The 142,606-nt window shown below is 45.3% G+C and overlaps 2 protein-coding genes across 12 annotated transcripts; both read left to right on the forward strand.

Moving 5' to 3' along the window:
• The first annotated feature begins 3,824 nt into the window (after positions 1-3,824).
• On the forward strand, positions 3,825-83,724 carry ABCC9 (ATP binding cassette subfamily C member 9). 8 transcript variants are annotated; one of them, XM_035127133.3, is made up of 40 exons: positions 3,825-3,965; positions 6,585-6,747; positions 7,333-7,474; positions 10,468-10,589; positions 11,409-11,575; positions 13,868-14,110; positions 17,366-17,614; positions 18,184-18,342; positions 20,237-20,392; positions 23,859-23,993; positions 25,151-25,313; positions 27,739-27,779; positions 29,403-29,545; positions 33,507-33,615; positions 35,170-35,280; positions 36,312-36,384; positions 37,061-37,166; positions 40,529-40,567; positions 43,211-43,309; positions 44,150-44,234; positions 46,297-46,377; positions 47,079-47,216; positions 50,659-50,784; positions 51,954-52,050; positions 53,405-53,652; positions 55,203-55,351; positions 55,922-55,991; positions 56,919-57,076; positions 57,630-57,722; positions 63,554-63,656; positions 67,113-67,220; positions 69,896-70,016; positions 71,053-71,183; positions 72,535-72,613; positions 74,592-74,700; positions 75,927-76,030; positions 76,703-76,836; positions 78,601-78,663; positions 80,236-80,407; positions 83,380-83,724. In XM_035127133.3, exons 2-39 carry the CDS (start codon positions 6,603-6,605, stop codon positions 80,371-80,373), a joined length of 4,737 nt encoding a protein of 1,578 aa, XP_034983024.1. In that variant the 5' UTR covers positions 3,825-3,965; positions 6,585-6,602; the 3' UTR covers positions 80,374-80,407; positions 83,380-83,724. The 8 variants fall into 8 exon arrangements, with proteins under 8 accessions (XP_034983024.1, XP_034983027.1, XP_034983025.1 ...); XM_035127136.3 differs by having other exon boundaries at positions 53,408-53,652; XM_035127134.3 differs by lacking the exon at positions 80,236-80,407.
• A 4,823-nt stretch (positions 83,725-88,547) lies between these two features.
• Positions 88,548-94,926, forward strand: KCNJ8 (potassium inwardly rectifying channel subfamily J member 8). 4 transcript variants are annotated; one of them, XM_088676998.1, is made up of 4 exons: positions 88,583-89,023; positions 90,892-90,948; positions 91,136-91,605; positions 92,749-94,926. In XM_088676998.1, exons 3-4 carry the CDS (start codon positions 91,241-91,243, stop codon positions 93,647-93,649), a joined length of 1,266 nt encoding a protein of 421 aa, XP_088533124.1. In that variant the 5' UTR covers positions 88,583-89,023; positions 90,892-90,948; positions 91,136-91,240; the 3' UTR covers positions 93,650-94,926. The 4 variants fall into 4 exon arrangements, with proteins under 4 accessions (XP_034983030.3, XP_088533124.1, XP_060135174.2 ...); XM_060279191.2 differs by lacking the exon at positions 90,892-90,948 and adding an exon at positions 89,856-89,992 and having other exon boundaries at positions 88,590-89,023; XM_088677000.1 differs by lacking the exon at positions 88,583-89,023 and adding an exon at positions 89,907-89,992.
• Positions 94,927-142,606: the final 47,680 nt, after the last annotated feature.

Consider the following 142,606-nt stretch of genomic DNA (forward strand, 5'->3'; position numbering starts at 1 on the left):
ACAAATTGGGAGAGACTGCTCACATGGCAGAGCATGAGACTCTTAATGTCAGGGTGTGGGCAAATTTTCTGCATTGCAGGGGTTTTGACTAGATGACCCTTGTGACCCATCCAGCTGTATGATCCTAGTGATTATGATTCTTCGGGGTTGTAGTGCCCCCATTTGTAGATGGGGCACCTTTTAGGCGTAGAATCTCACCACCAGCCCTCCCAAGCTTTTTAGACTGCCAATCATACTGGTTTGTGCCGATTCCTCTAGCCTCTCATTTTATTTTGTGTTTTGTTGAGTTCATTTGAATTATATCATTCCATTTGTATAAAGAGGTATAGGTAAAAAAGTAAAGGACCCCTGGACGGTTAAGTCAAGTCAAAGGCGACTATGGGGTTCTGGCACTCTTCTCGCTTTCAGGCCGAGGGAGCCGGCGTTTGTCCATAGACAGCTTTCTGGGTCATGTGGCCAGCATGACTAAACCACTTCTGGCGCAACGGAACACTGCGACTGAAACCAGAGCGCATGGAAACGCCATTCACCTTCCCACCAGAGCGGTACCTATTTATCTACTTGCGCTGGCGTGCTTTTGAACCTAGGTTGGCAGGAGCTGGGACAGAGCAACAGGAGCTCACCCCATCACGGGGATTCAAAGTCTCCTCCAGCACCATAATTCAAAAGCATCAATTCTTTGGCGATCAGCCTTCTTTATGGTCCAGCTCTCACTTGCATACATCACTACTGGGAAAACCATAGCTTTAACTATACGGACCTTTGTCGGCAAGGTGATATCTCTGCTTTTTAAGATGCTGTCTAGGTTTGTCATTGCTTTTCTCCCAAGAAGCAGGCGTCTTTTAATTTCGTGACTGCTGTCACCATCTGCAGTGATCAAGGAGCCCAAGAAAGTAAAATCACTCACTGCCTCCATTTCTTCCCCTTCTATTTGCCAGGAGGTGATGGGACCAGTGGCCATGATCTTGGTTTTTTTTGATGTTGGGCTTCAGACCATATTTTGCGTGGTCTTATTTGCCTGTAATTTTCCTATTGCGAAGCATCTTGCAACATATCTGTATGCCGGGCAGTATACAAATAAAAGCGAATGCTATTTGCATTGAAAACTCTTAAAGAAGAAACACATATGCACACAATCCATTTAGATGTGCGTGCAAACCAGGAAACCGATAGCGTGTCTAGTGTACCTATAGAAATCCAGCTATGCAGATGTGTCCTAATCTGCTCCAGCTGCACAGAGAGCATTTTATTTTGCTTTATTTTTAAGCCAGAGAAGGAGAGTGCCCTCATCTCACCCCTAGAGTAGGTCAGATGGCTGAAGCATAAAGCTTGCACATTAATGGGAACAGCATTGTCTTCGCAAGCGCTTACATGATGGCTTCGGTTGTTCTCTGCTCTCCCCGTCTGCATGCTCTGAGCCGGCGGCAGAAGGCAGTGTGTCTTGCTCCATAAACCTCATGCTGCAGAGAGCTATATCTGTGTCCACTTGGGTTCCTCAGATTGCTGCAATAGATCCTGGTAAGCCCTTTTCAATAGGCGAATGGGGATGGCAGGGAGGAAAGTGCAAGGGGGGGGGGTAAAGAGGGATGGGATTGTAATTCCCAACTTGGAAGGTTTGCTGTAGCATGAACGTCACACAAAACGTTTCAGGCAATGCAGCGCATTTGCGGAGAGCTCATGACAATTACACAGGCACCAGGCACTCTGACGCCGATCGCATTTCCCATGTGCTAGAGGCGCTCTGAGAAAAGGGGTCTCCTAGGTTATTTGAGCTCCATTACGCGAGCCATGCAAAGAATAAAGTTAGGGAGCACACAGAAAACAGCACAGTAGCTAGGCAATTACAGCACCATTTTCACAAGGTGCTAAAAATTATGGGGTTTCTCCAGTGTAGCACCGACTTACAGCTACTTAGCGGCATACATAAGTAGATATGAGGTGCAGGGGAAAAAACACCATTCATTTTGGCCAAAATTGACTAATTTTGTAATATATAACTTTAATTATATTCCTGAAAAAATGACACCAGTTTAGTGCAAAAATATGCAGTTGCAATAATGGTTATTGTTTAAAATAGAAGAGGATGTCAGAAATGATTAAAATATGAGGTGTTATGTGTATATTTAATAACATAAAAAGGGGAATGGATCAAACATGCTTACTATACAGTTTCAACTATGAAGTAACCACAGCAGACGACTTTATATGCAAAAAAGGCATTGGGTTCAATCTGTGGCAATGCCATCTTTTTAAAAAACCAAAACCCGAAAACCTTCCCATTGGGGTTTCCCAGCTGATGCCTCCCACCTGTGGATCCAGCCAGTTCACATGACACTGGCCCTGCCTTGCACCCTCCTTGAGTGTTTCTCCTAGCTGGAATGTGTCCTTGAATTCCGATAATGCCTCTCGCTTGCCTGGACGGTGGACAAAGAGGGGGCATGTGAATGGGCACAGAAACCAGCCTACTGTACAAAGGTCAAATGTACATGAGTTGCCCCACCCACTTTTGCTTCTGGCCCCACCCACCACTGACTAGTTGCCCTTGAAAGGTGGCCCAGAAGGGAATGCGGCCCATGAGCTTAAAGAAAGTGCTCATCACCCCTGCTATAAGGCAGGCATAGGCAAACTTGGCCCTCTAGATGTTTTGGGACTACAACTCCCATGATCCCTAGCTAACAGGACCGGTGGTCAGGGATGATGGGAATTGTAGTCCCAAAACATCTGGAGGGCCAAGTTTGCCTATGCCTGCTATAAGGGGTGGGGCTTGTCTATTCTCCTACAGAGTTACATGCCACAGTTGTGCCATCGCTTTAAGCTGCTATTACCAGGTTCTGACTTGGGTTTAATTGGTTGTTGGGTTTGTTTGTTTTTTGCTGGTTTGCTTCCCTGTTTCCCTGCTTTTTAAATATTATCATTTATTATTTAAATGTTGTTTAATAACAGCAACAGCAGCATTTTGGGGCTTTGCAGTCAGGAAGATTTGAAAGGGACAAAGTGCTTTACCAAAAGGGGGAACTAGTGCATCTTCCTTGGAAATAAAGTTCTGAAAGACTCCTAATTATTATGATTTAGCTGCTTTTGGTACAGCTGGGGGAGAAACATAGCTGCCAAGTTTTCCCTTTTCTCGCGAGGAAGCCTATTCAGCATAAGGGAATTTCCCTTAAAAAAAGGGAGAACCTGGCAGGTATGGGGAGAAACCCGATTCAGTTTGCATCTGTAGGCAACCTACATAATCCGCTCATTCTGAAACAGCATGTGAGCTGAAAAGCAGCGATCCATAAAAGCCTACACTATCCTGAATTTTGTAATGCATTTCTCTGGCCAAGTAATGCGTACAAGAATGCACACATTAGGGTAAAGTGTGCATAAAGATGCACGCACTGGGGGAAATAGGATATATAAGTGCATGGTAGAAGGGGAAATTGCTTTGCAAAAATGTGTATATTGGGCAGAATTGCATGCAAAGATGTCTCTATAAGGAGAGAGGTCCAAGAAAATTCTAGTGAATTTTCATGAGGACTTTTTAATATATATAATATCACAAAACGATGGAAGAAATGTGGGGAACTGAATTTAAATGAGAAACCGAGAAAAACCAAAATTAGCAGGTTCTCCCATCCCTCTCCCTTGGGTACCCTTCAGTGCAGAGAAAAGGGGGATTTGCAGGATAAAAACCCATTATAAAGTGTGATTCTTTTAAGCTCGCTCGTCTCTTCCCTAGTTTCCTTCCCGCCACAGTGCCCGTGTGAGAAAGACGCAAGAAGAATCTCTTCACTTTGGAAACCCGATAGGAGGCAGCAGCTGACCTCCCCATCACCAGCCTAAAAATAAGCCACTCCGAGTCTTGCTTGTGTCTGCTTCCTCCAGTGGAGCAGATCTCCTCCGCCTGCGTGATCCCTGGTCCCACCTGGAGAAGTGTGGCTCGGCATTCTGTGCGAAGTGTGTGCGTATGTTTCTTTGGGAAGGTAAGTAATTTTACAACTGGGTTTGATCTGCGATTGGAAATGCTGTCCACTCCTAAACTTTTCCCTGCTCTTCCTTGGAACAGAGTCCTCTCTCCCCTCCCCAGCCCCAAACCCCTTCTCTACTTCTCTGGAGTTTGACACTGGGAGCTGTTTTAACATTTTGTTTACCGGTTCCTACCTAGAGATCACTTTTGCTCTCTTGTATCGCTTAGATTGGGTAGCAGATTTCTTTTTCTGAAACTGGTTACAATGCACAAAACCTGACGGCAGGCAATAGAAGCATAGAATCATAGAATAATGAAACCAGAGTGCTTGCTTTAAGCTTTTTGTAAAAACGAAGGAGGGAAAGATTATTTATATAATTGGTAATATATAGTTGCACATCTTACTTTATGGTGTTGTTTTAATGCCTTTATACACAACTAGGACAATAAGTCTGTACTTTTTCTTAGCACACTTACCTCACAATCCAGCTAAAGATTTTTACAGCATATTCCGAAGTATTTTCACCTCGAAATAAGATCCACTTTACGTCCTATTGAGTTCAATGGGGCTTACTCTGGTGTGGGTGGGTACAGGATCGCTTTCTCTTCAGGGTGTGTTTGTAGGATTGCAGCCTTGGATTTTTTGTTGATGTCAATCAGAATGAATTCAGCACACGTTTAACTTCTCTCACCAAAATCAGCTAGAGAGAAGAGGGCTTAAATTTGGCAGGATCACGTCCAGTGTGATTTAGGTCCGTGGCACATAATCCGAACTCTGGAGAAAGAGGTAAAAAACAATTTCAACTAAATCTGACTCACAGTATTGCCACTGAAATTAATGAACCGCAGTTATTCATATCCAGTAACTTCAATGGGTCTACTCTGAGTAAGACTACCGTTGCATACTACTACCCAGTGTTATAGGTTCCATACAATTTTGGACATGCGCATTAAGTATAAATGGTTAATACCGTTCAGGGTAGGGAGGGAAGCTGTTAAAAATAGTTTGTGTTATTAGTATCCGAGATATCAGAATCTAAACAATCCTTGTAAGATTCTTTTTTTAAGTAGCCACCAGCAGTTAACACATACATAATTCTTTATCTGGGAAATGCAAATTGTTAACTGTGAGATGTTATTTAATCAGAACTCATGGGTTGTATGGGATATGTTGAATATATTTTCTTAATACTGCCTGGCTTTCTTCAACACAGCCCAAGCAACTCATGATGATTTCTTGGGAGTTCTGATTAAATAACATCTCACTGTTAACAATTTGCGTTTCCCAGATAAAGAATTCTGGCCATAGAGTCTGTGGTGGATGTGAGTTGGAGCTAGAGATCTGGTTGAAATTTGATTCAGTTTGCGTTTAAAGGTGAACCTATCTAAATCTGCATTTTCTGAAACAATATTTGAACTGGAACACAGCCATATTTCAAAATCCGCAATTCCCCAAATTTTGCAATGCATTTCTCTGGTCAAGAAGCATGAATACAAGGATGAGGTGTGCATAAAAATGCAGGCATTTGTGGGGAAAGCATTCAAAAATGTATTCTTAGATGAATTTTAATACCAAAAAATGTGTTTATTAGGAGCAATTCTCACTAAAATGCTGGTGAATTTTCACGACAACTCTTTAAAACAAACAAGACAAGCAAGCAAGCAAGCAAACAAACAATAGCAAATGGATGTGGAGAACTGAATTTAAGATTGGAAAAGTGAGAAACTGAGAGAAACCGAAATTGCCATAGGCTCCCATCCCTGTTCCTATTATAGACAACACTGCATATATATTATTATTCCAGGTTTCCTAAAGTCGCCAGCACATAAGCAGATACATTCAAGAATGCATATAATGGTTAAAAAAATGTATGCATTAATATAACATTTCCTAAAGTTGCCAGCACATAAGCAGATACATTCAAGAATGTATATAATGATTAAAAAATGTATGTATTAATATAACATTCTGTAGAAATACTGTAGTACAGCATAGGGCTCAACTCTTTTATATATGCCTTATGTGCATAATATATGCCTTTATTTTGTGCACATTTTGTGCACATGTTTGCTACCTGCAATCCGTCTTTGCTGGCTGCAGGGAGCGTGTTGGGTTTGGTATCAGAGGATGATGTACCAGCTCGCTAAATTATTCTGTGAACCGTCTTGAGACCTCCGAGTATAGGGGTGGTATATAAATTCTAACAACAACAACAACAACAACAACAACAACAACAACAACCTCTTTTTCTCAGTCTATCCTACCTTACAGCCTTGTTATGAAGATACCTGGACTGTGTTTGCCAGTCTGAGCCCCTTGTGAGGGGAATAAGGGTGTCCGAACTCCTCTCAGCATCCTTAGCAAACTACAGCTCCCAGGATTCTTTGTGGGAAGCCATGGCTGTTAAAGTGGCATAATGGTGCTTTAAATGTTCAGTGCGGATATGGCTCAAGTTTTGGTCCTTTGCCCTGTAGGCCTCGTGCTGTTCTTCGTAGAGGCTCCTCTAGTCCTGCAATTCTTAAAAGATCTGTTGGGTTTGCTAAGGACGGATTTGTGTTTGTGCTAACAAACAAACACCCCCAAAAGTTTCCTCTGATGTTATCACAAACATTTGGTTTGTTTCCCTCTCGTCAGCGCAACTGAGTGGAAGCAATGAAAGTCGCATTTTGTGGCAACGACAACCCTTCTGCCTATAACATCAGCGCCGGCTTCTTAAAGAACGTCTGCTTTCTGGATGCCCTCAATTTGGTACCTCATGTTTTCCTCTTATTTATCACCTTTCCTATATTGTTCATTGGTAAGTAATACGGCTGAGAGCTTATGACCTGCTAGTTATGTGCATTGTTGTTTGGAACATTCCTGTCTGAAATGTTTTTGTGTTGCTATATACCAGGCTTCCTCCAGATGTTTTTGGCCTGCCTCCAGATGTTTTGGCCTTCCTCCAGATGTTTTTGGCCTACAACTCCCATGATCCCCAGCTAGCAGAACCAGTGGTCAGGGATGATGGGAATTGTAGTCTCAAAACATCTGGAGGGCCAAGGTTGAGGAAGCCTGCTATATACCTATATATGTACATGGGGTGGGCACTGAAAAACAGTCTTGATGACTCTTGGGGCACCTTTGAACTCTACCATTTTATGGTTGTATGAGTCTGCGAAATTTAAGAAAAGACAGAGAAGCTTCTGTAAAGTGTTGTAGTGGAATTACCATTAAAAACCCCTACCTTCCAAGACCACTATGCCTGTGCGAAGTAATCAATATAACTAAGGCAATCTGTCTGAAGTTCCTTCATGATGCTTTTATTGTCATTTGTTTCCAAAAGGTTCTACGGTTTTAGGAGTCCCAAGGAATATATTTTGATGCGTATGCTTGTATGTTTCAGGATGGGGAAGTCAAAGCTCAAAAGTTCAGATCCATCACAACACGTGGCTTCACTTCCCTGGACACAACCTGAGATGGATCCTGACGTTCACCCTCCTGTTTGTGCACGTGTGTGAAATAGGAGAGGGCATTGTTTCAGATGCGTAAGTGCTTGGCAGCACATAGTTCAACTTTGGAACTCGCTCCCACAGGAGGCAATGATGGCCACCAACCTAGATGGAGGAGAGAGCTATTGATGGCTACTAGGCTTCATGGCTATGTTCTACCTCCACAGTTGTGTTGGATGCCACAGGAGAGGGAAGTGCTATTGTGCTCGATTCCTGCTTGTGGGCAGCGGCAGAGCAAGCCGATTGGGCGCCTGGGGCGGTGCACGTGCCCTGCACCCAGGGCATAGCTGTCAAGACCCGGTTAGAAAAATACGGGATCAGCAGCGCCGGCACCGGAAGTCGCTTCTATGCATGTCCGGACATGTGTAGAAGCAACCTCCGGTGCCGGCCCTGCCTTATTTCCGGTGCCCAGACATGGGCAGAGCGGCACCAGAAGAAATCCGGGGGAATTACGGGATATTTTGCCATTCGGGATAACAGCGGGAAACGGCTTTAAAAACGGGGGTTTCCCAGGGAAAACGGGAGACTTGGCAGCTATGACCCAGGGGCAGGGCCAGCTGCCCACGGGGCAGGGCGAGCTGGGGCATGACGCTCCGTGGGGCCTCTGAGGAGTCTGTGTGCCTCCTCCCACTCAGCTGCCCTACAGCTGAGGGGGAGGGGACGGGCGGACCGTTTGGGGCAGCGTGGAGCCTGCGGGCGCCCAAGCCACCATCGCACTTCCAGGAGAGATGCGTGGCTTGGGCGCGGTGCAGGCCTGCGGTGAGTGCCGCCCAGCATTTTGTAACCCCCCTTAGTGGTGACAGCCAGGGCGACCCGCCCCTGCCGCACCCCTTCCTCCGCCCCTGCTTGCGGGTTTCCCACTGGCAACTAGTTGGCCACTGTCAGAACAGGATGATGGGGTAAGGTGGCCATTGGCCAGATAGATTGATAGATGATAGATAGATAGATAGATAGATAGATAGATAGATAGATAGATAGATAGATAGATAGATACTTTATTGTCATTGTACATAGTACAATGATCTAGCAGGCTCTTACATTCTTACGGAGTGGGAGAAAAAAATCCCTCGCTACTTGTGTAACACCAAGCTCATAGCGAGAGCCAAGCGTTTCCCAAGGTATAGCAAACCTCTTTCTTTGCTTCCTAGAGGGAAAAGGCATTGCTATTCTATTTAACTTTCCTCAGCTGCAACAGACACTGAGACAAAAATGCCAACAGCAGGTGGAACATTTCACTTTCCTTGCTGTTGTTCGTTTCCCTCTTGAAACAGTGGGAATTTCTAGGCCAGCATCCATCCCGTTTTTGTGTGCAGGGAGATGAGACAACGTCAACTATTTGTTCACACTGGTCTGTTTCCTGGGCAACGCTGTGTCAAAGCAAGTGCTGTCTCGTGTTTTCCGATGCATTCCCCATCACTTTCCTTATTGCAAAGTCTGATCTTCTGGGAAAGGTGGTTTGTTGCGCAACAGTTCCATATCAGCATTCATTGCTCAACTTGAAGTTGCTGATATGTGACTGAATCCCACTCCGAAACAGGGACAGTCTGGAGGTTCCCCCCCCAATTGTCCTTGGACCGCCTAGTAGACTACAGAAAGGAAATGGAACACTTAGAGCTGCTAGCTCTGCCTACACAGGGCCGGCTCTAGGGGTAGTCTGGGTGGCGCGGGGCACCAGGGCGCCAGCCCGGCAGGGGGGCGCTGCGCGGCAGAGCCGTGTGGAAACCGCGCTGCGCACTGCACCCGCCCACCAGTCGCAGCAAGGAATGGAACGGGGGCACCGGAGCGATCTCCGCACCATGGCGTCAGGGTGCCCGGCGTGCTTGAGACGGCCCTGTGCCTACACGGTCAAAGGCATTGAGGGTTTCTGAATTCCAGTTGTTGGAGACCACAGGGGTAGGGGGAATGCTGTTGAGCTCACATCCTGCTTGCAGGTTTCTACAGACACCTGGCTTGCCACAGGATGCTGCTCTAGGTGGGCCATTGGCCTAAGGCTCATATTTTCCTAATATCCTCGCTTTCTACCATCTTCCTGTGTCCTTTTTAGCAATACAGTCATACCTCGGGTTACGGTTGCTTCAGGCTGCGCATTTTCAGGTTGCGCACCGTGCCAAACCCGGAAGTCCTGGAATGTGTTACTTCCAGGTTTCGGCGCTCGCGCATGTGCAGAAGTGCTACCAGTAAATCGTGCTTTGCGCATAAGCCCCGAATTGCAACCCGCGCGTGCGCAGATGCGGCACTGCGGGTTGCGAATGCTCCGGGTTGTGAACATGCCTCCTGCACGGATCACGTTCGCAACCCGAGCGTCCACTGTATCCTACTCCAAGCTTCCCCGACCTGGTGGCTTCCAGAAGTTGTTGAACCGCAACTCCTATGTCCCCTGACCATTGACCATGCTGGCTGAGCCTGTTGGGATTTGATTTATTTATGTCATTCAATTTTATATCCACGTGATCGTAAAAACAACAACAACCCACCTCAAAGCTCTTTACAAAACAACATCTAGAGCCAGCCCTGTGGTGTAGACTTAATGCCCAAGGCTGGCTAGTGAATCTTTTGCGGGCGTGAGATCTAAACAGGGGCTTCTGAGCTTTATAGTTTATCTGCTTGAACTTGATACTTTCCAATCCAGTCACATTTTGACATCACCCTTGTTCCCTTGCGAGGGACCCAGGTGGCGCTGTGGTTAAACCACTGAGCCTAGGGCTTGCTGATCATAAGGTCGGCGGTTCGAATCCCTGTAACGGGGTGAGCTCCTGTTGCTTGGTCCCAGCTCCTGCCAACCTAGCAGTTCGAAAGCATGTCAAAGTGCAAGTAGATAAATAGGAACCGCTACAGCGGGAAGGTAAACGGCGTTTCCATGTGCTGCTCTGGTTCTCCAGAAGCAGCTTTGTCATGCTGGCCACATGACCTGGAAGCTATACGCCGGCTCCCTCGGCCAATAATGCGAGATGAGCGCGCAACCCCAGAGTCGGTCACGACTGGACCTAATGGTCAGGGGTCCCTTTACCTTTACCTTTGTTCCCTTGCAGACAGTTGAAGACTCGCCACCTGCATCTCTTCCTCCCTGCTATAATGGGATTTGTAGCAGCGACGACAGCTATCGTTTATTACCACAATATTGAGACCTCGAATTTTCCAAAACTTCTTCTGGGTAAGCAGTTGATTTTATTTACATTATTTTTAAAGCATGCATTCTCTGTTCAGTGAGCTTTTTGAGCAAACTGGTGCAACCTAAGCCGTGCTGGGTGTGCTGCTAAAGCCTATATAAATATTTGTGCTGGGAGGAATAAAATGAGACTCACATGTGCTTTCCCTCCATGGAAATGCATGGCAGAGCCACAACAGCTAGTGTACATTCAACAGAACAGAAGACATCAGTGCACTTAGAAAAGGGCTTGCAGATTTAGGATAGCGATCTTTAGATGCCTATTATATGTCAGCTTTGTTCAGTTGTCTCTAGTGGATTGTATCCAACTCGGAGTAGACCAATCAAAATTAATGCACTTAAGTTAACCATGTCCATTAAGATTGGTGGGCCTACGTTGAGTATGACTAACATTGGAAAAAACACACTGTTTCCATAACCTCTTTTTTTAAAATGGGTTATATCCTCAGTAGACTCTGGGGAGATTGCTTGATAGATTAGAGATTAAAAGTAAAGGTAAAGTGACCTGACCATCAGGTCCAGTCGTGTCCGACTCTGGGGTTGCGGCGCTCATCTCGCTCTATAGGCCGAGGGAGCCGGTGTTTGTCCGCAGACAGCTTCCGGGTCATGTGGCCAGCATGACAAAGCTGCTTCTGGCGAACCAGAGCTGCGCACGGAAACGCCGTTTACCTTCCCGCCGGAGCGGTCCCTATTTATCTACTTGCACTTTGATGTGCTTTCGAACTGCTAGGTGGGCAGGTGGGCAGATTAGAGATTAACGATACCTATATATAACTAAGTGTTATTTCTTCCTTTATGTTGCAGCTCTGTTTCTGTACTGGGTCATGGCCTTTGTCACCAAAACTATCAAGCTGGTCAGATATTGCCAAGATGGGTTCAGCTTTCAGCAGCTGCGTTTCTGCATCACCGGACTGATGGTTGTGCTCTATGGCTTATTGATGGCAGTGGAGATCAACGTCATACGTGTCAGGGTGTGTTCCGCTTGGCAGAGATTCTAGACTTTATATAACTTTGCCGTGTTATCCACCAGCCATTGGCCAGTGGAGTGGAGGACTTTAGGTTCAGTTCTCTGCTTGGCCAAGAAGCTTAAAGGTAAAGGTAAAGGTACCCCTGACCATTAGGTCCAGGTGCGGACGACTCTGGGGTTGTGGCGCTCATCTCGCTGTATAGGCCGAGGGAGCTAGTGTTTGTCTGCAAACAACTTCCGGGTCATGTGGCCAGCATCACTAAGCCGCTTCTGGCGAACCAGAGCAGCGCACAGGAATGCCGTTTACCTTCCCGCTATAGCGGTACCTATTTATCTACTTGCACTTTGACGTGCTTTCGAACTGCTAGGTGGGCAGGAGCTGGAACCGAACAACAGGAGCTCACCCCGTCGTGGGGATTCGAACCGCTGACCTTCTGATCGGCAAGCCCTAGGCTCAGTGGTTTAGACCACAGCGCCACCCGCGTCCCTGGCCAAGAAGCTTACTATTTCATTATTGTTAATTTTACTTATTAAATTAAAGATTTCAGGTAGGTTCACAACATATCATAAAAAGAAGACCCAAGCCAAAACAAATCCATAGCCCTGCCTCCCACAAACATATTTAAAAGGACATAGAATGGTAACCAGCTATTTATATATAAAAAGTATTTATTAAATTTAGGTGAATTTGGGTTAGTCGCCATCCCTGAGCTCAATGTACCTCACCTGGTTTGCTCTGGGGATTAAATGAACTGGGGGTGGGGGGTGGGGAGAGAAGCAGGTCTGCCACTTTGAACTTCTTGAAAGAAGGGAAAGATATTATTGCGCAGTCAAATGGCTGGTTACCATTCTATGTCCTTTTAAATATGTTTGTGGGAGGCAGGGCTATGGATTTGCAGTCAGGTGGAGTCCCCCAAAAACCCCAGGCAGCCCTCGAGTGGAATAATGACGCAAGACCACGTTTTATGGGATTGAAATTAGCCACAACTTTATTAAAATTCAGATGTAGGAAGACCTTGGCGTGTATCCCTCCCAGCCCCCAGCCGGGGGTGGGTAATTTTCAGGGTTGTCCAGCATGTGTGGGGTTTGGGCTAACTCTGGAGACCATATGTTCAAGCAGATAGCCCGCCCCCCTCAATCGCAGCCGCTGGAGGGGGAGGGCAATGACAGCCTATGCGTATGGTCAATGCCCCCCCTTTGCCCCATTTACAGGAACCCTGTTATCGCCGCCACAATGGGGGCGGGGGGTCACCGCCCCCCACACCCTGCCCATTTATGTAAATGACTAAAGGATTCCGCCCAAGGCCTTCATCCGCCAAGTTGTGACGAATTGCTATGGGAAAGGCGAAACCTGCCAATGCAGGGAAATTCCTTTCCGGCCCTTCAATAGCAGCTTTGTCGTAGCAGCGCCTGCGTGCATGTACGCCTGTGGAAGGAAATTACCTGTAATTCAAGTGTTAATTTAGGGAGTGGAGGGTGGGAAAGCTCTGAATCCCTCGGCTGCTTCCCAAGAATGGCTCTGCTTCCAGCGTGTGCAAGGTAAGGCTACCTGTTCCTACCTGGCCAATCCCCCCGGCACGCCTCCCAGAGCTGGATTGGACGGCTAACTGAGTGGGCGGGGAACACCAGTATCCAGCCCCAGGTAGGCAGTGCCGGCTTCCAAATTTCCAGGGCTGCCTCAGGGCGCACGACTGCGCAAAACACGCCTCCCCTTTATGTGGGGAACGGTCATTATTTATTAAATTTATATACTGCCCTTCATCCAAATGTCTGAGAGTGGTTCACAATATAAAAATACAGGACAAATAAAATTACAGGTTTATTTATAACAAACTCAGGTTTATTTATAACTTAATATATATATATAAAAGAAATAAAAAAAGAAATCATAGAATCATAGAGTTGGAAGAGACCACAAGGGCCAACCCAGTCCAGCCAAGCAGGAAACACCATCAAAGCATTCTTGACATAGGCCTGTCAAGCCTCTGCTTAAAGACCTCCAAAGAAGGAGACTCCACCACACTCCTTGGTAGCAAATTCCACTGCTGAACAGCTCTTACTGTCAGGAAGTTCTTCCTAATGTTTAGGTGGAATCTTCTTTCTTGAAGTTTGAATCTATTGCTCCCTGTCCGCTTCTCTGGAGCAGCAGATAACAATCTTTCTCCCTCCTCCATATGACATCCTTTCATATATTTGAACAAGGCTATCATGTCACCATAATAATAAACCATTAAAAAAAAAACCATTAAAAAAATCACCTGCCACTCAATGTGTTCTTTGTTGTTTTTATCCCCAGAAATATGTGTTTTTCACAAACCCTCAGAAAGTGAAGCCTCCTGAAGATCTTCAAGATCTGGGTGTGAGGTTCCTCCAGCCCTTCGTCAACTTGCTCTCCAAAGCAACCTACTGGTGGATGAACACGCTTATCATAACAGCTCACAGGAAGCCTATTGACCTGAAGGCGATTGGGAAACTGCCGATCGCCATGCGAGCCCTTACAAACTACGTCTGCTTGAAAGATGCATATGAGGAGCAAAAGGTAACTTCCTGAGCGGGAACAGAACCTGATTGTGACAGCCACTCGCTCTGCTTTTGATTCCTATAATGCCTCCAGTAGTTGAGGTCGAAGACAGCCATGGTGGCTGTTAGCCATTGATGCAATCTTGTTGTTGTTTAGTCGTTTAGTCGTGTCCGACTCTTCGTGACCCCATGGACCATAGCACGCCAGGCACTCCTGTCTTGCACTGCCTCCCGCAGTTTGGTCAAACTCATGTTCGTAGCTTCGAGAACACTGTCCAACCATCTTGTCCTCTGTCGTCCCCTTCTCCTTGTGCCCTCCATCTTTCCCAGCATCAAGGTCTTTTCCAAGGATTCTTCTCTTCTCATGAGGTGGCCAAAGTATTGGAGCCTCAGCTTCACGATCTGTCCTTCCAGGGAGCACTCAGGGCTGATTTCCTTAAGAATGGATAGGTTTGATCTTCTAGCAGTCCATGGGACTCTCAAGAGTCTCCTCCAGCACCATAATTCAAAAGCATCAATTCTTCGGCGATCAGCCTTCTTTATGGTCCAGCTCTCACTTCCATATATCACTACTGGGAAAACCATAGCTTTAACTATACGGACCTTTGTCGGCAAGGTGATGTCTCTGCTTTTTAAGATGCTGTCTAGGTTTGTCATTGCTTTTCTCCCAAGAAGCAGGCGTCTTTTAATTTCGTGACTGCTGTCACCATCTGCAGTGATCAAGGAGCCCAAGAAAGTAAAATCTCTCACTGCCTCCATTTCTTCCCCTTCTATTTGCCAGGAGGTGATGGGACCAGTGGCCATGATCTTGGTTTTTTTGATGTTGAGCTTCAGACCATATTTTGCGCTCTCCTCTTTCACCCTCATTAAAAGGTTCTTTAATTCCTCCTCACTTTCTGCCATCAAGGTTGTGTCATCTGCATATCTGAGGTTGTTGATATTTCTTCCGGCAATCTTAATTCCGGCTTGGGATTCATCTAGTCCAGCCTTTCGCATGATGAATTCTGCATATAAGTTAAATAAGCAGGGAGACAATATATGATGCAATCTTACCTTCCAGTAATTTGTCTAACCCACTTTTCAAGCCATCCAAGTTCATTCATCTTCATCAGATCCTTCACAGGAGATTTTTGAACAGAGGCAGGATGGCCATTGCATATCCCTCAACTGTCCTGATAAAATCAGGACACCCTGTTTTGGGGCCCCACGGTGCCCACAAAATGCCTAAGCTTGGGGGTAGATTGCATGCTATTCATATCCAATCCTTGCCACTTCTGCTTTGAAAAAGGAACTATTGTACAGGCAAATTTTTAGGAAAGTTCCGAAAGTTATTCTACATCTGGAGGCCTGAGGCAGCTGCTAACTTTTGCCATTGTCTACACTGGTACCACAACTTAAATTGAAGCGATCTTGCTAGCTGTTACTCATGCATAGCCGGTTTATAAGATTTCTGAGGAGAGAAGGATTTAAGCCAAACTGTTCCTGTATTAAATGGGACAGAGCTGGCCTTGAGTGCATTCCATCCCTTTGGAGAATGTAGGAGTCTGTTCTCCCCCAAAGCCTTTTATCGTGCTTCAGTGAAAGACGATGAACATGAGGCTGTTAAATTATCTCAGACACAATTTTGTGGTGAGAATAGCTCTGTCAGCCTCAGGTTCATGGTCCTATATCAAAGCAATCTACCCAAGATCTGTTCCTATAATAGCAGCGGTAATAATTCTATTTTTATTTAGTTGGCTAGTTTCTAAAGCTGTATGTCACATTTAACCCAAGAAGAGTTTCAAGGCAGATTACAGGGTGTGAGGGTGGGGTGGAGGAGGGGATCAAATGAACAATAAACCAAACTAAAAGTACCCAAAGTCAAACCAAGAATAATGAATACCGTAGTGAGTGCCTTCAGCACAATCTCCATGCGGGATGCTTTTGGATAGTTTATTGAATGGACTGTCACCTCCAATGATCTCTGTGAGTCCTGTTTCCAAAGGATAGTTGCCACTCCATTTTTCCTAAAGCAAAAGTATAAATATAGAGGATCCCCTCAGGGGAAAAAAACCCAGCAACATCTACAGACAGTTTGGAAGGATCAAATTAATTTTTTTATCATCATCATCATCATCATCATTATTATTATGTAGTAGTAACATTTATAGCCATTGCTTCATCCACCCGTACCTGCTGCCTGTCAATTTCACCTCCAGCAAAATCAGAGGTAAATTTATTCCACATTCGCCCTTTCCAGGCCTTCATTCCTTTTGAATGTGTCAAGCCCTTTACCAGCCCTACCTTTAGGGAAATTGAGGAAGCTGCCTTAGGCGGCAGAAATGAGGGGTGGGCAGTGGCAGCAACATGCTGGAGATCAAAGCTGTCCTCAAATGTGAAAAGGTTGCCAGTGTAGAAGTAAGAGTCAACTTCCAGACCAAGAATGGTGGGGGCATCTGGTCATTCACCGAAGGCAGCAAGATACCTCGGGTCAACCTTGTGAATAAATATTCATTCATAACCAAATATTCCTAAGGATGTCTGCGCAGGGTGTATGTTTTGAGCTGCTTTCATCATGGTTAATTATGAATCTCCTCCATGGCCCCCCAGGCCTCTCCATCTGGCCCTCAGAACTCTCCCTAGCCTCACCTGCTTTACCCACTGTCCCTCTTCACGCCTTGTGTATTTTTGCCTGTCCTTGAACTCTGATAATGCTTCTTGCTTGCTTTATGGAAGACAGGGGGGTGCGCTCAGAAGCTCCTTTACTGTACAAACTCAAAGCTATCATTGCTCCTCCCACTGTTGCCTCAAACTCCGCCCACCGCTGGCAGGCGGCCCCCAGAATGTCATGAGGAGAATGCGGCCCTCGCAGAAAAAAAGGTTTTCCCCGCCCCTGCTTTAAATGAAGGCAGCTCCAATCAATGTGTTGATTCATGAGCTGAAATTAGCAAGAAAAGCAACAAGTTTAAATAGATGATTTAAATCTGGTTTTCCGTTGATAATTCTTCGCATTTCCTAAGCAATGGTGCAAATTGGACAGAATGTGAATATCCATATTTGGGGAAACAATCATGCTGGTTCTTCGTTTATGTAGAAAAAGCCCCTTTATCTCAACGTACCCTGTATCGATTCAGTTCTAGAGATTGATTGTAGGACAAACATGCTTCTGTTCGGATCGTTTCGTGTAAGTTGATTTATTTTTAGAAGAGAAACATAGCAGCATCCTTACAAGAAAAAAGAGAGTTTAATTTATTTCAAAAAAAAATTGCATCCTCCAACCTATTTTCTTTCCCAGAAAAAAGTGGCCGACAAGCCAAACCGCAAACCTTCTATCTGGCTTGCCATGTATCGCGCCTTCGGGCGGCCAATCCTTCTGAGCAGTACGTTCCGTTACTTAGCCGACCTGTTGGGGTTTGCTGGACCGCTCTGTATTTCCGGCATCGTTATGAGTTTTTCTAACGAGACTGAAGACAACACTCTCATGGCCAATGCAACGTCTGCAAACTACAGTGCCTTAACCTCTGGAGCTATTTACCCAGCTAGAGTAAGTAAATTAGAGCATTTTTTAAAGGTAGATGGCTTGTTGGTCCTCAGTTGGTTACTGTTTATTATGGGACCTAAAATTAAGGTGATTGGGGAAGGGCGTGTGTGTTTGTGTGTTGAAACATCATTTGAATAGGCTTTTTCTTTTTAAACATTTGGTTTGTAAGAAGCACTTATACCGAAAGCTTCCCAATTCATATGTCACAGGAAACTATGGTTTAACAAATCATAAATGAAACAGGGGGAGGGTGTGTGTGTGTTTCTTTAACAAACTATTGTTTTATCAGAGACTCCAGGATTATTTTAGTCTTCTTATTTTTAACTGTACTTTCTTTTTTTGATACTTTAGAGAAAAATTGTGGTTTGTTTAAACAAAGAAACAATGCTTTTTTCTTAGCAATTATTGTTTATTCACATTCACGTTTATGCAAGTTTTCCAGGTTAATTGCCTTAGGCCTTCTCTAATTGGGTGATAGCCCTAATTATTATTATTTTTCATTTCCTTGCTGTTCGGTTAGACCTCCAATATTATCTCTTAGTTGAAACAATCTCTTTCGTTTTGCTCCGTAGAATTCTACGGATCCGTTCCTCACTTCGACCAATTTCCTCAAAACCGCCTATGTCCTGGCAGTTCTCCTCTTCATGGCCCTCATCCTGCAGAGGACCTTTCTCCAGGCCTCCTACTACGTTACCATAGAAACAGGCATCAATCTACGAGGAGCTTTGCTGGTAAATAAAGCCATTACTCCACCGGCTCTGAAATGGCTTTGCCAAGGCTTTAAATTATTCATACTTTGGCCCAATTGGACCAGGAGGATTGGGAAAAGATTTGATAAAAAGTGTTTGGTTGTTTGGATGACATTAACAAGTCTCTCCAGTATCCTTTGTACCTGATAGCAGTGGCAGAATACCTGTTTACATCTTGCTTCATCTTGCACTTCTGCCAGCATGGTGCCATTGCTGGCTGCTGCCCAGTTGGCATTGACCCAATGACAGGGCCTTCTTGGTGGCGGCTCCTTGTTTATAGGATGCCCTCCCCTGTAAGATGCATCTGCTCCCTCATTAATAACATTCTGGAGAAATTGTAAAACATTACTGTTCACTCAGGCACTTGAGGGCTAAAAGACACTGTCTGCCAATCTTGGTATCATTAACTGTTTTAAAATATGTTTTCAGAAGTTGGTAGGGTTTTGCTGTATTTTGCTTTTCTGTTGGAAGCCGCCCAGAGTGGCTGGGGAAACCCAGCCAGATGGGCCAGGTAGAAATAATAAATTATTATTATTATTATTATTATTATTATTATTATTATTATTATTATATTATTTTAAAAAACATTTACTGTTTGGGTATTTTATACCTTGGGCTCCTTTGGGAGGAATGACAGGATAGAGATTTTAAAGAAATGATAATTGAATCAGGCATCCCCAAATTCGGCCCTCCAGATGTTTTGGGACTACAATTCCCATCATCCTTGACCACTGGTCCTGTGAGCTAGGGATGATGGGAGTTGTAGCCCAAAACCAGCTGGGGATTCCTGATTTGAATCATGAGGCTGGAGCCAGCTATATAGGTCTGTCCCACCAAGTGGCACCAGGCTTTTAAAATTGGCCTGGGCAGAAGTCTCCCCATCCCTTAGCTGCCACCCCACCTTCAAACAACATTTTGTCGGCTTTCAGGGGCAATGGGAGAATGTAACTTGTACTACTTTCAGATTCACTGACATTTTCATGAGGTGGCTGCGAGTAGTTGTCAAAAAGATTTCTTTTTCTTTTGGGGTGGGTGGGGGTGGGGAAGCCTTGGCACACTTCCTCTTCAGAGGAGCCATGCCACATTCCTGGGCCGTAGGAATGCCGCTGCATCATCAAAATGCAACATCGTTCCCATGCCTAGTCTGGCTCAGAAATGCTGCAAGGCTGTTCTGAGGAGAGGAACCTCGGCCTGAAGCAGTGGCAAGCCTTTTTTATTTTATTTTTCTGGATTGAAAAGAAAGAAAGAGGGGTAAAAAAAAAACCACCCACAATTCATCAAACTTTAATGAACCCCCTCCCAGACTGCCTTGTGACATTTGCCCCCCTACAGATTGATGCTGAGGGAAGGTTTCTCCCCACCCGCAAATGGTGCCGAAATTAGGCGCCCCCTGTCTCTTGTGCTCCATCCTAAAGCAGAGTTACGGCGCTCCCTTCAGCACCCCCAAGGCTCCACGCCTAGTCTGACCGAACCAGCAGCAGTCCCCAAAACTGCCTCTGATTCCTCCTCTGGTCCCTGATATGGATACACCATCTGACTGCCTCCAGGCACTGTGGTCATCTGCAAGAGATACCCACTGTTCCAAATCTGTGCTGTCCTCCTGCTCCTGGGAAGATTCAGGATCAGGACCAGGGGGAGGGGGTGGCTTCCACCATTCTTCCTCAGTGCAGCCCTCCTCAGTACGGTTCCTGACATCTCAGTATCATTTATATACTCTTTTTTCACTTTATGGCCTTAAATGTTTTTCTCCTCCTTCTTTTTTCCTTTCATTAAATATGCAAACAAATAATAATAATAATAATAATAATAATAATAATAATTTAAAGAAAAGGAATGTATACCACCCACCAACATTTTGCACTGCTTCTTCCCACAGGCAATGATCTATAATAAGATCCTGAGACTTTCCACATCCAACTTGTCCATGGGAGAGATGACTCTGGGGCAGATCAATAACTTGGTCGCCATTGAAACTAATCAACTGATGTGGTTCCTTTTCCTGTGTCCCAACCTATGGGCTATGCCCGTTCAGGTACAGCATCGAAGTAAGGGACTGATTTTTGGAAGATGCAACAGATTTCATTTCATTCATTGCGTGCCGAGGCACCAAGAGGACCCTCCAATAACTCACACAGACACCATAATTTTTTTAAAGGTTTTTGGCATTAAAATTTGGCCACAACTTTTTTATTAAAATACAATCAATCAAAATGTGAGTGGTTGCTTAGTCATTGGTTCCCAGCCATCTGTCTCCCGCCTGGGACAGATCTGACTCCCTCTAGCCTAGTAGGGGAGTCAGTAAGTAAGCACCCCCTGAGAGAGGACGGGGCAGGGGGCACAAGCCCTTCTTTGTCCTCTCCCCAGATGCTCCCCGAGGCTCATGCGCAGTCCTGACCCCTAGTGGGGATAAACAGACAAACATGTGGAGCCCGGGATTCCTTTAACGGAATACTTCTATATGGCAGCAGCAATCACATGAGGGTCAGGCCCAGCCAAAATCCGTACCCCTCGACCAATTATTTGAACCAATGACTAACCGCAACCTTACAAGTTGTGACTAATTGCAGTATGGTAGGCAAAACCCACCTGACACCAGCCAATCAGTCAAGTGGCAAAATTCCTACCAGGCCCCTGAATACAGGCGACCCCTAGACAGGCACTGCAAGGTCAAAGCAAAGGGGCCTAAATAAAGCGGAGGGTGGGCGGGAGATTCGAAGCAAGCAGCAAAGAGGTAGCACAAACTGCTCCTTCAGTTTAAACCAAGCAAGGGCTGTCAATCAACAAATTGCAACAAGGCAAAATCCCCAGCAACAATTAAACCACCAATCAAAGCCAAATCAGACCCACCCCCAAAGCCCTGGGTCGTTTTGTTAGCCCTGCCGCAACCCATGCTCTCTCCTATGGAGAGAACCTGCTTTGCAAACAAACAAACAAACCATACAACTTTACTGAATCTTAAAGAACGATGGAGCCTTAAGGGAGGGACCAAAGCTCAGGGTTGGAGCACATGGATGGATGGAGATGCTTCTGGGTTCAATTCTTGGCATCTCCAGTTAAAGCAGAGGATGGGAAACCTATGGCCCTCTGGATGTTGCTTGCCTACAACTCTCGTCATCCATGACTCTTTGTTTTGCTGGATTTGGCAAAATTAATATACTGCTTGATTATAACCAAACACCTGTGCTGTTTACAAGAAATACTGGGAGGAATTAAATGCAGCACTGTGTTAAAGTTCTTTAGCAGTGTACTAGCTGTGCTAGTGGAATGACTCACGAGATCGTGCCAGAAGCCAGCATGGTCCCCGTGAGTGGCTGCGCAACAGGTTGCACATCCTGCTTCTGCACTTGATTTCATATTGCACAACTGTTACTATTGCCCCTTAGGCTAGCACAACAGCCCTTGCACTGGCGGTCAGGGAATGTTGAATCTGTGCCATTAAAACGATCAATAAGAATAGTTAGGGAAAGGGACCCCTGACCATGGGATTGCGGGGCTCATCTCGCAACCCTGACCCAGTGCCTGCACAGCCTTGCCTGATTCATATGGTAAAGGTAAAGGTAAAGGTAAAGGGACCCCTGACCATTAGGTCCAGTCGTGACTGACTCTGGGGTTGCGGCGCTCATCTCGCGTTATTGGCCGAGGGAGCCAGCGTACAGCTTCCAGGTCATGTGGCCAGCATGACAAAGCCGCTTCTGGCGAACCAGAGCAGCACACGGAAACACCGTTTATCTTCCCGCTGTAGCGGTACCTATTTATCTACTTGCACTTTGACGTGCTTTCGAACTGCTAGGTTGGCAGGAGCTGGGACTGAGCAACAGGAGCTCACCCCGTCCCTGGGATTCGAACCGCCGACCTTCTGATCGGCAAGCCCTAGGCTCCGTGGTTTAACCCACAGCGCCACCCGCGTCCCTTAATAAGAACAGATAAAACCAAGTAATTGAAAACATTTTTTTTTTAAAGGATTAAAACCAACAGAAAACTGAAAAGAGATTAAAAAGACATCAGCATCTACAGGTCCGGATAGGCTGCCTAGGCAAAAATATATTAAGCAGGTGCTGGAAAGGGTGCAACAAAGGCATCTGCCTGGTGTCAAATGGCAGGGAGTTCCAAAGTGTAGCTGCCGCCACACTAAACGAATGATTTACTGCAAATGGTGTAAGGCAATCTTGCAAGTAAACTAGTCCCAAGCTGTTAAGGATTTCCTGCAGTTTTACTATGCAGCTGTTAAACATGCTAGTAGTGACTGCAAGAAAACTTTGCAGTTATCCCAGTGACAAATTGGTAACCAGTGGATCTCTGAGCCGAAATGTTACATGCTGAGAGGGCGTGGCTCCTGTCAGCAACTGTGCTGCACCATTCTGCATTAGCTGCTCTTTCCAGTTCCCAGCTGCAAGGGGAGCCCCACACAGAGTGCATTGCAGCTCTCCTTTGGCCATGCTGGCTGGAGTGGATGGAGTAGCAACCCAACAGCAGCTGGAGGGCCACAGGTCCCCCCCCCCTGCCCTGAATTAAGTAATTTCAGGTAGCAGGGTCGGAAAAAACCTCCTCTGCCAGTGATCTCAGATAGCCACCGTAAGGCAGAGTAAACAATGCCAGAGTCACATTTACCCCATACATTCAAAACACTGTGATACCACTTTAAACTGTCATGGCTTTCCCCAAAGAATTCTGGGAGCTGTCTTATGTGAAAGGTGCTGAGAGTTGTTATGAGGCCCCAATTCCCCTCGTAGAACTGCAATTGCCGGAGTGGGTTAACAATAAATCCCTATTTATGGGGAATTGGGGGGGTCATAGCTCTGGGCAGAGGTGACAAGGACCTAACAGCTCTCAGCACCCTTAAACAAACTTCAGCTCCCAGAATCCTTTGGGGGAAGCCATGACTGTTTAAAGTGGTATCACAGTGCTTTAAATGTATGGAGCGAACATACATTAGTAAGGTAAGGCAAAGGTAAAGGACTTCTGGACGGTTAAGTCCAGTCAAAGGCGACTATGGGATTGCGGCGCTCATCTCGCTTTCAGACCAAGAGTGCAGGCGTTTGTCCACAGACAGCTTTCCAGGTCATGTGGCCAGCATGACTAAACCGCATCTGGCACAACAGAACACCGTGAAGGAAACCAGAGCTCACGGAAACACCGTTTACCTTCCTGCCACAGCAATTCCTATTTATTTACTTGCACTGGCGTGCTTTCGAACTGCTAGGTTGGCAGGAGCTGCGACAGGGCAACAGGAACTCACCCCGTCGCGGGGGTTCAAACTGCTGACCTTCTGATCGGCAAGACCTAGGCTCAGAGGTTTAGACCACAGCGCCACCCACGTCTGACTTAGTATGACTTAGTAGCCTTTGTTACATACCCTTTACAGTTAAGCATTATGCCACATATTTTGAACTTGGCAGCTTCGCCTTTAGATCATCTCATACAGGTTTGTGCACTGAAACTACAGAACTGGCAATGTTTCCTAAGTCTTCTCTCCCTCCACCTTTTTGTTGTTGTTGTAGATTATCATGGGGGTGATCCTGCTCTACAACTTACTTGGCGAGAGTGCCTTGGTCGGCGCTGCTGTCATTGTATTGCTGGCTCCAATACAATATTTCATCGCGACAAAGTTGGCTGAGGCTCAGAAGAGCACGCTTGTAAGTTGTTTTTCCACACATGAGACTTGGCAGCTATTTAAAGCACGCAACTGAAGGGGTAATGCACTGGAGTTCTGTGCTTGGCTACTGTACACTGTTGGACGTAGCTCAGTTGGCTGGCAGAGCATGAGACTCTTAACCTCCAGGTTGTGAGTTCGAGCCCCAGGTTGGGCAAAAGCTTCCTATATTGCAGGAGGTTGGGCTAGAGGACCCTGGGGACCCCTTCCAACTCTACTTTGAATTCTATTATTATTATTATTATTATTATTATTATTATTATTATTATTATTATTTAGATGGGCACTTAGTGGTTTCAGATCAACCAAAGCAGGTGTAGGCAACCTCAGGCCCGTGGGCCGGATGCGGCCCAATCGCCTTTTCAATCCGGCCCATGGATGGTCCGGGAATCAGCATGTTTTTACATGAGCAGAATGTGTCCTTTTATTTAAAATGCATCTCTGGGTTATTTGCGGGGCATAGGAATTCGTTCATCCCCCCCCCCCCAATATAGTCCGGCCCACCACATGGTCTGAGGGACGGTGGACTGGCCCACAGCTGAAAAAGGTTGCTGACCCCTGAACCAAAGGAACAGCGATATAACTGGCTACAGTCAAACCTTGGCTCCTGAATGCCTCCGTTTTGCAACATTTCTGCTCCTGACTGCTGAAAACTCAGAAGTAAATGCTATGGTTTTCGGAAGCTGAACATCTGACGCGGCTTCCGCTTGAGTGCAAGAAGCTCCTGCAACCAATCAGAAGCCGTGCCTCAGTTAGCGAGCATTTTCAGAAGCTGAACAGGCCTCCAGAATGGATTACATTCGGCAACCAAGGTTTGACTGTGGCATAATTCTTGCATCAAAAACTATTGAACTGATTTGAAAATGTGGCAACTACGTTTTTTTTAAAAAACATTGACAGCGTAAGACAGCTCCTGATGTTTCAGCTGATCTTCAAACCATGTTTTCAAGGGTCAGAAGCACATTATGGTCTCTTGGTCTCTCCCCTCTCCACCCTGTGGCCTCACTTTGCATTTTGGCACGATCTATAGTTTGCCACAAATTGCTAAAATATTTTATTATTATTTATTCACATTTTTTTAAAATGGGTGGTTTAATGCTCTTTCCCCCTTTTCTCCCTCCATTTTCCATCGATGGAAAGGATTACTCCACAGAGAGGCTAAAGAAAACCAATGAAATACTGAAAGGGATCAAGCTTTTAAAGCTGTACGCCTGGGAGCACATATTCTGCAGAAGCGTAGAAGAAACAAGGCTGAAGGAGCTTACGAGCCTCAAAACCTTTGCTCTTTACACATCTCTCTCCAGTAAGTATATATCATTGAGTGTGGCAGGCTGGCTGGAAGGCCACAATCTTGTTGTTTGATCCTCCTCCCTTTTTATCCAAAGTCAAATGCAAAAACAGCCACTCTGAGCTGCTTCTGGCATATACAAAAACACAATAAAACATTAAACTTTAAAAACTTCCCTATACAGGGCTGTTTTCAGATGTCTTCAAAAGGTTGTATAATTTGACAACTGGTGGGAGGGAGTTCCATAGGGCAGGTGCCACTATCAAGAAGGTCCTCTGCTTTGTTCCCTGTAACCTCACTTCTTGCCATGAGGGAACTGCCAGAAGGCCCGCGGAGCTGGACCTCAGTGTCTGGGCTGAAAGATAGAGGTGGGGACGCTCCTTCAGGTATATTGGGCCAAGGCCATTTAGGGCTTTAAAGGTCAGCACCAACACTTTGAATTGTGCTCGCAAACATACTGGGAGCCAATGTAGGTCTTTCAAGACTGGTGTTATATAGTCTCGGCGGTCACTCCCGGTCACCAGTCTAGCTGCCGCATTCTGGAGTAGGTGTGGTTTCCGGGTCACCTTCAAAGGTAGTTCCACGTAGAGCGCATTGCAGTAGTCCAAGTGGGAGATAACCAGAGGATGTACTACTCTGGCGAGACAGTGGGCAGGCAGGCAGGGTCTCAGCCAGCGCACCAGATGGAGCTGGCTTTTTAAGAGTGGTTACTAGCCATGGTAACCATGGGACGCAGGTGGCGCTGTGGGTTAAACCGCAGAGCCTAGAGCTTGCCAATCAGAAGGTTGGCGGTTCGAATCCCTGCGACGGGGTGAGCTCCCGTTGCTCGGTCCCTGCTCCTGCCAACCTAGCAGTTCGAAAGCACGTCAAAGTGCAAGTAGATAAATAGGTACCGCTACAGTGGGAAGGTAAACGGCGTTTCCATGTGCTGCACTGGTTTGCCAGAAGTGGCTTTGTCATGCTGGCCACATGACCTGGAAGCTGTACGCCGGCTCCCTCGGCCAATAATGCGAGATGAGCGCTGCAACCCCAGAGTCGGTCACGACTGGACCTAATGGTCAGGGGTCCCTTTACTAGCCATGGGGGCTATATTTTACCTCCAGTGGAGGCCGTGTGCCTCTGAATACCAGTTGCTGGAAATCACAGGTGGGGAGAGTGGCTGGGGAAACCCAGCCAGATGGGCGGGATATAAATAATAAATTATTATTGTAAGCACCCAGGACCTTCTTGCAAGCCACCTGGTTGGACACTGTGAGAACAGGATGCTGGGATAGATAGATCTTTGGCTTCAGAAAGCGGGCTCTTCTCATGGTCTCATAGAGAGCAATTAGAGGCAGCACTTGCCACAAAAACTGCCCACGTCCATGGGCACCTTCAACACCTGCACCAAACTGCTCTGGAGGTTGCAAGCCTCCAGAGTCTCTGTTGTCACCTGTGAAACGTTGCAAGGTAACAAGAGCCCAGCTGCATGAGACCAAAAAGACCCTTCTCGTCCAGTATCCTGCTTTCCACAGCATCCACCCAGATGTTTGTGGGAAGCCAACAGGCAGAGCATGATTTCGGTAGTGCCCTTTGACTGACATCCATCAGAATTGGTGGTCATTCCTAGTTTTAGGTCCACCAGTTAAACGTTATTGTTATTTTACTTGATTAGCGAGCTCCAAGGCAGATGATTGAATTGTCATACTTCCTGCATGTGGCTTCTGACCCTGATTTTACAAGACTGGGAAGGCTATTCCCAGGGGCAATTGTCTTTAGCCCTCTGCCCATTCCCAGGGTTCACTCACCTCTCCATTCCCAACCTTAGCAGAGAGATGGAAGAGAGATCACATGCAGCACAGCAGGTCCCATTTCCCACAAGATGAGCTTCCACCATCTCTACATTTTCTTTGTCTTCCAAGATGGGGGAAAAAAGCCTTGTGAAGCTTGCAAGTTTATGAAACTTGGCTGGGGGGGAAATGATTTCCTGACCTCTCGTTGCCTTTCTCATACCCTGGGACAAGCACGACAAGATCTCTCCAAATAATCCTCTAACCTTCCTTATTAAGCTTGTTGACATCCGTTAGTTTACATTAACAATCACACGCAGCATCTATGGGCAGCTGATAAAGTAGAGTTTGTTTATTTTTTTAAAATGGCCTTTGATTTAGGTTAACATAACCTCAGCAATTTAAATAATTCCCTTTCCTCCACCAAGCCAACGTTTTAAACTGTGGCATACAACCCTACAATTCTTTCGGGAATATGTTCCCCAGCTCAGTAAAATATACAGACTATAATATTTCCAAGTATGTTTTCATTTGACAGGAAAAGCTTCCCCCCCACCCCCAATTAAGGAGTTGTCCAGGCAGGAAATAATCTTAAGGCAAACATCTGTAGTATAGTTCAGACATTGACGGATGTTGCTGAATATAATTTATGGTTGTGCTTGTTTCCACAGTTTTTATGAATGCAGCTATACCAATTGCAGCTGTTCTTGCGGTAAGAATTATTTTTTTGGGGGGGGGGGTTGCGTGTTGGGTGGTTTATTAAGCAAACTTTTTAATTAGCTATGGACATACAGAAGAATGAAGTGCTAGATTTTTGAGGTGGTGGAGTAGATTGTATTATTTCAGACAGCATGGCAGATGTCCTCTTGAATGTTCCCAGATGTAAAACATCATCGTCAACAACAACTTATGGAGAAAGATTCTAACTAGAGATGACAAATCACTTACCACACAATGCTGTCCTGAAATTAGCTCAGGATTTTTCTGAAATTGCTTGGAAAAAAATGGAAAACCTCCAAAAAATATTCCCAAGCCATGTGAGGGCTGGGATAAGTGTTGCCAAGCATACCTCCTACATATATTTCTATAGTGGTACCTTGGTTCTCAAACTTAATCCGTTCCGGAAGTCTGTTCCAAAACCAAAGCGTTCCAAAACCAAGGCGTGCTTTCCAATAGAAAGTAATGCAAAATGGATTAATCCGTTCCAGACTTTTAAAAACAACCCCCAAAACAGCAATTTAACATGAATTTTACTAACAAGACCATTGATCCATAAAATGAAAGCAATAATCAATGTACTGTTACTATAAAATAAAATAAATGACAGTATTGTAGATGATAAAAATTAAAATTCAATACTTTTCATACCCGCACTGATGATAGTCATTGTTTGGATGGAGGGCTTTTATCCATTTCTGCAGCCACACAATCAATCAATCAGTAGCTGAACTGGGATCCACACAGTCACAAAAACAAACTAACTGAAAAAGCCTCAAAAACAAAAACGCAAAATAAATTGCAAAAACAAAAGCGCCAAACTTAATCCGTTCCGGAAGTCTGTTTGACTTCTGAAATGTTCGAAAACCAAGACATGGCTTCTGATTGGTGCAGGTGCCCCGAAAAACAATAGCTGACAGCCTCATCGAACGTTCGGCTTCTGAAAAACGTTCGAAACACTTACTTCTGGGTTTTTGGCATTTGGGAACCAAGGCGCTTGAGAACCAAGGTACCACTGTATTTGTATCAGTGGTCCAGGAGCAGCAGCAGTGGCAAAAGGACATCTATTTAGCTGTTTAGGAAACTTACACAGTGGTTCCCAACCTTTTTTTTTTGGCCATGCCCCACCTAAGCATCTCTAAAATCCTGATCCCCCACTCCACCCATGACATGCAATTCTTATTATTCAAAAAGTGAACTCCTATTCATGTGGAGGAAGCCTAAAAGGCCATTAACTGCACATTTCATGAAATAAATAAATAAACTAATCAAAGAGTCTCGCGATAAGAATAATATCTGGGATGGATCGGAAGGGGCCCAGATCAGTCAAGACTAGATCGGGTCCAATCCAGATTTACAAACTGGATTCAGAGGACCCTCATTTTTATACACTTTTTGTTGCCTAAATGGGACGCAAAATTCAGAGAAGTGCGAATTCCTGAGGAATAAAATTTGCTTTCGCTTCGCGTATTGGTTCCAAAACCGCAAATTAGATAGTTTGTCATTAAAATGCAAAGAGCATTGCTTTCCAACCCCCCCTCCCTTCTTGCATATTCTTTGCCTGGCTTGTTCTGCACGAAGCAACATAACCAACATCCTCTTTTCCCTGACATGACAGACCTTTGTGACTTATACGTATGTTAAAGAGAAACCACCAAATACAGCCCAGGCCTTTGCATCCTTGTCGCTCTTCCACATCCTGGTCACACCGCTGTTCCTGCTTTCCACTGTTGTTCGATTTGCTGTCAAGGCCGTCATCAGGTATGTGCATTAATGCATAGGAACATGCTGAGAGCCCGTGTGGAGAAGCAGCGAGAGTGTTGATCTAGGACCTGGGAGTCCACAATTCAAATCCCCACTCAGCCACAAAGCTTGGGGCAGTCATTGCCTCTCAGCCTAACATTTCTCACAGGGTTGTTGTTATTATTATTTATTGAATTTGTTACTCGCTTTATCTTGCCCAGGGCAACCCAAAGTGACTTACAACCAAACAGGCAAAATATAGATAAAAATAATTTGTCCAGTAGCACCTTAGAGACCAACTAAGTTTGTTCTAGGTATAAGCTTTTGTGTGCATGCACACTTCTTCAGATACCAAAGTGTGTATGCACACAAAAGCTTATACCAAGAACAAACTTAGTTGGTTTCTAAGGTGCTACTGGACAATATACAGTGGTGCCTCGACTTACGAAGGCGACCCGTTCTGCGGCGCTCTTCATAAGTCGAAGTCTTCGGTTGTCGAAGCACCCGTTCTGCGCATGCGCGAAGCAAGATTCTAGCGCTTTCTGCGCATGCGCGGACCGCACACGCCGCTTCTGCGCAGGCGCAGAACGCGTGTGCGTGTCGAAAAGACTTCCGGGGTTGTCGACTTCGTAAGTCGAAACCTTCAGAAGTCGAGGCATTCAGACCAACACAGCTACCTACCTGAACCAAACAGGCAGGCAGACAACCTCCCTACATGGATACATGAAAGCAAAGAAGAAAACAAGAAATACTTTAAAAACATCACCATCGCCCCACTCCCAACAGGCTTGGTTATAGATAAGTATAGTCTAAAGATAAGTAATGATGGCGCCAGGCGGGCCTTCTTGGGAAGAGCATTCCACAAAGGCCTGTTCTCCTATTTTTACACTCTGGATCTCTCATGGACGGTGCACGTGAAGAAGGACCTCAGATGATGACCTCAGGGTCCGGCTCACTTCATTGTGAGGAGAAAATGGAGAGAGAGAAAAAACATGTATGCCACCTGGAGCTCCATAAAGGAAAAGGTGCTATGCGAATGTAATAAGCAAATAATATTTTGTTGAGTCTAGTCTGACATTGTGTCTTGCTTAGGGCTGCCATACGTCCAGGAATTGGGCTCTGAAATTGGCACCCAGACAAATTTTTAAAAATCCAAAATACTTAATTTTGGTGGAGAGATGTTCCCCCAACCCCCCAACCCCAAGAACTTTGTCTAGATTTTCACTTTTGGGGAATATGGCAACCCTAGTCTTGCTAATCTACAGCTAGCCCTCCATTGCCTCTTTCCCAATCTGGTCACTAATTGAAGATTGAATCTGAGGCAGTAGTGGGTTGTATCCAACTAACTTTTACTCAGAGCAGAGCCATTAAAATTAGTGAACCTAGGTTAATGTTGTATCCAATGTTAGACCCACTGAAATTAATGGGTGTGGCTAATTGAGCAAAGCACCCACTCTGCTCCTGACCTACCACCCTCTCCTTCCTTTGCTAACAATTTTAACCATTTTTGTCCTGCGTAATTCTTTGCCCAAACTAATGAGGCGCTGGTTCATGCAAGCAAAATAAAGGAAAAATACATGTGCAAAATTTATGTAAGTTACAGATCTGACCTTTTCTCTGTGCAGATTCTGAATTTTCTTTTCATGCAATTTGTTTTTCCTAAACTGGAAATCCACTGCATAGGAAGCTGGTGGTTTTTTTTGAGGGGGGGGAGCAGAGGGGTCAGTCCAACGAGAGGTCTGGAAGAAAGTTGCTTTCTAACCCTAAACATGGTATCTTCCATCTTTCCTTCCAGCCTCCAAACCTGCCTTCTATTTGTTTTAATGTTCCTTCTCTCTGTGTGCTATATTTAGCTCAGCTGTAACACCAGTAGAGAATGTTTGTCTTGCTTTGCAATTTGAGCTCTCCAAAGATCCAGTTTTTTGCCAAGACAAACCTCAACCTTTAAGAAGCTTTCTCCTCCTCCTCATCTTATTTTTTTCTCTTACAGCCAAGGCAATACCCCAAGGAATATAGACTGGGCCACTCTATCCTCATTATCACCCATTCAATTAGCATATAGAATTATGTGTCCCGTTCCCAGGATAACAAAGTGGTTACTTGGTTCTGCCAAACCCCTTCATTTAGGGAATAGGCATGTTGCACTGGTAGATAACCTTTTATGGGTTTCTGTGAATGAATCCCATTTGAATTTTGAATGCACCATTGCAGTCTACTAAAGAAGGAATCTTAGCTTATGTTAATGTAAACTCCCTTAGGAGTGTGGTCATTTGAAAGACCAGGGTCATTTCCATCAACCTGCTTATTGAGCATTCATCCTGATTTCTTTGCACCAAGTTTGTAAGGGGGAGGTTACACAGTGTTGGCTGCTTATTGAACATTCATTCTGATTTATTTTGAAGCCCCCTAGATAAGCAGGATAGCACAAAATAAATCCAAGGATGTCACCATGCTTTGCAATTCCCGGCTCAAAAATACACATCTTGTCAAATATAAGGTGTGCTTTATCACCCCCCAAAGTTCTCTAGTTCAGAATAGAAAATGAGGGAGTTCCAGGCTTTCTCACCAGAGCCTTAAAATATCATTTTATAGGTGTTTGGAAAGCTGTGATTGAGATAGATTAGTGCCTGGAACTTGGATAAAATAGAAAGCTAATTTTAAACCAATGTCTTCTTCCCCTTCTTCTTCTTCTTCTTCTTCTTCTTCTTCTTCTTCTTCTTCTTCTTCTTCTTCTTCTTCTTCTGCAATCACTTGTAGCCAAGTAAGATTGTCTTCCATAAACATGGTTTTAACAGTGGGGCCGTAAGTGACTATGGAGGCCAATTCTGGATCCACACGTCCTTCCACAGTGGGGACATAAGTTTCCGTGTGGGAGTTGAACATGGTGAGGGTTTGCCAAGCATGCCTTCCTCTTAGCACATTTCTCCCTTGCATCCTGAGTTTGAGTGTCTTCAAAGTCCATGACACCTTTGGTAAAGGCTTTTCTCCAATTGGAACACTTGCACGCCAGTATTTTCCAGTTGTCGGTGTTTATACTACATTTTTTAAGAATTGCCTCGAGACAGTCTTTAAACCTCTTTTGTTCACCACCAGCATTACGCTTTCCATTTTTAAGTTCAGAATAGAGTAGTTTCTTTGGAAGACGATAATCAGACATCCACACAGCATGACCAGTCCAGTGAAGTTGATGTTGAAGAATCGTTGCAGTAAGTCCTTCCTCTACCGCCCGAGTTCTTCAAACTTATTTGTAATGGGTGACCCATTTGTAAATTGAGCTGAAGAAAGTTTCTCCACTGCTAGGTAAAATTCTTCCTTGGTTGTACTACAGTGGTGCCTTGACTTACAAATGTAATCTGTTCCGAAGGCACCTTCGTAGGTCGAAAAATTTGTAAGTCGAAAAGTGCCATTGGAAACGCAATTTCCCATAGGAATGCACTGGAAACCGAAAAATTCGCAAGTCGAAGCAACCCCATCTAAAAATTCATAAGTCAAAAAAACCCTATATAAAACCACCACAGTTTCCGTTTGGATGTCGAGAAATTAGTAAGCGTGCAGCCATTTGCCCCATTCGTAAGTCGAAAAATTCGGTTGTTGAGTCGTTCGTAAATCAAGGTACCACTGCATTTGAACGCATCCCCATATGGACCAAAATTCCCAACTTAGAAGGTTAGGATGATGACTGGGCTAGAACATCCCTCCTTTTAAAGTGTTGACATGTTCTTTTCCCATTGGGGAGAAAATAATTGTGGGATCTTTGCAGCACCGCCACTCTCAGTCGGAAATGGCACAGTCTACGAGCGCTTCTTGCCCTGTGACGAACTGTTTCTCCAGAGAGCATTTGTCACAGTGCCAAGAAACATGCGGTTGGAACAAGTGGATCACACCCTATGCCATGAAGATGTTGTAATCGTTATTCAGTAGTTTCTCAGTGTGTTGCTATGACTTCTAACAGTTTCTCTTTTTCCATGTCTTGTCCCAGTGTGCAAAAACTGAATGAATTTCTCATAAGTGATGAGATTGGAGATGACAGCTGGAGAAACGGAGACCCTGCCTTAACATACGAGTCTTGCAAAAAGCACTCGGGACTTGTAAGTGCCTCTCTCTTTATAAAATTGAACTAAGCACACTAGTGACCGGGGATAAGGGAATCTGTTAATTACAGCTTCTCATTTTCCACATCAGTCTGCAAAAGTAAAAAAAAAAAATTCCTCATGGAAATTCATTAGCATCCAGTGCAATTCTTTTCCCTGAATGTACACATCTTTGTATGCAATTTTGCCCACAATACACATTTTTTTTGCAAATAAATTCCCCACAGTATAATGCATTTTTGTACGTCATTTTCACCAGTATATGCATTTTTATGCACGGTTTTTATGCATTTTTGTACACATTACTGGAAAACTGCATTGCAAAATTCAGAGATGTGCAAGTTTGGGCAGATGGCTGTGTTTTGGTCACATATTGTTTCAGAAAGTGTGAATTAGGCAGATTCACCTTAAAATGTGAACTGAATTGAATCCCCCATCTCCCATTCCTACAGGTCACTCCTGGGACTCTTGCACATGACAGGATATTTTGTACTTGATGCTGCTTATGCATGCATTCGCCTTTTTTGCAGCATCCACACAACTTCATCCTCATCAAAAGGCCATCCCATATTTTCACATAGCCAGTGTGGTGTAGTGGTTAAGAGCGGTAGACTGGGGAACCGGGTTCATGTCTCCGCTCCTCCACATGCAGCTGCTGGGTGACCTTGGGCTAGTCACACTTCTTTGAAGACTCTCAGCCCCACTCACCTCACAGAGTGTTTGTTGTGGGGGAGGAAGGGAAAGGAGAATGTTAGCCACTTTGAGACTCCTTTGGGTAGTGATAAAGCGGGATATCAAATCCAAATGCCTCCTCCTCCTCCTCCTCCTCTTCCTCCTCCTCCTCTTCTTCTAATTGGGACCACTTGTGTGGTTATTCTTCACTTATCAGAGTTTCCAAAGAAACTGCAAATTCAAATTAAACGGGGGAGGGGTGAGAAGGGGATGGCATTTTGAAGAGGATGCCGTGGTGTGGACATTGCAAAAAAGAGATTTGCACACACCAACGGCACAGAACTGCCTTGCGGAAGGTGCCCCACTTCATTGCCTTTGTTAAAAACAACACAATGAAATGCTATAAGTACATTTTGATCACGGTGAAATGGTATACATTTAAAGCAGTGGCGAGGAACCCCAAGCCACACATCTCACTGGCCCTGCCTCACACTCTGAATGTTTTCACATCAATGGAATGCGTCTTTGAACACTTGAGATAACACTTTGAATAACCTCTTGGTTATTGCATATAGTTATTGACATTCTTGATTTCACAGAAAGGCATTTTAACACATGAATAAGCAGAGGGGTTAGCTGGTTTAAATCTCCATGTACAGTATACAGCGATACAAAATAGCTTGAAAGTACTCTTTAGAAGCCCATTTCCTTATTTGTTGCAGCCGGCATTGTCTTAGAAGGGTCGTTCCTTTTGTACGCAGGAGGAAATGCCTCTTTTACTGCCATGCATAGCTTCTATACCTTTCATGCATTATCTTACTGTGTTAACCTTCTGCTAAACGTCTCTCCTTCCTTCTTCCCTGCTGTCGACCTGCCTAGCCCTCCAAAGCCATAAATCGAAAGCAGCCGCTGAGGCACCAGCTGGACAGCTATGAGCCTCCTCTAAGGATTCCAACCCGTCATTTAGACATTGATGACTGCGCTATCAAGGTGACTTGTGTTTTCAGTAGGGCAGGCAACAAGTGGTTTTTTAAGTGCATCTGCTGCCAGGTGTTCAATTAATCAACCAATTAATGAATTGCTTGTAAGCTCAAGACAGATAAGACAGATGCTATGTTGTTGTGTGGGTCACCTAACCAGGAAAGTGATGGCGAATATCTTGTTCTGGGTGGGGTTGCATTTTCTCTTAAATAACAACTTTTCATCTCAGGGTTATTATTGTGTCCTTTGACATGCAGGGCATAAAACGTATTTTATCAGTTGTGACTGGGTTTGTTGTTTTTGTTTTTGTACCCTTGTTATTATGTGCTTTATGAAATGTTAGGCTGAGAAAGTTAGAAACAAGTGTTTAATGTGAAATACACAGATTTCCCCCTCCCCAACACCTTCTTTCTTTGTAATTCTCACTCCTGTGGAATTTTCCTGGGTTTTTAAAATCTTTGGCTAGCCTGGTTTTCATATAATGCCAAGCCATGGTTTGGTTAACAAACCACAAGTTCTGCCACAGATGATCAAGCAAACCATGGCTTGTTTCACCAAAGTTCAGTCAAACAACTGCTCCCAACTTGCCTCATGCATTTTTAGCAAGGCGAGTGTCTGGGGTCACTCCATGGTTAAGACAGGGTGCTGAGTTCACACATAACACCAAGACATAATTGACAGAAACTAAGGTTGGTGCATCAATAAAGAAACTGTGGCATGCTGGTAATAAATAAACCACAGTTAAGCTGCTGGGCCGTCTTCACACACCATGCTAATCATGGTTTAACAAACCAAGGGGTAGTATTATGGGGAAACAAAGCCACGAGTGTCAATTTAGTCAACAACAACAACAACAACAACAACTTATTATTTATACCCCACCCATCTGGCTGGGCTTCCCCAGCCACTCTGGGTGGCTTCCAACAAAATATTAAAATACAGTTTGTAAGAGTTGATTATTTTATATAGATTCCTACATACACATATTCAGTATAATTGTTGCATGTCCTTGTGGTTCCAATATGTGGTATTTATTGCAGGTAACCAACGGATACTTCTCTTGGGGAAGTGGCTTAGCCACATTATCCAATATTGATATCAGAATTCCCACAGGTATGATTAATTAATAACCTCACATTTTCAACATCGTTTCATTTATCATGCCTTCTCTCATAGTCCTGGGATGGTTTAGAGGGGGGGTGCGGAAGCATCCTCCAGATGTTGTTGGACCCCAACATCCTCCAGATGTTGTTGGACCCCAACTCCCATCAGCCCCAGGCAAAGGACAGAGATGATGGGAATTGTAGTTCAACAACGGGATCCTCACTCCTAGTTTATTGAGTGCGTATGCAAGCACTCACATAGAGATTATAGATGAACACAAATGTCTGTTAATAAAAAGTCAAGCATGTTTAAACCACCAGTGCTAATCAGAGATATGACAACAGCTACAATCCTATGCACACTTACTTGGGATTAAATCACACTCCATGCGACTTACTTCAAAACAGACATATATTTTTATTGCACTATAAAGCTGCAATCATACTAAATTGAGAGTCTCCTCCTCCTCCTCTCTCTTCCTTTCTTCTATAACTGACAAATAAGAAAAGAGTCAGCAGAAACTAAAAAAGGTAATAGCTATTAAACAGCAGGCAATCAATAGTATTAACATCTAATTCATATATGTAAGCGTTCACCATTCATGTGTGTTATGATCAAAGCAACCAAGACCATTCAGTTATTGGTGGATCAAAGGGTCTAATTTTAGTCCATTGTTGCTTTGCAGGCCAAATGACAATGATTGTGGGTCAGGTTGGCTGTGGCAAATCTTCTCTCCTTCTTGCTATTCTTGGTGAGATGCAAGCTCTGGAAGGCAAAGTTCACTGGAACCGGTATGTTTGTGGGCTTCCATGTCATTTCCTTCACTTTGGTGCTTGGTGCTTTTATAGGGTTAATGAATGAACTGATCTATGAGTTTCCCTGGGGGGGGGGGAGTTGACAGATGGATTTAGAGGTCACAGCTGTTAAAAAACGTAACTGCTTTGTTCCTTTTTTTGTTTTTTTTACCTATAGCTTTCATTCCAGTTATTTAATATCTTTCCATATTACACATTTAATTTTGGGATTGTGAAGTCTAGATGCTTTTCTATGAAGAGGGCATGCAGTTATATTGTGGAGCCTGATGTTTTCCCAATCCTGGCACAAGCAAATGTGGTTATGTTTTGCTGGTAATTTCAGACAGCCTGACAGAGAGGAGTTTTCAGGAAAATCCTACAGGTATTACCAAATCCAACCCTAATGGTTTCAGTTCCATGACATAACAATAAATCCCTACTATAATTCCCTTACTACATAATTCTGCATGCTTGAGTTTTCCCACTGATCTTATAAGGGTTAGCTAAGGGCTAGAAAAGAGCACCAAATACCTCTGGAGTAGTAAATGAAGATTTTGTAGTACTGAGGCTAGCCTGCACACTATCCATTCAATGTCCTTTAGATACAGGTTGTATTTTACCCCCTGTTACTCTCTGGAAAGGTAACTTATATGCTTACCCACAAATAGCTCTAAGCTAGAGCTAAATTAATAGTCAAGCATTTTCAGAGGACAGAATATGCGTATGCCCAGTGCCTCCAAGCATCCTTCTGTATATTGCCAGCAGGTTTTCTAGGGGCCTGTTGCTTGAGGAATTTGGAGGTGGAAAGTGAATAAGCTTGTCAGTGACTGTTGTGCAGTGTACACCCTGCTTGAAGAAGGTTTGATCCTGACCATCCTTGATTGAGATCACAGATGGGGGCGTAGGACTCTGCCTAAGACCCTTGAGGCCCTCTGCCATTCTGAATAGACAAACACATACTAGGCGGGTCAGGAGTTGCGAACATGTGGGCCTTGAGACTACAATTCCCCCCCCACCATCCCTGAGCATCGGCCATGTTGCCCGAGGCTGATGGAAACTGCAAGTGATCAGTGCAAGTCTCTGGCAAGAGCAGTCTGCCCCCGCTCGCCCAGCAGGGAGGAAGAGAAAGGGGATTTTGAGAGTGACGGAAAGAGGACAAAGTGGTGGTAGAGAGAGAAAATAAGGCGGCGCAGCGCCACTTTGGGTTCTGGTTCCACTCAACACAACCATGCCTGCTCCTAATAGATTAATGTGAGAAAATGTGGCCCTCAAAATAAAAAGATATACCCCTGCCCTAGTTTCTAAAGGGAGCAGCCCTGTTATGAATAGAAGTTGCACGGGGCTTCCGTGGCTTCCAATTGGCTGCAGGAGCTTCCTGCAACCAATCAGAAGCCGTGCTTTGGTTTTCGAATGTTTTGGGAGTTGAACGGACTTCCAGAACGGATTCCGTTCGACTTCCAAGGTACGACTGTATATGTCTTTTGCTTCAACTGATACTTCTTCCTTTGTTCTAAACCTTTGCCTCATGCTCTTGGGATTTGTGTTGTTGTTTTTTTAAAGTCCATATCTATGCAGTAGTGAATTAATTAACAATGACGCTTTCTCCCTCTTGTATGTGTTTCCATCTACCAGGTGTGATTTTAGCCTGCCCAACCCATTGCTTGTTGCAGTGAAGCCTTGACCTTCATTAATATTAAGCTATGAAGCCATACTTAGCACCATTGTCATTTGCATGTATATGCTGTTTACATGTCATTTATGGAATTTGGGGTCTTGGGGTGTGTGGGAAGGATAAGAGATTGGGGAAGGAGAGTACGTCTTACATGAAAAGGTTTTTTTCCTCCCAACAGGTGTTCAAAACTATGATGTGGGACTTTGAAATAAGCATGCCAGAAAACTAAATTCACAGTTGGACTTAACAAAAGTTTGTTGTGCTCATAAAGAAGCCAAAGAGCATTTGGAGTTATAGGACCACAGAAATAAAGAATTGCAGTGCTGCAGAGAAATTTAGGCTGCTTTCATATGACCTGTTTATTGAGCACTCAACCCGATTTGCTTGTAGGGAGATTAGATAATGCTGGCGATTTAATGAGCATTCATTCTGCTTTGTTTGTGGGGAGGATATATGGTGTTGCACAAAGCAAATGCCACCCCACACTTTCCATTGCATTTCCCCATCACTTTCCTTACTGCAAAAAGTCTGAGCTTTTAGGGAAGCGGGTTTGTTGTGCAAGACCTTCTTAAGCAACTGTAATTGCATGACCTGAATTTGCCAGCATGTGATTGAATCCCACCCCCCAAAAAAGTAGTCTGGAAGTGTCCTGTTTTTGTTTCCTGCAACCCTTGCAAGGAGCCCCCTCTCCTCTTTGTCAGCAATCTCCAAAGAGTGTGAGAGGTTTGCCTATCGTGAGGGATATTGACCCAGACTTGGAGATCCCACAAAAAGTTAGAGTCCTTAGGACAGGCTTCCTCAACCTCGACCCTCCAGGTGTTTTTGGCCTACAACTCCCATGATCCCTAGCTAGAATGACCAGTGGTTAGGGATGATGGGAATTGCAGTCTCAAAACATCTGGAGGGCTGAGGTTGAGGAAGCCTACCTTAGGATCTCATAAGAATGAAATCTCTTTTTGAGATCTCAATAAAGATGAATTGAGTGCATGGGATCTTGAAGGACTTTTTATGACATCCCATGGAGGGTCAAAAATCTCAAATCCCATGAGATGCAATAATAATACAGTGTTACCTCTACTTACAAATAACTCTACTTACGAATGGAGCTCCATCCACCATCTTGGATGTGGTTTAGATAGGATTTTTTCTACTTACGAATTTTTAGATAGGGTTGCTTCGACTTATGAATTTTTTCTCCCAATGCATTTCTATGGGATTCGACTTACAAATGTGCATTCGGAATGCATTAAATTTGTAAGTAGAGGTACCACTGTAATAATAATAATAATAATAATAATAATAATAATAATAATAATAATAATAATTACAGCCACTCTGGGCAGCTTACATGCACACACACGCAGGCACACCCACACACACCCACACACACCTACACACACACATGTAAATGCTTGCCCAGTGTGTACCATGTTGGTTGCTGGTAGGGGCTCCAGAATGGAAACTGTGGGAAATTGGTCAGAATTTCTATTGGTATCTTGTTGCAGTTTTAGCTCAGTGGTGTTCTGGTATCTGTAGCAGATGCAAATGTATTTCCCCCTATTCTTCAGCATCAGGAGTTTGATTTGTTGCTTTCAAATATTTCTCCCAAGTATGTGAAATTTGCTCACCTCGTTGCTGTTATCTTTTCACCAACTACCACTAAAATACTGTTTACCATAACTTGCAGTGTATATGAAAGTGAGTCTTCTTTTGAAGCAAGCCGGAGGTATTATTCTTGAATCTTCTTCTTCTTCTTTTTGAATCCCTCCCTTTTCTACAACCAACGCCTTGTTTCCTTCCCCCAATTACAACACTTTGCTAGAGAATATTAACTAGTAAACTTCTCCAATGCAGTGGTTCCCAATCTGGGGTGGGGTGGGGGATGGGTTTAATGTCCTGGTCAAGTAAATATCCGAATATGAGCCACAAGAAATTTTAAGACCCAGTTTGGACAGCTAAGACTCTCCAAGAACCAGTGACTTCATGTAATAGAAACCAGCCCTCTCTTCCTTATCCTTCTTCACATAAACAACCTTTCATGATTCTTCTAGTTTCATTCCCAAGTTTCAGTGAATCAGGCAGCAACCCTATATCAAATGACCAGAAAGTAAGTTCCATTGAACTCAACTAGACTTGCTTCTGAGCAGACCTCATGGGATTCCACAGACATTCACTATGAACTAAGAAGAATTTTCATTTCAGCTTCTACCAGTAGCTCTTGTGGCAGCAATTGGGAACCACTGTGTTATCAGATACCTGATAACTTAAGGGAAATTAACACCGTCCAACACATTTTTGTGCCTTCTAAACTCCTGTAATGTGGAAACTTGCTAAGTTTACATTAAATGCTTCTAACTAACACTCAGTATTTCACAGCACCCATATCTCTTTTATCAAACTGCAGGTGAAGCTTGTGGAAAACGTATTGTGATGGAACGTAGCAGCGTTTTTTTAAAAACAACAACAACACACACACACACAAACGCCTGCAATTTTTTAATGCGTTTCCCATAGTTGTTATACATATTTTGAATGAGAAATTTTGAATTCAAGATTTGAATTTGTACTTGTGTTTTGAATGTGGCATTTTAACTGCAACATTCAAATGCTGTAGACACAGTGGCTTAATTTGATAGTATTGATTTGGACCGGAGAGGAAATCACCTAAGTTGTCAAATGTCAAATACTAATCTCTTTTGGATGCAACTAATTAGAACGCTGGCAGATACTAATACCAAAGCATGTCACCCATCAAATCCTGACAGATATTTTTAAACGCATGCAAGCTGTTAAATACTGTCAAATATTAAATACTATTATATGCTCATCGTTAAATGCTATGATACATCAGGAGTTTTCCAAACTGCCATTTGCACCATCTTGGGTTCCTTTGAAGCTTATCAAGGGTTCCTCTATGACAGAGGTAGTCCACGTGATGCCCTCCAGATGTTGCTGGACTACAAATCCCATCATCTCTGACTTTTGGCCATGCTGCCTAAGGCTATTGGTCAGCGACTACAGTCGTAGTCCAACAACATATGGAGGGCACAACGTTGACTGTCCCTGCTCCATGAGGTCAATAATTGGAGATAAGCTAATCCAAAAGGCAGCTTGCAAACCATGCAGATTTTCTTCTTCAGTATGTACCTGGAAGGAAAGGTTGGGGACATGGGTGGCACTGTGGTCTAAACCACTGAGCTTCTTGGGCTTGCTGGTCCCTCCAACGGAGTGAGCTCCCATTGCTCTGTCCCAGCTCCTGCCAACCTAGCAGTTCAGAAGCACACTAGTGCAAGTAGAGAAATAGATACTGCTGCGACGGGAAGGTAAACAGTGTTTTCGTGCACTCTGGCTTCCATCACGGTGTTCTGTTGCACCAGAAGCGGTTTAGACATGCTGGCCACATGATACGGAAAGCTGTCTGGATAAACGCCGGCTCCCTCGGCCTGAAAAGTGAGATGAGCGCTGCACCCCATAGTCACCTTTGACTGGACTTAACCACCCGGGGGTCATTTACCTTTACCTTTATTTACCACCTGGGAATCCTGTGTACAGAGCCTTGAGATCTATCATCAAAGAAGGATGGAACATTAATGTTACAGGTGGGACCTGCAACAAAACGTTACAGTATATTCTCCCTCCTAACAGGAGTGTTCCTGTACACGGTTCCAACCAGCCATTCGAGCAAGGCATCCTGCCCGCTCTGTTTTGCATTTCTCTTCTGCAGCCCAGCATGCTCAGCTTTCTTTCGGCAGTTATCACGCTTAGGTATCTGCTAAGGCCAACGCGGAAGTGGCCACCAATGGCTGGGGTTTGCAAAGGAACCATCGAGAGCTTCTGTCTTTGAGTAGCCTCCTGTGCATGCTCCAACATATGTGCAATTCTATGGAACCTGATGTATATGCATAGATGGTGGAATCTATGCAGCCGGAGTTCAACTTGATAGATTCATAGAACTGCAGAGTTGGAAGGGATCCCAAGGGCCATCTCCTCCAATCTCCTTGCAATGCAGGAATCTCAACACGTTGTCTCCCAATTTGAAATCATTCTGGACCCTGCTTGTAAAGAACACATTGATTGGGTGCATGTTCATTGGAGAGCCCAGCGTCAGAGTGGCCAGTTAAATAGGGCACACGTGGTACACATTTTTTACTTGGAGTTCATCATGGGAACAAAAAGCAGTGGCAGGGAATGGGTGCTCCTTTAACGTAACCTTCTCCTTAAAACAAAACAACTCCCCCTCCTTTCACTCTTGTTATAACAGCTGCTTTCCTCTTGCGTGCATCTTTGCCTCTTACCAATTTGCTGTAAACCATGTGCGGGAGAAGCTCTGACTGCCCACTGCTCCTAACGCGCTCACCTCTCCCACCAGGAACCGATACTCTGTGGCTTATGCAGCCCAGAAGCCCTGGCTCCTCAATGCTACGGTGGAGGAAAACATCACCTTTGGCAGTCCATTTAATAAACAGAGGTAAGAGAATAATGCTTCTAACAGCCACACTTCTTCCTGCTCTTTGCAAGAGATGGAGGAGCAAAGCCATAAAGATTCCCAACGGGGATTTTTAGTTGGAGAATAGCAACTGCTAATTTGGAGGATGGGTGCAATGCACCAGGAAATCTTCCCATCCCAGTGCCACTGAAATGACGATATACTATTGTTGTACAGTATATTTTGGGTCTATGGAACACAATAAAGCTGTGCGTGAAATGACTAACAGCAGCAAAAAAAGGTATCCCTCCCACCTCCAGCTCAGTCTTCCCTGTTGTCTCACGAATTGTGATGTTGAGATCATGCATCTTATAGAGAGAACCCATAATTCGAACCTTTGCACTTATATTGCAAGGAGTGGGGAACTGTATACAGGCAATGGACCAGCTCCTGGTTTGCACACAAACCCCAGAGTCGCTCACCTATGTCAATCACCTGACGACAGTCTGGGAGCTTCTTTGCCTTGGAGTAAAATCCAGACCTAAGTCCAGACCTAAGTCAAGCACAAGCCACGAAAACAAGATGAATAAAATTGCTATTAGCTCTTCTCCTGCTAGTGTCTGTCATGAACTTTCCCCATTGCCTCATGGCTCAGTGGAAGAGGAAATGCTCTGCATACAGAAGGCTCCAGGTTCAGTCCCCAGCATTTCCAGGTACAGCTAGGAGAGATCTTGCCTGAAATCCTGCTGCCGTTCAGCACAGACAGTATGAAGCTCGATGGACACAATGATATAATTTAGTTTAAATCAGCTTCCTGTCTTTGCACTGGCCCTGCCCAGAGATCCCTCTGTGTGCATCAAGTTTCTTCTATTCCTTCAACAGGTACAAAGCTGTCACAGATGCGTGTTCTCTGCAGCCTGACATCGATCTATTGCCATTTGGAGATCAGACCGAAATTGGAGAAAGGGTAAACCAAGCATGAGGAACTTGTGCTTATGCTCTCGGTCACGGGCGAACGAAGCGCCGCCACATAGTACGCATGCACAGCATCACTACGTAGCAACGCTGTGCATGCACGCTACGGGGTGGGGTGCCGGTGCTGCCCCCCCAAACAGAGCTAGAGGCTGGCGGGGAGGGGACACTTCTCCCTGCCAGCCTCCAGCCTCCCTTAAAAAGCCTCGCTTGGCGCGGTGGGTGGCAGCCGCCGCCTGTCTTGCTCACCTGCTCGGTGTGGCGGGGTTGGCTTGCTCCTCACTTCCTGAAGGGCAGAGCTGCGGAGGCGAAGGGCAGGCCAGGGAGCCCTCACCTCCATGGCTCTGCCCAGCAGGAAATGAGTGTGTGCAAGCCAGCCGGAGCCACGGCGAGGCCAAGTGAGGCTTTTTACCGGGCGGCGGCCACGGGGCTCGGCTTGGGGGGGCGCGCACGGGGGGATCCATGTTCAAGTGGATCCATGATTGCAGCTGTTGTTAGTAATGACATCAGCACAAGTTGGTTTTCAGCACAAGCCGCCTCAGTGCCCACAACACTCAGGAATCCAGAAGAACCCCCCTTGTCAGTTATTAGGGCATGATGTCTTTGTCTTACCAGGGCAAAGGCGGGCCCAAGAAATGTTGCTGCCTGAGGCAGGGCAGCAAATGGCGCCCCTCTCCCCTGGGCTCAAGCCCAAGTGCATTTTTATCCAAGGCCAGCCAAGTTATTTTGGCACCCGAGACAGGAGGAAGTCCCACACATGCCTTTCCTAATCCTCGGCAGTAAAATTGATTACAATAATATATTAAGTAACCAGCAATGTGTTGCCTTTTCAGGACACCCCTATTTTGCTGCCTCACTTTGCCAAATGCTACGGCCGGCCCTGTCTGAGGTCTTTACCCGGGGAAACGTTCACTGGCAGGTGCCCTCAACAACATTCAAAACCTCAAAAGCCTTATCAGCAAATTACAATTTCTAAGTTTTTCCATAAACCCCTTGGCCTACCCTGGGCAATCGTCAGGTGAAATCCACTATTGCTTGCTGGATTAAGGACATTGATATTTGGTATTCTGTGGATCCTTTGCCTGAATGATTCCCTACCTCCAAATCTATCTGGGGTTTTTCTTTGCCCCCATGTCAGGAAGCCATGCTAGATACTTGGAGAATTTAACCATTCTCAAAAATTGTTTTGGGTTTTCACTAAAGCTAGGTTTAATTGCTTGCCCTCTGCTGGATTGGACAATTTGAGGGTACCCCTTAAAAGTTTACATATACAATCTTTGGCTCATGTGCCTTTTGCCTGTAATTTCTACTCAGAGAACTGAATCAGATTAGTGACATATTTTGTCTCAAAATTTCCAGGTAGGACTTGTGAATGGTATCTGGCCTACCTATGGACAGATTCAAACAAATTATTAACAGTGACTATGGCTAGATATATCTTTCTGGCTGCAAAAATGCAGAAAGGAAATCTCCCCAGGTTGAACCTATCCTTGTCTGGTTGCTATTCTCATACATTACCATTATTAATCTATAATTTTAATAATAATAATAGCATAATCTGACATTGTTGTTGTCAATTATTTTAACTCACTTTTAACTTTCATATTTTAAGGTATCAAGTTTTATATCTTATTTTAGACTTGTTTTAAACATGACTGATATTTTATAACTTTTATGTATTACAATCCACTTTAATTTATTTTTCTGTTTTGAGATTTTACCTGTATGGATGTTGGCTTTATTTTGTTCAGGTCCACATAAGAAAAACATTCTGTCATCTGCCTTCATAAAAGAGGGCATTTGCAGCTTACAAGTAATTTTGGGATACTTTCTTCCCTATTTGATTTCTGAGATGCACTTTCTATCTTAGCTGTTGTCTAGGTTTGGCAACCAACAGCCCTAATATTTAATGTAACACATCATTACATAAATTTGAAGGTGTTTTTGTGGGTGAGGGGTTAATTTTAGAAACTGGTTATTTCAAGGCTTTGGCAAATCAGATGCCATTGGTACTTACTCAAGAGAAATAATTTTGCATGGCCTGTCGTACCCATTAGGGAATTAACTTGAGCGGAGGTCAGCGCCAACGAATCTGTGTCGCTCGGGCTCTCTACCAAAACACCAACATTGTGTTCCTGGTAAGGCTTTTTTCCATATTTCTTCAGTTTAAATTCTGTTTGGTTTTTATTTTTTAGATTATTATTTTTTAAAAAAATTGGTTGTGCTGTCCAAATGCCTTTTGTACGAAAATTCACAAGGAGTGTATAAGCATGCTATACACAGCACGGATTTAGATATCCAAACAGCTGGACCTGCATGCAGTACTGTTTTGTTTGTTTGTTTGTTCTAAATCAACCTTTGACAAGCCTTACTTTTTGTGTTTTGCTGGTCCACGGCAGCCATTTTGCCAGAAACCGGGGGAGGGGGGAGGGATTAGACAAATAAGAGAGCTCCCCCCTTCCTTGTTTGCCTTTTGAAAGGTTTCAGATTGTTTTTCCATGTTTTACCATCATTTGGGCATCAAAATTCTGCGGTCAGGAACGTAGTAGAAATTTCCCCATAGGAATCAATGGAGATCGTTGACTCAGTATGTGAACATTCGCCTAAGAAATGATTTCCCCGAGAGCACATTGTGTTGAGGTAGATATAGGTAGGTAGCCATGTTGGTCTGCCGTAGTCGAAACAAACAAACAAAATCCTTCCAGTAGCACCTTAGAGACCAACTAAGTTTGTTATTGGTATGAGCTTTCGTGTGCATGCACACTTCTTCAGATATGTTGGGATAGCGAGACCTGCAGGTATTATTCAAAATGCCCTCTTTTCATATATTTAATTCTAGGATGACCCATTTTCTGCCTTGGACATTCACCTGAGTGATCACCTGATGCAAGAAGGCATCCTGAAGTTTCTGAAGGATGACAAAAGGACCCTTGTATTGGTGACTCATAAATTGCAGTACCTGCCACACGCGGATTGGGTATGCATTGTGGAATTTCTAAAAAAAAACCCCATTGCTGAATTTTCTTACGTATCAAACTAAGAATATAAGAATAGCTCTGCTGAATCAGGCCAATGGCCCATCTAGTCCAGCATCCTGTTTTCACAGTGGCCAACCTGGGGGAAACCAGGGAGCAGAACATGAACACAAGAGTCCCCTTTCCTCCCCTGGTTTCCAGCAAGTGGTACAGTCATACCTCAGTTTAAGTATGACTCGGTTTGACTACTTTCAGTTTAAATACTCCGCGGACCCGTCTGGAATGGATTAATCCACTTTCCATTACAGTAATACCTCGGGTTACAAACGCGATCCGTTCCGGATTGCAGTTCGTAACCCGAATAGTTCGTAAACCGAACGCGATGGGCGCCGCCATTTTGCGCATGCGCAAAGCGCGATTTTTGAGCTTTGCGCATGCGCAGATCACGCGATCGCGCGCGCCGAAAACACTTCCGGGTTTGCGCAGTTCGTAACCCGAACTGTTCGCAAACCGAGGTGGTCGTAACCCGAGGTACGACTGTACTTTCAATGGGAAAGTTCGCTTCAGGTTAAGTACACTTCAGTTTAAGTACTCCGCGGACCGTCTGGAACGGATTCATCTACTTTCCATTACTTTCAGTGGGAAAGTTCGCTTCAGGTTAAGTACGCTTCAGGTTAAGTACAGACTTCCGGAACCAATTGTGTACTTAAACCAAGGTACTACTGTATTCAGAAGCATTGCTGCCTCCAACTGTGGAGGTAGAAGATAGCCATCATGGCTAATAGCCACTGATAGCCGTCTCCTCTGTGAATTTGTCTAATCCTCTTTTAAAGCCACCCACGTGGGTGGTCATCACTGCCCCCCGGGGGAGTGAGTTCCATAGTTTGAGTATGCGCTGGAGGTCCTATCAAGACTCTGACATCACCCATTTACCTGGAAAATGTTGATCACTTCTCCTACCTGGGCAGTTATCTCAAGGTCCGACATTGATGCCGAGATCCAGCATTGCCTGAGCTCTGCGAGTGCAGCTTTCTCCCGATTGAAGTGCAGAGTGTTTGAGGACCAGGACATTCGCAGGGAAACCAAAATACTTGTTTACAAAGCTATTGTACTACCAACCTTACTGTACGCTTGTGGAACATGGACCACTTATAAACGCCATCTCCAACTCCTTGAAAGATTCCATCAATGGTATCTCCAGGGGAAAAATTATACATCACTTGGGAAGACAGGCGAACTAATGCCAGTATACTGGAAGAAGCAAAGATCACCAGTGTCGAAGCAACGATTCTTCAACATCAACTTTGTTGGACTGGTCATGTTGTGCAGATGCCTGGTTATCGTCTTCCAAAGCAACTACAGTGGTACCTCTGGTTACGAACTTAGTTAGTTCCAGAGGTCCGTTCTTAACCTGAAACCGTTCTTAACCTGAGGTACCACTTTAGCTAATGGGGCCTCCTGTTGCCACCGCTGCACGATTTCTGTTCTCACCCTGAGGTAAAGTTCTTAACCTGAGGTACTACTTCTGGGTTACTGGAGTTTGTAACCTGAAGTGTCTGTAACCCGAGGTACCACTGTACTCTATTCCGAACTTAAAAATGGAAAGCGTAATGCTGGTGGTCAACAAAAGAGGTTTAAAGACTATCTCAAGGCAAATCTAAAAAAAATGTAGTAGAAGCACTGATCACTGGGAAACACTGGCTTGTGAGCGCTCCAGTTGGAGAACAGCCTTTACCAAAGGTGTCATGGGCTTTGAAGACGCTCGAACTCAGGACGTAAGAGAGAAACGTGCTAAGAGGAAGGCACACTTGGCAAATCCACACCGTGATCAACTCCCACATGGAAACCAATGTCCCCACTGTTGAAGGACGTGTGGATCCAGAATTGGCCTCCATGGTCACTTATGGACTCACTGATAAGACTGTGTTCATGGAAGACAATCTTACTCAGCTACGAGTGATCGCCAAAGAAGAAAGAAGAAGAAGAAGAAGAAGAAGAAGAAGAAGAAGAAGAAGAAGAAGAAGAAGAAGAAGAAGACCCCTGTGAAGCTACCAAGCACCACATGATCCCTGTGTCCACTGCGAAAGCAGGCTGCTGGACTAGATGGGCCACTTGCCTGATCCAGCAAGTTCTTCTCATGCTCTTATGAATGCATGTCTGACGCTTGGAATTCATCCTTATTTATTTATTGCACTTATACCCCACTTTTTCCTTCAAGGAGCTCAAGGTGGCATGCGTGGTTCTCCCCCATCTCATATAATCCCCACAGTACCCCTGTGAGGTAGGTTTGTCTGAGAGGCAATGGCTAGTCCAAGGTCTCCCAGTAAGCTTCATGGCCGAGTGTCGGTTCGAACTCTGGTCACTTAGGTCCTAGTCCGACGCTCGTAACCAATGAACCCACTGGCTTCACTTAAAGTTTTCAGGGTTGGGGAGATCCTCCCGCACAGATAACTGGTTAAGAAGACCATCTGTTGAAGAGAAATGATGCTGGTTTCAGGCCATGTCATCTCAGGGCTCTGGTGTGCTGATTTAGCACATCCAGTCCTCGCACGTAACCCATGAGCAGACCATGCTAATCTCCTGGTAGTCTGGAATCATAGAGCAATTGCCGGGTCATCAAGGTCAGCAACGATAGCGCAGTCCAGATGGGGCAGGAAGCACGCAATGCAACACACAATTTGTTTTCCAGACGCTGTTTTCTGTATATCTGATTTTGTGCTAAGGCTCTGCATGGGTCTGATTGGAAACTTGCTGAAGGACCAAATTATATATATGTTGTTGAGAGGTGGGGAAGAAGTGCAGTTAAAATATTGCCTAATTCACCTTTCCTGAACCAATGTGCAAACTGAAAGGCAGGCATCCCTCGATATTCATGCACCTCCAAATTTTGCAGTGCCGTTCTCCACCCCCACCCCCACCCAAAATAGGGACTGATAGGAAAGAATGGATAAAAAGGCATGTACAAAACAAAACATTACACTAGGGGACATGAGTTGCAAAATACTGTGTGCATATTAGAGAAATTTGCATATAACGTGTGTATATTAGGAGAAATGCACACCAACGTGCAGACAGTTTTTCATAAGAATTTTTAAAAAACAAAACTCAAATTAATGCAGAAATGTGGTTATCTTAAGATTAGGGAAATGGGAAATTGAGGGAAATTAAAATTTGCACACTCACCCATCCCTTGTGTTGTTGAATTTCCAAAGCAAGCACATCATCAGGAACCTAGAAAGCTGCCTTATAATGAGTCAGACCATTGGTCCTTCTAGCTCAGTTGTGTCTACACTGGCCGGCAGTGGCTCTCCAGGGTTTCAGGCAAGAGTCTCTCCCAGACCTACCTGGAGAAGCCAGAGTTTGAACCCGCAACAATTTGCATGTAAACGATTTGCTTTGCCAATTGAACTATGGCCCTTGCTCCTTACTTCTCTTTCTCCTCAGATCATTGCCATGAAGGATGGCACCGTGCTTAGAGAAGGGACCCTGAAGGACATCCAAACTAAAGATGTCGAACTCTACGAACACTGGAAAACGCTGATGAATCGCCAAGACCAGGAACTGGAAAAGGTAACGCAGACAGCAGAGCTCCATTCAAGGCAAGCTGTGGATCCATATTTAGCCCACCATATTGACATATCAGGTGGTATCTCCATAAGGGGAGCAGGACTCCTTTCCTCTTTTGCCATCCAAACGTGGAATCCGTGCTTGCTTCACACGTGAAAACATTTCTACCCAGAATGTCACTTCAGGAATTCGACAACAGGTGATTGGTTGATGTGTTTTCGCCATTCTTGGCTACCTCATTTCACAAAGGATCTGGGCGGATTGGAGTCTACAGATATCCATAGCTGCCAAGTCTCCCGTTTTCCCTGGGAAACCCCTGTTTTTCCAGCTGTCCCCAGCCGAAAAAACGGATTTTTTTGTTTTTCCCCGGTTTATTCTGGCGAGGCGGCCATTTTGGAACTGGGCGGAGCATGCTCAGAAGCGACTTTTGATGCTGCTCTGCCCAGTTCCAAAATGGCTGCAGCGCGACTTCTGGTGTGGCGGCCATTTTGGAACTGGGCACAGCAGCATCAAAAGTCACTTCTGAGCATGCTCCGCCCAATTCCAAAATGGCCGCCACGCTACTTCCGGTATGCTACTTCCGGTCCGGTCCCTTATTTTTCAGAGAGGAACTTGGCAGGTATGCAGATATCCAGTCTAAAATGCACTTAGCACCAGAGTTAGCTGCAAGCTGCACACCCGCTAGTAAGAATACACAGCATTCCTCGTTCCTTCACGGAATTGTTATTTATTCGCTCCATTTGTTGGGGAACAACTACCCTTCACCGCTGCCCATTCTGCTCTCTTTTGATCTGGCCAGCGTTGGCCCACCTAAAAGGCAAGGTGAGACTTCCACCTCAGGTGGAAGATCCACAGCAGCAGCAGCAGATCCAGCCTCCAAGTAAGGGGATTTGGCTAGGTGATCCTTGGAGTCCCCTTCCAACCTTTCAGTTCTATGGTTCTCTCCAGACCTCCATGCAGGCAAACAAACAAGAAGCGTCATCCCATTTCAAAGGCACATTCCAACCAGCCAAAAGCACTTAAAAGAGGACATGCGGTAGCAGGGGCAGTGAGCCTAGCCCGGTGTGGTTAGAAAGGCCTGGGAAGTTGCATTTGGCTCCCAAACCTGAAGCTTCCCACGCCTTGCCTAAGTAGTCCTTGCAGAAGTTTCATTTTTGAAACCTTGGTCGTAGGATATGGAAGCTGACCAGACCACCCTGGAAAGGAAGACTCTCCGAAGAGCTATGTACCCAAGAGAATCGAAAGCTCAGCTGGAAGATGAAGATGAAGGTAATGATATATCCTGTATTTATTTATTGTTCCTGTGCTGAGAGAGAGAGAGAGAGAAGAAGAAGAAGAAGAAGAAGAAGAAGAAGAAGAAGAAGAAGAAGAAGAAGAAGAAGAAGAAGAAGAATTCAGTGAATGAATTCAATGAATGAATTCAATTTTCCTCTCCATGAATGAATTCAATTTTCCTCTCCATGTTTGTGTTTCCTTAAATTAACACATGGAGTTGAGAATTATCTACGTGATTTATCAGTTGGTTTGTTTAGAAAAGCATTTCTGGCTTTGCGATTCCATACTATTCCTTCACTTTATTTAGAGGGATGTTATAGCAATATATCAGTAGAATAGCTTCCCTGTATATATGGTGCTTGAGCAGTAAAATATTTTTATTCTGCTCTTTGCATTCTGAACCAAGGGCAAAGTTGCAAAGTTCATTCTGAATTTGTTAAGTAAGATACCTGATGGTCATGATCAAGGGAAAAACCACATATTTGTTGTCTGATTATGGCACATTTGTGACAGATATGTGAGATTTTGGGGCTGCCCAAAAGCTGAGAAATCTTAAATTGAGTGAATTACAAAATTTTAGCTGGATGATTTAAATGTATTAGTTCCGTTAACCTTATGTATTCTAATATTCTCTTCTTCTTTTAACCTTTTGTACATTACCATTTCTGGTATATTTTAATGTAAATATATATTTTGGTTGATGCTGGGATGGTTGAAATAACAGCAATGAACAATATGATCAATATAAATCTGTTATTTTTACACACACACTTATAACTCCATGAAAATATGTATTTAATTATGCATTTGTTCACAAAATACATACAGTGGTACCTCTACTTACGAATTTCATGCGTTCCAAACACACATTTGTAAGTAGAAAAAATTTGTAAGTTGAATCCCATAGGAATGCATTGGGAGAAAAAATCGTAAGTAGAAAAGATCCTATCTAAAAATTCATAAGTAGAAAAAATCCTATCTAAACCACATCCAAGATGGCAGACGGAGCTCCATTCGTAAGTAGAAACATTCGTAAGTAGAGTTATTCGTAAGTAGAGGTACCACTGTATTTAAATACTTATTTCATCTCAGTGTCTATGTTTCTAAACATATTCTACCCTAAAATGTGTAATTCATTTCTTTATTGCACATTTTGGGTACTTTTCCCAGTCAAAGCCTGTATCATAAAATCCAGGGAAGCGCAAAATCTGAAGAGCAGGGACAATCTCATCCATGTTTTTAGTGCAGGAAGTGTGAATCAGGCCTGTTCAGATACAATGTGGACCGTCCCGCTTGCACCTGAGATACATACACCAGACGAACTGACTAAGTTAAATTTGTGACCTAGCAGAGGAAGAGGAGGAGGAGGAAGACGATGACAACATGTCAACCGTCATGAGACTTAGGACAAAGATGCCCTGGAAAACCTGCTGGCAGTACCTCACCTCAGGAGGGTTTCTCTTACTCTCCCTGATGATCTTCTCAAAGCTGCTGAAGCACTCGGTCATCGTTGCAATTGATTACTGGCTGGCGCAGTGGACATCGATGACCAACAATGGCAAGGCATTGTGTTCCACAGAGGAGCCAGCCAGAAAGGTAGGCCGACATGCAGAGGTTAAAGCGGTTTATGGTTGATAAACAGCAACAACATGCAGGGTGGTCCAATGCATGGCCTGAGAGCTGGGCAAGGAGGCATGAGGGCTCTGACAGGGTCAGCCTTCTTCCCCAAGCCTAGATTTGGGAAGGAGGCATACCCTCCAAAATTCCTGAGATGAAAATAGGGACATTTCTCACTCCCCCCCCCATTTTTGTCCCTCTTCCCACCCGCAGAGCATTTTCTCCACCAATGGGCACAGCACACACGCCCTCCACCGTCCTGAGAAAACCCCACAACCCCCAATTTTATTTTATTTTGTCCTTTGGTGGATTTACAAAAAGAAAAACACACCAATAAATACATTTTTAGAAAGGGGGGCAAGATTAGACATGGATGCACAAAGCATTTTGTGGAGAAGGAGTATGTCTGATAAGAGGGTTACAGCCTATGGAGAGTCCTGAGGGCGAGATAGAAAGACACAGTGCTAAATTCAGCCCCTAGGACCAGGGCCATCTTAAGTATATTTGGCGCCCTGGCGCGATGGATCCCTCCAGCGCCCCCGCCCTGCCCTGTTTCCCAGTGCGGCGGGCGGCCGGAGCTGTGTGGGCGGGCGGGCGCAGCTCCGCGGTGCCCCCCTGGCGGTCAGGCGCCCTGGCGCCCTGCGCCACCCAGCCTGGCCGTAGGGCCAGCCCTGCCTAGGACTAAGGTTCCCCATCCCTGGAGCAAAATGACACACTTGGGGCTCACTTCTGGACTGGTATATCCTTCTTGCTTTGTACCCTTCTATTACCCCACTGCTTAGAGACATTCCTTCTAAGGTAATTTCAGCAGTAATCTGATCTAGTTTTATATCTCAGCAGTATTCCCACAGGCACACACAGGAGACCAGAAAAATTCGTTCTTTCCCCCCAAAGTGCTATAAAAACATTCAATTAATTTGAATAGGAAGTGCACAGTGTCCTAAAACAGAAGTCTATGGAACTATGACCCACCAGCTGGACTGCACCGCAAAATTAAGCATGTCTTTGAGGGTTTTTTTCATTATAAAAGGAAAATCAAGTTGTTTCCCAGTAGGGGCGGAAGGCTCTGTCATTGTTGATTCTCTTAGTTTCTCATTTTTCCATTCTTAACATCATGTTTCTGCATTTTGCAGCAATTTGCACATTATTATTTTTAAACAAACCTTCCTGAAAATTCATGAGGATTTTAGTGCAAATTTATAATTATAATGTTATTGTATTATTTTAATAATAAAATATGTTAATATGCAGTTTTGAATAATGTGCACATTTCTGCAAGCAATTTCCCCCTAATTTATGCTCTATTTTTGCAAACTGTGTTTGGTTGTTGTACTACGTCGAAAAATTCAGACCATTGTGAATTTCAAAAGATAGCTCCCTTTCAGTTGGCATACTGTTTTGGAAAGTGTGCAATCGATAGATTTGATAGATTCTGCTTTCAATGCATACCAAATTGCATACTCTACTTCAATGCAAACCCTACTTCTCAGGATGAGAAACCGGTCTTCTTCCTGCCCTTGTTTTAATAGACTTGCTACGTGGCTGTGTTCAGCATCCTTAGTGGGGCAGGGATTGTCCTTTGCCTGGTCACGTCTTTGACTGTCGAATGGATGGGCCTGACAGCAGCTAAGAACCTTCACCACGATCTCCTCAACAAGATCATCCTTGGACCAATCAGGTGCGGTGAAAATGAAACAGGTCACCTTTAGGACCCAGAGGCAGATAACATAGGGCTTGTGTGAGGCTTGTAATCAAGTTGGTAAAGAGGTGAGGCTTTTCAGCAACTGCTCACAAAAAGGTGTTTTCTCAGACTGAAGAACTGCGCTTGGAGCAGTAATTTTATAGAGCCAGGCAGGCTCCTATTGGCTCCTCAAGTCACCTGGTCTGGCTAGGCTGATGAGCTGCAGTACTCACTCTCGCCATTACGTAGGTGGCTCTGCAGCTCAGTGGAGATCAGGCCCTAAGCGCACTCAGCCTCAAAGCTGCCATGATGGTATTTGGGTCAAGGTGCCTTGAGTTCTGTTGCCAGAGAGTCCAGCTTGGATCACCTAGTACTTTATGTGGGCATAATTCAGGAAGCAGAAGAATATGAGCACTGATTTCCTCCTCCTCCTCCTCCTCCTCCTCCTCCTCCTCCTCCTCCTCCTCCTCCTCCTCCTCCACCTCTCTTCTTCTTCTTCTTCTTCTTCTTCTTCTTCTTCTTCTTCTTCTTCTTCTTCCTCATTTATATATTTTTGTCATCTGATAGATTCTTTGACACAACACCCTTGGGGCTGATTCTCAACCGCTTTTCTGCCGACACAAATATCATCGATCAGGTAAGCTCATTGATCTCCTCAGGTGGTCCAGAGCCTTTATTCCCCCACCCCCACAGGCCAAAATATGTGGGAGCAGAGACGACAGGCATTTGTCAAAAGTTCAAAGGGGGCCGTGGCAGCAAACCCCTTCCAAGTCCATTCACAGGTCTGGGTTCAGACCGCACCTGCAAGCTATCAAAGTGGGGCTCAGCTGATGGGCAGTGACAGCAAGCACCCATGGCTGTGCTAGGTAGTTCCTGATGGGGGAACTCCTCACTGCAGCTGTTACCTGTGGGACTTGCTGCCAGATAAACAGGGGGTGAAAACAGGAGGATAGTGAAAATGGAAATGCATGCACAAACAGTAAGAGAGTTTTCTTGTAGAATCATAGAGTTGGAAGGGACCTTGAAGATCACCTAGTTCAACTCCCTGTAATGCAAGAATATGCATCTGTCCTTTATGGGGATCCAAGCCTACAACCTTGGCACTTGTCAGTACCACACTCTAACCAAGTGTGCTATCCAGTCTTTTGAGGTCCTGTGTCCCCAAATCTGAAGACGCCAGATGTTACGATAGGTAATGAGGCCAGTGTTTGGTTAGAAGAGTGTAGCGCGGGCACCCCCAAACTCAGCCCTCTAGATGTTTTTGAACTACAATTCCCACCATCCCTGACCATTGGTCCTGTTAGTAAGGGATGGTGGGAGTTGTAGTCCCAAAACATCTGGAGGGCTGAGTTTGGGGATGCCTGGCATAGCAGAATCTTGTAGTTGTATTTTATGCCACCTTGGGAGTTTTTACCTAAAGGCAGCATTGTTAGGGTCAAAATAGATGAAGAAGCAGGCCACCTCAAGTTCTATGGAGGAAGAATGCTATGAATAAAATAGTGAACAAATGAACCTTTAGTGGATGTTGGCCTAATCTAACGCTTGCAAATTATCTTTGGTGCAGCACATTCCCCCGACTCTGGAATCCCTCTCACGGTCCACGTTGCTCTGCCTGTCTGCCATCGGAATAATTTCGTATGCCACGCCGTGGTTCGTGGTCGCTCTCGTGCCCCTGGGGATAGCCTTCTATTTCATCCAGAAATACTTCAGAGTTGCATCCAAGTAGGTTTAAAACAAAAACAAACAACCACCCCAAATATAGTCTAACTCCATAGCTATTGATGTTTTCCACCATCATTCCGATGCTTGTAGCTGCCACCAATTAAGCAAAAGCAAGTTTTAAATCAAGGGTGGAAAACCACAGGACCAAGGACTGAATGTGGCCCTCTGGACCTCTCTACCCAGCCGTCAGGATCCTATACCCAGCCCACCACACCCCCTTTCCAGCCCCATAATTCACTGACCCTGCTCTATGTGCCCCTCTAGTGACTTCACCCGGCTGGAAGGTGTCCTTGAATGGAAGCATCTCTCTTTCCTGAATGGGGAGTGGCATGTGTCTGGCCACACCCATTTTGGGGCATATGCACCCTTGGTTTGTGCCCCCTGGGAGGTTGCCCAGGACAAATTGCGGCCCTCAGGTTGAAACAGGGTTCCTGCTTTAAAAGAGTGAGGTTGTTTGCCATTTGCTGCTGCTCTTTCATTTTGTGTTTTCCGTTTCAATTTCCACAATCTGTTCTTCGCTATTTACACACCTCCTTCTTTCGACTGGTGACAGGGACCTTCAGGAACTTGATGACAGCACCCAGCTGCCTCTCCTCTGCCACTTTTCAGAGACGGCGGAAGGCCTCACTACCATCAGGGCCTTCAGGTTTGTAAACAAGGACTTCCCTTTATAGTAGGTGCTGGTTAAAGGGACCCTGGGAAGCTTGACCGCTTCAGCTGCCAACTGGCTGTCTGCAGGCCAGGCTCCTGCCAAGTGAGAGGCGAAGGCAATCCGTTGGCAGCACAGACAGAAGCCAGAGCAGAACCCCCTGTCTACTTAATGCAGCCAACATGGCAGCCTGCAGGTGCCGCTGGACTACAACTCCCATCAGCCTCAGCCAGGATGCTCAGTGGCCAGGAATGATGGGACTCATAGCCTTATCATTTCTGGAGGGCAGCATGTTGGCTTCCCCTGGTCACTGGCAGAGGAAGAGGAGTGCAGGGGGAGAGCACTGCCCCCAGCATCCTGATCCTGGTGGGGTGCCATCATGGCTGCCCCCCCACCCGCACTGGGCACCACGCCCTGGCAGGTGGCGTGCCACACCCCCAGGATGCATGCCAGCCCTGCCCCCGCCTGCTCTCCGCCCCCTGGTGCTGCAGCATGAAGCTCCGCTACTGCCCCTGATTCAGACAAAGGCTGGGTCAAGCTTATAAACTGCCAAATTTTGGGGGATGTGTGTGCATACTGTGTACCTCTTTCTTTGCAGAATGCAATTTTTTGCTTTCCCCCTCGAAATGGTAGACCTAAAAATCTAGCAAAGTGGTTTGCCATGTGGCATTGTGGTCTGCAATGCCAGTGCAACGTTTCATTGGATATCATAATTAGTTATGGATAGGGATAGATGAATCTGCCTATTTTGGTTTCTCCTATGTCTGCATCGCAACAGTTTTTTTGTTTTTTTTAGGGCACATTTCTCCTTATACACACATTATATATAAACAATTTGGAGTGTATTTAGGGGGCACATCATGCTCCTTCTAAGGTAGTTTGTCCACCTTTGGTCCCCACCCTGCACTCAGCTCTCACCTGGGGCACCTAGAAGTTGTCCGCATGTGGCAGCGGCCACACCCCAGGAAACGTTTTCGAGTGACTGGCTAAACCAGGTGAGCAGACAAGACCAACAGTGGATCCAATGGCCAAGAAGGCAGTTTCTGCATATGGTGTGGAGGGAAGTGACGGCGTCAACCTGGGAAGGTAGGCTGTCTAGGTAGGAGATCCTAAAGTTAAGCCTGAGAGGGAAGTGATCTACTTTACCAACAAGCAGTTACTAAAAGAGAAGGAATCGGTGAGGAGGAAGAACAAGTTGCCTTTCTGTCTATCCACACCTGCACTGGTTCAGGTAACAGGGCAAGCATTGTTGCTTTGCTCTCAACAATATATGCATTTTTATACATATGTCTGGGTGGAGAACTGAGTTGCAATAAAAAAAAAATGAAAGCATGTGTTTTGATGGGTAAGCTGCGTTTTGGTTTTGGGAAATACGAATTAAGGAGGCTCGCATTAAAATGCAGATCAAACCAAATTTATTCTCCATCCTTAGCTATGGAATTCCTCTCATCCTGACCATTATTTTTAGATGGTGTGTGCGAGCTAGATCTTGAACGGCAAACTTCAAAAAAAATTCCTCTGTCTTGGGTCTGTCTCACCTTCATTTCCTAAGATCATTCCATTCCACCCATGCTTTCTTCCAGCAGCTAACCAATTTTCTTCCATCCCAGAACCAAAGCCCCCCCCCCCGATAAGCATGATAGTTGCCTCCCTTTGTTCTGAGTTCATTATGTACCCCTCAAGCAGTCATGAGCTCCCTGGACTACTTAACCGCAACGTTGTACAGGCCAACTAGACTGGGATTTGGGTGACCTTTTTGTTCGTCATCTGAACAGGATAAAAAGTTGAAGAATGTGCAGAAGGAGGAGCTGGAGGCAGATGAAAAGATGCAGATTGAGTGTGTCAGAGTTTCCATTGTGTGGGGGGGGGAGGGGATTGTGGCTGCCAAAGAGAAGCTCTCCAAAGCAGGAGACAGACAATAGCTTTTCAGAGACAGAAAAAGTAGTTCGCTTATAGTGACATTGCTGCTTTCATTGTAGATGTACAGCTCATTTATCCCACTGCTGAAACAGATTCAGCAAGATCTTTCTTCTTACTCTTTGTATTTTTGAATCTTCATTTTTGTGAACTGCTCTGTGGTCCTCAGAAGAAGCGGGGCATAGAAATTTAATAACTGGGCAATTACTTTCTTACCCACTTTCCAGCACTACAAAGCTTTGCAGACTTGCCAATATTTGTTTACACATCACAGGATTCCATCTGTACAGGGTTAGGGAATGTTCCAGCCTGGGGGCCACATTTCCTTCTGTATCTCATGCCACATCACAACATCATTACATTTCCACAACAATGTTGGGGCACACACAGTGTGGGGTCCACACTTAGCCCCTGCTAAGAAGGATATATCACCTGGAGAATCCAGGGGGCCAGAGAGAGAGACCTGGAGGGCTGTGTCTGGCCTTGAATTTTCCCACCCTGGTTTTAAAGTATACACCTAGCCAGTGCTTTTCTTCCCTAAAAAAATGTTTAGGTAAAGGTCCGTTTGGTCCAGTCATGGACGACTCTGGGGTGGCACGCTCATCTCGCTGTATAGGCTGAGAGAGCTGGCCTTTGTCCGCAGACAGCTTCCGGGTCATGTGGCCAGCATGACTAAGCCGCTTCTGGTGAACCAGAGCAGCACACAGAAATGCCATTTACTGTACTTAAGTCCCTCTACCTTTTTTCCCTATCCAAAACAACAACTGAGAACGCCTTACACCAGCCTTTCTGAACCTTGGGTGCCCAGCTGTTCTTGGACCACAACTCCCATAATATCTGACCACTGGCCAAGCTGGCTAGGAATGATGGAAGTTGTAGTCCGACAGCATCTAGGAATTACACTCTTATTAATAACGAAGACCAGGGCAGGTTTGTCAATTCAAAAATCACCCTGGCAGGAAAAGCAAAATAAGTGCTTCCAGGTAAATATGTTGCTGTCTCTAACAGCCTCTTGAAATCTGAAGCTCTGTTTCTACAATGGCCAAACGGCCAATCCCTTATTCAGAGGATAACATGCAGGGATAACATGCAGACGAAGCCTTTCTAAGACCGAGTATGGCTTTGCCACATTAAGCCGGTATCTACTGGCCATCACTCAAATCATTTCAGTGCTGTGCATCCGGGGATTTTACGATGCATTGGATAAGCTTCATGTCAAAATGTATGCCGTTCATCAATTACTCAAGATGCATCTCATTACCAGGCCTTTTCTTGAGTATTCGTATATTCTGCATGACTTTTCTGTGCTCCAGTTTTCTTATTTTGTCATTGGGCGCTTTGTTTTTTTGTTGCATTGTGCAAATGTAATTTGTGCTTCTTTTCATAGTGGCATTTTTGTAACCCACCTTGGCACCAATCAAGGCTTACTCAAGCAGAGCACAGCTTCCCCTTTCTGATTTCCACTCTATCCTAAACTGGATCAATTGCTATTGTTAATCAGGCTTTTCTTTTGGTAAAGCAGTTCTTGGCTCCCAAGTTTGCAAGAAGCAAAACGAAATTAAACAAAAATGCACCACAAGCGCTGCATTCTTGCAATTTATAATAAACCAGCAAAGAGCAATTCATCTGTTTTTACCAGAGCAGAAGTACAACAGTAACGTTTATACAATGCAGTCAGCCTCCTGCCAATATTTACAATTTCTTCTAAACATCACTGTAGCAGCGTTGCTGCACTCTGAGCTGAAGCAATACTGGGTTTCTTTCCTTCCCCCTAATGGAGAAATGTATGCTTCATGATGAAATATCTCTGAGCTAGTTTTTTGGGGGGAGGGAGACGTGGTAGTTATGTAAACACCTGGCTCGAGTTAAAAGATGGCCAGCCAGCACACAGAGCCGAAAAAGAGCATCAAAAGCGTGCCGTTGGCTTTACAGCATCACTTGCTAAATGTTGACCAAAGCATAAAACCCAATCTCCTCCCATCTTCTGGGATAATGGCATTTTGTGATTGGTCTTTGTCAGATAGCCAGTACATTAGATGGGATAAGGACAAGGGAGGATGTGTAAATGGAGGAGTGTTTTCTGGGTTCTTCTCCTCCCACTCATGGGATTTCATCTTATCAGTACCTGCCAGGTAGGTCAGAGAGGACAAGCTGATGCACTGGTTTCTGAAGGGCTGTTCTCCTGTGTGGACCTGTCATAGAATTGTAGAACTGTAGAGTTGGAAGCGACCACGAGGACCATCTATTCCAACCCCCTGCAATGCAGGAATCTTTTGTCCAACACGAGGCTCGAACCCACGACCGTGATATTAAGAGTCTCATGCCTGAGCAGTCTGTTCCCTTAAAGCAAGGACAGAATCACTGGCCTCCATACACGGCTGGTCTGCAAATCCCATCTTCGCTGACTTCTAGATGTACCAATAACATCTGAAAGTTCACAGGTTCCCCATCCCTGACTTTGATCTTTAACAGGGGACCTGCTCTGGGCGACTGGGAATAAGTTGGGCCTTGGGCTTATTGTGTGGTGGTTCCTTGCCTCTTAAAAACCCTCCCCTAAGAGATGATGCCTGTGCTTCTGGATTAGGCATCAGGCAAAGATTCTCCTGCACTTTTATTTGACTGATTCCAGTTAGTGCAGTGGTTCTCAAAGGGTGTGATGTGCCACATTGGTGTGGCAGGAGAGAATGGCAAGTGTGGTGGGAAGATTCAAGGACAATCATATTTTGGGAATGATTCATGTTCTTATGGTACATAGCTGCTTTGTTTTTTACTTCCTGGATGTCCCACGATCATATTATAAAGTAGTTGTGTTCTGTGTTACAAATCAAGCACTGCTAAGAGTTGTTTCTTTTTGTTTCCGATGTATTTCTTATCAAGAAAAAAACTGGGGTGCCGTGAGCAAATTTTTATTCCAAAAGTGTGGCCCAGATAAAAAAGTTTGCGAACTACTATGCATGGTGCATAGGAAGCAGTCTAGTATGTGCATAGAGCTAAAGGAGGAAGTTAGAAAAATGACACTCTATCCAACTTTTCCTTTTAGCTCTATGATTGCTGTCAGGGTTGTTACGACTACTCCTGAGTAACGACCTTCCACATGCTTGTCTTTCAAAAGTCTTTATTAGTGCACATTATTTACAGTGTAACTAGCTGCTGGTTTCACGTCTCCTCATTCCGAATCAGAATCCGGCACTGCCTCTTTTCGCGACTTTGACCAACATAAAAGCCTTGGGACAGTGAATCTCCTCCCCTTTCTCCCCCTTCTCAATAGGAGGAAGGGTCTACGGTCTGTCTTATTCCTGTCCACCCTTCCCGCCTCTCTCTCTTCCTGCCTGTGGAGCAGGGGCTCTCCAGTGCTGCCAGAGCCCTGGCACTCCTTCTCCGTCTCCTGACTCGCCCCTTCAGACCCCACACTTTCATGACTGCTTGGAGACGGGCTGCTTCTGATGAGGGGGGGGGTCCTCTGTAATCCCTCCCCCTTGCAATTTGGATCAAATTGAACATTTAGATGAAGTTGAGGGAGGGAGGGAAGTGTAGAGAAAAACACAGAAGGGAAAAGCGAAAAAGTTGGGTTGCCATATGTTAAACCGGCAAAAACAGTGTCTGGGGGGAATTTCGGAAAATCAGCAAAATGTTCTTTTTCCTAAAAATAAACTCAACAACTTTTGCATCCTGAATTTTACTTCTAGAAATATGGTAACCCGAGAAAAGGGGACAAATGTGAGAAAAGGAGTGGGACACTTATTCTGGTTCCTAATCCTCAAAAAGCACCCGGCAACTTGGCACAGTCTTACTCAGATTTAGCTGATCTGAATGTTGAGGTTCCACTTCCCGAGATTCTGCAATCTGTGCTCTGTGCATTGTATCATCAGGATTGCAAATTGCTAACGTAAGAATCCCTTTGTCTTTCGCAGGCACGAACCCAGATTTAAACAGCGAATGCTGGAACTGACGGACACAAACAACATCGCATACTTGTTCCTGTCGGCTGCCAACAGATGGTTGGAGGTCAGGACGGTACGTACGCCTTCATCCCTGCCACAGTTTTGAAACCTTAGAACCCGTCAGTTAACTTTTGTTTGATGTGAAATGTTGGGCAAAGAATTATAACTGGAATACATCTGGCTACGAAACACCCACACTTTCATATGCGCCAGTCCTTAAAATAGCTCATTGTTATTTCTGTTGAGTTTTTTCCTCGGTGAAGCCAAGAGACTTCTTCATTTGCTGCTGCTGGGGGTGATTGTCATTCAGAAGAGAATCTGAGTTGGGCTGGGCTGGGCTGGATTATACTCCCCCCCCCATCCAGCTATACAGAGGAGAATGAGTGTGTGTCCTCCCAGCTCACCTGGTGAGGTGACCCCCAACTATGCTGCCTCTGGGTGTACATGCAAGGCCATAAAGGAAGCCAGAAGCTTTTAGTTCATGAATATCACCTGAACTATTGATTTTAAGAGGCTTCTTTGCTGGTTTCCCAAATCTGACCAGGGATGGATGTTAGCACACAGGCTGAAAGGCTTCCTGAGCAGGCATAGGCAATCTCGGCCCTCCAGATGTTTTGGGACTACAATTCCCATCATCCCTGACCACCGGTCCTGTTAGCTAGGGATGATGGGCGTTGTAGCCCCCAAAACACCTGGAGGGCCAAATTTGCCTATGCCTGCGTTAGAGCCATTGAATGGCACAGGACTGTTGAGGACCAAACTATACACCCCTGTTTCCCAATGTGGTGCCTGTGTTGAGGGTGGCTACCTCCTCCCCACCCCTAAAGGTCATAGAGCTGAAGGTAGAACGTAGAGGACTGGCGCTCTTCCTCACTTCCTCTTTCATCTCTATGGTCAGATCCAGTAAAATGGATGCTTATGAAATTGCATAATCTCCCCACAGGTTTACCACTACCGTCAAATCGTAGATCACATATTGCAGAGGTGTTTGACCTTTTCGCGTCCACGGCTCCCTTGACCAACTGCATTCTTTCTAAGACACCCCTGTGGGGCTCGGGAGCCCAGTTATGTCACCCCTTCCCTGCAGAGCTGGCAGCCCCTCACCCTTTTTCGAACACCCTCCCCTTGTGCAGTGATCCTTCAGCCGCCTCTCCTCTCCCCTATGCTTGGGAGTCCTCCGGGCTCCCTCACCTATTGGCTTGCTTACTCAGCTCCTGGCAACTAGCACCCCCTGGCCAGCTCTAGAGGCACCATTCGTCTCTGCAGCTTGTAGCTAGGGCTGCTGCTGCTGCAGCAAACAGCTGTTCAAGACTTTGGGAGGCAGAGACGTGAGAGGGCATCAGAGGAGGGAGGGATGGAGACCAGTGTTACCCACGGCACCCGTGACCATCATTCAAGGCACAGCACACTGGTTGAAAACCGCTGACGTTTTGCTTCCACTGACTGAAAAATAAAAGCCACCTATCAGGTGCTTTCCATGGGGGTAGACACTGTGTAAACCATGGAAATTGAAGTTCTGCATGGATCTGACTTTTAACCAGACCCCCTTGTGAATTCGTGATGGTGTGTGTGTGTGTGTGTGTGTGTGTGTGTGTGTGTGTTGTGTAGTAAGGATCTGTATGTGTGCTTTCTCTCTGTATGTTGTGGGGGAGGGGGGGAGTTACCCAGGGGAAAATAACAACTAAAGATTGGATGGGATGCCCTCAGAATTCCAAAAGTTCCCACGAGCTCAGAAAGGCTGGTGACCCCTGTTATATGTTAAAGCCATAACTTTCTTCTTGTAAAAGCAACCATGAGGGACTAGGAATTTGGATGAAGGCCTGTACTAGCTTTTCCCCATTGCGCCCATCCCTTGACTTAACCCTCCCCACCGCCGCTGCCACTATGAACCATGGAGGGGGGGGGGAAAACAACAGTTTTTTGTGTCCATAAATTTCTCCTCTGTTGCTAGTGGCATCTTCTATGGGTGATTTAGATCAGCCCACCAACACTGCACAGGGGAAGAGATTTTTTTGGGGGGGGGCATCTCCTGCAGATGCTGGACTCCAACTCCTGTCAACCCCAGACAGCATGGCCACAGATCAGGGGTGATGGGAGTTATAGTCCAACAAATCTGGAGGTCACCGGTCCTGTACCCATCCCTTACAGATTCCACCAGAGGGTTACAACCAGAGGGTTGTAACACGCACACACGCACAAACACACACGCAGACAAACACACACACATTCTTTGCCCAGGCATCCACAGAATACTAGGAACTGTATTCCTGCAACATCAGGCAGCACCGCATTTGCTACGGTACCCCTGCACTTAAAGGCACAACAGTCGCTAAAAACCTCAGTCGCACTCCTGCTCCCCCTGCTGAAATCCCTTCTGCTGTACAAAAAGTAAATGTGCAGTTGCCCTGTCTCTTTTTGCATCTGGACACTAGTCCTTTGTAAGGCAGGGTGAATGTTAAGCAAAGAAATGTGAATTCGGTGTATTGGATCCACTTAGAGCTTGAAAGGTTTTTTTTTTTTTTAAGAACTAGTTCTTGTTCCAGTTCAACGTGCCCCCAAAGGAGCTAGTTGCAGTTCACATTCTTTTTGTTTACAAAATGAACTAGTTGGGTTTGCATTCAGTTCACAGTTCAATTCAAGTTCATCCAAATCAGCTAATTTTGGGGGGGTCAGCTTTTCAAATGCGACAAGCCGCTGTGCTGAAGTATGTTGTTGTTGTTTAGTCGTTTAGTCGTGTCCGACTCTTCGTGACCCCATGGACCATAGCACGCCAGGCACTCCTGTCTTGCACTGCCTCCCACAGTTTGGTCAAACTCACGTTCGTAGCTTCAAGAACACTGTCCAACCATCTCGTCCTCTGTCGTCCCCTTCTCCTTGTGCCCTAGATCTTTCCCAATGTTAGGGTCTTTTCCAGGGAGTCTTCTCTTCTCATGAGGTGGCCAAAGTATTGGAGCCTCAGCTTCAGGATCTGTCCTTCCAGTGAGCACTCAGGGCTGATTTCCTTCAGAATGGATAGGTTTGATCTTCTTGCAGTCCATGGGACTCTCAAGAGTCTCCTCCAGCACCATAATTAAAAAGCATCAATTCTTCAGCCTTGTTTATGGTCCAGCTCTGGTACCCTGTCCCTAACCTAGCCCGTTTTAACGCCTCACCTTTACTGCCACTAAGCATTTGTTCAGAGCTATTCTCTCCTCTTCTTGCAGCTGCAGGCTTACACAGCCAGTCATCCAAAAGGAAGAGCCAAAACGCAAAAGGGCCATATCCTATTTCATGGCTGAGTTAGATCAGCCTCCCGTTGTGACAGCTACATTAGGTGCTGCTTTTTCTCTGCCCCCGTGTCCAACACGTTCAAAGTTGTTCAAAGTTCTACCCCAAAATGATCTTGATATATGTACAGTTCACCCAGCAATTATGGGACCTGCTTTCAGGTGTTGGTAGGGATTTTTGAACTAATTCAGTGAACTTTAATATAACTGAACTGTAGCATAAATCTGTCCCTCACCTTTTGTGTTTTGTTTTCTCTCTGCAGGATTATCTGGGCGCTTTCATTGTTCTCACTGCAGCTGTGGCTTCCATTTCTCCATATGATGGTCCAAAGTCTGGCCTTGTGGGCTTGGGTCTCCTCTATGCACTAACGGTACGTACAGAAGTTTACAGCACTTGGGCGCAGTTCATTTTGAAGCAAGCTGCATCAAATTGAACGAGGAGCTCTGCAAGAGCCAGTCGTGCCATCTTGCACAGATCCTGCTTGTTTTGGTGCACTTTGCACAGCAAAATCTGCCAGTGCCTTGCACACTCGGAAACCAATCCGCTGGGTTCACAGCCACCGTTAAAATATGTTATGTACTGAGCTGAATCATAGAACAATAGGATCCAGAATCAGCAGTCTGATTGGTCCGCAGGAGCCACCCAATCCAACTCCAGGTGGAAGTGAATCTGCAGCCTGATTGGCCTACAGGAGCAGCCAATCAGGCGGCTGGCAGAAGTGAATCTGCAACCTGATTGGCCTGCAGGAGCAGCCAATCAGGCTGCTGGCAGAAGTCAATTCCTGAAGTAGCCAATCACGCAAAGCCCATTGTGTAAATAATGTATATAAGCGGATGGTTTTGGGAAAAGGGCATTCTTCTTCTCTTCTTCTCCTTGATGACTAAGAGCTGAATAAAGAGCATGAAATTCACTCTCGGCTCCGAGTATATTTCATAAAAATAAAACCCGTACATGGTTCACTTCCCAACTCTCTCAATATTGACAGAAACAATCTTGCAAGTTATGGATCCAAGCCAGGGCCCAGGGAATTTGGAATGACTTGGAGCAGCTTCTGGCTTTATGAGCCAATTGGAAATAATCATAACAAAGTCACTGAGATTCCCAGGCCCTGAGTGCTCCCAAAGAAAGGAAGGGAAAAGTGCATACAAGGACTTCAGCCTTCCCAAATCCAGCTTTTGACAGGGGATCCACTTTACTGCCCTTTTAAAAACACAAAACAAAAACAAAAGCAAAATCTCATTTCATTTTCTAAAAAAAATCTCCATTTATTTCCTGAATTATTGTTGTAAGGAGCCTTTACAGGAAAAGCTCAGCTTGAAAGGCAGGCTAGATATTTATGTAAAAACCAACTAATGAAATTTTCCTCTCTTTCATAGTGGCACAGTCACTCACCCTTGCTGTACACTGAATTGTAGAGTTGGAAGCGACCCCCAAGGGTCTTCTAGTCCAACCCCCTGCAATGCCATACAGCAAAGGAAAAGCAGGTCCCTCCACAGCCTGAGGAATTTGCAGTCTAAATTTCGGCAGGGGGAAGAGATAGGAGGGAAGGGAGTGGAAAAGTTGGAGGAGGAAGGGATAATTTCTATCTCTTCTGAAAACTGCCTCAGCCCCTCCCATCCCAAGCCTGTAGCCCCTTCTTCTTCCTCTCTTTCTCCTTTAAATTTTATTTTTTTTATTTTGATGACGTAATAATCATAAATAAATAAAAATAAAAATGTGCAGCCCAACACCAAGACCATTCCATTGTAACTATCCAACATCCCAAAATTTCAACACCTCTTGTGATGGTTTGACCCCTTTCCATTTTAACAGTACAAACTCTATAAACACCTTCTCCTCAAAATCATTTCTCCTGCATATTCCCTTAATGGCACATGCTAATTTAACATTAATAGTTATATCCCACACCTCTTTATACCTTCTTCCATTTTATCTCCTGCTTGCCCCTTCCACTTCCTACCCTAGCTATAATAATTCGTGCAGCTGTCAATCAATTTGTGAGCAAGTCCTTCATAGCCTGCGAACCTTCCACCCCAAGTCCCTGCTTCGTGTTATAGCCTTGCACACCTGCCCATCATAGCTGCCAAGTCTCCCGTATTCCCCGGGAAATCCCCGCTTTTCTAGCTGTTCCTAGTTGAAAAAAACGGATTTTTTTTGTTTTTTCCTGGTTTAGTCTGGCACGGCGGCCATTTTGGAACTGGGCGGAGCATGCTGAGAAGCGACTTTTGATGCTGCTCTGCCCACTTCCAAAATGGCTGCAGTGCGACTTCTGGCGCGGTGGCCATTTTGGAACTGGGCAAAGCAGCACCAAAAAGTCACTTCTCAGCATGCTCCGCCCAGTTCCAAAATGGCAGCAGTGCTACTTCCGGTCTGCTACATCTGGTCCGGTCCCTTATTTCTCCCACAGGAACTTGGCAGGTATGCTGCCCAGGTGTACAAGAGCCAGGAGCAGCAGCAGACTCTGTTCAACCTCATGCTGGAGAATGGTGCTTAGACAGCTTGTGAATGGCCATTGGTGACACCTGAATCAAGCCACTGTACACAGAGTGCTATGACGTTATACTTGTAAATGTTTCTATGCTATTATTTTTTATTACATTTATCTACTGTCCTTCCCCACAAGATCTCAGGGTGGCTCACAGAATAAAATACACGGTTTTTAATTGTTTTTACATGCTTTTAATAGGTTTTCAATTTTTGTTTTGAATTGTATTGTTTAAGCATTTGGATGTTTGCTAGCCCTTTAGGAGCCAGTACACAAATTTAACTAGTAACAATAGTCAGAGTAAACCCAATGATATAAATCTGCACACAAGTCCAGCAGTTTCATTGGTTCTGCTTATCCGGCTACCGTTTTAAAACGACAACTTTGTCAGCGCTGTTCTAACTTTCAAAAACGACTCATGAATGAATGAAGCCTCACTCCGTCACATTGTACAACCAGCAGCCTGTTTCCATCCCCTGAAACAGCTACAAAGAGATGCCACCATCTTCATCCCCATCCCCCCATCCCCCACGTCCCATTATCCTATTGTATCATTTCAGATCACCAATTATTTGAACTGGGTGGTAAGAAACCTGGCTGACTTAGAAGTGCAAATGGGTGCGGTGAAGAAAGTGAACAGTTTTCTCAACATGGAGTCAGAGAACTACGAAGGAACCATGGGTATGTCAAAATGCTCACGGTCCTGTTATTCATGCCTGCTGCCCTCACTTCTGCCCCATAGATACATTCGCTATAACTTCTGAAAGAGCACACATCTGTAAAAACTATGTGAACTGGCTTTGTTTGTGTGATCAGGAACCTGAGTTGATTGCCAACAGTTTTCCAGTTCTTTCCTACATTTGTAGGCTCTTTCAAAGGTTATGCTCAGAAGGTGGAGCAGTCGGTGTGGTCCTCCTATTTCTTGATTCACTCATAAATAAGTGATACCCAACTAAGGATATTGACAAGCTGGAACGTGTGCGGAGGAGGGCAACCAAGATGACCCAGGGTCTGGAAATCAAGCTTTTTGAGGAACGGTTGAGGGAGCTGGGTATGTTTAGACTGGAAAAGACGAGACTGGGAGGATCAGATATCTCAAGGGCTGTCACGTGAAAGATGGAGCAAGCTTATTTTCTCCTGCCCCAGAGGGTAGGACCCAGACTAACGGCTTCAAGTTACAAGAAAGGAGATTCCGACTAAACACCAGAACTTTCTGACAGTAAGAGCTGTTTGACAGTGGAATGGTCTCCCCCGGGGAGGTTCTTTCCTTGGAAGTTCTGAAGCAGAGGTTGGATGGCCATCTGTCATGGATGCTTTAGTTGAGATTCCTGCATTGCAAGGGTTGGACCAGATGTCCCTGGGGGGCCCTTCCATCTCTACAATTCTATGATTCTAAATCAGCATCCTGGTAGACCTACTGAAATGAAGTCTATTGATTTTAGTTGGTTTTCTTTGACTATGACTTGGATATCACCTAATGTATACAGTCTTAACACTGCCGTTCTATCTTAAGATGAAGCATAACTGAGTCAAGAGCCTCTAATCCAGCTGGAGGCTCTCTGGTTGTACATTTTGCTCATCTTTCATTTAGTTGAATGTCTTTATCTTGTACATGCATACGAGCCAGGGAACAAAACAATATTGCGCTTGCGTGCTAACTGATCGCATAGATAAGGCTTCCAAGCACTGACGGTCAACAACTTCATTCATTTTCCAGATATTTCTCAGGTCCCCAAAGACTGGCCGCAAGAAGGAGAAATCAAGATTGAAAATCTGTGCGTCCGATATGAAAACAACCTGAAGCCTGTTCTCAAGCACGTCAAAGCTTACATAAAACCGGGCCAGAAGGTTTCATAAATTTATTTATTTATTAAATTTTTATGCCACCTTTCACCCAAGAATCTCAGGGTGAATTACAGTATTCAGGCTTAAATAATTTTACTCACTTTCTTACCATAAAGCTAATGAAGGATGGGAGATAGATAGGTAGGTACAGTGGTACCTCGGTTTATGAACACAATTGGTTCCGGACGTCTGTTCATAAACTGAAGCGTTCATAAACTGAAGCGAACTTTCCCATTGAAAGTAATGGAAAGTGGATTAATCCGTTCCAGACGGGTCCGCGGAGTACTCATCCTAAAGTGTACTTAACCCGAAGCATGGGTGTAATTGGTTCCGGAAGTCTGTTCATAAACTGAAGCGTTCATAAACTGAAAATAACTTTCCCATTGAAAGTAATGGAAAGTGAATTAATCCCTTCCAGATGGGTCCGCAGCGTTCGTAAACCGAAAATTCATAAACCGAGGTGTTCGTAAACCGAGGTTCCACTGTATAAGTAACTGTAAAAAGGGCATGTGGGTGGCTGTCCACTTTTCTCCCAAACCGCTTGAAAATTTGACGTTCAAATTTTGACACAACGTCCAAAACGAATATGAGAGTGACCATATACAAGTTGTGTAGACAGATGTCACACCTGGGCCATGTAAAAAAACCCAAACCCCGTGTTCCAGAACTCACAAATCACCCTCAAGAGATTTGGTCAGTCACAGGGATGAGCCGGGGTGGGGGGAGGGACAGAATAGCTCATGGGTTGGGACAGGGTGGGGGCAGTCACAAGGATAAGGTGGGGCTGGAGGGAGGGGGCAGGATAGCTCATGGGTCGGAACAGGATGGGGGCAGTCACAGGGATGAGCCACAGCAATGCGTGGCAGGGCCAGCTAGAGTATATGTGTGTGTGTGTGTGTGTGTGTGTGTGTGTGTGTGTGTGTGTACGACAATTTTAAATAGGCCCCAAACCCTACCGGTAGCTAACTCAAGGAATTAAATCCAACCAACCAATTCCTTTCTTGAATAGGAATATACCTACTTAACTTGGCCTATTGCTGTATACTGGCCAAGAGTGGTTCATAATTCATTCAGTTCAAACAAGTCTTGAAAAATCTGGATTATCTTCCAAACTTTGATGGAACTTAATTTAACGCTACCCCATATCTGTCTCTTGCCGAGTGTCTACAACCACTCCATTGCCAAAGCTCAGCTTAAAACTCAACATGCATGAAGTGTTTCTCCATCTCTGGTAATTAAAGAAAAAACATCATGGACTTTTTTGGGGAGGGGTGTGTGGATTTGCTCGCTGTGGTCTCCTCCCCCAACCCTCCAGTGATGCTCAAGAAATGCCACAACGAACCTTCTCTTTCAGGTTGGGATTTGCGGTCGCACTGGCAGCGGAAAATCATCATTGTCCTTGGCCTTCTTTAGAATGGTAGACATATTTGATGGTGAGTACCTGGTCGCTTCTTCTTATAGGTTTGTGCCACCTGTGAATTACCAAACCAAATGCAACTAAGCAGCCATAGAGCCATAGAACTGTAGAGTTGGAAGGGACCCTGAGGGTCATCTAGTCCAACCCCTGCAGTGGACCATAGTTGTTGTTGTTGTTGTTTAGTCGTTTAGTCGTGTCTGACTCTTCGTGACCCCATGGACCAGAGCACGCCAGGCACTCCTGTCTTCCACTGTCTCCCGCAGTTTGGTCAGACTCATGTCTGTAGCTTTGAGAACACGGTCCAACCATCTCATCCTCTGTCGTCCCCTTCTCCTTGTGCCCTAGATCTTTCCCAATGTCAGGGTCTTTTCCAGGGAGTCTTCTCTTCTCATGAGGTGGCCAAAGTATTGGAGCCTCAGCTTCACGATCTGTCCTTCCAGTGAGCACTCAGGGCTGATTTCCTTCAGAATGGATAGGTTTGATCTTCTTGCAGTCCATGGGACTCTCAAGAGTCTCCTCCAGCATCATAATTCAAAAGCATCAATTCTTTGGGCGATCAGCCTTCTTTGTGGTCCAGCTCTGGTACCCCGTCCCTAACCTAGCCCGTTTTAACGCCTCACCTTTACTGCCACTAAGCTATTCTCTCCTCTTCTTGCAGCTGCAGGCTTACACAGCCAGTCATCCAAAAGGAAGAGCCAAAACGCAAAAGGGCCATATCCTATTTCATGGCTGAGTTAGATCAGCCTCCCGTTGTGACAGCTACATTAGGTGCTGCTTTTTCTCTGCCCCCGTGTCCAACACGTTGTAAATTATCCCGTCAGTGGCGTCGTTAATCATGTGCCGTGGAATCAAAATATTTCCTTTATGGGAAGAACAAAAGAGAATGGAAGAAAGGAGGGGAGCAAAGGAGTGGGGGGGTCAGTCAGGCTGGGTCGGATCAGTAAGGGGTAGGTGCCTCTATAGGCTGACCAAGAATCTGGATCTAGAGGTGACCCACACATTTTCCTTAGGGCCACCCCCCACACTGGTATGTTCATTTAGGGCTGATGGATAGCTATGTTTGGTCTAGTAGGGCTTAGCTGAAGATTTAAGAAGCAAGCTAGTTGATCAGAAAAGACCTTGTATTGCAGGCTCATGAGTCATGATATTATGACTCTAAAAAGTACACTCTTTCAAGTGCAAGCAACGAAATACATTTCGGCTACTTCAGTGCCTTGCAGTATTCAGCGTGTTCCCAGCCAACATGTTTGCTGCCTCCTCCTATTAAGTGCCCCTATTACTACTACTGGTTAATTAATCAATTGCTGCTTTATATTTCTAGCGCTCTTGTACACCTGTCATTTGGGCTTGGGGTTCAAAGTTATTTCACTTACATCAGAAAGGACAAAAGGAATGGAGATATAAGTGTATGCAGTTCCTGGGATGTGCAGCTGGGAATGGCAGATGAGAATAAACATTGTGTTTGAACTGGAGAGTGATGAATCTATGAAGCAGCAGCATCAGGAAAGATCTGTGTTCTAAACTCTGCCTAGGTAAAACCCAGCTAGCAACACCCCCTCACTCTAGAGCTGACCCTTGCCTAGCTTGGTGTCTCTCCAAATGCTTTGGACTCCAACTCCCATGAGCCCCCACCAGCATGCCAAATGGTCGAGGGTGATGTGAGTTGTAGTCCAAAATGTCTGGAGAGCACCGATTTCGGGGAAGGCTCCTGTATAGTCTGAGGCAGAACAGAAAATGAGGCCATGCAGGTGCAGTCACTAGCCCAAGAAAACTTTAGTGGTCAAGTATATTACTTCAAAACATGATAACACCAAGCCTGCTGCATTGCCACCCCCTCCCCTGCTCATTTCTCTGAGTAGGACCCTAGACCTCTGTCCCCAAAGCATTGCCCTATGACCCAACAGACATTTCGGGTTGTTTACAGGTGCCTTTCTGTAGGCTTTATTTACATCATTGAGCACCTCACCTGCTGTGTTTTCTGTTGTTCCAAACAGGCAAGATTGTGATCGATGGGATCGACATTTCAAAGATGCCCCTGGATATGTTGCGCTCGAGGCTATCCATAATCCTGCAGGATCCCATTTTATTTAGCGGTTCCATTCGGTAAGGGCAAACACCTCCTCTTGCAGCTCCCTTGGCTGGTCAACTGCAGTGTTGCTGTGCGCCCAGAATTTTGCATAGTGGTGATTTCAGAGAATGTTGGCGCAATCTTTGGGACTCATCTAAGTCTTCCCCAAGCACAGCTAGGGCAGCTGTTGCCTTTGAACCTTTTCACTTGTGGATTTGACCACCAAACAGGCATGTGCAAAGCACAGTTGCAAACCAGCTCAGAATTGCTTGGAACATACCACTCATGCCCTGGATCAGGATACCTAATACCTAAAAGTTCCCCTACCTGGCGATGCTCAGTGAGAAAGCAAAGTTTATCCATCTATTTCAGGCCAGTCCTAATAACTGGAACTGTGGTCCTTAAATCAGGAAGTGTTCCCCATATGCACTCGCCTAAGATTCTGAGTCTCCTATTGTGACTCACTTTCCTCAGAGACTGTGACAGACTGATGGAACATCAGTTGTGGTGGTCTTGGAGATATTTACGTCTGCCTAAATGCTGTTGATGGAGATGGGAGAGAGGACGTCCCAAAGTCTGGTTCTCACAACCTGAAAAAAGAAGCAATGCACGTACTTTTGTAAACTAAGAAAATCTTTAATAAAAATTATTAAAAGGAAAACAACAACAGCAACAAATGTATAATGAACAAAATCTGTGCCAAATACAAATTACTTGGGAGGGAGTTAGAATTTGGTTCTTTGGGCACAAAATATGTTTATTTTGTTGGAGAATATGAATGATCTTGTGTCATACTCTCCACATTGATATATGTTCTCAGACTGGCATAGGGCAGGAGGAAGAGAGGCTAGCCCCCACTGCTAGCCCACAGCAGCAGATAGGAAATGTTTAATGCCTTTGGATAGGTTTACATTGGGCTTCATGTTTGCTTGTGTCCTTCCCTGCTAATTCTCTCGCTCTGGGAAGAATGTGCCATGTGAATGAGGAGATTCAAATAAAAAGGGCACTAGTATATGGTCTGAGGTCGCATGAGGCCACCACTTTGCTGAAGCTAAGCAGGTCTGGGTCTGGAACCCATTATCACACATCCAGATCTATGACGGAAGAACGACAGGAAAGAAATGTAACAAAATAAGCATGTGCTCACTGAACGGATGAGCAGTCCAGTCATGATTCAACTAGGCAATGTACTGCATTTGATGAGGGTGCACAAAACATCCAGCAACAACCTCTGAGCATTTCTACATCTCCCTTTCTTTAGCTTTAACTTGGATCCAGAGTGCAAATGTACAGATGATACGCTTTGGGAAGCTCTGGAGATTGCCCAGTTGAAGAACATGGTCAAGTCATTGCCAGGAGGTCTAGGTGTGTATATCGGGGGGCGGATGCAATACTAGTTTGCCCCTATCAACACATGCAATTAAAAACAAGAGTCCAGCCTGCAGTGGAATCATTTGGCTGCTTGATGCTTCAGAGAGCCGTTCCACAAGTTATGTTGGCAACAACTCTGGGTTTGTGGTCAGGTGCATACTTGATAAGGAGCTGCACCCAATCCTGGCCCTCTGCATGATCCATGTGCCTGCCGTCTTTTGTTTGTTCTATTCACACGTTACTTTTGGGGGGTGCACACTTTAAAAAATCTGCCCCATGTAGAGCGCATTGCAGTAGTCCAAGAGGGAGATAACCAGAGCATGCACCACTCTGGCGAGACAGTCCATGGGCAGATAGGGTCTCAGCCTGTGTACCAGATGGAGCTGGTAGACAGCCGCCCTGGGTACAGAATTAACCTGCGCCTCCATGGACAGCTGTGAGTCCAAAATGGGCACCAGGGCTGTGTTTCTGGTGCTTTAGGACAGATATTATGGAGAGACAGAATTTCATGTCGTTGATGTACCAATGGCACCTTGCTCCAAAACTCCTCCTTACTGCTCCCTGTGGAATCCCATAGCCTGTTGGCAAGAGGCTTGCCTGGTGATAAATGGCAGCTGGAGACAGGTGTAGAAATTCTAATTATTGCCTCCTCGTGCTCCCATCCAGATGCTATAGTAACTGAAGGAGGAGAGAACTTCAGCGTAGGCCAGCGGCAGCTCTTCTGCTTGGCTAGAGCCTTTGTACGCAAGAGCAGCATCCTCATCATGGACGAAGCCACAGCATCCATCGATATGGCCACAGTGAGTAAACCACTGCCTCCTGTTTGCATTTTTCTTAAGGAAAGGGGAACCGATTTCAGGTCATGGGCTGCATCGCTTTCTGGACAGACATCTGCAGCCAACATGCCAAATGTGGATGACACCAGACAAAAGCAGGAAGAGCAAGGAATGCAATTCATTTATTTTTTTACCTTTAGCCAAGACTGAAAAAGATGACCCTGTTCACCTGGTTCCACCCATTCAGAGGACTTTCTTCTTTGGTTTACATCAGGGGTGGTGAACCCTTTTCACCTTGAGGACCACATTCTTTTCTGAAGTAGCTTCTGAGGGCCACATGCCAGAGGTGGACAGGGTCAGAGGGAAACATGGGCAGAGAAGCAAATGTACATTGTACCTTCACACACCAGGCTAGTTTCTACCCACATTCACACTATCTCCCATCCAGGCAAGCCAGATTCATGATCAGAGTTCAAGGACACATTGCAGCCAGGCAAAAACACTCAAGTCGGGTGCCAAGCATCATGGGTGAGGGGTGTGGCCTGGGGAAAGAGGGTGTGGCTGAGGAGGAGGACCGTGCCTGGGGACCATTCTGTGGTCCAGGCAGAGAAGCTTGGAGGGCTACCTTTGATCCCCACGCCTTAGGTTCCCCACCCCAGCACTACCCCAACTGACACATTTTTGTTCCTCCATGTTCTCCATGTAGAAGGAGATCATGGAACATTACATTAATATACAAAACTCAGACCAATCTGCTCAAGAGTCAGGTGCTGAACCATTGCAGCGGAGGTCTTACCACCACTTTGTACAGAATTCCTTCCAGGTCAGAAGTGGTGCTTTGCCCTGATGCATAGCTGCCAAGTTATCCCTTTTTTTAAGGGATTTTCCCTTATGCTGAATAGGCTTCCTCGTGAGAAAAGGGAAAACTTGGCAGCTATGCCCTGATGACCTCACAACCCAATTAGAGGGTCTATCCCCCAAAGAGCTTGGTCAGGGAAAGTCCAGCCCCTGCCTTAATGGGAGATGTTGGACACGGTTGCTTTAGGAAATGTGGGGAGGGAGAAGATCTTGTTTCATTGTCTCACTGGGTTCCTTACACCCCTCTGTTTCAATGGGATCGGTGGTTCCTAAGCATTTTTTCCCTAAGTAGGACTGTTATGGAGACTTTATCTTTGTCAACACACCTTTGATTCCAACATCCAGTGCTTTTTCCCCTTAAAAATGTTTAGGGGTACTCTCATTTTGACACAGAAAAAACCACCATTTTGTAGGTCAGATTGGGAAAAATAAATACAGTGGTATCTCTACTTACGTTCACCTCCGGTTACGTATTTTTCCGGGTTTTGCCACGCACGCATGCGCAGAAATGCTCTACGCATCGCACACATGCACAGAAACGGTACCTCCGGATACACACATCTCAGGATCCGACCGGAGCTCTGGAATGGATCCTGTGCGCAACCAGAGGTACCACTGACAGTAAATGGACAAAATGTTTAGGGGTATGCATACCCCTGCGTACCCCCAGAAAAAAGCACTGCCAACATCCAACCCAGGTCACATTTATACAGGCAGTGAGTGACCCACATGGGTGATTGCGATGCAAATGTATGGGTGACTGGGTGATTTTTATGGGTCAGGTTTACTCAATATTTAACCACAAGCCATGCAAGACCCGGCCCCATGAGCTTCTGTAGGTGTGGTCAAAACCCATTCATGCAAAAAGCTTACTGTGCAGAGCTCCACTCCTGTGGTCATTACGTGACTGTTGCGTCTCTCATTTGCCAGGAGAACATTTTGCAGAAGGTTGTGATGACTGCCTTCGCTGACCGCACAGTGGTGACAATAGCTGTAAGTACGCCATTCTGCAGTGGACCTCCTTTCCGCATTTCCCTAGTGGATGATAAACTTGGTCTGCTGGAAACAATGTCCTGAAACACCATATACAGAAGCAAAAAGAAGCTCATGATGGGCCTGCATTCACCTCTCCCGCCCCTCCTCAATCTCTGTTTCATATGTCAAGACAAGCCAGGCTTCTCAGAAAGCACGGCTAAACCTTGCAGAAGTCCTCCTCCACCTCTTCTGAAGACTTCTGTGTACTTTCTCAAAATCCTGGCTTGTGTCTATGTCCAAACCAGAGATAGTGGTTTAAAACAAACTCTGGTCTTTTTTTTTAAAGCAAGCTGACTTCAAACCATGGTTTATGAAGCTGGCCTGTTTCACTAACCAAGGTTTGTTGTAAACCATGACTTCTGCTTCATACATAAAGACAAGACAGGATACTGTGAATGTGAAATCAAAAGCATTGGGAATCCTTCACCCAACCATGTAGGAGGAGGGAAATTGAGAAGCATATGAGCCAAGTCATTTTGGGGCCTTTTCCCAGTTCATGCGTGTAGTGCTTAACCATGGTTTTGTGTTACATTCAGACACTGCCGGTATTAGATGAAATCCCAAGTTGACACCACTCCAGAATTTTGAGTGGAATCCATAGAAGGAGGCCTTTCCCATCTAGGAAATGGCAAATCCTGGGTGCAGATAGTCATGTGTGATGATGGAAATAATAATAATAATAATAATAATAATAATAATAATAATAATAATAATAATAATAATAATTTATTACTTATACCCCGCCCATCTGGCTGGGTTTCCCCAGCACTCTGGGCGGCTTCCAACAAGAGATTAAAAATACATTAAAACATCAGTCATTAAAAACTTCCCTAAACCGGGCTGCCTTCAGATGTCTTCTAAAAGTCGGATACTTGTTTATTTCCTTGACATCTGACGGGAGGGCATTCCACAGGGTGGGCACCACTACTGAGAAGACCCTCTGCCTGGTTCCCTGTAACTTCGCTTCTCACAGGGAGGGAACCTCCAGAAGGCCCTTGGAGCTGGACCTCAGTGTCCCGGCAGAATGATGGGGGTTGGAGACGCTCCTTCAGGTATACTGGGCCAAGGCCATTTAGGGCTTTAAAGGTCAGCACCAAGACTTTGAATTACCTGTGACAAGGCTTTTTTCCCCAGCCGGAACGCACCAGAACTCAGTTCCAGCCCCTCTTGGGTGGGTGGCATTGCCATTAAAAGAGAACAAGGGAGGTGTTCATGGGGAGTTCTGGCTTCTCTTTGTCACTGAATTTGGAACGACCTGATAAATGAGGCATTATGGCGTGTATTCGGGGCAATAATACCCATTCAGTAAACGGAAGAAGGTAATTGTGGGAGTGAATAAGTACTGCTTTAGTGGGTTCTTATATAGATCACCATGCTGGTTTCAATCCTGGCATATTTACTTTACATGCTCCTTTCCTCTCAATAAAGATCTCTGTCTGTATTTATTCTAAGCTTTCCTGTTCTTTGCATGGCATTCCCTTTCTGTTATTTTTCCTTTCCTTTCCTTTGCTTTCCTTTCCTTCCTTCCAGCACCGGGTCTCTCAAATCCTAGATGCAGACCTCGTCTTAGTCTTCTCTGAAGGCGATCTCGTCGAGTGTGACACGGCAGCCAATCTTCTCCTCAAAGAGGAAGGCCTTTTCACCACTTTGGTGAAGACAAACAAATAGATACTCTTGACCCAGGATTCCTGAAAGATGTTCGGTATTAATTCACTCGGTCCTGTATGGTCCTGTTCTTCATTCAGTCTCTGAACAGTCAATCACAGTAGTGTTGGCGGGGGGCGGGGCAGTTTTGACCTGGGGCATTCTGACACTTGAGATCCAAAGGTTTTTACAGTAGGGCAGAATTTATTCCTGTATTAAATGTGGAGGCCTGCCTCACTCTTCCAAAACAAAAAGAGAGGTGCAGGCTTATTTTCTTGAATAGCTGCTACAACCAAGCCCTAAATAGTGTGAGGGCTGCCCACCTAGGAAAACACCACTTCTTCCCATATAAAGTTAACCCCACCACCATTCTGCAATTTGAGATCAGATAAGGAGGCCCTTCTGCAGGTGCCAACATTTATGAATTGCAGGCTGGCGTCCATGCACAGAAGAACCTTTTTTTAAATGTAATTGCTCTCCAGAGCATTGGAACACCAAAGATAATTCGCTTTTCTCACTTTTTCCATTCTATAGCAAGCAAGCCAAGAGAGTCCTTTTCCTCTGAGCATGTGAGGAATAATTTCTCTACTGCAACTAGGTCTATTACAGTTTATTTTAACAGTGCTTTGTGCCTTTTTGTTATTTTTGTTTTGAATTTGTAGCATACAAATTTTAGATACAGTGGTACCTCGGGTTACAAACACTTCAGGTTACAGACCCCCCTAACCCAGAAATAGTACCTCGGGTTAAGAACTTTGCTTCAGGATGAGAACAGCAGTGCGGCAGCAGTGGGAGGCCCCATTAGCTAAAGTGGTACCTCAGGTTAAGAACAGTTTCAGGTTAAGAATGGACCTCCAGAACGAATTAAGTTCTTAACCAGAGGTTCCACTGTATCTTTGAGGTGGGTTGTAGGTGTTTTGTGTGGATTATGTTTTTTTAAGAAAAGCTGCCTATGAATTTAATTATATGTGTGAACAGATAACTCATCATCCAAGTGTGGATTCTTATGTAGCAAAAGAAGTGGATCATCGTTGTGCAGGGAGGGGTGTATCAACAAGCTTGGGGGAACCCCAAGATTTAAAGAAATTAAAAAAGGAACTTCAAAGGAAAGACTCTAAGGGGGCAGGAAGGCAAAGCCCAAACAAAACAGTCCAAAGAGGTCTGAGCAGAGACTGTGAAGTATCTATGGCAAAGAGAAGGGGTGGAGAACAAGGGGGGATTGGAATGGAGTATCCCAAAACAGGGCTGGCTGGCTTGAACCCTGAAGAGGAACGCTCTGCTCTGCAACTGAGATGTCTCAGTTGGTAGACCATGAGACTCTCATTCTCAGAGTTGTGGGTTTGAGTCCCATGTTGGGTGGAAGATCCCTACATTGCAGGAGGTGACCCCCGTGCTCCCTTCCAAGTCTACAGTTCTATGATTCTATGATTTTGTAGCAGTTCCCACGACAGGGTATTCCAGCATTCTCCTTTGGGACTCGGAGATGGGATCCTGCATTCCGCAAGGCAGTGTCAATGTGTCGGGAATTTCCCTGCCCCTGTCAGCTATATATCCCCAGAGAATCACAATGTGCTCTTTACTCATTCCCTTGGAATGATGCCACTGGTCAGATATGGAAACAGGATGCCTTAGATGTACATCTTTCTTTCTTTTTTAAAAAAAGGTACTGTATTTTTCCGTGTATAAGATGCCCCCATGTATAAGACGCCCCCTATCTTTTTAAACCCAAAATTAAGAAATTAAGTTGTTTAGCTTTTTGGGGGGTGGGTGGAGGAGGTCACTTCTGCCAATCACTCACCTGCCTGCCCGCCACTGCCGATCGCTTGCCCCAGCCACTGCTGATCGCACACCTCACCGCAGCCGCCAATTTTCTGCCCTCTCGCCGCCACCAACAGCCCACCCACCCACTTGCTGCAGCCACCAATCGCCTGCCCAATTGCCGCAGCCACAGCCAATCGCCAGCAGGCCTTGCCGCAGCCACCAATCACCTGCCCAATCGCTGCTGCCCATCTCCTGCTTGCTTGCTGCTGCTATTAACCACACGTCCCCTCTCTGCAATCACTATCCGTGTATAACAGGCTTCCTCCACCTCGGCCCACCAGATGTTTTGAGACTACAACTCCCATCATCCCTGACCACTGGTCCTGCTAGCTAGGGATCATGGGAGTTGTAGGCCAAAAAAGACCTGGAGGGCCGAGGTTGAGGAAGTCTGGTGTATAATATGACACCCAATTTTTGCCTTTTTTTAAAAAAGCAAAAGGCATTGTTTTATACACAGAAAAATACAGTAATTTCTGATTTGGTCAGCAGCAAGCCCTCTCTTCAAACCCCAGCTCAGCTTTTGCTGTTGTGGCTGCTGCTGATCCACAGGTTACACACACTCTTAAATAATAATAATAATAATAATAATAATAATAATAATAATAATAATAATAATAATAATAATATATTATTTATACCCCGCCCATCTGGCTGGGTTTCCCCAGCCACTCTGGGCGGCTCCCAACAGAATATTAAAAACACGATAAACATTTAAGACTTCCCTAAACAGGGCTGCCTTTAGATGTCTTCTAAAAGTCTGATAGTTGTTTATTTCCTTGACATCTGATGGGAGGGAACCGCCAGAAGGCCCTCGGAGCTGGACCTCAGTGTCTGAGCTCAATGATAGGGGTGCAGATGCTCCTTCAGGTATACTGGGATTTCATTGCCACTATTTTTTTTCCATAAAAAAGAAATATGTGCTGTGTCTTTTGCAGTGAAGTCTGTTTTCCTTCAGGTTTCCCCAGCTACTCTGGGCGGCTTCCAACAGAAAAATGAAATAAAATAATCTATTAAACATTAAAAGCTTCCTTAAACAGGGCTGCCTTAATATGTGGCTCAGCCGCAGTGTGTTTTAGATGGGGAGCAGTTTGGGGGTCCTCCACCATGCTGCTTGCAAATAATGCTGCTGGTCCAATAATTGTACGAACTCAGATCTAGAAGATGCCTGGTAGGGAAATGAAATAATTTAGATATGTCTTTTAATTGTAGCACCGGGTCCACACCATCCTGACCGCAGACCTGGTCATTGTGATGAAGCGAGGGGTCATTTTGGAATACGACACACCCGAGAATCTGCTGGCTCAGGAAGACGGCATCTTTGCATCCTTTGTTCGGGCTGACATGTGAAAGGGCTGGGGGGAAATGCATGCCATTGGCTTTTCTAATGCCTGAGTTTTTAACGAATGAGGGAAAAACGTATATGTATATTTTCTACACACTGTAGCATCACTGCAGACTTTGTCAAGGATTTTTGCATCTGTCTAATTTTTATAAAACCGAAACCTGTTATGTACGCTGACTTCAGTGCAATAAATTCTTCTTCACAAAACGCTAGGCAATCCTCCTTTGTATTTCCTTAGCAATTCGATCCCTTGGCATGGAGAGAGCTGGCAATTTCTTGGAGTACTTCGAGTTGAAATGTTCCCCTTTTTTGGTGCGCGAAAGGATTTACAGCGCTGGGAATGGTAGCTGAATTCCTGGGTGGACTTTGCAGATGGAGAACGGTCCCAATCATTTTCCTCTGGGGGAGAAGAGAAGGAATGGGTAAAATCCGATTTCATGCATGCTTCCTCAGAAGTAAGGTTCAGTATAGCCGTGTGCTTAGGATCTGTACTAACAAACCCAACTCTGGGCGGCTTCCAACAGAATATTAAAAACACGATAAACATTTAAAACTTCCCTAAACAGGGCTGCCTTTAGATGTCTTCTAAAAGTCTGATAGTTGTTTATTTCCTTGACAGCTGATGGGAGGGAACCGCCAGAAGGCCCTCGGAGCTGGACCTCAGTGTCTGGGCTGAATGATAGGGGTGGAGATGCTCCTTCAGGTATACTGGGATTTCATTGCCACTATTTTTTATATACAAAAAAGAAATATGTGCTGTGTCTTTTGCAGTGAAGTCTATTTTCCTTCAGACAAAGTCCCAACCTGAACAGGAAGTCTTTACAGCAGCTAGTCTGTGTGTAGACAAAATTATTCCAGTACCTATGAACCCCATACTACCTAAAGCAGGGAGGGGAGAGCCCATTGTCTCCACATGCTGTTGAACTCCAAACCCCATCAGCCTGAGTCAGCATGGCCAGGGGCGTACCGAGGATAAAAATTAGGGGGGGGCAAGGGGCAGGGCAAGGGGTGGGAGGGGAGGGGCCACAGCGGGAATGTGGGCGGGGCTACATTGCCTGCACCGCCCAGGTCTTCCAAGGAGGCGGCCCCAGGCTCCTGCTCCCGGCGCGAAGCTCCAGAGGCGCACGGGGAACGCGAGCCTGTGGCTGCCTCCTCCGCTTACGCTCCCCGCTCCTGCTTAGCGCTCCTCCACCTACGCTTCGCGCCGGGAGCGGGAACCTGGGGCTGCCACGCCTGCGCCCCTCAGCCTTTTGCTTCTGGGGGGGCAATTGCCCCCACCTGCCCCCCTGCCTACGCCCATGAGCATGGCCAAAGGTCAGGGATGTAGCTCAGCTGTGGAAGCCACTGTGTTGGCTATCCCTGCAAGCATGTATCTCTGGCGGCTCACTGCCCAGCACCTCCTGATGATTGTATGCAATTTCCCCCCTATATTTTGGCAAAGCCTATTTCCCCTAACCTTATTTGTTTTGTAAAATTTATACGCCGCCTGATTGCAAAAGAAAACCTCAAAGGAGTTTGCAAAATGATAAAACCATATAACCAGGAAACCTTTGTAATGCATTAAAACACAAGAGGTTAAAATAACAAAAACAGATTAAAATTGACACCAGCATTTCTATGCCTCTGGTTAGGTTTGCTTAGACGAGAATGCTTTTAGCAGGTGCCGAAAAGAGTAAAGTGAAGGTGCCTGCTTGATCTCAATAGGCAGGGAGTTCCAAAGGTTTTACAAATGTGGAAGGGGTATTATGTGGCATCTGTAGCTGTGCCAAATTCACCAACTGAAGCAGTCGAGTGAGGCATTTTTGTATGTCGTTACTGTGGATATTTGCATTCATATGCACACTTCACAACGGTATATGCATTTTTGAACATATCAGTTGGTTGGAGAACGGCATTGGAGGAATGCAAATTCTGAAGGCTGCATTTCAGTTCAAATGTTGTTTGGCAAAGCGTGAATTAAGTAGGTATGCATTTAAATACTGAATGGAAATTACACCGCCCACCCCAATGCCTAGGAGCTACAAAACGGCTATGGGTAAAAGCAATAATCTTCCATGGAACAAGCTGCCTCCTAGGAATGAAGAACCATCGTTGTGTTTCTTTTGGGGTGGGGAAACCAGTTTAATACTGGCAGAGAACTTGCCAAGTCCTCCACAATCTGCCACAATTAATTCTGCAAGTTACTTAGTGCCTTGGCCAAGGTCTAGCATTCTCTATGTCGTTCTCCAGAGTGGAGTCTATTAAGATTTATCATTTCTTATGAGATAAGAGGACTTTGACTCTTGCAAACGAAGAGCAAGCATGAGACTCATATCTCAGTCCAAGTCAATTGTGTATCAAAGGAGCGAAGTTGAGTTGCAAGCTATTGACAGCCCCGTGTGGGACACTGCTGTCCAGATGAGTTGTCGAATCATAGAATTGTAGAGTTGGAAAGGACCACGAGGGTCATCTAGTCCAACGCCCTGCAATGCAGGAATCAAATTAGGATGAATGCTCAATAACCTGGGCACCTGGAAGCAACCTGGGTCTCCCCAATCTTACTCTTAAGTCTAAACCACAGCACACTGCCTATCTGATCACTGTCTCAGTGGAACATCTCATTGGCTTCGGGTTGACAGTTAAAGTCACACACACTTTTCTAAACTTTGTTTTATAAAGCAGCCTCGTTGTTTATCCTTCTGATTATGAACCCTAATAGTTGGCTGGGGGGGGGGGGAAGTGGAATCAGATTTCCAAGAATTCAAGTTTCCATTAAACAGAAGACGTTGAGTGCCAGAATTCTACACACTGCCGGCTCAAACCAGTGGGAAAACTTCACAGCCTCCTTCTGCTGTGCCCTGATTAGCTTTGTTTTGTTTTGAAATGGGTTTTGGCCTGCATGATTTCTGCAGTTTCCACGGCACATTTCTCAGGGTATGTGTGCAAGAGAGATTTACGCTAAGGAGACCTTTTTATGAGAAGACCAGAGATTTAGAAGAAAAAATTCCCCGGCGTTCAAACAGCAACAGGTTGCACTTCAAATGCAAATACTGTAATGCACACTATTTTGGGCCTTGACCTTTGGGCAACCACTGCAAGATTTAGAAGACAAGCTTAGCTGGGCACAATCCAGGGAAACTCAGTTACAAGCAAGCCTCATTGAAGTCAAGGGAGTGACTAAGTTTCCCAGAGGAGGACACAGGCACAATCGAGGTCTACCAAAACCTTCCATGGCTGCAGGGCTGGCCCACCCATGAGGCTTGATGAGGCAGTAGCCTCAGGCAGAAGATCCAGTCCACGGAGCATGGTGTTATGTATTCAGTGGTCTGTGTTTGCCTGAGCTTGAGCCTGGACTAAGGATTCTGAGCTCCTGTGTCCTGATTCGATACATGATGTCCAATCACAGAACAGTTCAGGATTTGGGCCTCTGCCATTGGCCCTTGAACTCCGAGTCGTGATTCGCAGCTTGGAAGTTGAGACAGCCAATCACGTGGGGAGTGGGAGTGGCCCAGGCTTTCAGGAATGTATATAAGCAGTTGCTTTGCCCCTGTTTCCTAGTTATGTAGTTCATGAAATGTTCTTGCTGTTATCACTGTGTCTTGCCTCGTGGGAACCCACCGGGGATCTATGGAGGAAGAATTGGTGGCGCCGGCACGGGGGCTACAGAGGAGGAGAAAATGGGAGCAGGAGAGTGTTTTCTCAAATTCCATGTCCAGTACTGGGACGGAGCCTCCAAGTGTCCCTATTTTACAGGGACAGTTCTGGATTTATAGCAGCCGTCCCAGTTTCTGATTTGATCCCAGAATGTCCTGCTTTTCCTTAGGACGTCCCTATTTTCATTGGAGTGTAGAGTTCTGTGACCCGCCCCCCCCCCCCCCGCCACCAAGCCAAGGAGGTAAATAACTATGCAGCCTTTAGAAGACACCGGAAAGCAGCCCTGTATGGGGAAGTGGTTTTTAAAAAATGTGTTTAATGTTTTATTATTTATTTTATTTATTGAATTTATATACCGCACTATACCCACAGGTCTCAGGGTGGTTCACAGAATAAAATCAAAATATAAAACCACAAAATACATAATCAAAACAACAACAGCAACAACAGCAACTCAATAATTCCCCCACCCAAAACCCCCACATTTTCAAAGGGCATGGGATGTCAATCAAACCAGCCAAAGGCCAATTTAAAAGGAAAGTTTTCGCATGGTGTCTAAAGGTGTATAAGATAAGATATCTTTATTGTCATTGTCCCCTTGCGGGAACAACGAAATTACTCGGTTGCTACATCCACTCAGATAAAGCATTCCGCATAATCCAAAATTACAAAACCTAATTAAAAACAGTAAATATAACACAAATAACAAATAAAATAAGATGACTTCAAAGTATAATGAAGGGGCCAGGGGAACTTCCCTGGGGAGAGCATCCCACAGACAGGGAGCCACTGCATAGAAGGCCCCGTTCTCATGTTGCCACCCTCCAGACCTCTTGAGGAGGAGGCACATGAAGGAGGACCTCAGAAGGTGATCTCAGGGTCCAGGTAGGTTCATATTAAGTTTTCATATATGTTGGAAGCCGCCCAGAGTGGCTGGGGCAACCCAGTCCGATGGGCGGGGTATACATAATAAAAATTGTTGTTGTTGTTGTTGTTATGGAATTGGACATCCCTATTCTGTGCACGTAGGACATTCCAGGATCAAATCAGAAACGGGGATGGCTTCTGCAGTATCCTCTGTGACATTCCATGGATCCCAGATCGCTCCTCTTAAATCACATGGCACAACAGCTTAGGGAGAGCACTATATTGCCTGCTGGACCTCCCAAGAGAGGTTCGACCCCTCTAAGGTCAGAAAGGTCACATATTTCAGCCCCCTGTTTCTTATGGAAAACGGCCAGAATCAACTGGCCGGGATGGAGACTCCGATGACGGAACTTCTATTCAGGCCAGAGGTTAAAAGAGAATCTAATTCTCTCGCTCTCGCTCTCTGCGTCAGTGGTGCTTGGACTGGAGCCAGCATCCCTCCCCCTGCTCTCTCCGTCCCATCCCCAAACTCAGGGGAAATGCTGAAAACTTTGCAAAGATTTGAATGTCGAGGGAAGAGGAAGAGGAGAAGAGGGAGGGCTCTGGTCGCTGGTACTGTTGATGTCAAGATTCCTCTCTCCTACCTAGCGCCATACACAGCTTCTGCCAGCCTTCCCTGAACTTGGAGCTCCTTTATCCCCTCCACTCTTTCTCTCTCCCCTTCGCCCCTCCCTCTCTTCCTCTCCACTGAAGAACATTTCCCGGGCCAAGGCAGACCAAATAATGGCTCTGCCAACTCTCTGACCACCACGTCCAGTCTGCAGGCCAGGCGGCCGAAGAATCCCAGAGGGGAGCAGAGAGCGTGGAAGACCAGCAATACCTGCGTCTTAAACCCTGCCAGCTTCACCGCTGCCTTTTGCCTCTTGGGGATTCAGCTGCCATGGAAGCTCAAAGGATTTGGCCAGGCTGAGCGCCCAGGCTGCATCTGTTCTGCCGCTGCAGAATCTGACCGTAAGTTTCCACTTTCCTTCTTGGGTCTGTCTGAGCTCCCTTAGTCGGTGTCCTCTCCCGTTAATGCTAACAAAAGACAGATCAGGTGTCTGCAGCTGTTGTGGCGTTGCGTTTTCATTCGGCATCCCCACTTAAAACAAGCTGTTATCCCCTCCTCTCAAAGTAACTTTCATGTAACAGTTCTTCTGGTGCCGGATTTTGAAAGTGATGCTCTGTGCTTTTGGAATGTCACATCTCTGCCCTGGAAGGATTTTCTCCCATGTCTAAGGCAGGGTTGGCTGTAAAAAAATATACAGGTTACAAAAAGGGATTTCAGACATGCTCAGAGGAACTCTTATTAACATAGCCCAGGGCTCATACTGAGGGAAGAAGAGCCCTTGCTTGCCCCTGCTCAGATTAAAAGGTGTCTGCATTGTCTTTCATTTTTATTCTCCGTTTTCCAGGCTTCATAGTATTATTCGTAGCAGACATTTCCGTTGAATATTATGTCAACACTTATAGGTATTTCATGATTTACTAGTCAAGAAGCAGCAGCAATCAACTAAGTTTTACTCAGAGTACATCCAATGAAATGCATAAACATGCCTAAGTTTGGTCCATTTAGTTCAATAGGACTCCTCTGACTTAAAACGTAGCTCAGTGCTGCTCATTCTGTGTCCTTGGTTTGTTGTACGACTTTTCTCCTAACATGAAGCCCATTGCAAATATGCTTTGGAGAACTAGCATTTTATTTGGAGGACTAGCATTTTAAATGCTAGAAGCAAGCTTTTGAGTGAAACAGAGCTCTTCAACAAAGCTAGATATTGTTTGTTTGTTTGTTTGCGGACCACAGGGTAATGGGATATCACTTCCCCGGGATTCTGAATATTTGCCCTTTCCCAGCCATTTCTGGATTAGCAACTTCTGTGTTTCCGGGTGTCATGCATAAAGGAAGAGCCCTGTGTGACTCAAAAACTTGCTTCCTGCATTGTAAGTAAACACCAGGTTCCCAGACAAAGATGCTTTCTCTTTCTTGTATCGTGAAACTGACACAACTGCTAAGGCTCGGCTTACCCCCTAGCATTTCTCAGCCTTTGTTGGGAAGACCCCCAAATGCATTCATATACAGTATTCCATTTGCTAGAAACATGCAGGTATAACGGGGATTTTAAACAGTGCATTTTAAGCTTTCATGTTGCCCAAGAAAGTATTAATTAAATCCAAACAGTCTTCGGGTGATGTTTATATGAGTTTAGTTGGAGAACATGTGGAGTTTTGCTTTTCTAGGGCACAAATCCTTTATGGGACTCATCCATAGAATCATATAATTGTAGAGTTGGAAGGGGTCCCCTAAGACTCATCTAGTCCAACCCCCTACAATGCAGGAATCTCAACTCAAGCATCCCAGGGCAGATGGCCGTCCAATCTCTGCTTTAAAACCTCCAAGGAAGGAGAGTCCACTGCCTGCTATCTGTTCCACTGTTGAACAGCTCTTACTGGCTGAAAGTTCTTTCTAATGTTGAGCCAGAATCTCCTTTCTTGTAATTTGAATACATCATTTTGGGTCCTACCCTCTGGAGCAGAAGAAAAGCGGCTTGTCCCATTTTCCATGTGACAGCCTTTCAGATTGACAAGCTATATATTTTTGTGGGGGGAGGGGAGAGACGATTTCATTATCAAAGAATGCAAATCTAATGGAATCACAGAGTTAAAGTAAATTATCAAATCATCAATTCTAGCATGAAGGGGGCCTACAAAATAATATAAATTGGCATCTGAACAATTGGCATCTTTAATTGTATTATAATTTGGTATTGTGACAATGAGGCTTTTACTGGGTTATTGTAACTGAAAACTAATAAAAATTATTACATTTTTTTTAAAAAAAGGAAGTCCAATGGAATCGTGAAAATGAATGCTTTGAAGCTGCAATCCATAATTCTTGGGTATGTGTTCACGAGAGTGCAAAAGATCTCCTAACTTGTACAGAAACCGTTGATCCTCAGATAAGAATTCCCACCCTCCTGGCAAATCTCCCCCAAATTTCTTTCCTAGCTAGGCATATAATCATTGGCAGGAATAGAGCGAAAAAGAGGGATGGGGTGACTTATGCACGCTCCTTTCTTTCTCCAGGATCTGATAGAGAAAGCGGAATACATGAGAGGTCTCTACAGGGTTCTCTCATCCTCTCCACCTCTGCCCATTTTCGGTTGATCGGTGGACTATGGTGACGGGGAGATGTTGGCCAGGAAGAGCATCATCCCCGAAGAGTATGTCCTCGCACGGATTGCGGCTGAGAACCTGGGCAAGCCACGCATCAGGGACCGGCCCCAGAAAGCCCGCTTCATCGCCAAAAACGGGGCTTGCAACTTGGCTCACAAGAACATCCGCGAGCAAGGGCGCTTCCTGCAGGACATCTTCACCACCCTGGTGGACCTGAAGTGGCGCCACACACTGGTCATCTTCACCATGTCCTTCCTGTGCAGCTGGCTCTTCTTCGCCATGATGTGGTGGCTGGTGGCCTTTGCTCACGGGGACATGGACAAGCCGTGCACAAGCAGCGAGGAGGTCGATAGGTGGAAGCCCTGCGTCACTTGCGTCAGGTAATAGTGACAACGAATGATTATATTTCTCGACGCAAGCAACTCAAAGCAACTTTACGGAAAGCAAAAGGAAAGCCATACATTTATTAAAAGCCAAGGGGAAAATACACAAGAAAAATTAAATACAGCCGTGCCTCGGAAGTCAAACAGAATCCATTCCAGAAGTCCATTCGACTTCCAAAATGTTCAAGAACCAAGGCGCGGCTTCCGATTGGCTGCAGGAAGCCGCTGCAGCCAATCAGAAACCGCAACGGACATTCAGGTTCCAAAGAACATTTGCAAAATGGAACAATCTCTTCCGAGTTTGCGGCGTTCAGGAACCAAAATGTTCATCTTGCCAAGCATTTAAAATGTTGTGAACCACCCTGAGATCTATGGATGAGGGGCAGTATACAAATTTTAACAACACACACACACACACACACACACACACACACACACACACACCAATTTACATGACCACAGATCATTATCATCCAAAGTCCTAGCTGAATGTTTTTGCCTGGCACCTAAACATACTAAACATATCCAGTGTTGGTGTCAGGTGAGTCTCTCTGGGGAGAGCATTCCACAATTGAGGAGCCACCACAGAAAAGGCCTGCTCTCGTGTTACTACCCTTTGGACTTCCCATGGAGGGGGCACTTGAAGAAGAGCCCCAGTTGATGGTTGCATCCATCCACTTTCTCCATGCCATGGATAATTTTACAAAATATTCTATCATGTTGCCTCCCACTCACCTTTTCTCTAAAAGTTCCCCCTCCCCACTGGTTTCCCAGAACCAGAAGAGGCATGAAAAGAGCCGAGGAGAGATTGGTGACGGACAGGCACAGTCTCTGATTGCTTGGGGAAAGCCCTGTAGAGGAGGGAACTTAGCTAGCTATGGGGAGGTGGGGACCTTCAGTCTCGGCAACTGCTTCGTGGGCGCAAAACTTGCCGGAGAGGAGTCGCTGTACTCATTAGGCCCTACATTCCTGCGCAGATCGTGATTTTGCTAATAAAGAGTTAACTCCATCTTGCATGGTGTGATTTACTGCTGGCCCGCTCCTGACGGTACATAAGTTTCAGTAATGGACAACATGAGTCGCCCATCATACAGTATTTGATAATGGTGTGCATTGTTTTCCCCCTCTCCTTCCCCTTAGGTCTTTCACCTCTGCTTTCCTCTTCTCTATTGAGGTCCAGGTGACCATTGGCTTTGGAGGGAGGATGATGACCGAAGAATGTGCCATAGCGATCATCGTACTGATGCTCCAGAACATTGTGGGCTTGATCATCAATGCCGTCATGTTGGGTTGCATCTTCATGAAGACGGCGCAGGCACACCGGCGAGCCGAGACCTTGATCTTCAGCCGGAACGCAGTCATCGCCGTACGCAATGGCAAGCTCTGTTTCATGTTTCGGGTCGGGGACCTGAGGAAAAGCATGATAATCAGTGCCTCGGTGCGGATCCAGGTGGTCAAGAAGACCACCACCCCTGAAGGTGAAGTCATCCCTATCCACCAGCTAGACGTCCCGGTAGACAACCCCATTGAGAGCAACAATATTTTCCTAGTGGCCCCTTTGATTATTTGCCACATCATTGACAAGCGGAGTCCTCTCTATGACATCTCCGCCAATGACCTGGCCAGCCAAGACCTAGAGATCATTGTCATACTTGAAGGTGTGGTGGAAACCACTGGAATCACCACCCAAGCAAGAACGTCCTACATATCCGAAGAGATCCTCTGGGGCCACCGCTTCGTGCCCATCGTAGCGGAAGAAGAAGGGGCCTACGCTGTCGACTACTCCAAGTTTGGCAACACGAGCAAAGTCGCAGCGCCGCGTTGCAGCGCCAAGGAGCTGGACGAGAAGCCTTCCATCCTCATCCAGACACTCCAGAAGAGTGAGTTGTCACACCAGAACTCCCTGAGGAAACGCAATTCCATGCGGAGGAATAACTCCATAAGGAGGAACAACTCCATGAGGAGGAATAATTCATCCTTTGTGGTGCCCAAAGTCCAGTTCATGACACCAGAAGGAAACCAGAACATGCTGGAGACATGACAGGTCTCAAGTAATCCCACACACTATTCTCTTAAGACATTTGTGTTAACTTGGTGTAAAGAATTAATGGAGCTGGGACCTATTTATTATGTGCAAGCACCAGGTAGAACCAAACGGAGCAGGGGTAGGGGATGTGTTGCCCTCCAGATGATGTTGGACTACAGTTCCCATCATTCCTAACTTTTGGCCGTGCTAGCAGGGTCTGGTGGGAGCCCAGAGCCCCACAACATCTGGAGGGCCACAAGTCCCTCACCCCTGAAATAGAGAGAAATACTGTAATTGTAGTGTAGTTGTCACTGACATGGTCTACAAGAACCTGGCCCACCTTCCAGCGTGTGTACCATTTTAGACCGGAGGTGGGGGCTGACACGATCAAACTTTTCTCTAGACTAGCCTTCCTCAGCCCAGTGTCCTTCAGATGTTGCAGGACTTTAACTCCCACCAGCCTCAGTCAGCATGGCCAATGGGCAGGGGTGATGGGAGTTGTAGTCCAACAACATCTGGAGGGCACCTGGTTGGACAAGATGGTTCCATACAAAAATACAATGAATCCCTTCAGGTTTTTTAAGCACTTCACAGACGAAACTAGGCCAGTGTCAGGAGGGAGCCAGCAATAAATCACACAGAGTAAGTGAAGTTAACTCTTTATTAGAAGAAACAGGATCTATTCAGGAGTGCCAGGCCTAATGAGCACAGCAACTCCTCTTCAGTAAGTCTTGACCCTATGAGGCAGTTGCAGAGACTAAAGGTCCCCGCCTTCCACAGCTGCCTAAGTCTCTTCCTCTCCAGGGCTTTCCCCAAGCAATCTGAGACTGTGCCAGCATGCCTGCCTTTGCTCCTCCCACTTCATGCCCTCCTGGTCCTGGAAGACCATCGAAGAGGGGAGCTTGCTCCAGGCAAAGTTCAAAGTTCTGGCATTGCTGTAAACAACCCTAAATGACCTAGAGTACTTCTCGAACCAGGGAGTTGAACCCAGCCTTAGAATTATGCTTAAATCAATAGGACTTGGGTAGAATGAACTTAAATATTACCATGCCCTTGCAGTGATCAGAAGTGGGTGGAAAGAGAGGTTAGGTAAAATTTACTTCACTGTGTAGTAAGATTCTGTGTAGGGTACATTTGCCAGCAACTACCACAGTTATTGTCATTCAAATCATTTTTTTTTTTAAAAAAGGAAAATAATGCACATCAGAAAACTATATTAAGAACCTCAGCATATACAGGTCTACTAGATGTCCACTTCATAAAGACAACCTTTTTAAATAAAGTTCCCCCCCACTTTCTTTGTTTTGATGTGTAATTATGTTTAAGTTTTATGTCCTGAAACACTGCCTAAGCCCTTCCATGTCAGCTGGGTAGCTAGATGCTCACTTTGGATCAGTGAGATCTGGAACTGGGATTGCGCCAACTGATGACGAGAAGAGACAGCCTCGAATCATAACAATATCAGGATCCCAGCATCATTTCGCTAGGCCTGGTTCAAACACAGCTTTTTCAAAATCCCATTATACATATATTGTTATGGGGGTGATGGCAACTCGGATTATATTTGGGGGAGGGGGTCCGCTTCCATGCCCGTGATTCTGTATCCAGTGAGTTTTAGAATCGAGTACAAGAAGCTGCTGAGCCAGTCAGATATTTCTCCTTATCAGCTGGCCAGTTAAGTGCTCTCACCAGCATCTTAAAGATGCTGTGTTGCCATAGCGACAGCTAAGTGATGGTGATCTACATAGGGTTGCCAGACTCAATAGAGGACAGGACTTCTGTGCCTTTAATTGCCCTGCTCTCTTTTGAGTCTGGAAACCTTAAAGAGAAACCAGCAGACCCTTTGCTTGGAAATTAAACAAAGGGTCTGTGGGTTTCTCTTTAAGGTTTCCAGACTTAAAAGAGAGCAGAGCAGTTAAATGCACAGAGGTCCTGTCCTCTATTGAGTCTGGCAACCCTAGATCTACAGGAAAGTGGGGTAGGCATTTCCCCCACCTGCCTTCACCTGGCTAGATGCAGCATCAACCTAGGATGGGGGACGATAGGCCAAGGAGGGTTTTTGTGTGTGAGAGAATGTGTGTTTTGGCTGATGCTGGAAGCTAGATGGATACACAAAGGATTGTCTCGCTTGGTGGTGGACCCAAAGCTATGTCTTTGAGATCCCCTGGAAACCTAACGGGGAGGGAAAGGTCTGTCGAAATGCCAATGCTGTGAGCCCCTCCATGCTAGGCTCGGGTTGTATGTATGTGTAAATAAAACCATATATCCTAAAGACATCACAGTCTCCATTGACCTTCATTCCAAAGAAACCAAACTCCAGGTAAGACCAGATCCACTGAAGTCTCTTGCTACTCAGAGATTTGGGGCACATGGATAGATCTAGCTATCATGGGAACATAGGAAGCTGCCTTATACTGAATCAGACCATTAGTCCGTTAGTCTAGCTCAGTATTGTCTACACTGACATTCCCAGTCTTCCCAGGAGATCCTGAGGATTGGAACCTGGGACCTTGGTAAGCAGGCTTGGTAGAAGGCTACTTGCAAAGCAGATGCTCTACTGCTGACCTATGGCTCTCTTAAGCTAAAAAAATACAAGCTCCCCGTGTTGCTTACAGGCCATTAGACACTATAAGCAAGGCAAACTTACAAAAACCAAGCAAACAGAAGACACATCACAAAAGGAAAATGGATTCTGAGGGAGGAGGAAGTACGCAAGGTATAAGTTATTGGTTCCACGTTCATCAGATGACCACCTGGGGATAAAAACATTGAGAAGTGGAGGAGCATGAAGTAGTTATTTCTCAGCTCTGCCAATGAACAGGCCCTGCATCCCTGTTCATTTCTCCCTTGGTCTCATTTCTTCCTTGGAAAGGTTGGATGGGGGTTTGTGAGCTGAGACTCCTGAATTGCAAGGGGTTGGACTAGATGACCCAAAGGGCCCCTTCCAACTCTACAACTCTGTGATTCCCCTGACTCCTCAGCAGAGCTGGGGGTGGCTCTGCATCAGCATTTTGTTCTTGCTTTGTTTTTCCAAAACAGGCCAAGGAAAGCTTTGCCAGTTTTGGAAAAAAAAAACACCAGAATAACTGATTGATCTCCCTTAGCTTATTTATGCTTTGGCTGCCTGGCTTATATTTATAGCCAGCCACTGAAGGACCTTGTTACGCCCTCTAATTGTGAAGACAGGTGACTGAATGCTGAAGGAAATGGAGTCCAAGCAGAGGGTCTCTTAGGAAAAAGAGAGAAGGATCCGCAAGCTTATGGGAACCCCAAGGTATATGGAAGCACAAATCTGAAACCTTTTAAAAATAAAATCGAAGGGGGCAAAAAGAACCTCAAAACAGTCCCATGAGGACTGAGCATACTGAGTAACCACATAATGAGTGTCAGTTAGGGAGGGAAAAATTTTCCTTTTGAGGAGGTATGGAATGGAGTATCTTGAAAACGGATCTGGCTGGCTGGAACCCTGAACAGGAGTGCTTTTATTAGAAGGATGTGCAGTGGCAATATTTGTTGCTGCCCCTGTTTTCCTACAGATAATAGTTATACACGAGTGACAAAGGCTCTTTAGATGTGGCCCTCTGTCAGTTCCGCTCATAGCTGCCAAGTTTTCCCTTTTATCGCGAGGAAGCCTATTCAGCATAAGGGAAAATCCCTTTAAAAAGGGATAACTTGGCAGCTATGGTTCCGCTGTGCACACTAGATTCCTGAGGCCTAATTCATTTCCTCACATTCTGGGGACTAGTCCCCCTGTCCCTCGGATCTTGATGTCCCAGAGAACAATGCTATTTATCCTTCCTTCCCACTGTAAATTGGATGGCAAATGCTGTTGGAGCCATAGAGATATAAAAACAATGCAGTAACAAACATCGTTGCCTGGAGATGGGATTTCCTTTAGATTGGGATAAAGCGGAGGGGAGAAATCACAGGAACAGGGTCTCAATGTGGCCCTCTAGGCTTCCGTATCTGGCCCTCCATATCTGGATTGGATACTTACAGCCCATTGCCTGAACACTGGCTGTCCTAAGGTTGCCATTCATCTGGAATTTCCCGGACATAGCAGGGATGAAAAGATTTTGCAGAAAACAAGCTCAACAACAACTTTTGTGTCTGGATTTTTTGAAATATTGTAACCCTAGGCTGTCCTCTTCTGATGTGGATTGCAACCAGCAAACCACGCAAGAAATGTTCGACAGTGGAACAGTCTCCCTCGGGAAGTTGTGGACTCCCCTTCCTTAGAGGTTTTTAAGCAGAGGTTGGGTGGTCATCAGTCGGGGAAGCTTTAGGTGAGATCCCTGCATTGCAGGGGGTTGGACTAGATTCTATGATTCCAACTTGCATGATCTGCTTGCTCAGGGCTGCCCCGAGACATTTTGCTACCTGAGGCAATTGGCAAGATAGTGGCGCCCTATGTACAAAAGCTTACCAAACTGACAGCTGAATCGTATTTCAACAATAGTGCATGAGGGCAGCTTAGGAGCCCCAGGAAATGGGGCTGCCTCATTCTACCTAATAATAAGGCCAGCCCTGTAACTATTGCATTTATATATATAAACATGTAAAAATCATGAAAGTGTGGGCTCCACTTATCTCTGTAACCGCTTGACCGATCATCCTGAAATTTTGACACAACGATCCAGGCCACTCCCTAAGTGTTCCTCAAAAAAATCCCACACACACATCTCGCACCTCCGCACGTACAAACCTATTTTTCAACAAAGTAAAACAGCGCCCTCAAGTGCATTTCCTCCCACAGAACACCCCCTCCCTTCCTGTGAAATCTACACCACACCCACAAACCCCGCCTCTACCACGAGATCCACCACTCACATCCATCCATGAAATCCACCACTCACATACATCCATGAAGGCCAAACCAACTGAAAACGGTCCTTTTCCAGCAACAAGGCCCAACATTGCCAAGTGGAGGTAGGGGCCTGCCGGGGGGGGTGCCCAAATAGAGGGCAGGGATAGGTAATGGGTCAGAACAGGGTGGGGGGAGACACAGGGATGAAACCTGCCCTCTCCACAGTATCTCGCCTCGGCTCAGGGGGACTCTGAGGCTCAGGGGGATCTGAAGGGGGGGCTATTACCCTCCATCTCACAGACTAACGCACAGCAACGCGTGCAGGGCCAGCTAGTAACATATAGAAATGGAGGAATAAGCTTGCATAAACTAAAATCTACTATGTTGGCTTCAGTATTTCTGCTTTTCCTTCATCATAGCAATTGACTCTGAGTTTATCACCCTTTCCCATTCTGAGGGTCCTGAAAACTATGGTGAGGATGTCCTTTGTTTTCATCTAGGGCAATGTTAATCATTGACCAGCCATGAGGCTTGTCTACGAACTATGGCATACATCAAAAGGAAGAGGTAAGTAGCATAGTTAGGAGTATCATAGGGCAAAAGACAGCACTGCTTAAAATGGAACATAATGTGAATAGGGCAGTTGCATTAAAACAATCCCATAAAACCGTGACACTCTGCATGCCTTGTCCCTTGGCCAAATATAATAAATCTCAAGTAGTTTTTTTTTTTGCTTGCTCTTTCTTTATGCGAGTCCTAAAAACAGCTTCAAAGCGGCTAAATTTTGGCCCACTCCAGATGTTGCGTTTATTGTGCATTTATGATGATTTGCTCTCATGATGGTATCTGGGCAGTTATACTCAATCCCCTTTCAATACTGCTTGCAGCTGCATCCAATCAGTGCATATCCCATAACCTCCTGCTGATATCCTGTGACTTTTTATACCATGAGAGATCCAGGGTTGTTGTCATCCCATTTTTGCCGCGATATAGTTCAATGGAGCCTCTCCAGACAGGGTAACCTTGGGGAAGCATTGCAAAACCAACCAAGAGGAATGATGTGTGGACAGTCCGGTAAAATTCCACCACTAATGCACTAGTGTCCATGATTTGTTGTGGAATCCAGAATGGAGGAGAAATCCAGTTCACACTGAAAGGCAAACCTACCAAATCTGCACTTTGCGAAACAGGACGCGAACTGAAACCCAGCCATGCTTAAAAATTCGCATTTCCCCAAATTTTGCAGTGCAGTTCTCCAGCCAGGTAATATCTAGCTAAATGTAGATCCTCTCTGTCCGTGTCATGACCCCCAGGTGGAAAGCCTTCTACATTTGGTTCTTCATTGTAAACTTTACGACGACCTTCGTCAACAATTCCTGGACCGGCTCTGCATCCCCAGAAGGAGACCAGAGCGGGAAATCTTACAATTCCTATTGTTGGGGAAGGACCAAGTGCTCACCAAGATGGTGGCTCAATATCTTCATTTGCTATTTCCTCGTTGTTATATTCTGCAGACGTCTGAATTATTAGAAGCCCCAATGTCGTGAAAGCGGATAGCGGAATACTCCCTTCTCTCTCTTAACACAGCGTTTGCCACAGTGCTAGTTTTAATCTGTTATTATTTTGTTTGCGTGTTTGTTTGATGCCAATAAAGGTTTTACCGATAATTAGCTAAATGTATCACTAAGGTAGAGTATGCATATAAATGCATGTGTCCGTGAAAATAAAAAGTGAATTGTAGTAGGGGAAATTGCTTTGCAACATTGCATACAAAAGTGAAATTCAGGAAATTCTCACTAAAGTGCTGGTGAATTTTCATGAAGAATCTATATCTATATCATTTATATCTACCTCTGTCTCTATAAATCTATATAGAGAGATAGAGATAGATATATCAAACTTATGTGGAAATATGAAGAACTGGATTTAAGACTGGAAAAATGAGAAACTGATAGAAACTAAAATGGTCAGATACTCCCATCCCTATTCAGAATGCACATGGGGGAGGAGGGGAAACCGCTCAGTTTGGAAGGGCCAGTTTCTTTATAGCTGGCAAACAGCTGTGAAGATTCAGTCCTCAAATAACTATAACTATGGAGCTACTTTAGAACAAGCATCTCAAGAGCTGCAAACTTAGAGTAAAACTGCTAGTGGCCCATGACAAAACAGCATACAGAAAAGTGGATTCAAGAGACAATACTTCTTTATTCTTCTTCAGAAAACCTGTAGTTCCTCCTTGAGAGCAGCCAGTATTTTTAAGAGCTGAAAAGTACTTTGGAAGGAAACACCAGGAGCTAACAATCAGAATGGATGTACAATTTTCTTCTACTTCCAGCTGAGCCTCAAAACAGTCCTGTAAAGTCCAGCTTCTGAATATAACCATAATGATGTATTGTGGTGATTAGGAATCTGCATAGTTACAAATAGGGCGCCTCGTTGAATTGAATAATTTCAGGTACTTTGTGATGGCAGAATCGACAACGCTAATGAGATTAGTAATGGGGCGAGAACAGAGGCTGAATGGGCTTCAACGGCATCCCAGAACATTGTGACTCTATTTAGAATTGGAATTGCCTCGATGTTGCATGAGAACATTGTGATTCTATTTAGAATTGGAATTGCCTTGATGTTGCACGTAGGGCCCAATCCCCAGCAGCTCCAGGTATGGCTGTAGAAGAGTGAAATCCTGGGGAGGGGTCTTTTGGATGCTGTTGGACTATACAGCTCCCAACAGCCCTGGCAAACATGGCCAATGGTTAGGAATTATAAGAGCTGTAGTCTCCAGCAACATCTGGGATGCCACAGTTTAGCTACCCTGATATAGACAAAAGTGAGCTAAATGGACCAATGATCTGACTCTATAAGGCAGCTCCTTATACCCCTGTGGGTTGGACCAACAGTCTATGTAACTCAGAGGTGGGGTGTGTGGCCCTCCACATAAACTAGAATTGGGGAGATTCAGGTTTAAATCCCCTCCCAGACATGGAGCTCTGCAAAGTTCCTTGAGTCAGACACCATCTCCCAGTCCTTATATGTATATAATTTTTATTAAATTTTCTGTTTTACCATTTAGAATACTCATTTAAACAACCTTAACAAATCAATGACTTCCCTTCTTCTCTTTCCATGGTTCATTTTGCATATCATAAATCCCTGCATATTTTACATAAGCTGAACCATTCGGTATTCCATTATTACATCCATCAAAACCTATTTACACTGTTGAATTTATCTTAATGCTGCCAACGTTTTCAAGTTTACACAATCCCCCCCATATATTCAATAAACATTTCCCAATCTTCTTTAAATGTATGTTCTTCTTCTCTTATTTTATACCTCCTGCTATGGCTTATTTTATGGGGATGCCTTAAAATATGAGAAACAGGGTATGTTAGGTCCACAAACTGCGCATATCCTATCAGTTAATTTGCCATCCTTCTTTAGTTGGGACCTCGCTCATTTTCCATTTTTGAGCTAACAAAACAGGGGCCACACCACCATCTCCCAGTCCTAAACATCCTCACAGAGTTGTTGTGAGGAAAAAATGAGGGGAGCAATAGGTACATGATCCCGAGTTTCTTGGAGGAAGGGGTTGGATTAGCAGCAGCAACAACAACAACAACAACAACAACAACAACAACAACAACTTCTTGAGTCACTGCTCAGAAGAGACCATCCAAGCAATGCATATTCTGTGCTAGAACACTGCTCAAAAATGCTTGGACGAGTTACAAGTGCACCGCCTCTGAGCACGTGTAGAGTGTTTGTCCCTCTTGAATGAGCAACTGCAGATAGCTCTTGAAGAACAGGCTCGCCCACATGTCGGCACCTGTCTCTGTTGAGAGGCAATGGGGTACGCCTCAAGGGGTGAAGTCAAACCATTGCACTAGCAGCACTGAAGTGCCCTCCCCAGCATAGCTGCCAAGTTTTCCCTTTTCTCGCGAGGAAGCCTATTCAGCATAAGGGGAAATCCCTTTAAAAAAGGGATAACTTGGCAGCTATGCTCCCCAGGACAAAAGTTGGGACAGTGTGTATGGAGGTGTGATCCCCCCTCTCGGCCTCGCTCATGTGGTCCAGAGGAAAGCAGAGCAATTGGTTTGGCACCAGCTTGACTGCAGGAGTTGCCGGAAGGAGATGTACAAGACACCACCCACGTCTTAGGGACTCCACTGCAGATCTATGTAGGGTTTACTCCTGAGCCTTTTCTTCTCCTGAAGTTATCCAGTAAGGTAGTGGAGGTTCAGGATGAGAATTTCCCTTCTCCTAGATGCACTCCCTTCTCAGGTTGACAGGCCCCATCTGCCCCTCATTTCCCTCTACTGCATGTGCAGAAACTGCCTTCTTGATCGTTGGACCCACTCTTGGTCTTGTCCACTCAATCTGCTGGAGCCTGTCTTCACATGCAGGGGAGTCCCTAACTCAATGAGGGTTTGAGACCCATCGGCTACCCTCACCTGGTTTAACCAGGTTGTGGCCTATGCCACATGCTGACATCTTCTTGGAGCCACAGGTGAGAGATGAGTACAGGCTGGGGACCAAAGGTGGAAAACTACCCCAGAAGGAGCACAATGTGTCCCCTACCAGAGGCTCTACCCCTCCCCTAACTCCCCATGCACCTTGTACAGCACATCTACATCAGGCGATGCGCTATCCAGCAAACCACTCCTCTTTTCAGAAAATTAGTGCTGTGGTCCTATGTGTGTCCTATTGCGTCCAGTGGATTTGACCCCACTTAACAGATATAGCATTTCCACATCAAAGAGCTTTGCCAAAACCAGCAGAACTACAAAGGCATCCGAAACTTGCTTAGCTCGCCCAGTTTTCAGCAGCACGCTTGGGTGGTCATTTCTTAGATTTAGAGTTTCTTTTCCAAGAGATGATTCAATAAATAGTATAAAATACTGGTCCTCCTCAGTCTCAGACAACTGTTTCTAAATTGGGGTCTAAAGAGAGACTCATTGCAGCCGCTCAAATTCAGTAAGTTATGGTAAACCATTCTCCTTCTGTTTCCATCCTCGGAGGGTAAGGAATATTTAATCAAGCCACACTCATTTGTAAGGTAACAGCAGGCACTGCACTGAAGTTCTCATTTTTCCAGTGCATCGTGATTGTATATGTTAGGAAATACTTTCCTACTCCATTTTCAGCAGTAAATGCCTTCAAATTCACTAAGCAGTGCGTATATCTTTAAATCAACAAAATAAGCTGATTTGTTCTGCCTTGGTGTAGACCAGGGGTGGAAAATATCAGGCTCTGAGGCCGCAGTTAGAGAACAAAGGAGTGTGTGAGTGGTTGCAACATTTGGGAATTTTACTTTAGAGAAAATATGAGCGAGAGGAGATATTATAGAGGTGTATAGAATAATACATGGTGTGGGGAAAGCGGATGGAGAGAAGTTTTCTCTCATAATACTAGAAGCCATTGAAGCTAGGGTTGCCATATTCCCAAAAATGAAAATCTGAACAAAGTTGTTGAGCTTTAGAAATATCTCCCTGCCCCCAAACCCAGACATATGGTTGCCCTGTTGAAGCTGAATGTTAGAAGATTCAGGAGAGATCTAAGAAAATTCTCACCGTGCGTAATTAAACTACAGAATTTGCTCCCACAAGATGTAATGGTGGCTGCCAATGTGGATGGCTTTAAAAGGCGATTAGGTAAAGGGTAAAGGGACCCCTGACCATTAGGTCCAGTCGTGACCGACTCTGGGGTTGCGCGCTCATCTCGCATTATTGGCCGAGGGAGCCGGCGTATAGCTTCCAGGTCATGTGGCCAGCATGACTAAGTCGCTTCTGGCAAACCAGAGCAGCACATGGAAACGCCGTTTACCTTCCTGCTGTAGCAGTTCCTATTTATCTACTTGCACTTTGACGTGCTTTCGAACTGCCAGGTTGGCAGGAGCTGGGACCAAGCAACGGGAGCTCACCCCGTCACAGGGATTTGAACCGCCGACCTTCTGATCAGCAAGCCCTAGGCTCAGTGGTTTAACCACAGCGCCACCTGGGTCCCTGTAAAATACATATGTAACACACAATAGGCTTAACGGATTAAGGGCCATGAAAACTAAGCTATTGGGGTGTAATTGTTAAAGTAACAGTGACATAGCCTGTGTTGTGGCACATTCCATTCTTGAAGGACTGCCAGACATCTTTAGTGGCTTTCTGAGGAGAGTTGGTTACTTAGTGAGAAGAAGTAACCAAGTGAGGGAGAGTGGCCCAGTTACCAACCGAGTGGCAGAGAGTGACTGAGTGGCTGCCGACCACCAGGAGAGGCCAACTGGTGGTCCGACTGAGAGACCGACCTACTGAGCCGAGGAACAACTGAGGGAATGATCAGTGGCCTGACCAAGCAACAAAGCTACTCACCCAGTGAGCAGGGAGCTGACAGAATGACAGAACAAATACCGACGGAGGACGACTGGCAGATGAAACTGATAGAATTTATGGAACTGTCTGAACTGACTGGGAGAATCCGAGAGCAGGGAAAAGGGACGGTGGAAGAAGACTGGAAGAACTTTAAGACCTATTTGGAAAAGAATTATTAGATTAAAAATAGACTATAAGGGAAGTGGAAGTACAAACAGGCTGAAGTAGCATGTTGATATAGTAAGAAGGGAATAAGTCTAAATGTAACATGTGTATTAAGATTTCTAGATCCAAATAGTATTAGGAAGTATTGGAAATGTGTGGTTAAAATGGATCAAGAAAATTTTGTATAATAAGTATCTTAGAAGAAGAAATGGTTTAAGAAATGGAGAGTGATATATTAGTCATTAATAGAAACGTGGAGGGGAGGGGAGGAGGAAGTCGACAGAGTAAGAATCATCTATACGATATTGTTAAAGAATTTTTTTCTTTTTACCTTTGTTTTTTGCTTTATGTCTTTCTTTTGTTTTTTCTGTATATTTTTTCCTGTATGTGTTATAAAATTATATATATATATATATATATATATATATATATATATATATATATATATAACAGAATGACAGAACAAATGACCAAGTGATCAAGTGGACCAGTGACCACGTGTCCAGAAGAAGGCAACCAAAATGGTCAAAGGCCTGGAAACGATGCCTTATGAGGAACGGCTTAGGGAGCTGGGTATGTTTAGCCTGGAGAAGAGAAGGTTAAGGGGTGATATGATAGCCATGTTCAAATATAATATAAAAGGATGTCATATAGAGGAGGGTGAAAGGTTGTTTTCTGCTGCTCCAGAGAAGCGGACACGTAGCAATGGATTCAAACTTCAAGAAAGAATATTCCACCTAAACATTAGGAAGAACTTCCTGACAGTAAGAGCTGTTCGGCAGTGGAATTTGCTACCAAGGAGTGTGGTGGAGTCTCCTTCTTTGGAGGTCTTTAAGCAGAGGCTTGACAGCCATCTGTCAGGAATGCTTTAATGGTGTTTCCTGCTTGGCAGGGGGTTGGACTGGATGGCCCTTGTGGTCTCTTCCAACTCTAGGATTCTAAGTACCAACCAAGCGGTGTAGCAAATGGCAGAATGGCTGCCCCAGCGAGCAGCAGACTGGCCAGGCAGTGGAGTGACCAACTGGATGGCCGAATGAGCAGCAGGGTGACCGACCAACTGAGGTCCGATTCACCAAGTGGCTGACTGGCCAAGTGAATTGCAGAGCAAGTGAGAGAGGGGTGGAGTGACTGACCAAGTGAGCAGCAGACTGACTGAGCAGCAGTGTAGCTCAGCGTTTCTCAACCGGTGTTCTGCGGCACACTACTGTACCGCGAGACGCTGGCTGGTGTGCCGCGACGAGAAGGGCGATTTACATTGTCACGTCGCTGACCCGCCGGAAAGGAAGCCGGCCGGGTCACGACGAGTCGTGACCCGGCCGGCTTCCTTTCCGGCGGGTCAGTGTAGCTTATTGGTGGCCGCCAGGCACGTGACAATGCAAATCGCCCTTCTCGTCGCCGCACGTCGCGGCAAAATTTAGAGTTGGCATCCAGCCGGAGGCCAGAGAGGGCGCCGTCGCCGCCGCCTGGGGAGGAGGAGGCAGGCTGCGCAGGGCTTCCCTTCGCCGGGCCAGAGCGGCGGCGGCGGCTGCCTGGGGCGGCTGGGAGGAAGGCGGCGGCAGCTGCGCGCCCGTGTCTGCCCGCCTGGGGTCTGTGCGTGCCGTCTAACGTGTCCCCGCTCGCTCCGCAGGCTCTGCGCCTGGTGGGTCCGCCTGGCTACCGCGCAGCAGTTCTTCAGTGGCATGCTTTACGTCTCCCCTCCAAACTAAACTAAATATAGGGCGGCACAGAGTTGGTGTGCCGCGGGATTCTTTTTCATAGAACAGGTGTGCCATGGCCCAAAAAAGGTTGAGAAACACTGGTGTAGCTGACCAGTTAACTGACCAAGTGACTGGACAGCCAGTTGAGCAGCAGAGTAACAACGCCAGCTGGTGCTGAGTCCACAATCCCCCTCTCTCTTTTGAGGAAAAGTACCCTGTAGTTCTGAAATTAAGAAAATGACTCACAAAGAATTAACACAAAAAGCCACATTTCTCTAATCATGTAAATGTGGCTTTCTTCCCCAGGGTCTTTATTTCAAAGATGAATAAAAAAAATTATAGAAACTTCAAGTTTTAAAAAGCTCTCTCTTCGGGTAATGAGCAGTTACTAAAGGGTGTGCAATGATTCTGAGGCATAATAGATGTTCCTACTCCATCTGTGTAGGCTTCAGTTGGGTGCCACTGATAATTCAGAAGGTCCCTGAGAGAGAGGGGAGAGAGAGAGAGAGAGAGAGAGAGAGAGAGAGAGAGAGAGAGAGAGAGAACATGTTCTTCCCTTCTTTTCACATCACTGGGATGCAGAGCCAAGACATCCAAACTAAGAATGTACAGTTAAATTGTGAAATACTACCCAGGCTGAGATGCAGGTGGCGCTGTGGATTAAACCACAGAGCCTAGGGCTTGCTGATCAGAAGGTCGGCGGGTCGAATCCCCGCAATGAGGTGAGCTCCCGTTGCTTGGTCCCAGCTCCTGCCAACCTAGCAGTTCGAAAGCATATCAAAGTGCAAGTGGATAAATAGGTACCCCTCCAGCGGGAGGGTAAACGGCGTTTCCGTGTGCTGCTCTGGTTCGCCAGAAGCGGCTTGGTCATGCTGGCCACATGACCTGCAAGCTGTACGCCAGCTCCCTCGGCCAATAACGCAAGATGAGCGCCGCAACCCCAGAGTCGGTCATGACTGGACCTAATGGTCAGGGGTCCCTTTACCTTTACCTTTACCCAGGCTCAGCATTCAGAGAACCGAAGGCTGACATTTTAAAACATGGCAACACGAAGCACCAGTTTACTTATTTCCTTGTACCATACGATAACAAAATACCCATCATGTGCAGGGAATGAGCATGGAGTTACTTAACCATTTGTGGTTGTAGATCTCTGTAGGCCATGAACATTCTCTCCCCCCCCCTTATTATAATTTTATTAATTAATTTATTGATATCATGATACACATATGAAATATTTACATAGTAATACATATACTTGTATTTACATATACGTGAATTTACATATTCGTAAATTCACATTTTCACATTTCATTATCTACCAACCTTTAGTCCATTTCCTATTTGCTTCTTATTTCTTGCCCTGTGTCTTCCCTCCACACGTGCGTGACTTCCTTGTTTTATTTTATAACTTTATTATTATTGCGATTGTATTTTTGTGTCTTAATAATTACACATACATGATTATATAACTGTTTAACTTAACTTTGCCATGAACATTCTTAGAAGTGCAGGAATCCTGATCCATCAATATATCTAGCCAGTGATATAATGGTCTGGGGTTGAGGCAGGTCAAAGAATCCACTATATTTGCAGCAGGGTCTCTCTGCAGGGTCACTGCCTCTGTTGTCCTAGAGTTGCCTAACCAACATAAAAGGGGATAGGGTTTTTTTTTTAGCCCTAATGTGCTTTGAAGCTAAGAATTTAGGAACACTGAGAACCATACCTGCCTGAGAAATAAGGGACTGGACCGGAAGTAGCAGACCGGAAGTAGCGCTGCCGCCATTTTGGAACTGGGTGGAGCATGCTCAGAAGCGACTTTTGATGCTGCTCTGCCCTGTTCCAAAATGGCCGTCACACCAGAAGTCGCGCTGCAGCCATTTTGGAACTGGGCAAAGCAGCATCAAAAGTCGCTTCTGAGCATGCTCCGCCCAGTTCCAAAATGGCTGCCGCGCCAGAATAAACTGGGGAAAAACAAAAAAATCCATTTTTCGGCTGGGAACAGCTGGAAAAATGGGGGTTTCCCGGGGAATACAGGAGACTTGGCAGCTATGCTGAGAACACAAGGTGCTTCTGTTCCAGAAGAATGGTGCGCATGTTCTGTTACGTGCAATGGAACTTCCTGGAAAACACAACTTGAAGTCCCTCCCAAATGAGGTATTGGGGCTCTCCAACTCATTTGCCCACGTAGGTGCATAGAAAACAGTAGAAAGCCAACACATGGAGATCTGCAATACACTCCCAATTATTATTTATTGAATAATAATAATAATAATAATAATAATAATAATAATACATTATTATTATTATTATTTATACCCCGCCCATCTGGCTGGGTTTCCCCAGCCACTCTGGGCGGCTTCCAACAGAATATTAAAAATAGAATCAAACATTAAAAACTTCCCTAAACAGGGCTGCCTTCAGATGTCTTCTAGTAGTTGTTTATTTCCTTGATCTCTGTCAAGTCAGGTAGTTGTTTATTTCCTTGACCTCTGATGGGAGGGCGTTCCACAGGGCGGGCGCCACCACCAAGAAGGCCCTCCGCGTGGTAATTATAACATTATTGTATCCAGCTGCAAGGGCCTTCTGGTGGCTCCTTCATTGACAGAAGTGAGGTTACAGGGGATCAGGCAGAGGGCCTTCTTTGTAGTGGTGCCTGCCCTGTGGAACACCCTCCCGTCAGATGTCAAGGAGATAAACAACTATCTGACTTTTAGAAGACATTTGAAGGCAGCCTTGTATAGGGAAGTTTTTAATGTTTGATGTTTTGCTGTGGTTTTATAACTGGGCAGAATCTGTCACTTGCCCCACAGATCAGCTTCCATACCTGAGCACTGGAAAGTAGCCAAGGTAGCATCAATTCTCAAATAAAAGGATCTGGGGGGGGATTCTCTAAATCAGTGGTCCTCAACCTTGGGCCTCCAGATGTTTTTGGCCTACAACTCCCATGATCCCTAGCTAGTGGGACCAGTGGTCAGGGATGATGGGAATTGTAGTCTCAAAATATCTGGAGGCCCAAGGTTGAGGACCACTGCTCTAAATCACAGGCCGGTTAGCTTAGCGTCCGTCCCAGGAAAACTGGTGGGAAGTATCGCTGAAGAGAAAATAAGGAAGCAAATTGCATAGCTGCCAAGTTATCCCTTTTTTAAAGGGATTTTCCCTTATGCTGAATAGGCTTCCTCGCGAGAAAAGGGAAAACTTGGCAGCTATGAAATTGGGGAGAGGCAATTAGTCTTTTTATTATTGTTGTTATTTCTAAGCACTCTGAAGCATTTCACTCCTCACAGTCATTGACCTAGTACTCTGGGGGATTTTGCCTGCATATAAATCAAACGACGTAAGGCTGCGAGGTTCTCACCCACCACAGAAGAGGGCAGGTTGCCAACTCCCTTTGACGACAGCTCGGTGGGATTGCTCTGGAGCAAATGTCTTGAGGATTGAAGGCTAAATCTTATCTCCTCAGAGACGTGGTGGGAAGCACTCACACAGTCGGACAATACCAAGGGTTGGCCCCGGTCATCTGGGCTAGACTGTACAGTGGGACAACCTTCATTTAGGAAGATAAAGAAAGCTTTCCCATGACCTACAGGCAACATTGTGAGGCGGACTGGCAGATGTTTTGTATTATAAAAGTTGGACAACTGATGTCAACAGCCACAAAATCTCTGCTTCAAAATAAAGTAGGATGCTACATGCTGCTGGTGTGTGTGGGAGAGAGAGGTCACATGCTTTGAAAAATCATGAGATTAATAGATTGGGGAAAGTGAACATCTCCGAGGGGCATTTATGTTGAAGGATTTCAAAGAGGGTTTTTTTACAAGACAAAAAAAATGAAACAAGAGAGGGTGGGGAGATCTTATATTCTGGTTTCAAGGCAGAAAATAAATACTATGTGTTGGAGGGTATGCGATAATGGCTTCCTTTTTTCAGCCGTGTCATTTCAGATTTCATGTCAGGAGCAAAAGATATTCCAGTCATAGGGATGGGGGTACGAATTCAATTCCGTTCACATTCAAAGGTGAACCTACCAGACTCACAGTGTTCAAAACGATATGTGAACCGGAAAACAGCTGACGAAATGCGCACCTCTCGAAATTTTGAAATGCACATTTTCCAGCCGGAAAATGTGAAATGAGGTTAAGAAAAATGAGAAACTAAGGCGAAATTGATAGATTCCTCCATCCCTAGCAGTAATTCTGATCTTACTTTGTAGGGGGTCTTTTTCTTTACGCAGGACTTAGAATGGGCAGCCCTGTAAACTGAGGACTCCTTGAAACAGCTGTGTGTCCTCTGTAAAGCGGGACCCACTCGGTTCATAAGCAGAGGCGGAAGCAATCTGAGGAACCGCTGTCCCTCTCAGACCATCAATGGTAACCTAAAGAGCCTACTTCAGCCCCTGTGGAGACAGCCTCAAACTCCACTGTGACCGCGGACTTCATTATCACGGAGCCTAAGATGGTCCACATCCTTTTTTTAAATTATCTTCCGCCTGGGAAGAAATCCCATTTCCTCTAGTTTCCCAGGGTCCTTGTTTCCCAGGAAGGACAAAGCTAGCACGAAACAGATTCTTCATGAAGTTACGATGGACTTCTGGGAAAACCAAGACACATTGTTAATATGCTACTCGGGGCTTCGGGACATCTGTCATAATATTATGCAGTTCATTAAAAGGACATGCATGTGATGAATGTGGAAATGAAAGGCTATGGAAAGGGATTAGGAGATATTGGGAAAGAATCAAATTCCCATCCGATGATGACGATGATTTAAATCTTGGTGGGTCCCCCCTCCCCCCCTCCCCCAAATCTGGCCTTGTCCCTTTCCCTTTCAACGGGCCTATTTCTCTCTGTGAAGAAGGTGAGGAAGACACCCATCCTAGCCTGGAAACTAACTTTCCTCCTCAGTAATTTGCCTCCCGAGAGGAGGGAACAGGTGAAACTGCCATTTTTGGTGTCTGGGTTTCTGATTTTCCCAGTTTTAAAATCAGCTCACTCCATTTCAATACCGTATACATTTGCTTATTTTTATACATGTCCTCATGAAAATTTCATTCTTGTAAAATTAAGCATTTCATTCTTGTAAAATTAATAATAATAATAATAACAACAACAACAGCAGCAGCAGCAGCAACAGCACAACAGCCAGAAGTTCACCAGGCAAAGCTTTCATTCATGCCAGGAACAAGGTTCATGGGAGAGAGACTTTCTGCAGGCAATGGCTTTTCCACCTGCTTTGCCCCAGTCTCCAGCCCCAGGAGGATTTCCCAGACCACGACTTTGAGAACAACAGCAGCTGGGGAGAGAGGAGTCCAGGGATTGTTGTTTAGTCATTTAGTCGTTTCCGACTCTTTGTGACCCCATTGACCATAGCATACCAGGCACTCCTGTCTTCCACTGCCTCCCGCAGTTTGGTCAAACTCATGTTTGTAGCTTCTATAACTCTGTCCAACCATGTTGTCCTCTGTCGTCCCCTTCTCCTAGTGCCCTCAATCTTTCCCAACATCAGGGTCTTTCCCAGGGAGTCTTCTCTTCTCATGAGGTGGCCAAAGTATTGTAGCCTCAGCTCCAGGATCTGTCCTTCCAGTGAGCACTCGGGGCTGATTTCCTTCAGAATGGAGGAAAAACAGCAGCTGGGGAGAGAGGAGTCCAGGGATATTGTTTCTCAATTTGATCCTTTTACATGGCTTTGCATGTTTTGTGGTATTTTGTGCATTGTAATTTGCTGTTATTTTTATTGATTACAGATCAATAATTCTTTATTGTAGTTGATAAGTCTAACCTGTTTAATTATTATGCAATGAATTATTAAATATTGCTTTACAGTGGTACCTCGGTTTAAGAACAGCCCTGTTTACGAACTATTCGGTTTACGAATTCCGCAAAACCGGAAGTAGTGCCCCGGTTTGCGAACTTTACCTCGGTCTACAAATGGAAGCCAAATGGTGGAAGGGCACCTGCGGTGGGAGGCCTCATTAAGGAAAGCGTGCCTTGGTTTAAGAACAGCTTTGGTTTAAGAACAGACTTCCGGAACGGATTCAGTTCGTAAACCGAGGTACCACTGTATTTGTTATAAGTTGTTTATTTTAAAGTTACTGTGACTTTTTTATATTGGATCAGATTGTTACTATTAATGTTTGATGTTTTATTATTATTTTTATGTGTGTTGGAAACCACCCAGAGTGACTAGGGTAACCCAGCCAGATGGGTGGGGTATAAACAAACAAACAAACAAACAAACAAACAAACAATTCTGAATGTCTGCTATCTGAGAGCAGCATCTCCTTGAGTTATGCTCCAAGAGGCAGCTGTATGCAGGGCCGAACTGAGCCTCACTTGGAAGGAAATTACAAAAACTAAAGGAAATACAGTGGTACCTCTGGTTAAGAACTTAATTCGTTCCAGAGGTCCGTTCTTAACCTGAAACTGTTCTTAACCTGAAGCACCACGTTAGCTAATGGGGCCTCCTGCTGCCGCCATGCTGCTGGAGCACGAGTTCTGTTCTCATCCTGAAGCAAAATTCTTAACCCGAGGTACTATTTCTGGCTTAGCAGAGTTTGTAATCTGAAGCGTTTGTAACCTGAAGCATTTGTAACCCGAGGTACCACTGCACTTCCAAGTAAATGTTTTTAGGGCTCGTTGTATTTCATTGGTCCTTGTGAAGGTGTGTCCTTTTGCTTATCAGGACTGAGACCTGATTGGTTCATACGGTTAGCAGCCCACTTCTGACACTGTGTAAGCTCTCCCAGGCTTACACTGGGGAGCATAGGAGCCAATTGCTAGGGTCCGAGGTCCCTTCCTCTCTCCCCAATAAAATATCTGAGGGTCCCCCCCCCAAAAAAAGTTAATGAGAATTGCAATTCAAATGGTGTGATTGGCTATGTGGGGTAGGACTTTCCTGCCCCCCAAATATTTTATTCAAGTTAGCAACCCTGCTCAGAAGGGTTGATATGGGAGAGGGAGTTCCAGGAGGGATTTTGCTATAGAGTTCCCCCAAACCTGTAGCCAGCTTGGCGGGAAGGAAAGGGGGGCAAACCAACCCACAGAGGAGCAGGGCAGGAGAAGGGTTAGGGCAGGCATCCCCAAACTTCGGCCCTCCAGATGTTTTGGACTACAATTCCCATCACCCCTGACCACTGGTCCTGTTAGCTAGGGATCATGGGAGTTGTAGGCCAAAACATCTGGAGGGCCGCAGTTTGGGGATGCCTGGGTTAGGGTTATGACTCAGCCACCTTATTTTTGAATAGTTTGCTATCTATTTTCTGCTGGTTGGGTTCCTTTGCTCCTAACAGCGGATTTAAATGCATTAAGGACTGACATGCCCCATGCCTCCATAAACTGTTCTGCCTTGGGCTTTTCAAAACCTCCCACTTATCTCAGGAGAAAATCCTGAACCCCTGGACTCAAGGCATCAAATCATGGTGACCATTTATAGATGTGCTCCCATAAGTTGTGACATCACAACACATTATAATAAACCTGATGGGAATTTGGGAATGCTGCAGTGCTAGCAGAAATGATTGAATGTGGCAGAGTTATTGCTCAGGCCAAAGGACTTTGTGTATCGGACATTTATAGTTCTGGGTGTTTTAAAAATGGGCTTTCCCACCACCACTTCTGCTAGGATGTTCCTGGACAAGGGTAGACTTGCTATAGTAGTCCATGCATTGGTAATCTCCTGGCTAGACTATGGACTAGAACAGGCATCCCCAAACTTCGGCCCTCCAGATGTTTTGAACTACAGTTCCCATCATCCCTGACCACTGGTCCTGTTAGCTAGGGATCATGGGAGTTGTAGGCCAAAACATCTGGAGGGCCGCAGTTTGGGGATGCCTGGACTAGAAGTTGAGGGAAATGAAAAGTTTTCCCTTGGAGTTTCAGCAATGGAGTACCGAGGGGTTGGTTAGATTTTCCCCCCGCCAAGGGCACCTCTCCATTCTGGCTCGGCCATTCTAGCCAAGGATGAAAGTAGGGTTGGCATATTTCAAAAAGTAAAAATCCAGACAAAAATGTTGAGATATTTTTGTTTTTGCAAAATCGCACCCAAAAATTGCTATACATTCTGGATTTTCCCTGACATTTTTAGTGATTTCTGCCAGGACATTACTTCCAACTGCAGTATTCCAGCTATATCCATGTTTTTTATTGGGGGGGGGGTCGCCAATACAGCCTCTTGCCAAGGGCACAAGGGAGCCTAGGTACGTCTCTCCGGAAGACCTTCCTTAATGGGCCAGAATTACGCATGATAACAAATGCCAGCTTTTTGCTCAACACGCTGTTACATCAAGCCCAAGTTCTCAAATTTGCAGCCTTGGCAAGCGTTTTTGAAACGGCTCTTTGCGTATCGTTAGCCACTTGATGGAAACGCAAAACGCAATTCATTTTGTATCATGGAAGTCTGGCAGATCCCCGTTGTTCTTGGCTAGATGTGTTGCCAAAGTGTTCAGGGCACACACGCGGAAAAGAGAAGAGAAATTGTACGGTCACCAGCCAATATAAATTGTTTGTGTGCACACCAGCCATAGGCAGTTACAAACTCTTTACTGTAAGTCTGCTTTGACGTTCTTAAGAGATGCTCCCAGGCAGAGATTTGAGAGTGGGCTTTGTGCCCGTGACGTCTTCCGAGCACCTCTGAAACAGCAACGTGTTTCACCCCAGCCCGCTAACAGGCAGGCGAGGCCTTCTGACCGGACACCTTATCAATTTGCGGGAATGGCTGCACGGTGTGATTACATTTCCATGAGCTTGAAAAGCCGGCCGAGCCAATCCAAAGCACCATTAATCTCAAGGGAGCGATATCGCCAAGGCAGGCCGCTTGCAGTGCCAAGGTTTCTACAAAAATAGATCACAAAAAGAGGACTGCTCAAGCAGGAATATGTAGGGAGCTGCCTTGCCCCCAAGTAATTAGGAACCGCTGGATCTGAGCGCAGCTCCTCCATGTGGTGAGCCTGGGAGCCACGCCTGGCACATTCTCTACTGGGGATCATGCCACTTTTCTGCGAAAACTTGTCACCCAATAGCTATTTGCACCCAAAATGGTGCTTGTCGAGGTTCACAGGAAATTGCTACGGAGAACATGACAAGGATAAGAGTCTGGTAGATCCTTTTCTTCTTCAGAATAAAAAGTGGCCAGTTTAAGCATAAGTACTGTACTTTTCTGTGTATAACACACACCCTTGTATAAGAAACCCCCTATTTTTGGAGACTGCAAATAAAGAAAATGGCCCAGAGTTGTTGAGCTTTTGGGGGAGAGGATTGCCAAGAGTTGTTGAGCTTTTTTGTTTTTGTTTTTTTTACAGAGGATTGCCCAGAGTTGTACAGCTTTTTTTTGGGGGGGGGATGACAAAGGTTGTTGAGGTTTTTATGGGGGGTGCAGTAAAAAATTGTCACTCACTAACAATCACTCGCATCAGCAAAATGCGTCTGCCCGATAGCCCACAGCAGAAGGAAATCGCAACCCAAATGGCAGCAGCGGCAGCAATTACAAAAGAGCATTTGACACAGCAACCAGTCACACACCTATTTAACACAGCATCAGCCAATACAAAAGAGCCTTTGCCACAGCCACCAATCACACACCAATGACAACCATAGCTGCCAAGTCTCCCGTTTTCCCCAGGAAATCCCCGTTTTTCCAGCTGTTCCTAGCTGTAAAAATGGATTATTATTTTTTAATTCTGGTGCGGCGGCCATTTTGGAACTGGGCGGAGCATGCTCAGAAGCGAATTTTGATGCTGCTCTGTCCAGTTCCAAAATGGCGGCAGCGCTACTTCCGGTCTGCTATTTCCGGCCCGGTCCCTTATTTCTCTGACAGCAACTTGGCAGGTATGATGACAACCTGCAGCTCACAGCTGAATCATCCGTCACCCCCTACCCAAAATCAGTGTATAAGATGCCCCCAGTTTTTTGACCTTCTTTTACAGTAAAAAACCCTTGTCTTATACACAGAAAAGTATTTATTTCAAAGCCTGAAAAACATAAAGGTAAAGGGGCCCCTGACCATTAGGTCCAGTCGTGACTGGGGTTGCGGCGCTCATCTCGTGTTATTGGTTGAGGGAGCCGGCGTTCAGCTTCCAGGTCATGTGGCCAGCATGACAAAGTCGCTTCTGGCGAACCAGAGCAGCGCATGGAAACACCGTTTACCTTCCCACCGGAGCAGTACCTATTTATCTACTTGCACTTTGATGTGCTTTCAAACTGCTAGGTTGGCAGGAGCTGGGACCAAGCAACGGGAGCTCACCCCGTCGCGGGGATTCAAACTGCTGACCTTCTGATTGGCAAGCCCTAGGCTCTGTGGTTTAACCCACAGCACCACCCATACAGATAAACAAATACACAACTTTCCAGATATAAACAGTGCGGCCCTGTATAGGGAAGCTTTTTAAGGCTTGCGTGTTCAGACCCAGAGACCTCCCCCCTAAATAAACACACATTTGACTCAAATTTTAGCTTGGTTTTTGGAAGAATTTAGGCCACAACTTTATTGATTACAGAAAGTGAGTGGTTGCATAGGCTCTGGTTCAACTAGCTCCCTGCACCCTTGCAGGTAGTGCTGACCCAGAGCTCTATCATAGGTCAGCCCAGGGTGAACACCTGAGATAGGTAGAAAGCCCGGGAATAGGCTATGTCCACTCCCTCAGATGCTCCCCCGGACTCAGGCACAGGCACAACCCCCTCTCGGGGGTGGACCAAACCAAGTTGAGTCCCTGGATTCCTTTAACGGAATATCCTTCACATAGGGATGGCAAGACCGTTCTCCCATCCCTATCCGCAACCTTACAAGTTGTGACGATTTGCTATGTGGCAGGCGAAACCCAAATGGCAAGAGCCAATCAGCCAAGTGGGGAAAATTCCTGCTGTGCCCCTTTCCCAACGACACACAACACACGACGGCATAGCAAGGTCAATTGCAAAAATGCCCTAAATATAGGGAGAGGTGTGTGTGTGTTCTGATGCACGCGCCGAAAGAGGAAGCTCTGGGTCATGTGCCTAGGTATATATAGGTCCCTCGGTCCATTTAAACTGCACCCCATTGGCCATATTAAACCCAGCAATGAGGGACCTACCAATCGGGTGTTGTGGCTGTCCAATAGACCCACCCACAACCAGGAGGTCAGTCTCCAGGTCTCACCGCAACACATGCCCTCTTTTAAGGAGGACACGCTTTAAGGTTTTATTATGTTTTTTTACATATGTTGGAAGCCGCCCAGAGTGGGCAACCCATTCAGATGGGTGGGGTACAAATAATAATTTATTATTATTATTATTATTATTATTATTATTATTATTATTATTATTATTATTATTTCCATCATCTTGATTTAAAATGTCATCCAATGGTATCCAAACCTAGGAGAAAACTGCTTCTTCATATCTGGAACCATTATGCAAAATTGGGTTATAATATCTTAAGCATAGCTGCCAAGTTCTCCCTTTTTTTAAGGGAAATTCCCTCATGCTGAATAGGCTTCCTCGCGAGAAAAGGGAAAACTTGGCAGCTATGATCTTAAGAGGTGTCCAAATACATAGTGAACAGACAAACAACTCTCCAAAATATATAGTAGGTAACAACAACAACACAGGCATAGCAAGTGTTAATTTGTATCACAGCAACATACTCAAGGAGAGAAACCAACAAGAAAATCAGTTCTAAGAACACTGGGTTAAGTTTATGGAATGAAAGAGTTTAGGAGAGTGTCTACCATAAACTTAGTGACCTTACTCACATATACCCTTTTTCCCTTTTTCTTCTTATTATGCCCCCTCTTCTATACACCACCCACTTTTTGTTTTTGTACTTGTTCATACTATTACAATAAAACAGATTGGCTCAGATAATCATTTATGGAATGGTGTCCAATGAGAACTCTACCATTCTTCTTTGCAGAACAAAGCATGCTAACTTTATAACGCCAGTACTCACAATCACCGCCAGAGGTCATGATATCCCTACCAAACTAAGTCTCTTTATTGATATAGGCGCTACTAAGACATAATGTAGCAAGTCTGATCAATTTATGTTGCTTCTAGACAGCCTGCTCATTGAGTTTCCATCCTGATTTGTTTGCAGGGAGATTAGATGGCGTTGGCTATTGAATGAATATTCGTTCTGGTTTTGTTTGCAGGGAGCTTAGATGAAGTTGTGTCGAGGCATGCGTTATCCCACACTTTCTAGTGCATCCTTAAGACACACACAGGAATCAGGTTTCTTGCACAAGAGCCCCCTATGCCACTATATATTTTGGAAAGTTGTTTGTCCATTCGCAAAACAATCTTAAGCTATGGCAACCAAATATTGCATGGTGGTTCTGCAGATCAAGAAGCAGTTTTTTGTCTATGTTCAGATACAGTTGTGTGCCACTTTGAATTAAGATGGAGAACTGAAACAATATGCACCGGTGTTTGTTTGTTTGTTTGAACTTTGGAGCAATGATTAGTACTTAGCTACAGTTTGCTGCTTTGTGATCACATCCCAGCTGAAAATTGCAATGATATGAAGGAATGCCAGAAGTTAGCTTTGGAGTCATGTAGGAGTCTAGTTCGGATATAATTCTTAAAAGCGGGGTTTGTGTCATTCAACGTATTGGAAAATAAACTTCTCATTCTAAAGGGGAACATCTCCTGAAATGCCAATTACACATTTGAAATCGTCACGAATTGTACCCAGGCGCACCTCTAATTTAGCAATACATGTCTCGACTTTGCACTTGCGTGATTTTCATTGAGGGATGTGCATCACGCAATTGCCAGTCGCGCCTGTTGCGTGACGTTTGACGTGGTCTTCAGAATGATGCCGGTGGCAGACGACTCTCCATTTCGCTGCCATTGAACCCCAAATGTATGGGCAGATTGTAAGAGTTATGTGCAGGGTGACGTAAGGTTTGTGTGAGGTCCTGAAAGATCTCAGAGCCAGGATAGGTAGGAGATAATATGCCTAATAATGCGTCAAGGTTTTTTTGCCCTCTATAAACCTCGAACACACTCATTGTTCTGCCAGGTTTTCTTCCACACAAAAGACGGCTTGAGATGATTCACCTGGGATTTGTTTGGGGCCTTTTGCTGTTCTTTTGAACTTCCTTCCCTGTGGCCGCTTGATTAGGCTCGCATAAGGAGGAAATTGATTGCACGGGAAATTCAGTGCGCTGCGAAACAATGGAAGTAATAATAATAATGATAGTAAACCCAGCAACAACCAATTTCTTCTCTAACTGATGATGAATTGGAAGACCAGTTGTTTATCTGAGCGCTTCAGTAGATGCGACAAGAGTTGCCACTGCTAGGCTTGCCATTTGACAGGAAAACTCCTGACATGTCCTGGCTTTCGGGTGTAAAAATGGCATCGGGGGGGGGGGGATTTTGCCAAACTGGCAAAATGTCAGGGAAAACCTGGGTGTATGGCAACACGGTGGAAAAAGCAGCAGAAACAGCTCCAAAAGTTTAAAATCACTATTTTTGGGGGGGGGGAGTGTTTTCCCCAAAAGCTCAACAATTGTGCGTGTGTCAGGAATTTTACTTTTTGAAATATGGCAACCTTAGCCATGGCTCCCTCTCCCTCTCTCTTTCTCTCTCTCTCTCTCCCTCCCTCTCTTTCTGCCCTCAATTCCACATAGAATCATGATGGGCAAACATTCTGTGACATCACAGCAGTGTGCACCATCCCAACTCACATTGTTGTCTGTCAACCACAGTGGTGCGAGAACAAGGAAGAATCCTTGCACTTCTTCACTGACCTGTGCAGGAATGGAAAAGGCATAGGTTACCTAATGAAGGGGAGGATTTTTGAGTAACAACACCCAGCCAGGTGGACACCAGGATCAAGAATCAATCTAGATTGAAAGCAGCATGTTGAAGATGAGCAGAAGCTTTTGCAGATTGAGAAAAAACTACATTTTTGTGCTACGAACAGGTTGGGCTGTGTACATAGCAATAATCAGCTTCCTACGTTCAAGAAAACTGGCGCCATAACTTGGCGGAATGACTGTTAACTCCCTTGCCCTGCGAATTATTCTAGTTTCCGTTATTTCTGCACACCATTCGCTTTGGGTTAGGGCAGCAATGATTACAGCTCAGGAGTTACTGCAGACCGCCAAAAGCAAATGTTTGCAGAGCACTTGCAGGCCCTAAAACAGAAGGTTAATGTGAGATGAACGACTTTCTGGTGGAAGCCGTAATTGCGCAATAATGAAATAGGAAAACTCATCCATCGTCTCTTAAACATCTAAGCTCTACAAACAAAGACAGGCTACAAGTGGCAATGCGGAACGAGGCTGAGCAACAAGCAGGCGCAATGAAGCATACTGTACTAGCAACAGCTGCTGCTCCCAGCTGGTTCCCCTTGGTGGGTGGGGAAAGCTGCTAAGCTCAAGCTACATTGTAAAGCATGGAAGCTGATGTTCTGCAGGGAAAATGATGAGCAGCTGCAATGTTGTTGTTCTTGTTTTAAAAAAACACACCTTCCAGTTGTGTCAGTGGGGAAGGGTGTAGCTCAGAGAGAATCTGTTCCACATGCAGAAGGCCATACAGTATAGCCAAGTAGCAGGTCAGGGAATGTCCCCCCATCTAGAGAACTATAATGCCTGAGAGAGCAAGCAAAATGCTTTGTTAAATAGACCAGTGCCCCCCACAAGGTCTGAGGGACAGTGGACCAGCCCCCTGCTGAAAAGGTTTGCTGGCCCCTGATAAGGCTTTTCAGTGACTACTAGCTACAACAGGTACTTGAGAGGGTGGACTTGTAGTAAGGTTAAAGCTTACTGGGAAATGATTTATAATGAATTGAAAAGGATGTTCAAAATAACTTTAGTTTTTCTTTTGGGAATGATAGGGACAGACCTACCCAAACTGTATGGAAATTTATTCATGTATGTGACTACAGCACCATGAATGCTACTCGCCCAAATGTGGAAAGAAGCAAAAGTCCCAGCAACGGAAGAATGGATTAAAAAAAAACCTCATGGAATATGCAGCAATGGCAAAACTTACCGGAAGAATAAGAAATCAAGATAACAAACTTTTTTTTATAAAAGAATGGAAATGGTTGATTGAATATTTACAGATAAATTGCCAACAGATAAAAACATTGGCAGGATTATTGTAATAACCTGCAGTTTCATAAGAGTATATATTTAAAGGAGATAATTAAATGAGCAACTTAAATGAATTTGGATATGCAGAAGATATTAAATAAATAAATTTAAGGAACCGCAGAAAGAGGGGGAAGGAATCAAACTTTGAAATGTTCAAATGATTGTAAAAGTAATGAAATGTATAAACCTGAAAAGTATAAATAAAAACTTTAAAAGAAAAAAACAAGGAGATGAGTAACTATGCGACCTTTAGAAGACATCTGAAGGCAGCGAAGTGTTTTAATGTGTAATGTTTTCTTATGTTTTTATATATGTTGGAAGCTGCCCTGAGTGGCTGGAGCAACCCAGTCAGATGGGTGGAGGATAATAATAATAATAATAATAATAATAATAATAATAATAATAATAATAATAATGCAATATTTATAACCCATCAGAGTCAAGTAGAGATCTACTCTGAGTATGACCTTACTGGAAATCTCCCAAAATTCCTTTGTGTTCACCTGCTGACCCATTCTCATCCTCCACACCATGCAAACTATATTTCGACAACTTTGCCAACTCATCGTAAGAAAGTTTTGCATGGGCCCTTCCCCAGCTCTGTTTTTCTGTTGTTTAGCTTTTGAGCAACATCTAGGCAACACTTCACAGTTCCACCTAATGCAGTCCATAAAAGTCCATACAGCCACAAATTTCAGTTCGAATGCAAGAGGCTAATGGACGGTGCCTTTGTAATGTCGGCAGGTCGCTGTGATATTAGAATGGGCATCAGGAAGGCTTGGTGTGTGTTTCACAATGACATTTTACCTGAACATGAGTCACAGACAGTGCATGGGGTATTTTGAAAGGCATGCACTATATTGTTGGATCAACAAAATAGGGAAGTAGAATTTTGTGATTAACACAATGCTCAGTTATGTGTTAATGTCCCTTTTATCCTTTTTTAAAGCAACTTTTGAGCAGAATCCAGGGGCTGGTCCAATCTAAATCACCCCGATAACACACAAAATAACCCTGTTTTTCTCCTGCACAGAACCATATAAGTGATGCTTAGAAAGTTACTGTAATTTTAACCTGCTTCAGTATTTTACCTTAAGGTAGGGTTGTAATTTTTTCTTCATTTTACTGTTCCATCTTCTGTAAACCGCTTTGAGGATCCCCCTCCCCAAACAATCATGTGGTGTATAAACTTAATGAAATAAATAGATAAATGAAGGTGTCACTATCTCTCCCCTTAAGTGTGGGTATGACTTTAAATGGATAAACAGGCAGGAAGAAGGAAAAGAATTAGGTAGACTTGTAAAGAAGAGTTGAGGGTAAAATGAGTATAAACTATGATTAGCAGCCAGGTTTTATTGAGATAACAGCACAAAGTAAATGTAACAATGGCAACCTAATTTTCCACGGTGAGTGATCCAATTAATAGCAGCAAAATCCTGAGCATGCTTTATTTATAATGATGAATTGGAGCATCTTTTAATTTTTTAAAAAAATGTTGACTAGGAGCAGGGAAGCAACAGGCTTTAGAGATTCAGGTAGGTAGCCGTGTTGATCTGACACAGTCGAAAAAAATTAAAAAATAATTGTCCAGTAGCACCTTAGAGACCAACTACTGTAAGTTTATTCTGGGTATAAGCTTTCGTGTGCATGTATCTGAAGAAGTGTGCATGCACACGAAAGCTTATGCCCAGAAAAAACTTAGTTGGTCTCTAAGGCGCTACTGGACAATTTTTTAATTTTTTTAGGCTTTAGAGAGTCCTCCAGTAAATACGTGACAATAATTCAAACAGAATCAAGCATTTAAATGCATTGTGGTCCATGCTTCCTGTTTATTTGATCTTTGTTGAACCCATTGTGAAAACGATTGACCTACTAGGAAAGTTCCATAGCAGAAATAAAGACTCCAATTATTGCGATGATAATTTTTGAATAAAATAAAATATGGTGTTTAGCCAATGTGCCAGATTGATTTTAAAACCGCCTGGTTGTTTTAGAAGGTGCTCCTGGTTGATCAGGCATCACATTTTAAAAATATATTATTATTATTATTATTATTATTATTAAAAATTACGTGTTGGCCCCAGCCTTAATCATGCTTAGAGTAGACCTATTGGCATTGATCACACTTGTTAGGAAATTGGCAGGTCCTGCAGCCAATGGGAAGCTGCGCACACCTCCTCCGTGCCGGATGGAGCGCTGGAAATAGAGTTTGTGCATGCGTGTGCACACACACACATTCCGGCCCACCGCGGCATCTGCGGAACCGTGAACTGGTCTGTTATGTATTGGTTTAATATGTGTACATGAGTTTCACTGCTAGTTCTGTAACTACCTTTCCCACTCCAGGGTGTTTCAAATGGGTGCGGTGACAGTTGCTATTGGTTAACTTGTTAGCACCATTTGGATCCTTACTCTGATTGGGTCCCGCCAAAATCTGAATGTATCCTTTCCCAGACTCCTGTTCCTGAGAGTATAAAAGGAGCTCGCCCTTTCAGGGGCGTACCCAGGATCAAAACTGGGGGGGCAAGAGGAAGGAAGGAAGGAAGGAAGGAAGGAAGGAAGGAAGGAAGGAAGGAAGGAAGGAGGAGGGAGGGAGGGAGGGAAGAAAGAGAGGGGAAGAGAGAAGGAAGGAAGGAAGGAAGGAAGGAAGGAAGGAAGGAAGGAAGGAAGGAAGGAAGGAGGGAGGGAGGGAGGGAGGGAAGGAAGGAAGGAAGGGGTGACAGAAAGAGAAGGGAGGGAGGGAGGGAGAGAGAAAAAGGAAGAAAGAAAGAGGGGGAAGGAAGGATGGATGGAAGGAAGGAAGGAAGGATGGAGCTCCCATCTGCCCCCCCCCAGCTCAGGCTGCTCCTCCCCCCTCCCACGTTTATGTCGCTGGCTGCAGCCATGGAGGGGGAGGAAACAGCCCGATTTCCATAACCCACAGCGACTTTTCCCCTTCAGTTTTCGGAGGGAAAAAGTGTGGGTTATGGTCCGTAAGATACGGTAATTTTTTTTTGCTTCTAGGGGGGCAGCTGCCCCCCTGCCCCTCGCTGGGTACGCCCATGCGCCCTTTCCCTCCTGCCAGTCAAGTTCCTACTGCAATAAAGGAGGTTGTTCTTGTTATACTTGACTCCTAGCATTTCTTTGCTAGCATGCTGAATCACTACCCAGAGCTGATTACACGAAGAGCTGATAACGTATAGGCACTGCACCCATGGCATAACAACTGGCGACGAAGGTGGGATTCGAGATCTTAATCTTGCTCATCACACCAGATCTAGCCTTAGGGTGCAATCCTAACCCCACTTACCTGGGAGTGAGCCTCCCTGTATGCAACGGAAGACTGAATAGGCATGTTCAGGGTTGCACTGAACATCTGGATCCAACCCACAGCTTCCCCCATCTCCTTAGATCTTCAGATATGAGGATGCTAGAACTCAGACCTCTTGCATGTGCTCATACGATGAGTTATGGGCCCTCCTTATTCATATCAAATATCTCAGCGTCTTTGTAACTGTGCCGGCGCTCTGGAAAGGTTGGGAAGGACGCAATATGTGAACCGAAAGAAACAACCATTTTTCAGCCTGCAGATAATGATACACTTAGCCATTAATTTCCTGAAAGCATTGTTGTTTGGAGTCTCCCAGAGTTGCCGCAATCAACAAAGCCGGGCAGCAAAAAAGCACCCGAGGTACAAATTGGCTGTATCAGGACCTGTCGAAATGGCAAGGGTGGCTGCCATTAGCTCGTTTCTGAATTTTATTTGGGGGGGGGGGACCCAAACAGAAGATGCACGCATCGGGTTGATTGCCTTGCCATGTTAATGAAGCAAATTTCACATGGAATTTAAGTGGCTGCCTAATGGATTTGTTCCCGTGGCCTGAAATGCACCCATATAATTAGCCAAAAGGGCTTTGCGAAATTTTGAAAGGATCAATGCTATGACAACCCTTGTTTTCCATCAGGGCAGTGTCGGATAATACCTTCTTAGCAGCCAGCTTAAGGATAACAGACTTTATTTATGTTAAGGAAGTGTAGCTGACATATGCTTGTGCATATGGGTATATGTAAGGATTCCAATTTCTACATTGCCGGAGAAAATAATTCACAATTTCTTTTTCATTTCCCAGAATTTATCAAGAGAAGAAATGGCCACGGAGCATCAGAATTCAGGCCCAGTTCTCACTGAGATTAAATCCCATGCCTGGCTTGCATTCTTTCAGTAGGGGGAGCAGATTCACATGTTTAACAGCTACAATAATTTTTTTTAAAATGCCTCTGTGTTGAAAACGAGGTGTAATGGTGAAGACTTCTTCTACTCAAGTTAGAGACTTGAAGGCTTGAGAGAGAAAAGTCCCCTCTTTTTTCTCCCAAAGCCCTTTGCTCCCTCACAAAATCAGGGGAAAATGAAAAATGTTGGTCTATGACATACAGAAGGGTAAAGGTAAAGGGACCCCTGACCATTAGGTCCAGTCATGACCGACTCTAGGGTTGCGCGCTCATCTCACATTATTGGCCGAGGGAGCCGGCGTATAGCTTCCAGGTCATGTGGCCAGCATGACAAAGCCACTTCTGGCAAACCAGAGCAGCACATGGAAACGCCGTTTACCTTCCCGCTATAGCAGTTCCTATTTATCTACTTGCATTTTGATGTGCTTTCGAACTGCTAGGTTGGCAGGAGCTGGGACCAAGCAATGGGAGCTCACCCCGTCACAGGGATTCGAACCGCCAACCTTCTGATCAGCAAGCCCTAGGCTCAGTGGTTTAGCCCACAGCGCCACCTGGGTCCCTATGACATACAGAAGGGTAGAGAAGCTGGTTTGCATCCAGGCAACCCCCCCCTTTTTTAGAAGTCTGTGATAAATATGATGAAAAATATGAAGAAGCAGAAAATGATAACAGTAGCTCAGGAAATGAGACTGATTCAGTATCAAATAGTATTCACTGAGTGTTGGTTTTCCCTCTCTTTTCACAAAAAATGAGTTATGTCTGCTTGACACTTCGTAAAAATAAAAATCAATTTGCAATTATCGACTGAGTAAATTGTATTTATAATATACCAAACATGATAACTTAATGTTGAACCAAGGTATACATGAATCATTCTATGCTCTCGACACAACGTAGTGACTTTCAAACTTTAAAAGGCGCTAAGAATAATAATAAGTATTGCATATTTTCTCAACAAAAAACAACAACCATTTTTTGTTGTTGTTTCAACCCCAAGCCCATAAAATGCAACAGGTTCTTTTTTTTACCATGGCTTCAGAATTCCCAGAAATTTTATATCGCTAATCCCAGGCTTGACTTGCAGGTTTTCAATGTGTAGAGAAATCTCTTCGGATGGAGAAGAGGAAGAAGAAGAAGAAGAAGAAGAAGAAGAAGAAGAAGAAGAAGAAGAAGAAGAAGAAGAAGAAGAAGAAGAAGAAGAAGAAGAAGAAGAAGAAGAAGAAGAAGAAGAAGAAGAAGAAGAAGAAGAAGAAGAAGAAGAAGAGTTTGGATTTGATATCCCGCTTTATCACTACCTGAAGGAGTCTCAAAGCGGCTAACATTCTCCTTTCCCTTCCTCCCCCACAACAGACACTCTGTGAGGTGAGTGAGGCTGAGAGACTTCAGAGAAGTGTGACTAGCCCAAGGTCACCCAGCAGCTGCATGTGGAGGAGCGGAGACGCGAACCCGGTTCCCCAGATTACGAGTCTACCGCTCTTAACCATTACACCACGCTGGCTGGAGGTTTGTTCTGTCTTGGGAGAACCACTCGCGGGATGAAACGACACAGCCCATGCCAGGCTTTAGGGACATGCGTTGATAGTGCCATTATACAGTTAAGCCACAAGATGGTACTGGACTTAGTTGTATCTGAGAGCTGAGGGATTTCTAAATCGTGGTGGCCCTGTGTTCAGTTTGACAGATTACGGTCCTCAGTTTAAGCAGATGTCTGGTCCTAGTTCAGCTTAAATATTAAGAACCCTCAGAAATAAGAGCAGCGAGAGCCTTTATTTATTATTATTATTATTATTATTATTATTATTATTATTATTATTATTATTATTTCTATACCATCCTTCATCCAAGGACCACAGGATCCAGGGATCAACATCTTCAGCCACAACTGGCACTGCAACCTTCCATCAATTTGACTTTCCCCACAAAGGCATGCTCCTTCCTTGACTCCCGAGACAGACGGATGCCAACCAATGTTTCTCCTGCGACCCTTTCACACTGCGCTTCCTATACATTGGGGTGGGAAAATGCAGTGCTTTTTCCCTTAAAAAAATGTTTAGGGGTGCAGTGGTACCTTGGTTCTCAAATTCCTTGGTACTCAAACAACTTGGAACCCAAACACTACAAACCCAGAAGTGTTCCGGTTTGCGAACATTTTTTGGAAGCCAAACATGCTCCCTTCAGGGGCGTAGGAAGGGAGGGGCGATAGGGGCTCTCCGCCCCGGGCAGCAGGATCCTGAGGGCGCCATGTCGGCTGGCCGCCCCGCCCCCAGAACGCACGCCCCACCTCTGGAATGCGTGCCCCCCCACCGGAACATGCACCCCGCCCCTCTGGAATGCGCGCCCCGCCCCCGGTGCCGGAGCATGACGCTCCGCCAGTGGCTCCATTTTAAGTCTTACGCTTCCGATTTGAGTGCCACACTTCCGTTTTGAGTGTTACGCTGAGGTCTGTCTGTTTTTGCTCTTTATTTTGCATTTTTGTTTTTGCGGCTTTTTTGTTTTGTTTTTGTGACTGTGTGGAACTCAGTCCAGCTACTGATTGCTTGTGTAACTGCAGTACATTGTTTATTGCTTTCATTTTATGGATCAATGGTCTCATTAGATAGCAAAATTCATGTTAAATTGCTGTTTTAGGAGTTGTTTTTAAAAGTCTGCAATGGATTGATGCATTTTGCATTACTTTCTATGGGAAAGCGAGCCTTGGTTTGGAACGCTTTGGTTTTGGAACTGACTTCCGGGACGGATTAAGTCTGAGAACCAAGGTACCACTGTACTCTCATTTTCCTGCTCATATTGAAAAATGGCGCTCAAGGAGGACAAACTTGGATTCACAAAATGTTTATGGGTATGTGTACCCCTGTGTCTCTCCCCCCCCCCCACTCAGGAAAAAAGCACTGGAATAATGGAATGGCAAGGTAAGTCACATAAGTTACGTAAATTTGCCAAAATGGACAGCATGCCAAATAACGTCGTTTTGGTGGAAGATAAACTTTAGCAGAAAAGAAGCGGTGTTGCATGTGGCAAATGCAGAGTGGAATGGGAAAACGATGCCTTATAGCAGGGGTGTCAAACTCAAATTCATCGGGGGCCGCATCAGAATTTTTGGTCACCCTCAAAGGGCCGGTTGTATCTGTAGGAAAAATACCCTTTAAAAGAGGTATCAGGGGGGGGGGTCAGGGGGGAAGAGGGGGGAGGACAAACCCAGCTTTAAAATGGACCACCTTTGACTCTCAATGCCCACGGGGTCTACTGGTGGCAGAAGTGGACTTGTGGGGGGAGGGAGGGAAGAAGGATGGAGTATATATATTATGTTTTGTTCTGTTTTGTCTATATTAAAATCAATAAAAATTATTTTTAAAAAAAGACTTTAAAGGCATGCACAGCAACATTACCTTTTTGTGCAGGGAGTGCGGGCGGGTGGCGGCGAGGCAGCAGGTTAGTGGTGGTGGCGGGGGCCTGATCCGGCCATAGGCCGAGTGGGGGAGGCGGCGATCTGGTGGGAGGCCGGCTAGCGGCAGCGGCGAGAGGCCGCTAGCGCTGGAGGCGGGGCCCGATCCGGCCATAGGCCGAGCGCTGGAGGCGGCGAGAGGCCGCTAGCGTTGGAGGCGGGGCCCGATCCGGCCATAGGCCGAGTGTTGGAGGCGGCGAGAGGCCGCTAGCGCTGGAGGCGGGGCCCGATCCGGCCATAGGCTGAGCGTTGGAGGCGGCGAGAGGCCGCTAGCGCTGGAAGCGGGGCCCGATCCGGCCATGGGCCGAGCGCTGAAGGAGGCGGTAGGCCGCTAGCGGAGGCGGCGGGGCCCGATCCGGCCGTGGGCCGAGCGCTAGTGGCGGCAGCGGGGGTGAAGGCTGGCGGCCACGCGGGCCACATGACGAGGTCTGGCGGGCCGGATTTGGCCCGCGGGCCTTGGGTTTGACACCCGTGCCTTATAGAATCCTTATGTCCACAGAATCCTTATGTCCCTAGATAAAATGATAGGTAAAGGTAAAGGTACCCCTGACCATTAGGTCCAGTCATGGATGACTCTGGGGTTGGGGCGCTCATCTCGCTCTAGAGGCCGAGGGAGCCGGCGTTTGTCCCCAGACAACTTCCGGGTCATGTGGCCAGCATGACTAAGCCGCTTCTGGCGAACCAGAGCAGCACACAGAGACGCCGTTTACCTTCCCGCCGGAGCGGTACCTACTTGCACTTTGTGCTTTCGAACTGCTAGGTTGGCAGGAGCAACGGGAGCACCGAGCAACGGGAACTCACTCCGTCGTGGGGATTCGAACCACCAACCTTCTGATTGGCATGCCCTAGGCTCTGTGGTTTAAACCACAGTGCCACCCACGTCCCAGATAAAATGATTATATTTTCTACAACGTGAAGTGTTGAATTCGCTTGCCTGTGTTTTCATTTTCATTTATTCACTGCTTTAGGGCTATTTAGCTATTTTCTTTAGAGTTCTAAATGTTAGGGTGGTGGTGGTGGTCCATAGGCGACTACAATGGCAAGAATGTTACTTGCCCAAAAACGGAAAGAAGAAGAAGAAGTCCCAGTGAAAGAAGAATGGATACAAAAACTTACTGGTAGTGGAATATGCACAAATGGCGAAACTTACCGGGCGGGTGGGGGGAATAAGAAATCAAGATAATAAACTTTTTTATATATATAAAAGAATGGAAATGGTTTATTGAATATTTACAAATAAACTGTAAGCGGATAAGAACATTGGCGGGATTATTGTAGTAACCTGCAGTTATTACTCTTACCATATAAGAGGATATATTTAAAGCAGATGAATAAATGAGTAAATTGAGTTAATTTGGATATGGAGAAAATATTAAAAATAAGTAACTGCAGAAAGAGGGGGGAGGAAGTCAAGTTTTGAAATGTTAAAATGATTGTAAGATTATTGAAATGTATAAAACTGAAATTATGAATATAATAATAAATATATTATAAATTATAAATATAATAATTATAAATATAAATATAACAACAACAACAACAACAACCACAGCAGCAGCAGCAGCAGCAACAACAACAACAACAACAACAACAAATGTTGGGGGTGTCCTCTAACAGGCATCATTTTGTGTGCCTTCTGGTGGGAATAGCGACTCGTAAATAAGCAAGCAAGCTCCATTACACACTTGACTTTCATTCTACTGGAAGCTTTTCCCCTTCTTTTGTTTTTAGACCTGCAGGAGTCCAGTCAGCTCAGAGCTGGCTGAGAGCTGGAAAATCTGGTTATCTTGGGAGCACTTGGCCACGTGACACCAGCATGCACACTTAAGGATAACCTGGTTGGCAAGGAATCAGAATCCTGCAGCCCTACGTCACATAATTCCGGGACTCATGTTTCCTGTTCTTGACATGTACGAAATGGCAGAGCAGATCGCAGGCAAATTACCCACCATGTTAACCCAGATACCACGAATGAGGGGTCACTTAGACATTCTGCAGTTCTCCAGGCAAGCGTGCAAAAAATGCATATAGTGTGCATTAAAATGCATATATTTGTGGATGTAACATACAAAAATGATTGTATTAAGGAAAATTGTTGCACAGAAATATTCAATGAGGCAAAACTGCATACAAACATGGGTACATTGTGATAATTTTGCACTATAAATACTGGTGTGTTTTCATGTGGAAATGTGGAGAACTATACCCAAGAATGGAAAAAATCAAATGTTGAAAGAAAGTGAAAATGACAGATTTGCCCATCCCTACTCCCAGGTAAGCGGCACGTAGGACTGCAATCTTACAGCACAATCCTGCACATGCTTACTCAAAACTACTGTAAATATAATTACATTCTATTGGGTTTACTCCCTAGAAAGAGGTATTAGGATTTAGCCTTAAGCATCTGCTCAATTATCCAATGGAAATCAGTGGGCCTTAAAAGTGCTTAATTTTTGGTGGGGGATTATATATTGTCCCACAACCATCACATGGCTCACGCACAAATTAGTGGATTTACATTTTCCATGAATTTGTCTAAACCTCTTTCAAAATCTATCAAAGTTGGTGGCCGTTACTAAATCTTGTAGGAGAATATTTAATAAATAGCACAACCAGCAATCTGTTCTTCCCATCCAACCCTACCCTACCCTTCCATGACATGGAAGTGTGAAATGGGAGGAAGTCCTGTCCTGATTTTTCCAACATCCAACTACCTTGGAAGACCTAGGTGGAATCTACACACACACACACACACACACTTGTGGAAATGCTTTTTAAAAAAAAACGTTTTGAAAAATATTTTGAATTTGCCATAGCTCTCCATCGCCATCTAATGTCACATCTGCATAATGCACTTGAAACATTTTATATGCAGCTGTGTAGCTCCCAGATTCTGTTATTAAAGGGGAGGTGCTTCCACTTTCTCCATACACAATTTTGTACACCTCTAATACGTCTCCTCTTACTTGCCTTTTCTCCAGACTAAAAAACCCCCAAATGCTGTAACTTTTCTTCACAGTGGAGTTGCTCCACCTCCTTGATCATTTCGTTTGCCCTTTTCTGAACAGTTTTTAGCTCTACAATGCGCTTTTCCAAGTGAGGCGGCCAGAACTGTACACGGCCACGTCACAGACTTATATAACAGCATTATGATATTGGCAGTTTTATTTACAATCCCTTTCCAATGGATCCCTAACATGGATTCTGATGTACCCTGGGCGAACACCTTCTTCAGGCTTTCTGTTCACCGAGCACAGGGACGTACTTCTGCATAAACATGCTGTGATTGCATGGAATGCAAGTTTTCTTACATCACACAAACTCCGTTTCTAGTTTTTGTAGATAAAAGGCAAAATTCAGATTGCTCTGAAACCAGAAAAAAAAGGAAAGAACAAACACGTGGTCCATATGAAACTCGTCTGGAAAATGAGGGGTTTTTGCAACACTTATTAAAAGTCAAACCTCAAAACTTTCATAACACCAAATGCATTTTTCCGCATGACTTCCACTTTTGTAAATGAAGCTTAAGTCCCTTAATGACTGGGATGTGAATTTTCCCTTGTGACCTTGGAGCGCTTACTAATGTTCTGGTTGAGTTTTGAATCGTTGCTAGATTTCCTGACCAGAGTTCTTATGCATTTAACGACAGTTGTTAGAAGCATTAACCTGCAGGGTAAAGTGGAGGGTGGGGGAAAGAAATGACACAAAAGTAGACCGTGAGGTCCAGCTCTGAGGGCCTTCTGGCAGTTCCCTCACTGCGAAGTTACAGAGAACCAGGCAGAGGGCCTTCTCAGTAGTGGCGCTCACCCTGTGGAAGGCCCTCCCATCAGATGTCAAGGACAACAACAAACAACAACAACAACAATTTATTTATACCCCAGCCACTCTGGGCGTTTCCAGCAAAATATTAAAATACAATAATTCATCAAATATTAAAAGCTTCCCTAAACAGGGCTGCCTTCAGATGTCTTCTAAAAGTTTATTTCCTTGACATCTGAAGGGAGGGAGTCCCACAGGGTGGGTGCCACTACCAAGAAGGCCCTCTGCATGGTTCCCTGTAACTTCGCTTCTCGCAGTGAGGGAACTTCCAGAAGGTTCATGGAGCTGGACCTCAGTGCCCGGGATGAACAATGGGGGTGTAGATGCTCCTTCAGGTATACAGGGCCAAGGCCATTTAAATAAATATCTGACTTTTAGAAGACATTTGAAAGCAGCCCTGTTTAAGGAAGTTTTTAATGACTGATCTTTTATTGTGTTTTTAATATTCTGTTGGGAGCCACCCAGAGTGGCTGGGGAACCCCAGCCAGATGGGTGGGGTATAAATAAGAAATTATTATTATTATTATTATTATTATTATTATTATTATTATTAAAGGTAAAGGGGCCCCTGACCATCAGGTCCAGGTGTGTCCGACTCTGGGGTTGCGGCGCTCATCTCGCTCTATAGGCCGAGGGAGCCGGCGTTTGTCACGTGGCCAGCATGACAAAGCTGCTTCTGGTGAACCAGAGCAGCACACGGAAATGCCGTTTACCTTCCCGCCGGAGCGGTCCCTATTTACTTGCACTTTTGATGTGCTTTCGAACTGCTAGGTGGGCAGGAGCTGGGACCGAGCAACGGGAGCTCACCCCGTTGCAGGGATTCGAACCGCCGACCTTCTGATCAGCAAGCCCTAGCCTCTGTGGTTTAACCCACAGCGCCACCTGGGTCCCTATTATTATTATTATTATTATTATTATTATTATTATTACTACCGGTATTACTATTACTTCAGGGGGAGTGTGGAAAGTTTCAGGAGGAAACAGGCTGGCAGGGAAAGGGTTAAGCACCCTCCCAATTCCCTTCTCTTAAAAAAGGACCCTCCCAAAATTCATCAGGCTAACACTACATGCATTTTAATATTTACTTTGGTCCCCATAAGATATATTTTATTGAATTTGTGAGTTATAGAGCAAAGCCGGATGTCTCCACCCTCATTGATGGGTGGCATGGAAGGGCACGGTTATGGGATGCCCTACAACTGTTTCCGAAGGGTATTGTGTGAGCCAAAGCCTCGGCGGCCAAGGTCGCATTCTTCCGGCAATATTTATAGCAGCGTTTCTGTATCGCTGGTCACAGGAATGTTAAGTACCTAAAATGCGAGTACAGGAAAACGAGGGCAGATGCTGTCATGAGGCCGGAGGTGGCTTGTGCCGGTTGCTTGAAGCGGTGCATGATGGCAGCGTGGAGGTCGAGATGCAGGAAGGAGGCAAGGTCAGAGAGAAGCCAGGGCCCACCACCGTGGAGTGGATCGGCTTGCAGCAGTGATGCAGGATATTGGCAGGCCAGGTTCTGAAAAGTTATGGAGGAGACAATAGGAGATTCTAATTAAACCCTCAAGCCTCCCCATTTTAGCCAAAACACAACCCCATAGCTTTCTAGGTAGCTGAGGCTGGAGCAACGAAAAAGGTGAAGGCACTAGGGCACCTTATGCAGTTCAAAAGCTGGAAGAGCTCAAGAACATAAGAAGAACCTGCTGGATCAGGCCGACAGCCAATCTCATCCAGCCTCTGGTTCTCAAGACTAGCCAACCAGATGTCTGCAGGAAGCCTGCAAGCACAACCTCAATGCAGTAGCACTCTCCCAGCAGCTGGCTCTGCAATCTGTGTGTGGAGGTCCTGGGCTGCCCAGACGACAAGACCCCCCTCTCGGCCTCGCTGACATGGTCCAAAGGAAAGCAGAGCAATACGTTTGGCACCAGCTTGGCTGCAGGAGTTGCCGGAAGGAGGCGTACAAAGGCACCACCCAACCACCTTTGGGACTCCACTCTAGATTTGTGGAGGGTTTATTTCTTGTCTACCCTGGTTTATCTCCCTTTAAGTTTCCGTTTTCTTGGGACTAAGCCTCGTTGCACTGAGTGGGGCTTCATGTTTGCCCATCAGCTTGTTTTTGGAAATGTCTCGTTCGTTTCGTAAATGATCAGCCGGACTGATTCCTGTTTTTCCCTATTATTTGCACAACAATGGGGTGGAGGCAGGGAGATGAAAGGTTCTGGTGGTGCTGATGTGATGTCAAGGTGAGCGTTTCAAAACTGGGCCAGGTCAGCAGCTGCAGAAAGCATATTGCCCTCTGCCACTCCTTGGCTGCTATTGGGGAAACGGTTCATGTAGAACAACCTACGTGACTTTTAACCTAGATTTGCTTTCTGTCCCTTTGTGGGATGGAAACACATCTGTCTGCTGCAGTTCTCTCGGCTTCTCGCTTTCCCAATCTTAAATCCAGTTCTCCACATTTCTGCAAGAGCTTGCCATTAAAAAAAAATCCTCTGGAGATTTCACCAGTATTTTAGAGTGAATTTCTCTTGTTTTTTGAACGGAGTACACTTTTTTTTTTTGCAAAGCAATTTCCCCTAATATAATGCATTTTGTGTGCTGTTTTCACTAATGTTAGTTTTCACTAATGTAATTTTCATTCATGTATTCATTTTAATGCACACTTTCCCTTAGCAGATGCCTCTCCCCCCCCAAACATCTTGGAGTGTTTCTGTCTGGCCACACATATTTAAACTGTGGAACTCCCTCCTACAGGAGGCATGGATGGCCACCAACTTGAATAGCGGACCAGACAAATTCACAGAGGATAAGACTATCAGTCACAATATCTATGTTCTGCTTCCACTTTCAGAGGCAGTTGATGGCATCCTTCTGTCTCAGGAAGATGTTCCCAACCCTGGACTCAGCTCTCATCTGTCCCACAGTCAAGAAGGCAGTTTCTGCAGGTGCTGTAGAGGGAATTGAGGGGCACATGGGGCTCATCAGCCTGGGAAGGTAGCCCATCTAGAAGCAGGAAAACTCTGGTCCTTAACCTCCGCTACCTGAAAAGTTATTTTGCAATTAAAGGCACCCCTCCATTTAATTCCCCCTGTTGAACCTGCTGTTCCAAATTTCAGCGATCAACCTGTTCTTTTTCACATTTGCAATGTTTGTTTAATTGACGTGTACAACATCATTTTGGTGACGGTTATCTGGGGCACCGCACGACCTTTATACACACTGAACCAAGAGTAAATAACACCATCGTAGGCGGAAACTGGGGCGAAATGGGAGACTGAAAAGGCTACATCTTTGGGGGATGTAGAAAGCATCAACGGTTTTAGCAACAACAAGTCTTGGAACAACAAGTCAAGCAAATGACTGGGCATGAGATTCCGAGAAACCCAACAAACACACACACTTCTGAATTATTTGGAAGGATGTGGAAATCAGACCCCAATCTCCTAATAGCATCTCAAACATTGACCTCAAAATATTGAGGAAAAAGAAGTCCCCATCTTCTGTCACAATATGCGATGATTAAGGTACATTAACATGCTGTGCTTGTGATAAACGACAATGCAAGAGAACAAATTTGTGAAAAGTGGGCTATTTTTTATTTCATTTTGGTAAGAGAAATTTGAAGATATGTTCCTTGGAGTCATTAAAGATTGGATGTAATACTGATCATGGCTACTTCATTTCTTTTTATAATATATGTTGGTTTTTTGGTTCTTCCCTTGTCCTCCTGATAGAACTTATCAAGGACTTTGTGTCAATAGCATGGACTACAGGCAAGACCAAGCGGGCTAAAAAGATTGTCTAATCTCAAGGTCAGAACTGGATATCAGGTGGTTGGAGTTGGAGATCAATGCCTATCTGTTGTCTTGTCATGCCCTGTTTCTCGGGAGGCTATGTCGCTTTCCACCCAGAGAGAACCTCTGCGCCTTGAATGTTCTTTACCTTTCATTCCTGTTCACTCTAGGCTCCCCTGCACTTTTGTTTGCAATTTCCCATAAGTGCCTAGCCCTAACCACAGTTACCCCGGGAAGCTGCTACAGTATTGTGATGCGTCAGGATGGCTGTCATTGCCTCATACATCACAAAGCACCTGCCATATAAATAATGAAAAGTCCAGTTCAGGACACAAGCTGGATTTGTGCAAAGGGGAACAGGGGGGGGAGGGACAGGGAGAGAGAGAGAAGGGAAGAAAAGAAAAAAGAGGTAGGTTTGTTGTGCTCCATAAACTAGTCCAGGGGTCAGCAAACTTTTTCAGCAGGGGGCCGGTCCACTGTCCCTCAGACCTTTGGGGGGGCAGACTATATTTTTGGGGAAAATATGAACGAATTCCTATGCCCCACAAATAACCCAGAGATGCATTTTAAATAAAAGGACACATTCTACGCATATAAAAACATGCTGATTCCCAGACCGTCCGCGGGCCAGATTTAGAAGGCGATTGGGCCGCATCTGGCCCCCGGGCCTTAGTTTGGGGTCCCCTGAGTCCAAACAACTGAACTGGAGTTAGGAGACCCTCAAATATTGGTGGCTGAGGCTGATAGAAGTTACAGTTCAACAACATCTGGAAGGTTGTCTGTATGGGGTGAATCTGCCCCTCAGGTACAGATGTTGTCCAAGTTAAGAAATCTGTGTGGCTCCATGTTTCCACCAGGCATATGCCTAGCCCCTGTGAGAACAGGATGCTGGATTAGATGGGCCACTGACCTGATCCAACAGGCCCTTCTTTTATTCTTATGACATAGCTGGACTCTAGCTCCCATCATCCCTGACCATGGACCATGTTAGCTTGAGCTGATGGGCTTCTGCCAGTGGCCTTTGTGTTTCTTTTCTTCTGCTGGTGGGCTTCCCAGAGGCATCTGATTGGCCACCGAGAGAACAGAATAATGGATGAGAGCCTGGCCTTTAATTCAGAATGCGGCAGCTAGACTGGGAGCGGCCGCCAGGAACATATAACACTGGCCCCAAAGGATCTATATTAGCTCCCAGTACATTTCCGAGCGTTAAAGCTATGGTTTTCCCAGTAGTGATGTATGGAAGTGAGAGCTGGACCATAAAGAAGGCTGATCGCCGAAGAATTAATGCTTTTGAATTATGGTGCTGGAGGAGACTCTTGAGAGTCCCATGGACTGCAAGAAGATCAAACCTATCCATTCTTAAGGAAATCAGCCCTGAGTGCTCCCTGGAAGGACAGATCGTGAAGCTGAGGCTCCAATACTTTGGCCACCTCATGAGAAGAGAAGAATCCTTGGAAAAGACCCTGATGTTGGGAGATTGAGGGCACTAGGAGAAGGCGACGACAGAGGACGAGATGGTTGGACAGTGTTCTCGAAGCTACGAACATGAGTTTGACCAAACTGTGGGAGGCAGTGCAAGACAGGAGTGCCTGGTGTGCTATGGTCCATGGGGTCACGAAGAGTCGGACATGACTAAACGACTAAACAACAACTGCCTCCAACAGTGGAGGCAGAATATTGCCATCAGTATTAATAGCTTGCCATTGGACTCAGCTACACTCGCCGAAGCTACGAACATGAGTTTGACCAAACTGCGGGAGGCAGTGCAAGACAGGAGTGCCTGGCGTGCTATGGTCCATGGGGTCACGAAGAGTCGGACACGACTAAACGACTAAACAACAACAACATTTCCGAGCACAATTCAAAGTGTTGGTGCTGACCTTTAAAGCCCTAAACGACCTTGGACAACCTTAAAGAGCATCACCACCCCCATCGTTCTGCCCGGACACTGAGGTCCAGCTCTGAGGGCCTTCTGGTGGTTCCATTACTGTGAGAAGTGAGGTTACAGGGAACAAGGCAGAGGGCCTTCTCAGCAGTGTTGCCCGCCCTGTGGAACGCCCTCCTATTAGATGCCAAGAGATAAACAACTATTTGACTTATATAAGACATCCGAAGGCAGCCCTGTATAGGGAAGTTGTTAATGTTTGATGTTTTATTGTGTTTTTAATAATTAGTTGGGAGCCACACAGAATGGCTGGGGCAACCCCATCAGATGGGTGGCATATAAATACAAAAAGTAGTAGTAGTATTCTCAAAACAGGATACTGTCATACCTCGGTTTAAGTACGCTTTGGTTTGAGTACTTTCAGTTTAAGGACTCCGCGGACCCGTCTGGAACGGATTAATCCACTTTCCATTACTTTCAATGGGAAAGTTCACTTCAGGTTAAGTACGCTTCAGGTTAAGTACAGACTTCCAGAACCAATTACACTCATACTTCGGGTTAAGTACGCTTCAGGTTGAGTACTCTGCGGACCCGTCTGTAACGGATGAATCCACTTTCCATTACTTTCAATTGGAAAGTTCGCTTCAGGTTAAGTACGCTTCAGTTTAAGTACTCCGTGGACTGTCTGGAACGGATTAATCCACTTTTCATTACTTTCAATGAATGGGAAAGTTCGCTTCAGGTTAAGTACAGACTTCCGGAACCAATTGTGTACTTAAACCGAGGTACCACTGTACTGAACTAGACAGACTCTATTGCTAAGGTGACTTCTAGTGGTCCTTATACTTTGCCTAGGATTATTCATGAAAAGCATTCAGCTTGGCTTGTTTTCTCCTAATTTGGACCAATATCCAAGTGAAACCTGGCTAGCAGAATAGGTTGATAGCAGTGTAGCGCTGCTAGGAATCCCACAAGTGGGGTCCTCAGGCTTTTACATGCCCCCAGATTTCCCATGGGTGACACAGAGCATGAGTTTGGGTTTTGCTCAGATTCTGGTTCATCACCTTGTTTGTCACCAGGAAGGAATTTCCCCCCTTACAGGCAGATTGCTTAATGACTCCGTAGTGCTTTCCCCAGCAGTGCTTGCTTGAGTCATCTGCGGGCGTCTAGCTTCGAAGCACCGTACTGACTTTTCCTCTCTGCTTGCAGCACACACCAGAGCTGGATTGAACACCATGCTAAGGACTCTACAGAGCACATAGTGGTGTAAGTAAAACAAAAGGTCAAAAGCTCTTGCAGGTCCTGTTGGCCTTGAAGTTATCTCTACCTACCCAGCTGCCTTACCATGCGGAATGAATATTTCTAGTTGAATTCGGTACTGTATTCCCAGTTGTTTTCTGGGTTTTCCTCCCCATTGCGCCTGTTTTATTTTTTTCTATTCTATAAGCATTTTTATCTGTTACACTTATCACTTTTGCTATCTTTTCTGTGTGTTCATATTAATAAAAATTTAAAAAAATATATATGAGGAAGTGCAGTAAAGGAAAGGACATCTGGGCATGAGCAGAGTGCTTCTGCCGCAGCACTGAACATCTGCCAGATGTCACCTACACACTTGGAAGTGAGGCACAGAGAAAATGATAGGGGTCTCCCAAATTCGGGAATCTTAACTTTTTCAGAATCAAGCTCTGCCTACTCAACCTCTCATGACAGCATTCTAAAGGATAATAATAATAACAACAACAACAACAACAATAATAATAATAATAATAATTTATTATTTATACCCCGCCCATCTGGCTGGGTTTCCCCAGCCACTCTGGGCGGCTTTCAACAGAAAAATAAAACACAATAATCTATTAAAAACAAAGAAAAATCCACCCAAAATGCTTGAAAGCCTTTGGAAATATTCCCAAATCGATGGCACATGAACTAGTTTTGCAGTGCGAAATTTGTGCCCGCTGTGGTTCTTGCAGTGGTGTTTATTCTCTCCAAGAATTCCCTGCATCCTGATGGCTGGTGCCAGGATTCTAATTTAAAGGACATTTGGGATAGTAGCAGTGCAGCTCCTCCGGGTAACAGGATATTTATCCCCTGTACTGTAGATTGCCAAGAGGCTGGGCAGCTGGGTGGGGTCAGCCAGGTTTGGGGGAGAAACTTGCACAAGTTGTCCCTCTGCTTATCGTCTCAGTTTTCTTACTGCATGAAATACTGACATATAAGAATGGGGGGGGGGGGACTGCAACAGAACTGTGCAGAATACCAGTTTGGTGGCACATGATTCAGTGGAAGAGTTCCCATGCACATTAAAAGTCCGAAGCTCAGTCTCAAACAACTAACTTTCATATGTGCAACCTTTTTCTCTGACTTGATGTCAAGACGCCTGTTGATTTCAGTCTGTTGCATAGATGTTATAAAGCCCAACTTTCCCGAAAAAGGCCCTCGATCTGGAAGGTTGCAGAGGGGCATGTGGAACTTTTTCCAGCATGGTAACTTTTTCCAGTCAGTTGGTTGGATCTTGGGTTCCTCTGCCCCCCCCCTTACGCCCACCTTTCAATCACCTGGCACCACCATGGCTTCAGGTAGCCCCTTTTCCTTTACAGCATGCCTTGAGTCCCAGCCAAGCTGCTAAGGGAAGGCCCAAGCTGATCCAAGTGGTGGTTAAATGTTACCGCCAATCAGCATGGACTTCCAGTTTGGACTACTGCACTGCGCTCTGCGTGGGGCTGCCCTTGAAGACGACTTGCAAACTTCAACTGGTGCAAAATGCAGCAGCCAGATTAGCGGCTAGCATTTAATTTGCTCACACTGAATAAATAAGCCCGTTGCAGTACAAACTGAAGACTCTTGTGGCATCTTAAAGATTTATTGCCATGAAAGTTCCTGTATCCTTCAAAGCTCAAGCAACAGTAAAAGTAAAGGACCATTAGGTCCGGTCGCGGACGACTCTGGGGTTGCGGCGCTCATCTCACTTTATTGGCCGAGGGCGTTTGTCCACAGACAGCTTCCGGGTCATGTGCCCAGCATGACTAAGCCGTTCTGGCGAACCAGAGCAGCGCACGGAAACGCCATTTACCTTCCCACCGGAGCAGTATCTATTTATCTACTTGCACTTTGACATGCTTTTGAACTGCTAGGTGGGCAGGAGCTGGGACCGAACAACAGGAGCTCACCCCGTTGTGGGGATTCGAACCACTGACCTTCTGATCCCTAGCTGCTATTTTAAACTGCCACAAGACTCTTCCTAGTTCCCACCCACAGAGGGACTAGTTGTACTGTTAGTCTGTTGCTGCAAAAGCGACGTGAAGCAGGAGTCCTGTAGCATCTCAGAAGCTGGCAGCCTTATTATGGCGCTCCACGTGGGAACTGTAGATCTGGGAGGTCTGCGCCTTTTGGAAACTACATTTCCCATGATCCCCCACCACTGCTAAAGCAGTACAATATTGCTGCAACTGTATGGCGCAGGCGAGTTTATGAGACGCAGCCTGTGAAAATCGACGCCACAAATTAAAGCGTCTTAAGGCACACACAGTATGTTTGTCTGCAACAGCAGCAGGCGGAGATCTAGAAGGCCTTTCCTGGCTTTGCCGGTGAGAAAAGGCCGGAATAAATAAATAAAAATGAGCTAGAACAACAAAGCTGCATTGTATGATCTGGCGGGGGTGCTGATGGCGTGAGCAGAGGCCCGATGACCCCCCTCTCCTCCTGGGTGCAAGCACCCA

Source organism: Zootoca vivipara, chromosome 9 (genome assembly GCF_965207765.1).
Source record: "Zootoca vivipara chromosome 9, rZooViv2.hap1.1, whole genome shotgun sequence".
NCBI classification, from domain to species: Eukaryota; Metazoa; Chordata; class Lepidosauria; order Squamata; family Lacertidae; genus Zootoca; species Zootoca vivipara.

Bases quoted from the DNA above. Each gene is read 5' to 3' on its own strand.
- KCNJ8 (XM_035127139.3), top strand. From the start codon at position 91,241: ATGTTGGCCAGGAAGAGCATCATCCCCGAAGAGTATGTCCTCGCACGG. The intron at 91,606-92,748 runs GTAATAGTGACA...CCTTCCCCTTAG, and splicing joins CCCTGCGTCACTTGCGTCAG to GTCTTTCACCTCTGCTTTCC.
- ABCC9 (XM_035127133.3), top strand. From the start codon at position 6,603: ATGAAAGTCGCATTTTGTGGCAACGACAACCCTTCTGCCTATAACATC. The intron at 29,546-33,506 runs GTATGTGCATTA...GTCTTGTCCCAG, and splicing joins GCTGTCAAGGCCGTCATCAG to TGTGCAAAAACTGAATGAAT. The intron at 40,568-43,210 runs GTATTATTCTTG...CTCTCCCACCAG, and splicing joins TCTTTTGAAGCAAGCCGGAG to GAACCGATACTCTGTGGCTT.